Here is a 144,179-nt window from a genome sequence, read left to right as displayed (position 1 = left end):
CAGACTTGTGGAGGTCTTCAAATATTTTTTTGAGGTCTTGGCTGATTTCTTTTGATTTTCCCATGTTGTCAAGCAAAGAGGCACTGAGTTTGAAGGTAGGCCTTGAAATACATCTACAGATACACTTCCAATTGACTCAAATGATGTCAATTAGCCTATCAGAAGCTTCTAAAGCCATGACATAATTTTCTGGAATTTTCCAAGCTGTTTAAAGGCACAGTCAATTTAGTGTATGTAAACTTCTGACCCACTGGAATTGTGATACGGTGAATTATAAGTGACATAATCTGTCTGTAAACAATTGTTGGAAATATTACTTGCATCATGCACAAAGTAGATGTCCTAACCGACTTGCCAAAACTATAGTTTTGTTAACAAGACATTTGTGGAGCGGTTGAAAAACAAGTTTTAATGACTCCAACCTAAGTGTATGTAAACTTCCGACTTCAACTGTACTTACGGTCACACACACACATGTCACCATAGAGTTGGTTCCAGAGAATTTATAGCCTTGCAACAGAGACCACGTTGAGCTGTGTGGGTTTTAGGGTCCGGGCTATTTCTGAGAAGTTGTAGGTTCACAGGAAAAGCATAGAGGTGGTTGGTGGTTTCTCACTATCTAGGTGAAAGGTAGACGCCCATGACAGGTTTCAGTGGAACAGAAGAGGACATACACACACACACACACACCTGAAGACGAGAGTGCAGGTAGTCTGTCCCAGGACATAGTCAGGTACCACCTATCCAAACTCCCAAGGTACACCAGGACATAGTCAGGTACCACCTATCCAAACTCCCAAGGTACACCCCTCACAATCTTCACCATGGGGTTTCTACCCTCTCTCTTCGCAAAGTTATGGACAAGTCTCTGGGCCAAATGTCCCCCTGCCCTTCTGAATATCCAAAGATGCTAACCACCTGAGAAATTGTGATTTGTCCAAAGCTCGTTATCTCTCTCATCCAATTGTATCATGATCTACTGTTTCTTTGTTTAGCTAATTGGAAATGTCTTTCTGAACAGACTTTCAACTCAATTATGATGTTGGTCCTAATTTATGAGCTCTCTGTCTCCTCCGGCCACACAGGAAAATGGCCCAAGACAATGTCTAAGGTTCAGCACGTCCTTCCTCCGCACTGACGGGCTAAAATATATCCCTCTCTACCAGTGGAGGCTGCTGAAGGGAGGATGGCTCATAATAATGTCTGGAACGGAACAAATGGACTGGCACCAAACACATGCAATGAATGTGTTTGATGTATTTGATACCATTCCACTGGTTCCACTCCAGCCATTACCACGAGCCCGTCCTCCCCAATATAGCTGCCCACCAACCTCCTGTGTTCTCTACAGTATCCATAGGACTGACTATTAAACGTGTGATAGAATAATCCTATGGTCTCCATACCTGGTATCCATCTGAAACATATCCTCTGGGTAGAACTCTGAAGCCATTTACGATATATGGATGTATGAACTCTGTGGTAACTTGTGTCTACTTGTGTAACGGATGTGAAACGGCTAGCTAGTCAGCGGTGGTGCGCGCTAAATAGCGTTTCAATCGGTGACGTCACTTGCTCTGAGAACTTGAAGTAGTAGTTCCCCTTGCTCTGCAAGGGCCGCGGCTTTTGTGGAGCGATGGGTAACGATGCTTCGTGGGTGATTGTTGTTGATGTGTGCAGAGGGTCCCTGGTTCGCGCCCGGGTATGGACGAGGGGACGGTCTAAAGTTATACTGTTACATTGATGCTGTTGACCCGGATCACTGGTTGCTGCGGAAAACAAGGAGGTCAAAAGGGGGGTGAGTGTAACAGATGTGAAACGGCTAGCTAGTCAGAGGTGGTGCGCGCTAATGACTCTATGCGAAGGGATTTATATTATGTATTTACATTGGTGTCATCACTCCACAAGCCTTTAGATGCTGTGGCATCCTGTAGAGAAAGACAATATTCAGCTGGTTATGATTGAGGTTACTGTGGTTTCATCCCCCCACAAGCCTTTAGATGCTGTGGCTCCCTGTGGAGAAAGACAATATTCAGTTGGGTATGAGTGAGGTTGCTGTAAACTCGTATCGTGTCACGTCCTGACCATAGAGAGCCCTTATTTTCTATGTTAGAGTAGGTCAGGGCGTGACTGGGGGTTAGTCTAGTTTATATTTTCTATGTGGGGTTCTAGTTTTGTTTTTCTATGTTGGTGATTTTGTATGATTCCCAATTAGAGGCAGCTGGTAATCGTTGTCTCTCATTGGGCATCATATTTAGGTAGCTTGTTTCAACCTGTATTTTGTGGGATATTGTTTATGGGCAGTTGACAACCATTTTGTCATCACGTGCCGTTATTCTTTATTGTTTTGTGTGTTTCACTTCATAAAGATGTGGAACCCAGATCACGCTGCACGCTGGTCCGAGTATGCTTCCAACGATCATGACGTATCGTTTGATTTGGTTTTGGGTTGGGTTGAAAAAGTTGACACTTTCAGATGTTATAAGTGAAATGAATGTCTGCTGTTCTCTTATTCTGTATCCTGTCCATGTAGGAAGGGTATCAATACATTCTGTGTCTCTTACATTAACCTTAGGATCTATAGTATCAGTCAAAGGTTTGAACACAACTACTAATTAAAACTATGAAATAACACATATGGAATCATGTAGTAACCAACAAAGTGTTAAACAAATCAAAATATAAAACACTTTGAATCTCAAATATAAAATATATTTTGATTTGTTTAACACTTTGTTAGTTATTACATGATTCCATATGTGTTATTTCATAGTGTTGATGTCTTCACTATTATTCTACAATGTAGAAAATAGTACAAATAAAGAAAAACCCTGGAATGAGTAGGTGTTCTAAAACGTTTGACTGGTAGTGTATATTTGGGGAAGGGTATAAAACTATTTCTAGAGTGTTGAATGTGTCCAAGAGCACAGTGGTCTCAATCATTGGGAAATTGAAAAAATAAGGAACTACCCAGACTGCCTAGAACTGGCCATCCGACCAAACTGAGCAACCGGGCAAGAAGGACCTTGGTCAGGGACCTGCGTTTCCTGAAATTGTTGATCTGATATAGCTAGTTGTTGTTGTTCTAAACTTTTTATAGTCCCGTACACCTTCAAACATTCAACCTCCAGCTGCGTACCCCTCTAGCACCAGGGTCAGCGCACTCTCAAATGTTGTTTTTTGCCATCGTTGTAAGCCTGCCACACACACACTACGCAATACATTTATTAAACATAAGAATGAGGGTGAGTTTTTGTCACAACCCGTCTCGTAGAAAGTATAGGACCAGGGCACAAATAATAATATAATAATAATCAATAATTTAGCTCTTTATTTAACCATCTTACATTTAAAAACGTATTTGTTCAATTGGAAATTGTGAATCACTCACCACAGGTTAATGAGAAGAGTGTGCTTGAAAGGATGCACATAACTCTGCAATGTTGGGTTGTATTGGAGAGAGTTTCAGTCTTAAATCATTTTCCACACAGGCTATGCCTGTATTTAGTTTTCATGCTAGTGAGAGCCGAGAATCCACTCTCACATAGGTACATGGTTGCAAAGGGCATCAGTGTCTTAACAGCGTGATTTGCCAAGGCAGGATACTCTGAGCGCAGGCCAATCCAGAAATCTGTCAGTGGCTTCTCATTAAATTCAATATTCACAGAACCGCTTGTTGCTATTTCGATGAGGCTCTCTTGTTCAGATATAAGTAGGTGGACTAGAGGCAGGGCATGAAAGGGATAATGAATCCAGTTGTTTGTGCCATCTGTTTCGGGAAACTACCTGCGTAATTGGGCACCCAACTCCCTCAGGTGCTTTGCTATATCACATTTGACATTGTCCGTAAGCTTGAGTTCATTTGCACACAAAAAATCATACAACGATGGAAAGACCTGTGTGTTATTCTTGTTAAAGCAGACAGAAAAGAGCTCCAACTGCTTAATCTTAGCCTCAATTTTGTCCCGCACATTGAATATAGTTGCGGAGAGTCCCTGTAATCCTAGATTCAGATCAGTCAGGCGAAAATGACCCAGATAGACTAGTCTTGAGAAACTCGTCATCATGCAAGCGGTCAGACAAGTGAAAATGATGGTCAGTAAAGAACTTTAAACTCGTCTCACAATTAAAATAAAAAAGTGTCAATAGTTTGCCCCTCGAGAACCAGCGCATGTTGTAAAAGCGTTACATGGTCACTGCCCATATCATTGCATAGTGCAGAAAATACAGGAGAGTTCAGGGGCCTTGCTTTAACCAAGTTAACCATTTTCACTGTAGTGTCCAAAATGTCTTTCAAGCTGTCAGGCATTCCCTTGGCAACAAGAGCCTCTCTGTGGATGCTGCAGTGTACCCAAGAGCCTCTCGGTGGATACTGCAGTGTACCCAAAGAGCCTCTCGGTGGATACTGCAGTGTACCCAAAGAGCCTCTCGGTGGATACTGCAGTGTACCCAAGAGCCTCTCGGTGGATACTGCAGTGTACCCAAGAGCCTCTCGGTGGATACTGCAGTGTACCCAAGAGCCTCTCGGTGGATACTGCAGTGTACCCAAGAGCCTCTCGGTGGATACTGCAGTGTACCTAACTGCTTGCACATGCACTACCACTCCACTATGTCTCCCTGTCATGGCGTGGACGCCATCAGTACAGATATCAACACATCTTGGCCACCAAAGTACATTTGATGTCACTGTCACGACGTGGCCCTTTTGGGTGTATATCGTGGCTCCCCCTTCTCCCACATCAGGTTTTCCCGGTCATAAATTCCGGTCATAAAAACGGTCATAAAAAAATGGTCCGAAATTAATGGTAGAAATTCTCAGTATGGAGGGAGCGAGCCTATGGAGAACAAATCAATTCTCTTTGCCAAAACTCCTAATCACCAAAATGGGAGAATTAAACAATATTTCTATTTTTGAGAATGTTTTTTTTTAAATGTTATTTTTATTTCACCTTTATTTAACCAGGTCGGCAAGTTGAGAACAAGTTCTCATTTACAACTGCGACCTGGCCAAGATAAAGCAAAGCAGTTCGACACATACAACAACACAGAGTTACACATGGAGTAAACGAACATACAGTCAAAAACAGTATAAAAAGTATATATACAGTGTGTGCAAAGGAGGTAGGATAAGGGAGGTAAACGCAATAAATAGGCCATGGTGGTGAAGTAAATACAATATAGCAATTAAACACTGGAATGGTAGATGTGCAGTAGATGAATGTGCAAAGTAGAAATACTGGGGTGCAAAGGAGCAAGATAAATACATAAATACTGTATGGGGATGAGGTAGTTGTTGGGCTATTTACAGATGGGCTATGTACAGGTGCAGTGATCTGCTCTGACAGCTGGTGCTTAAAGTTAGTGAGGGAGATAAGTGTCTCCAGTTTCAGTGATTTTTGTAGTTCATTCCAGTCATTGGCAGCAGAGAACTGGAAGGAGAGGAAAGGAGGAATTGGCTTTGGGGGTGACCAGTGAGATAAACCTGCTGGAACGCATGCTGCGGGTGGGTGCTGCTATGGTGACCAGCGAGCTGAGATAAGGTGGGGCTTTACCTAGCAAAGACTTATAGATGACCTGGAGCCAGTGGGTTTGGTGACGAGTATGCAGCGAGGGCCAGCCAACTAGAGAGTACAGGTCACAGTGGAGGGTAGTATACGGGGCTTTGGTGACAAAACAGATGGCACTGTGATAGACTGCATCCAATTTGCTGAGTAGGCTATTTTGCAAATGACATCGCCAAAGTTGAGGATCGGTAGGATGGTCAGTTTTGCAAGGGTATGTTTGGCGCATGAGTGAAGGATGATTTGTTGCGGAATAGGAAGCCAACTCTAGATTTAAAATTGGATTAGAGATGTTTGATTTGAGTCTGGAAGGAGAGTTTACATGACTCCTTGCTGTCCCCAGTCCACCTGGCTGTGCTGCTGCTCCAGTTTCAACTGTTCTGCCTGTGATTATTATTATTTGACCATGCTGGTCATTTATGAACATTTGAACATCTTGGCCATGTTCTGTTATAATCTCCACTGGCCACCCCACATAGCCTGGTTCCTCTCTAGGTTTCTTCCTAGGTTTTGGCCTTTCTAGGGAGTTTTTCCTAGCCACCGTGCTAGGCTGGGTTTCTGTACAGCACTTTGAGATATCAGCTGATGTACGAAGGGCTATATAAATACATTTGATTTGATTTGATTTTGATTTGATTTGATTTGATTTACAGTCTAACCAGACTCCTAGGTATTTGTAGTTGTCCACATATTCTAAGTCAGAACCATCCAGAGTAGTGATGTTGGACAGGCGGGTAGGTGCAGGTAGTGATCGGTTGAAGAGTATGCATTTAGTTTTACTTGTATTTAAGAGCAGTTGGAGGCCACGGAAGGAGAGTTGTATGGCATTGAAGCTTGCCTGGAGGGTTGTTAACACAGTGTCCAGAGAAGGGCCAAAAGTATACAGAATGGTGTCATCTGCATAGAGGTGGATCAGAGACTCACCAGCAGCAAGAACGACATCATTGATGTATACAGAGAAGAGAGTCGGCCCAAGAATTGAACCCTGTGATACCCCTGTAGAGACTGCCAGAGGCCCGGACAACAGGCCCTCCGATTTGACACACTGAACTCTATCGGAGAAGTAGTTGGTGAACCAGGTGAGGCAATCATTTGAGAAACCAAGGCTGTTGATTCTGCCGATAAGGTTGTGGTGATTGATCGTTTAGGACCTTGAGCATGGCTGAGGTGCACCCATGACCAGCTCTGAAACCAGATTGCATAGCGGAGAAGGTACGGTGGTATTCGAAATGGTCAGTAATCTGTTCGTTAACTTTCTTTCGAAGACCTTAGAAAGGCAGGGTAGGATAGATATAGGTCTGTAGCAGTGTGGGTCAAGAGTGTCACCCTCTTTGAAGAGGAGGATGACCGCAGCTGCTTTCCAATCTTTGAGAATCTCAGACGATACGAAAGAGAGGTTGAACATAATAATAATTTTGGCAGATAATTTTAGAAAGAAACGGTCCAGATTGTCTAGCCCGGCAATTTGTAGGGATCCAGATTTTGCAGCTCTTTCAGAACAATAGCTGACTGGATTTGGGAGAAGGAGAAATGGGGGAGACTTGGGCGAGTTGCTGTGGGGCTGCAGGGCTGTTGACCGGGGTAGGGGTAGCCAGGTGGAAAGCATGGCCAGTCGTAGAGAAATGCTTATTGAAATTCTCAGTTATTGTGTATTTATCAGTAGTTTCCTATCCTCAGTGCAGTGGGCAACTGGGAGGAGGTGCTTTATTCTCCATGGACCTTACAGCGTCCTTTTTTGTACCTTTTTGAGTTTGTGTTGCAGGAAGCAAATTTCTGCTTGAAAAAGCTAACCTTGGCTTTCCTAACTGCCTGTATATATTGATTCCTAACTTCCCTGAAAGTTGCATATCACGGGGGCAATTTGATGCTAATGCAGAACGCCACAGGATGTTTTTGTGCTGGTCAAGGGCAGTCAGGTCTGGAGAGAACCAAGGGCTATATCTGTTCCTGGTTCTACATTTTTGAATGGGGCATGCTTATTTAAGTTGGTGAGGAAGTTATTTTTAAAGAATAACCAGGCGTCCTCTACTGACGGGATGAGGTCAATATCCTTCCAGGATACCCAGGTTGATTATTTGGAATGGTCCGTGGACACTTAAGGGACAGTCATGTCGAGTGTGTTTCATTTGGGGATCTCATGAGGGACAGGAAACACACATTACTGTGTCTTTGGTTGTGTACACTTCTCCATTATGGGGTTTACATCTAAATGTTCTGAAAAGTAGCGGAGTACATATGAAACTATTCGTGAAAAGATGAAATGTGTATGGGTCTACATATAGAGTTGAATTAGTCAGTGGCCACGCCACCGTGAGCACAGACACGTCACGCCCCCTTTTCTACAGAGTATAAAACCCACTTCCGACAAAATTTACATTAGATTAGAAAACATGAAGCGGTAGCTACGTGTGGAAATGATTGGTAACTGTGTCAAAGAGACCCGGACGTCTTGAATGGAAGACTAGATGGCGCTGACGCTACAGTATCCGTTCTAACAACCTACGATGGTGATCTCTGATGGACAAACCAGAGGCTCTCTGTCTGCTGACTATCCAACAGACGGACCGGCGATCACAGAGAGAGCCAAAAAATACACCCGTTAATATGTAAATTGCAATTTCTTTTCAAATGAGCGGTTGTTCATGTTCAAAGTATTAGCAATTTCTATGATTGTAATTATCCTCCATGAGTTTCCCGCTCTTGCGCGGTCCCCACCCCCTTTTCCATTGTCTACCAAGCCGTCATGTCAGTTTCGTCCACTCTGGACTGTTTCTTTGTATCATGTAGTAACCAATGTATAACCTATTTGTGTGTGTGTGTGTTTATGTAATTCTATGATTGGTCAAGTTAGTTAAATAATTGCGACATTCAGTAATGAGACTGATGAGGTAAAATTCATTGATAAGCGATTGTTTTGATGAGATAAGAAAATATCTGAAGAGTTATAATTCAGGAAATTGACATTCTATAAAAAACATGTTCCCGTGGTGCCCCAACTTTTTAGTTAATTAAAGTTACATGATTAGTTCATTAAAGGTTCATGATTAGTTTAAATAACACATAAAGAATTGATTTGATAATATAACAGTCTTCACTTTTTAATGATAGTCAATGACACAACATAAAGCAGCTCTCGGAATCTAAGATAGAATGAGGCATTTATTTTGATTCAGCCTATATACATTTGAAAAGCAGATTGCATAATGCCCCCAGATTATGTTATACAACATGGGAGTTGTAGACAGGAATTACTGGTTGCATTGTGTTGACATTTAAACAATACGAGGTTCCTTCCGTGTTGTTTTTCTGACATAGTCAGGGTCGGGTCAGATCACATTTCTAGTGCTAGGACACGATCCAGCTAATTATAGAAATTTGACAAATAGACACGTTGGGCCAGACGTAGTACTATTTTTGTCACTCGTGTTTCAGAAGCGAGTAGACTCTGTGTATTTCTTTGTTAACCGCGCGGTTCGGTTAAAACATTGCAACAAATAAAAGGTTTGAATGTAAGACGATTACTAGTAAAATCATTTCCTTGTTTAAGGGGATCCTATGTTGTGCTTGAAAGTTTATAAAGTAGTATATAAAGTAGGATTAGCTTGCAAGAGAAGCTACAGCTTACAAAGGGAGAGCAGCCATTTTGTTTTTCCTGTGTCACGTTGAAATTCCTCCGTCTTGGACGACGCAAGTCCCGCCCGTTGTACTTCCGTTTGAGTTCAACGATCTGCCATCAGTGACCCCTTGGGGTGAAGAATCAGCAGTAAATGTTTTTTAGTTTTTTAAAAATAATAATTTACTTGACACCCAACATGTATCACGTTTGACAAGTGGCTACTTATGATATCCTGCCAATCTCAACTGATTGGATATCGATGTCTCATTCAATTTTACTAAGAGGTAAAACAGATTTACTTTTTTCAAATGGACATTTTAAATAATATCCTAATTGATTGGTTTCTACAAATGAGACAGACAATCTAAACTTTTCCACGTTAAGCTTGATACACAGCTACGCTTTCAGGTTAATTAAAGTTTAATTCCCAAATAGCCATTTTGATTTATCATTAACATTGATTAATCAGTCAAATTTGCTTTTGCAAAGCTCATTCAGTACTGTCTAGTACTGACGGAAGCCTTCGCGGGAATCCCATGTGGCATCGGCCTTGTGGATAAGGGACTCTAGTGGTGAATGTACCCTAACATTTGAACTACTGGTTACACTTATGATGATCCAGACAATCTCAATTGATTGAATATCATCATCTCATTCAATTTAATAAGTTAAATTGTCAAACATACATTTACAGGTTCTTCCAATTAAATGAGACATTTTGCAGTTTCCCATATTAACCTAGATGAACCAACTTCTCAGGTTAATTAAAGTTTATTTCCCAGATAGCCTATCCAGGTATGATTAGTCATTATCAATGATTAATCAATTCAATTTGCTTTTCCAAATTAATTCACGTTCAATTCCCACATTACAGATACAGTAGTGTTTGTTCATTAATGTCTATAAATAGATACAAATTATCTTTGCAGCTTCCAACGAATTCCAAACCCATAACTTTGAAAAAATAGGAATATTTTCCCTCTCAATTTTTCAAATAATGTGCAAGCTATCAGAGGGGGTGGTCCCCACTCTCCTGTTAATTAGTGAACCCTCACCCATAAAAGGATTGATCGCTGACCTCAGCAACGATACGAACCCTAACTATGCCATTTGTGGAAAACAAGGAGAAATCGCGACAAACGCTCTCCAAAATCAACTTTTGTGCGCAGGCCTTTTAAAGGTTCTCTCCAGTTTAGCCCTGATGTCTTGCCATCCGAGATTGGCGTCGCAGTGCACAGCTGAAGCACGAGCAGGAAATGGTAGACATAAAGGGACAGGGGGAGAGAACCAGGAAACTAATGAAAAAAGCTGAAAAATGAAAAAATCTGCTAGCCCTGGAACTGCTTTTGAAAACTGAACAATTAAATGTAATTGCAAAAAGCTATGAGGAAGAACAATCACAAAACTGTTCAACAAAATTGTCTTCTACAGGAACAAAATCGCCTTCTAAAGGAACAACTCGATTTAGCCAAAACTAAATATGTCCACGCCAAACTAGATAAATTTGACGAGTTATCTACAAACAGGAGAGCGCAACTTGATAATATGCATGCAGTTCTACTCAAAACGCTGCAGACCAAAGACCATCAGTTAATGAACACAATGACTAAGTTGGATGACAAATCAGCAGAACTCATTGAAGTCGCTGACCAAATGAATGATGAGAGAACTCCGGTGATGAAGACGTAAGTATTGATTTCTAAGCATATACTCGGCCTTCTCTCAGGGTAGTAGGTTAGTGGTTGAAGATATCCCTCTAGTGGTGTGGGGGCTGTGCTTAGGCAAAGTGGGTGGGGTTATATCCTTCCTGTTTTGCCCTGTCCGGGGGGTATCATCGGATGGGGCCACAGTGTCCCCTGAGCCCGCCTGTCTCAGCCTCCAGTATTTATGCTGCAGTAGTTTATGTGTCGGGGAGCTAGGGTCAGTAAGTAAATCTTTTATATCTGGAGTACTTCTCCTGTCTCATCCGGTGTCCTGTGTGAATTTAAGTATGCTCTCTCTCTCTCTTTCTCTCTCCATCTCTCTCTCTCTTCTCTCATAGGATCTGAGCCCTAGGACCATGCCTCAGGATTACCTGGCCTGATGACTCTTTGCTGTCCCCAGTCCACCTGGCTGTGCTGCTGCTCCACTTTCAACTGTTCTGCCTGATGCTATGGAACCCTGATCTGTTCACTGGACGTGCTACATGTCCCAGACCTGCTATTTTGGACCCTCTCTCTACCGCACTTGCTGTCTCTAACTCTGAATGATCGGCTATGAAAAGCCAATTGACATTTACTCCTGAGGTGCTGACCTGTTGCACCCTCTACAACCACTGTAAAAAAATATATATTATCTCACCCTGCTGGTCATTTATGAACATTTGAACATCATGGCCATGTTCTGTTATAATCTCCACCTGACACAGCCAGAAGAGGACTGTCCACCCCTCAGAACCTGGTTCCTCTCTAGGTTTCTTTCTAGTTTCTAGTTTCTGGCCTTTCTAGGGAGTTTTTCATAGCCACCGTGCCTCTACACCTGCATTGCTTGCTGTTTGGGGTTTTAGGATGGGTTTCTGTACAGCACTTTGAGATATCAGCTGATGTAAGAAGGGCTTTACAAATACATATGATTGATTGATGGTGTAAGTGTAAGGCACATTGATGTGAAGTAAAACTACTACAGGTCCCCTTAACACATGTCTTGAGGTCAACATCAATTCTTACTGATGACGTCAGACTCATTCTGAACAAGTTGCTGGATACTTGGTTTCTTCACATTGTTATGTGCGCTAAGCGCTAATGCACATATGCAACAGAATGAGGATTTACACTCAGATCACTTAAGGGTGCGAACAAAATACCAGCCTTTGTAAAGTTGAAAATGTACTCTTAGGCCTTTTTGCTCTACATCTACAGTCAGTGCTCACCAGTTTCTCCACAGAGGTCCATAGGTCATCCCTGTAGACTGCCCGAAAAAGGTGCCTTACAGCTGTAGACTTATCATGTAGTTATCAACTGGATAGTGCCCCAAGCAACACACCGCAAATTAGGAACACCCTAGATATGACATTAGACAATTCCATGACAGAGTAATTTTGCCAGAACCTTGAACGTGTATAGATTATAGTCTAATTAGATGATTTTGGTGTGATAAATATCTTTTGTATATATATATATATATATACAAAAGATATTTAAGAAACTAAATGAAATTAAAGCATAAACAGAAATATATATATATATATATATATATATATAAATATATATATATATTTCTGTTTATGCTTTAATTTCATTTAGTTTCTTTCCTTTGACACCTAGGAAGTTATAGAGCCAAAAAACAAGGTCCTCATATAACCATAATTTGTGACAGAACATCGCTCATTCTGGAAGAAATGTAATTAATTATGTATTTCATGAGAGTGTGTGCGTTGTTAACACCTGCCTAAGTTACTGCCTAGACGGGACCGCAACGGCTATCACCAACCAGACATCCACTGCCCATTCTTGGGGTGGACTGCTCCCCTTTCAGAGAACCTACCAAGTTCAACCACCAGAGGGCAACGATGATCCACAAGCAGAACATCACGTAGTCATTTTTTTATGTTGGTTTGCAACTTGCAGGATAATGCCAGGATTGAACGCACCAGAGGGGGACTGTCACGTATGTTAGGCAGTAGATGGATCTGTAAACACAATTAGACCAGGTATGTTAGGAGATGGATCTGTAAACACAATTAGACCAGGTATGTCTAGGTCCAGGTCAGACATTCCTGGTAGAAACTCTCAGTATGGAGGGAGAGAGCCTATGGAGAACAAAGACATTCTCCTTGCCAAAACTCCTAATCCCCAAAATAGGAAAATTAAACTATATTTATTTGTGCTCTTGGAAGCAGAACAGCTTGTGTCGTCGACAGGTACAGGTGTAGTACTGCTGGTTGTAGCAGTACTACCAGTAGAGCTGGTATGTGTCTCTACGGACACGGGCCTTACTTTTTTAACCATTTATACATTTTCGAGGGGGGCTAGGGTCAACTTGGCTTAGACTTAATCTTTGACTGCTGGGTCCTAACCCTAGATCAGCACTGCTACTATTGTGATGCATTTCCATCCAGGATTTACCTCAGTGTGTTTTTTTCCCAAAAGGCTCAGATTTTTTTGTTTCCATCTATACCCGTGTCTCACTGGGCCATGGCTCCGGTGGACCTGCTTTCACTTGGGGCCAAAGCCAGGCCACTGGTTCCTTTCAGTTGGCATTAACATAACACTGACTCTCTGTGGACTTTTAACACCTTTTCACAAAGCAACTATTTTGCTGATGTAGAGGCTGTTGATTCTGCTCTTCACAGGTCCTCACTGTCAGCCGTAGCTATGGAAACACCATTTCCATAGTATAACATATGGGTGTAAACACTAGGTATAACACTGGTGTTAAGGTCGAAAAGCAGCATTGGATGCTTTGTGAATATATGGGCCCTGGTGTAATGTGTGATCTTAGGCACGTCTCCCCCCCTTACTCTCTGTGTCTCCCCTCCCAGAGGACCTGAGCCCTGGTCATGCCGCCGTTCCGACTGCAGCTGTGGACCCCTTGCCTGATATTACTGTGCGTGCTACCTTGTCCTAGATTCCTGCTGATCAAGGTCAGCCAGGTAGCCACTGTGCTGCTGCCTCTGCATTGCTTGCTTTTTCAGGTTTAGGTTGGGTATCTGTAAAGAGCTTTGTGACTGGTTTAATCAGGGCTGTCCTGATTTACTGTAAGACAATAGTCATGCATTTGTAACAAGAACAGTGTGTTGAGGTTATATATCCTTATGTTGGCTGATCTGGAGTGGACTACACTTTGAATTTAAATGATTCGTTACGATGATTAACATGCAACTAACTTCGTAAAAACATTTAATCAATCAAGAATTCCAAAAACACAGTTAAAAATGGAAAAGACACCATTTGTTGTTTTATCATGTATAGTTGTATTTCTTTGCATCTTGGGATAAAAAAGTTGCTTTCATATCCAGGTAATTATCATTCAATTTATTTTGATTTGTTTTCTGTTATAAAGACTGTCACTGGCTAAAGGGGTCCTTGCCTCTTTAAAAGTAACTGTCCAATGGAAATCGCACTTTTAAAAGTTCATTTTCTGTCAGATTCAAATATTGTTGTTGACTCGTCCTGTACTCGCATTTGTGCCCAAAGCATAAATTGTAAAAATATAGAATAAAATAAAAACACTTAGGGTGCGTTTGTAAATTCATTTTGGCTATCTACTCCGATTTCACATCACTCGTCTTGGTGTGCCAGAGCACAGAATAACTGATGAATTTACGAACGTGCAACACCCGTTGAATATGGTCGGTGTCATTAAAAGTTGGCGAAAAACAGAATTAAGTTGTTGCTAGCAGCACAGTTACAGTCACTAACGCTCCAGATAACATGAAAACAGCTCTGCTAGGGCGAGTAAAATGTTCCGAGTGAGGTGTTCTCTCATTTGTGTCTGGAAGTAGCAAGCTAGCTAGTCAACTTTCGCCAGTTAGCTTGACTACCATTGTGAAGTCAGAACGCTCGGATCAACCCTACTCCTCGGCCAGGGGGTCCAGTGTGCTCTCTAAACGCTCAGAGAGCGGAACGCTCTGAGTTTTACTAACGGACAATCTGACAGCACAATTTACAAACAGGCCAGAGTGCAATCTGACACACTGGAGGTAATTTACAAACAGGCCAGAGTGCAATCTGACACACTGGAGGTAATTTAAAAACAGGCCAGAGTGCAATCTGACACACTGGAGGTAACTTACAAACAGGCCAGAGTGCAATCTGACACACTGGAGGTAATTTACAAACAGGCCAGAATGCAATCTGACACACTGGAGGTAATTTACAAACAGGCCAGAATGCAATCTGACACACTGGAGGTAATTTACAAACAGGCCAGAATACAATCTGACACACTGGAGGTAATTTACAAACAGGCCAGAATACAATCTGACACACTGGAGGTAATTTACAAACAGGCCAGAGTGCAATCTGACACACTGGAGGTAATTTACAAACAGGCCAGAGTGCAATCTGACACACTGGAGGTAATTTACAAACAGGCCAGAGTGCAATCTGACACACTGGAGGTAATTTACAAACAGGCCAGAGTGCAATCTGACACACTGGAGGTAATTTACAAACAGGCCAGAGTGAAATCTGACACACTGGAGGTAATTTACAAACAGGCCAGAATGCAATCTGACACACTGGAGGTAATTTACAAACAGGCCAGAATGCAATCTGACACACTGGAGGTAATTTACAGACAGGCCAGAGTGCAATCTGACACACTGGAGGCAATTTACAAACAGGCCAGGCAATCTGACACAGAGGCAATTTACAAACAGGCCAGAGTGCAATCTGACACGATGGAGGCAATTTACAAACAGGCCAGAGTGCAATCTGACACACTGGAGGCAATTTACAAACAGGCCAGAGTGCAATCTGACACACTGGAGGCAATTTACAAACAGGCCAGAGTGCAATCTGACACACTGGAGGCAATTTACAAACAGGCCAGAGTGCAATCTGACACACTGGAGGCAATTTACAAACAGGCCAGAGTGCAATCTGACACACTGGAGGCAATTTACAAACAGGCCAGAGTGCACACTGACACACTGGAGGCAATTTACAAACAGGCCAGAGTGCAATCTGACACACTGGAGGTAATTTACAAACAGGCCAGAGTGCAATCTGACACACTGGAGGCAATTTACAAACCGGCCAGAGTGCAATCTGACACACTGGAGGTAATTTACAAACAGGCCATAGTGCAATCTGACACACTGGAGGTAATTTACAAACAGGCCAGAGTGCAATCTGACACACTGGAGGCAATTTACAAACAGGCCAGAGTGCAATCTGACACACTGGAGGCAATTTACAAACACACCTTTATTAAAAAAAAAAACATCTCAAACTGTCCACTTAAAAAAAGTGCATGTTATTTCCTCATAGAGAATGAGTTAATATTAGAACTGCCAATACATTGACTACGTAAAAATGAAAATGCTGTCACAGAAAACACAGGATGAGCTCTCTAGTACAATATATCTCTATGGAGCTGATCTACTGCCTAACATACCTGGTCTAATCGTGTTTACAGATCCATCTACTTCCAAACATACCCGGTCTAATTGTGTTTACAGATCCATCTACTGCCTAACATACCTGGTCTAATGGTGTTTACAGATCCATCTACTGCCAAACATACTGTGGCTTGTGAAAGGTTGCTTTACAACCCGGAAATAAAATAGATTTTGGGGGATTTGTGTCATTTGATTTACACAACATGCCTACCACTTTGTAGATGCGAAAGATGTTTTATTGTGAAACAAACACGAAATAACACAAAGAAAATGAAAACTTGAGCGTGCATAACTATTCACCCTACCCAAAAGTCAATACTTTGTAAAGCCCCCTTTTGCAGCAATTACAGCAGCATATCTCTCTATAAGCTTGGCACATCTAGCCACTGGGATTTTTGCCCATTCTTCAAGGCAAAACTGCTCCAGCTCCTTCAAGTTGGATGGGTTCCGCGGGTATACAGCAATCTTGAAGTCATACCACAGATTCTCAATTGGAATGAAGTCTGGGCTTTGACTAGGCCATTCCAAGACATTTAAATGTTTCTACTTAAATCACTTGAGTGTTGCTTTAGCAATATGCTTAGGGTCATTGTCCTGCTGGAAGGTGAACCTCCGTCCCAGTCTCAAATCTCTGGAAGACTGAAACAGGTTTCCCTCAAGAATTTCCCTGTACTTAGCCCCATCCATCATTCCTTCAATTCTGACCAGTTTCCCAGTCCCTGCCGATGAAAAACATCCCCACAGCGTGATGCTCTCGGGGTTGTGAGAGGTGTTGGGTTTGAGCCAGACATGTAGTTTTCGTTGATTGCCAAAAAGCTCAACTTTAGTCTCATCTGACCAGAGTACCTTCTTCCATATGTTTGGGGAGTATCCCACATACCTTTTGGCGAAAACAAAATGGGTTTTCTTATTTTTCTCTTTTAGCAATGGCTTTCTTCTGGCCACTCTTCTGTAAAGCCCAGCTCTGTGGAGTGTATGGCTTAAAGTGGTCCTATGGACAGATACTCCAATCTCTGCTGTGGAGCTTTGCAGCTCCTTCAGGTTTATCTTTGGTCCCGTTGTTGCCCCTCTGATTAATGCCCTCCCTGCCTGGTCTGTGAGTTTTGGTGGGCGGCCCTCTCTTGGCAGGTTTGTTGTGGTGCCATATTTTTCCATTTTTTTTATATAATGGAATTAATGGTGCTCTGTGGGATGTTTAAAGTTTCTGATATTTTTTTATAACCCAACCCTGATCTGTACTTCTCTACAATTTGTCCCTGACCTGTTTGGAGAGCTCCTTGGTCTTCATGGTGCCGCTTGCTTGGTGGTGTTACAGACTCTGGGGCCTTTCAGAACAGGTGTATATATATACTGAGATCATGTGACACTTATATAAAGTCTACCTGTGTGCAATCTAACTAATTGTGACTTAAGAAGATAATTTGTTGCTCCAGATCTTATTTAGGGGCTTCATAGCAAAGGGGATGAATATGTATGCATGTACCACTTTTTTAATTTTTTAAATTTCACTTCACCAATTTGGACTATTTTGTGAATATCCTCCATTTAAATTACAGGTTGTAATGCAACAAAATAGGAAGAAAAAAAACCACCAAGGGGGATGAATACTTTTGCAAGGCACTGTACCTGGTCAAATGTTTTTTACAGATCCATCTACTGCCTAACATACACATTTGGTGCTGTACACCAAAATAACTACTCCGCGGTGGCGGCTCTCTCTGGTGAGGGACGTGGACCCCGCTCCACCTCTGGCTCGGCCCACTTAGGTAACGCCTCTAGACCCTCACCGACGACCCCGGACTGAAGGCCCTCGTAGAGAGCTCCGGACTGGAGGGCGCCACTGGAACGGAGGGCGCCACTTGAACGGAGGGTGCCACTTGAACGGAGGGCGCCACTTGAACGGAGGGCGCCACTGGAACGGAGGGCGCCACTGGAACGGAGGGCGCCACTTGAACGGAGGGCGCCACTTGAACGGAGGGTGCCACTGGAACGGAGGGCGCCACTGGAACGGAGGGCGCCACTGGAACGAAGGGCTGGGCTGCACTGCTTGTCTAGCTTCTATAAACTAAAATTGTATTTGACAACTAAGTTACGTTTACAACGTTTGTGTGATAACTTTGTTTGGTGGTAGCTGGCTAGTTAACTTGTCTCATGTTGCTCTGACAACAACTGTGTATCTAGAGAAGTCAACTATCACCACTGAATTATTAAGCAAGTTAGTTCTCCTTGTTTGTGCTACGTTAAGGCTTAGTCATTCAGTCAATCGAGCATTTCTTGCCATTCTCATATCTCCATTGTGTCAGTTGATGCAAGATATTTAGCAGATGCAGTGAGACATTCAAGGGTATTTGAGATCCAAAAAGACATAAAAAGATGGTCTGCTATGGCCACTTCTTTTCATGCTAGAATCTCAATTATTAAAATTAATGTCATCCATCGTATTGTAGCGACCCGCACAGACAGCTGTGTGTTATGTGTTAGGCTAGTAGGTGGTTGTGTTGTACGTACCAGTACCCAGTGTTCGCGGGGTCCGACATGCCAATCAACCTGCTATCTGACAATCACAGGATTGCCTGGAATGTTCTGATGCCGGGCATCCTGGCGGTTGGTGGAGTGGCGTGGAGGGGGGTTGGGCAGGGGGATGGAGCATTGGAAGTTAAGACCAGGTTTAGCCTTCGTTCTCTCTCTTACGTCTGGGCTTCAAATCTAAAATTTTATCATTTTGGGACAGCAGGTACCCTAGTGGTTAGAGCGTTGGGCTCGTAACCGAAAGGTTGCTAGATCGAATCCCCTGAGCTGACAAGGTAAAAATCTGTTATTCTGCCCCTGAACAAGGCAGTTAACCCACTGTTCCCCTGTAGGATGTCATTGTAAATAACATTAAATAAAAAAATATATATACTGTATATATCCAAATGATTTCCTGAAGATCTGGTTCAAACCCAGAGGCTTCTGTTCCTTGACGTGCTACAGAAGAGTCAATAGTTTCACCAATTAGATGACAAGATTTATTATTTTTTTATATGGACTACTACAAACATGTGCATTATTGTCATGACCTATTATTGCGTACTCAGTAAATGTGCATTATTGTTATGACCTATTATTGCGTACTCAGTAAATGTGTGGAAAGCTACAGAGAAGCAGATGAGATCTAATCTTAAAATGTCATTCATACTCTCCACTATGGTATAATAAAGAATTTGTCTTGTGTAAAGAAACCATTTATATCACATTCTGGGTCTGAGAAGGGTATTCATACTTTCAAAAGACATTCAAATTGAATGGATTCCTCAGAACCTGTCCCAGGTTCATCATTTTCTCTTTACTATCAAGTCTGCCTATGGAGTCCTCTGGGTAACAGAACTAGTCTATCCATGCAGCCTATGGAGACCTCTGGGGGACAGAACTAGTCTATCCATGCAGCCTATGGAGTCCTCTGGGGGACAGAACTAGTCTATCCATGCAGCCTATGGAGTCCTCTGGAGGGGAACAGAACTAGTCTATCCATGCAGCCTATGGAGTCCTCTGGGGGACAGAACTAGTCTATCCATGCAGCCTATGGAGTCCTCTGGGGAACAGAACTAGTCTATCCATGCAGCCTATGGAGTCCTCTGGGGGACAGAACTAGTCTATCCATGCAGCCTATGGAGTCCTCTGGGGAACAGAACTAGTCTATCCATGCAGCCTATGGAGTCCTCTGGGGGACAGAACTAGTCTATCCATTCCAGCCTATGGAGTCCTCTGGGGGACAGAACTAGTCTATCCATGCAGCCTATGGAGTCCTCTGGGGGACAGAACTAGTCTATCCATGCAGCCTATGGAGTCCTCTGAGGAACAGAACTAGTCTATCCATGCAGCCTATGGAGTCCTCTGAGGAACAGAACTAGTCTATCCATTCCAGCCTATGGAGTCCTCTGGGGAACAGAACTAGTCTATCCATTCCAGCCTATGGAGTCCTCTGGGGAACAGAACTAGTCTATCCATTCCAGCCTATGGAGTCCTCTGGGGAACAGAACTAGTCTATCCATTGCAGCCTATAGAGTCCTCTGGGGAACAGAACTAGTCTATCCATGCAGCCTATGGAGTCCTCTGGGGGAACAGAACTAGTCTATCCATGCAGCCTATGGAGTCCTCTGGGGAACAGAACTAGTCTATCCATGCAGCCTATGGAGTCCTCTGGGGAACAGAACTAGTCTATCCCTGCAGCCTATGGAGTCCTCTGGGGGACAGAACTAGTCTATCCATGCAGCCTATGGAGTCCTCTGGGGGACAGAACTAGTCTATCCATTCCAGCCTATGGAGTCCTCTGGGGGACAGAACTAGTCTATCCATTCCAGCCTATGGAGTCCTCTGGGGGACAGAACTAGTCTATCCATGCAGCCTATGGAGTCCTCTGGGGGACAGAACTAGTCTATCCATGCAGCCTATGGAGTCCTCTGGGGGACAGAACTAGTCTATCCATGCAGCCTATGGAGTCCTCTGGGGGACAGAACTAGTCTATCCATGCAGCCTATGGAGTCCTCTGGGGGACAGAACTAGTCTATCCATGCAGCCTATGGAGTCCTCTGAGGAACAGAACTAGTCTATCCATGCAGCCTATGGAGTCCTCTGGGGAACAGAACTAATCTATCCATGCAGCCTATGGAGTCCTCTGGGGAACAGAACTAGTCTATCCATGCAGCCTATGGAGTCCTCTGGGGAACAGAACTAGTCTATCCATGCAGCCTATGGAGTCCTCTGGGGAACAGAACTAGTCTATCCATGCAGCCTATGGAGTCCTCTGGGGGACAGAACTAGTCTATCCATTCCAGCCTATGGAGTCCTCTGGGGAACAGAACTAGTCTATCCATGCAGCCTATGGAGTCCTCTCCAGCCTATGGAGTCCTCTGGGGGGACAGAACTAGTCTATCCATTCCAGCCTATGGAGTCCTCTGGGGACAGAACTAGTCTATCCATGCAGCCTATGGAGTCCTCTGGGGGACAGAACTAGTCTATCCATGCAGCCTATGGAGTCCTCTGGGGGACAGAACTAGTCTATCCATTCCAGCCTATGGAGTCCTCTGGGGGACAGAACTAGTCTATCCATGCAGCCTATGGAGTCCTCTGGGGGACAGAACTAGTCTATCCATGCAGCCTATGGAGTCCTCTGGGGACAGAACTAGTCTATCCATTCCAGCCTATGGAGTCCTCTGGGGGACAGAACTAGTCTATCCATGCAGCCTATGGAGTCCTCTGGGGGACAGAACTAGTCTATCCATTCCAGGGGACAGAACTAGTCTATCCATGCAGCCTATGGAGTCCTCTGGGGGACAGAACTAGTCTATCCATTCCAGCCTATGGAGTCCTCTGGGGGACAGAACTAGCAGTACACACTTTGGTCAAACTTCTAACGGACAGATGCCCCTCAAAAGGAGTTGTTTCTGATATCTATAGTGAATGAACTATAGCAGCACAAAAAAAAACATGAACTCTATCCACTGTAAAAAGGGGAAAAGGATTTTACACTTGCTGACAGACAAATCAATTGGGAGACGGTATGAAGAAAATATATTAGGATCATCTGTAAACCCCAATCACAAATAAATGAATTAAAACATCTTGAACCTATCTTAAACCTAAAAAAAAAGGGGGGACTTCAGTACTTTTCAGCCTGTGCAGTGGAAATGTTCTCCTGGGGTGGGGGGTTGAATTCTGGAGAAAAGTCAATGATGTCATCTGTGTACTTATAGATAAAATAGTGCTGTTAGATCCAGTAGTGATGGTGCTTTGTGATGACTGATTTTCACTTGTCAGAACGCCAACAGAGAGTGTGGTTGGCAGGAACCACAGCTGCTGAGAAAATGATTGTACAAAGGTGGTTTCCACCTCATCAGTTACCATTGCAGCAATGGCCGATCACATTTTTTAAAATGTATTTTTTATTTTTTATTTAACCTTTATTTAACCAGGTAGCGAGTTCAAACAGGTGCAGTTAATACAGGTAATGAGTGGAGAACAGGAGGGCTTCTTAAAGAAAAACTAACAGGTCTGTGAGAGCCGGAATTCTTACTGGTTGCTAGGTGATCAAATACTTATGTCATGCAATAAAATGCAAATGAATTACTTAAAAATCATACCTCATATCATCATATCAAAAATCATATCAACCTCTAGCGGCTCAATTGGGACACGACACCTTTATCAAGTGTAGTAAAGTTGAAATGTATGTAAGGCATTTACAGTTTACTCACCATTTATTTAGGATTACTCCTACATTTGTAAAAAAAAGTTATTAAGTTAGGTAATCTCACATTTATTCATAATTTACGTATTCATTATTCACAAGTTAATTCATAAGATGTTTAATAAAGCTCCTTATCTCTCCCGAGCCCGTACGGGAGTTGTAGCGATGAGATAAGATAGTAGCTACTAAACAATTGGATACCACGAAATTGGGGAGAAAACGGGGTAAAATTGAAAAAAAATAAAAAATAATAATAAATAAAATAAAGGTTCTTATAAACCATTTACTAATCATTAGTTTAGTAAAGTCATTTTGCAGTCCCTAATCTAAAGTGAGGACTATTCATACTGTCTAAATACGTGATGTTTTGAATGACCAGTGTAATATGTCATATAAAGATGGAAGTGCCATTGGCAGACATATCACCTGATGCTCCTTAAAAATGTCTCAAAATAGTCTTGATCATTAAATTGTTAAAGAATAAACACACAACACAGGATGTTAAAGGAAATACACAGTATATTGAACATTATATTCACAACTCAGCATGTTAAAGGATATATGTTGAACATTTCATTCCAAAATAGTCACGCTGTTGTAGTAGTGTGTTGAATGAAGTAACGTTAACTGTCTGAAAATTGGCCTTATGCTTATGACTTCTTCAAATGGGGGACTATCTACAGAAGGTGTATTCAGTTCTAAACAGTGAAAACAGGTATAAAAATACCCCCAAATAAAAGTGTATATTCTATACTGTCAGATTATGTGAAACATTTGATTTAAATTCCAAAATGCTGGAGTGAAGAGACACATTTTAAAAAAATACATATAAAAGTGTACAAAAAATAAGAACACCTTCCTAATATTGAGTTGGACTCTACAAGGTGTTGAAAGCATTCCACAGGAATGCTGGCCCACCTTAACGCCAATGCTTCCCACAGTTGTGTCAAGTTGGCTGGATGTTCTTTGGGTGGTGGACCATTCTTCATACGGGAAACAGATAAACCCAGCAGCGTAGCAGTTCTTGACAAAAACTGGTGCGCCTGGCACCTACTACCATACCCCATTCAAAGGCACTTACATATATCCTCTTGCCCATTCAACCTCTGTCAGTGTGGGTAGAGTCTAGTCAGTGTGTGGGCAGAGTCTAGTCAGTGTGTGGGCAGAGTCTAGTCAGTGTGTGGGCAGAGTCTAGTCAGTGTGTGGGCAGAGTCTAGTCAGTGTGTGGGCAGAGTCTAGTCAGTGTGTGGGCAGAGTCTAGTCAGTGTGTGGGCAGAGTCTAGTCAGTGTGTGGGTAGAGTCTAGTCAGTGTGTGGGTAGAGTCTAGTCAGTCAGTGTGGGTAGAGTCTAGTCAGTCAGTGTGGGTAGAGTCCAGTCAGTGTGTGGGTAGAGTCTAGTCAGTCAGTGTGGGTAGAGTCCAGTCAGTGTGTGGGTAGAGTCAGTCAGTGTGGGTAGAGTCCAGTGTGTGGGTAGAGTCTAGTCAGTGTGGGTAGGGTAGAGTCAGTCAGTGTGGGTAGAGTCAGTGAGTGTGGGTAGAGTCAGTCAGTGTCTGTAGAGTCAGTCAGTGTGTGGGTAGAGTCTAGTCAGTGTGGGTAGAGTCTAGTCAGTCAGTGTGGGTAGAGTCTAGTCAGTGTGTGGGTAGAGTCTAGTCAGTCAGTGTGGGCAGAGTCTAGTCAGTGTGTGGGTAGAGTCTAGTCAGTGTGTGGGCAGAGTCTAGTCAGTGTGTGGGCAGAGTCTAGTCAGTCAGTGTGGGTAGAGTCTAGCCAGTGTGTGGGTAGAGTCTAGTCAGTCAGTGTGGGTAGAGTCTAGTCAGTCAGTGTGGGTAGAGTCCAGTCAGTGTGTGGGTAGAGTCTAGTCAGTCAGTGTGGGTAGAGTCCAGTCAGTGTGTGGGTAGAGTCTAGTCAGTCAGTGTGGGTAGAGTCTAGCCAGTGTGTGGGTAGAGTCTAGTCAGTCAGTGTGGGTAGAGTCTAGTCAGTCAGTGTGGGTAGAGTCTAGTCAGTGTGTGGGTAGAGTCTAGTCAGTCAGTGTGGGTAGAGTCCAGTCAGTGTGTGGGTAGAGTCTAGTCAGTCAGTGTGGGTAGAGTCTAGTCAGTCAGTGTGGGTAGAGTCCAGTCAGTGTGTGGTTAGAGTCCAGTCTGTGGGTAGAGTCCAGTCAGTGTGGGTAGAGTCCAGTCAGTGTGTGGGTAGAGTCCAGTCAGTGTGTGTAGAGTCCAGTCAGTGTGGGTAGAGTCCAGTCAGTGTGTGGGTAGAGTAGTCAGTGTCTAGTCAGTCAGTGTGGGTAGAGTCCAGTCAGTGTGGGTAGAGTCCAGTCAGTGTGGGTAGAGTCCAGTCAGTGTGGGTAGAGTCCAGTCAGTGTGGGTAGAGTCCAGTCAGTGTGTGGGTAGAGTCCAGTCAGTGTGTGGGTAGAGTCCAGTCAGTGTGGGTAGAGTCCAGTCAGTGTGGGTAGTGTCCAGTCAGTGTGGGTAGAGTCCAGTCAGTGTGGGTAGAGTCCAGTCAGTGTGGGTAGAGTCCAGTCAGTGTGGGTAGAGTCCAGTCAGTGTGTGGGTAGAGTCCAGTCAGTGTGTGGGTAGAGTCCAGTCAGTGTGTGGGTAGAGTCCAGTCAGTGTGTGGGTAGAGTCCAGTCAGTGTGTGGGTAGAGTCCAGTCAGTGTGTGGGTAGAGTCCAGTCAGTGTGTGGGTAGAGTCCAGTCAGTGTGTGGGTAGAGTCCAGTCAGTGTGTGGGTAGAGTCCAGTCAGTGTGTGGGTAGAGTCCAGTCAGTGTGTGGGTAGAGTCCAGTCAGTGTCTGGGTAGAGTCCAGTCAGTGTGTGGGTAGAGTCCAGTCAGTGTGTGGGTAGAGTCCAGTCAGTGTGTGGGTAGAGTCAGTGTGTGGGTAGAGTCCAGTCAGTGTGGGTAGAGTCCAGTCAGTGTGTGGGTAGAGTCCAGTCAGTGTGTGGGTAGAGTCAGTGTGTGGGTAGAGTACAGTCAGTGTGGGGCTAGAAGCTGTTCTGGAGCCTTTTGGTCCTAGACTTGGTGCTCCGGTACCTCTTGCCTTGCGGTAGCAGAGAGAACGGTCTATGACTCGGGTGACTGGAGTCTTTGACAATTTTTCGGGCCTTTCCTCTGACACCGCCTGGTATAGAGGTCCTGATGTGGTTCCATCTTGAAGCTCTCGATTCGCTCTACTGCAGCCCCGTCGATGTGATTGGGCGCGTGCTCCTGTAGTTTCCTGTCGTCCACCATCAGCTTCTTTGTCTTGCTGACGTTGAGGGAGAGGTTGTTTTTCTGGCACCACACGGCCAGGTCTCTGACCTCCTCCCTACAGGCTGTCTCGTCGTTGAGGGAGAGGTTGTTTTTCTGGCACCACACGGCCAGGTCTCTGACCTCCTCCCTACATGCTGTCTCGTCGTAGTCTGTGATCAGGCCTACCACCGTCGTGTCGTCTGCAAACTTAATGATGGTGTTGTAGTCATGCGCGGTCACGCAGTCTTGGGTGAACAGGGAGTACAGGAGGGGACTGAGCATTTTAGTTGCCCCCTTGTTGAGGGTCAGTGTAGCAGAAGTGATGTTGCTTAACCTCACCACCTGGGGGTCTGCCCGTCAGGAAGTCTAGGAGCATACCTCTGCTCTCTGTTGCTGGGGGTCTGATGACTGAGCCACTGACGCCCCGAGACCAGATAAGACCCGTGTGTGTGTGTGTGTATCTGTAATCAGTATGAGCTGTGTCTTAGTTATGCAGGAGGGAGTATTCTAGGATGTTCCTAGGCCTGTGTGTCCGTGGCGATGGGAGCCTGGAATGTGACCTCACATCGCTAAGCAACAACTGTAAACGAGTGTGCCCATATATTTCTCTCTCTCTCCCTCTCTCTCTCTTTCTCTCTCTCTCTCTCTCTCTCTCTCTCTCTCTCTCTGTAAGTGCAATCTTTGTGAAAAATGTGTGTGTAATCAAGTAACACTCCCAATTTTTACCCTGGTAGGCAGCAGCCCCCTCAGTCCTCTATCTCGCTGAAGGATATAAAACACAAGAGGACCAGACAGAACACGGCTTTAACACGGCTCCATGTAGCTTCACTGTAGACCTACAACTCCTCCCACGGGCCACAATACTCGCTACCTTCATCTTTCATTTGGGAACATTCTGGAACGAGTGTATGGTAGCAGGACAATGAGGATGTGTTGGTAAGTGTGTGTGTGCGTGTGCATGTGCGTGTGTGTGTGTGTGACCCATATCTTTACTGCCATGTATATCTTTACAGTCAATATACTGCCATGTATATATTTACTGTCAATATACTGCCATGTAATATTTACTGCCATGTAATATTTACTGCCATGTAATATTTACTGCCAATATACTGCCATGTATATCTTTACTGCCATGTATATCTTTACTGTCAATATACTGCCATGTATATATTTACTGGAATATACTGCCATGTATATCTTTACTATCAATATACTGCCATGTATATATTTACTGCCAATATACTGCCATGTATATATTTACTGGAATATACTGCCATGTATATCTTTACTGCCAATATACTGCCATGTATATATTTACTGCCAATATACTGCCATGTATATATTTACTGCCAATATACTGCCATGTATATATTTACTGGAATATACTGCCATGTATATCTTTACTGCCATGTATATCTTTACTGTCAATATACTGCCATGTAATATTTACTGCCAATATACTGCCATGTATATCTTTACTGCCATGTATATCTTTACTGTCAATATACTTCCATGTATATATTTACTGTCAATATACTGCCATGTATATCTTTACTGCCATGTATATCTTCACTGCCATGTATATCTTTACTGTCAATATACTGCCATGTATATATTTACTGTCAATATACTGCCATGTATATCTTTACTGTCAATATACTGCCATGTATATCTTTACTGTCAATATACTGCCATGTATATATTCACTGCCATGTATATATTTACTGTCAATATACTGCCATGTATATATTTACTGCCATGTATATCTTTACTGCCATGTATATATTTACTGCCATGTATATATTTACTGCCATGTAATATTTACTGCCAATATACTGCCATGTATATCTTCACTGCCTTACAGTGCCTTGCGAAAGTATTCGGCCCCCTTGAACTTTGCGACCTTTTGCCACATTTCAGGCTTCAAACATAAAGATATAAAACTGTATTTTTTTGTGAAGAATCAACAACAAGTGGGACACAATCATGAAGTGGAACGACATTTATTGGATATTTCAAACTTTTTAACAAATCAAAAACTGAAAAATTGGGCATGCAAAATTATTCAGCCCCTTTACTTTCAGTGCAGCAAACTCTTTCCAGAAGTTCAGTGAGGATCTCTGAATGATCCAATGTTGACCTAAATGACTAATGATGATAAATACAATCCACCTGTGTGTAATCAAGTCTCCGTATAAATGCACCTGCACTGTGATAGTCTCAGAGGTCCGTTAAAAGCGCAGAGAGCATCATGAAGAACAAGGAACACACCATGCAGGTCCGAGATACTGTTGTGAAGAAGTTTAAAGCCGAATTTGGATACAAAAAGATTTCCCAAGCTTTAAACATCCCAAGGAGCACTGTGCAAGTGATAATATTGAAATGGAAGGAGTATCAGACCACTGCAAATCTACCAAGACCTGGCCGTCCCTCTAAACTTTCAGCTCATACAAGGAGAAGACTGATCAGAGATGCAGCCAAGAGGCCCATGATCACTCTGGATGAACTGCAGAGATCTACAGCTGAGGTGGGAGACTCTGTCCATAGGACAACAATCAGTCGTATATTGCACAAATCTGGCCTTTATGGAAGAGTGGCAAGAAGAAAGCCATTTCTTAAAGATATCCATAAAAAGTGTCGTTTAAAGTTTGCCACAAGCCACCTGGGAGACACACCAAACATGTGGAAGAATGCAATGCAAAACATTATGTTTGGCGTAAAAGCAACACAGCTCATCACACCATCCCCACTGTCAAACATGGTGGTGGCAGCATCATGGTTTGGGCCTGCTTTTCTTCATCAGGGACAGGGAAGATGGTTAAAATTGATGGGAAGATGGATGGAGCCAAATACAGGACCATTCTGGAAGAAAACCTGATGGAGTCTGCAAAAGACCTGAGACTGTGACGGAGATTTGTCTTCCAACAAGACAATGATCCAAAACATAAAGCAAAATCTACAATGGAATGGTTCAAAAATAAACATATCCAGGTGTTAGAATGGCCAAGTCAAAGTCCAGACCTGAATCCAATCGAGAATCTGTGGAAAGAACTGAAAACTGCTGTTCACAAATGCTCTCCATCCAACCTCACTGAGCTCGAGCTGTTTTGCAAGGAGGAATGGGAAAAATTTCAGTCTCTCGATGTGCAAAACTGATAGAGACATACCCCAAGCAACTTACAGCTGTAATCGCAGCAAAAGGTGGCGCTACAAAGTATTAACTTAAGGGGGCTGAATAATTTTGCACGCCCAATTTTTCAGTTTTTGATTTGTTAAAAAAGTTTGAAATATCCAATAAATGTCGTTCCACTTCATGATTGTGTCCCACTTGTTGTTGATTCTTCACAAAAAAATACAGTTTTATATCTTTATGTTTGAAGCCTGAAATGTGGCAAAAGGTCGCAAAGTTCAAGGGGGCCGAATACTTTCGCAAGGCACTGTATATATTTACTGCCATGTATATATTTACTGGAATATACTGCCATGTATATATTTACTGCCATGTATATATTTTCTGCCATGTATATATTTACTGGAATATACTGCCATGTATATATTTACTGGAATATACTGCCATGTATATCTTTACTATCAATATACTGCCATGTATATATTTACTGCCAATATACTGCCATGTATATATTTACTGCCAATATACTGCCATGTATATATTTACTGCCAATATACTGCCATGTATATATTTACTGGAATATACTGCCATGTATATCTTTACCGCCATGTATAACTTTACTGCCATGTATATATTTACTGCCAATATACTGCCATGTATATCTTTACTGCCATAGCTCTGCTGTTAAACCTCTTAGTGCTGCTTCTAACTTTCTGTTGAAGAGCTGATGGCTGGGTTGGGACTGTGTTGTTGTTGTTGTTGTTGTTCTCAGTGAGATGTCACCTCTTCACCTGATATCCACCTAGGCCTTCACTGTGTGTTGTTGTTGTTCTCAGTGAGATGTCACCTCTTCACCTGATATCCACCTGGGCCTTCACTGTGTGTGTCATTTGGACAACAGCTATAGGTGACCAGACTCCAGTTTTCGTCACTCCAAACACACTGACAGCCAGTGAGACGAACACACCCACAACCATCCAACCTAGCACAGACAGCAGTCCAACAGACATTAGCAGTCCAGACGGACATATCTCCAACAGCATTCCAACAGACATTAGCAGTCCAGACGGACATATCTCCAACAGCATTCCAACAGACAGGTGAGTAGCTCTAACATCCACTGCTTTAGTCTAGGTCTGATAGATATGAATGGCTGAATCCAGTTTACAACTGGAGCAATGTTTTAAAAAAATTACAAATATTGACCCTTTATTTAACTCGGCAAGTCAGTTGGGAACAAATTCTTATTTACAATTACGGGCCTACCACCCGGGCCAAACCTGGCCGATGCTGGGTCAATTGTGCGCCGCCCCATGGGACTCCAGATCACGGCCGGTTTGTGATACAGCCCGGGGATAAAACCAGGGTCTGTAGTGACGCCTCTAGCACTACGATGCAGTGCTTTAGACCGCTGTGCCACTCGGGAGGCCTACATGTGATAGCCCAGAGAGCTGTAGTCATAGGTCTGACGGATATGAATGGAGTTCAGGCTGAATCTAGTTTAGAACTGGAGTGATAGCCCAGAGAGCTGTAGTCATAGGTCTGACGGATATGAATGGAGTTCAGGCTGAATCTAGTTTAGAACTGGAGTGATAGCCCAGAGAGCTGTAGTCATAGGTCTGACGGATATGAATGGAGTTCAGGCTGAATCTAGTTTAGAACTGGAGTGATAGCCCAGAGAGCTTGTGCATTTTTCTTACCATTATCTTCAATACAGAGTTAATATATATTATGTTTACTGTGCTTACAGATATGAGAGGTTGGGGACATCCACACAGAGAGTTCTAGAAACAGTGACCGTGACGACCATTGCAGGGACCATCAAGACCAGTGCTGCCATGACAACAGTAGTAACCAGTGCAACAGTCCCCCTTAAAGACTCAAGCACCCAGCCGCACATCCCTCACACAGTCATATCACCGGTGGCGACAAACCCCATGGCAACAACTCCAGCACCATCTCGCGCCCCCAAAAAACCACCCTGCTGTCCTCACCCCACTCGCATGCCCACCCTTCCCCCTCATCAGTTCATAGGTGACGAGGGCGACTATGACGATGAGTCTGAAGAAGAGGAGGAAGTAACGGAGGCGGAGGAAGGAGGCAAACTCATCAAGGAGAATCTGTGTGACTTTAACCCCTGCTTGCACCTGCAGAGACCCTGTCCAGAGGTCAGGGAGGCCAAGGGTCAGAGTTGTCGCTGTCCGGGCCTGACTCCAACCTCTGTGACCCCTGACCCTGTGGTGGCCCTGGAGGTGTGGGGGGTATGGCCTGAGGCTGTGAGGGTGCGTTGGTGCGCCCCCTACTCGGCTGTGAGTAAGTTTGGTGTGTGGGCGCTGAGAGAGAACGGCAGTGTGTTCAGTAACGGCAGCGTGAGCGCCTGGTCACGCCAGGCCAGTGTGTTCGGGCTAAAACCGGGACGGAGATATGGAGTGTGTGTAAGCGCACTGAATGGAGCTGGAACGTCACACACCCGCTGTGTGCCTGTGTCCACCCCAGTAGGTGTAGAGACGGTTGTGTTGTACGTGCTGACGGGACTGTGTGTAGCCCTGGGGATGACGGTTGTTGTGATGAGTGTGTTTCTTCACAGGATCTGGAAGATGCAAAACACACACTCTCTGATTGAGCCGCGGGCACAAACACTCTACAACCCACGTCTCACCAGCCTGGTTTCAATCACTAACCCGGCCTACACGCACACCGACGAACACACTGTGCCTCCCTCTGCACGATACACGCAGACAGACCAGCTGAAGTTATCCACTAACGTACGCAACGAATAATAACACCTGTAACCATCTGTACCACCCGTAGCCACATACAAACCACCCTTACCCACCTACCTACCACCCTTACCCATGTACCTGCCACCCTTACCCACATACCAACCACCCTTACCCACATACCTGCCACCCTTACCCACCTACCTACCACCCTTACCCACCTACCTACCACCCTTACCCACCTACCTACCACCCTTACCCACCTACCTACCACCCACCCATGTACCCACATACCTACCACCACTTACCCATGTACCCACCTACCACCACCCTTACCCACCTACCACGTACCCACCTACCACACTTACCCACCTACCTACCCACACTTACCCATATACCTACCACACCCTTACCCACATACCTACCACACTTACCCATGTACCTACCACCCTTACCCACGTACCTACCACCCTTACCCACCTACCTACCACCCTTACCCACCCACCTACCTACCACCCTTACCCACATACCTACCACCCTTACCCATGTACCTGCCACCCTTACCCACATACCTACCACCCTTACCCACATACCTACCACCCTTACCCACATACCTACCACCCTTACCCACATACCTACCACCCTTACCCACGTACCTACAACCCTTACCCACATACCTACCACACTTACCCATGTACCTACCACCCTTACCCACATACCTACCACCCTTACCCACGTACCTACAACCCTTACCCACATACCTACCACACTTACCCATGTACCTACCACCCTTACCCACATACCTACAACCCTTACCCACGTCCCTACCACCCTTACCCACGTACCTACCACCCTTACCCACGTACCCACCACCCTTACCCACATACCTACCAGCCTTACCCGCATACCTACCACCCTTACCCACGTACCTACCACCCTTACCCACATACCTACCACCCTTGCCCACGTACCTACCACCCTTACCCGCGTACCTACGAGCCTTACCCGCGTACCTACCACCCTTACCCACATACCTACCACCCTTACCCGCGTACCTACCACCCTTACCCGCGTACCTACCACCCTTACCCGCGTACCTACCACCCTTACCCACGTACCCACCACCCTTACCCGCGTACCTACCACCCTTACCCACGTACCTACCACCCTTACCCACGTACCTACCACCCTTACCCACATACCTACCACCCTACAGCAGGTTATACATCTCACCACACAGTACTCAACTCAAAAAAAGTCGATTTTAAGAAATAAAGTCAAATCATTTTTGTTTTGAACATCTCATTTTCCATGAAGTTGTAATAAAATTATATTTTCCTACTTGTATTGTTTTGATGTTGTTGAACACTGCAGAGAAAAGACAGGGAGGCTATATTTGCATATCACATTTATTTCCATAACAGTATGTATGGTGGCCAGATGAGGGCAGTATAACTACAAGTATAACAATGTGGGAACTAGACTGGGATTGGGTGTGAGAATGGTGAAAGGTGAGAAGGAGACAGGGAATGTGTGTAAAGCCAACACTCAATTTCCATCGGTCTACCTGAACAAGCACACACACAGTCATACTGGCTACTCAGGGCTTTGGTGAATTTGAGCTTCATTCAGAAGTTTTGAGGGAGGGGGTGAGATTGCCTTGGCTAAAGGCCTCAGTATCTCCGCAGGGTTTGGCAATGTGCGCCTTCTCCCATCTCCGGGACACGGTAGTCTGATCTGTCTGGAGAGGAGAGACACGGTAGTTTGATATGTCTCAGTCTGAAGAGGAGAGACACTGTAGTTTGATATGTCTCAGTCTGAAGATGAGAGACACAGTAGTCTGATATATCTCAAATTGAAGAGGAGAGACACAGTAGTTTGATATGTCTCATTCTGAAGAGGAGAGACACAGTAGTCTGATATATCTCAAATTGAAGAGGAGAGACACAGTAGTCTGATATATCTCAAATTGAAGAGGAGAGACACAGTAGTTTGATATGTCTCAGTCTGAAGAGGAGAGACACAGTAGTCTGATATATCTCAGATTGATGAGGAGAGATACGGTAGTCTGATAGATCTCAGTCTGAAGAGGAGAGACACAGTAGTCTGATAGATCTGAGTCTGAAGAGGAGAGACACGGTAGTCTGATCTCAGATTGAAGAGGAGAGACACAGTAGTCTGATAGATCTGAGTCTGAAGAGGAGAGACAGTAGTCTGATAGATCTCAGATTGAAGAGGAGAGACACGGTAGTCTGATAGATCTCAGATTGAAGAGGAGAGACACGGTAGTCTGATAGATCTGAGTCTGAAGAGGAGAGACAGTAGTCTGATAGATCTCAGATTGAAGAGGAGGATGAAGAAGAAGAAAGCGAAAACAGATGATTGTGGTGTATGTAGTTCATCAGGGCTCTAGTGATGTGGTTAATGTAGTTCATCAGGGCTCTAGTGATGTGGTTAATGTAGTTCATCTGGGCTCTAGTGATGTGGTTAATGTAGTTCATCAGGGCTCTAGTGATGTGGTTAATGTAGTTCATCAGGGCTCTGGTGATGTGGTTAATGTAGTTCATCAGGGCTCTAGTGATGTGGTTAATGTAGTTCATCTGGGCTCTGGTGATGTGGTTAATGTAGTTCATCAGGGCTCTAGTGATGTGGTTAATGTAGTTCATCAGGGCTCTGGTGATGTGGTTAATGTAGTTCATCAGGGCTCTAGTGATGTGGTTAATGTAGTTCATCAGGGCTCTAGTGATGTGGTTAATGTAGTTCATCAGGGCTCTGGTGATGTGGTTAATGTAGTTCATCAGGGCTCTAGTGATGTGGTTAATGTAGTTCATCAGGGCTCTAGTGATGTGGTTAATGTAGTTCATCAGGGCTCTAGTGATGTGGTTAATGTAGTTCATCAGGGCTCTAGTGATGTGGTTAATGTAGTTCATCAGGGCTCTAGTGATGTGGTTAATGTAGTTCATCAGGGCTCTAGTGATGTGGTTAATGTAGTTCATCAGGGCTCTAGTGATGTGGTTAATGTAGTTCATCAGGGCTCTAGTGATGTGGTTAATGTAGTTCATCAGGGCTCTAGTGATGTGGTTAATGTAGTTCATCAGGGCTCTAGTGATGTGGTTAATGTAGTTCATCAGGGCTCTAGTGATGTGGTTAATGTAGTTCATCAGGGCTCTAGTGATGTGGTTAATGTAGTTCATCAGGGCTCTAGTGATGTGGTTAATGTAGTTCATCAGGGCTCTAGTGATGTGGTTAATGTAGTTCATCAGGGCTCTAGTGATGTGGTTAATGTAGTTCATCAGGGCTCTAGTGATGTGGTTAATGTAGTTCATCAGGGCTCTAGTGATGTGGTTAATGTAGTTCATCAGGGCTCTAGTGATGTGGTTAATGTAGTTCATCAGGGCTCTAGTGATGTGGTTAATGTAGTTCATCAGGGCTCTAGTGATGTGGTTAATGTAGTTCATCAGGGCTCTAGTGATGTGGTTAATGTAGTTCATCAGGGCTCTAGTGATGTGGTTAATGTAGTTCATCAGGGCTCTAGTGATGTGGTTAATGTAGTTCATCAGGGCTCTAGTGATGTGGTTAATGTAGTTCATCAGGGCTCTAGTGATGTGGTTAATGTAGTTCATCAGGGCTCTAGTGATGTGGTTAATGTAGTTCATCAGGGCTCTAGTGATGTGGTTAATGTAGTTCATCAGGGCTCTAGTGATGTGGTTAATGCAGTTCATCAGGGCTCTAGTGATGTGGTTAATGTAGTTCATCAGGGCTCTAGTGATGTGGTTAATGTAGTTCATCAGGGCTCTAGTGATGTGGTTAATGTAGTTCATCAGGGCTCTAGTGATGTGGTTAATGTAGTTCATCAGGGCTCTAGTGATGTGGTTAATGCAGTTCATCAGGGCTCTAGTGATGTGGTTAATGTAGTTCATCAGGGCTCTAGTGATGTGGTTAATGTAGTTCATCAGGGCTCTAGTGATGTGGTTAATGTAGTTCATCAGGGCTCTAGTGATGTGGTGTATTTTTTTAAATAGAGATATCTTTTTTTCTTTATGGCCTGTGTCTCAATTTACAGGGCCGTTTGTCAGACCAGGAGACATCCCAAAAATCAGTCTTCTAACGAAAATGTCAATAGCATCCAAACGGTATAGCCAGCATAATAAATAATATGACCACTCTATGGAAAGAGGTGGAGTATACTGTAGATACATACCAGTCAAAAGTTTGGAGACACCTTCTCATTCAAGGGTGTTTATTTTTACTATGTTCTACATTGTAGAATAATAGTGAAGACATCAAAACTATGAAATAACACATATGGAATCATGTAGTAACCAAAAAAAGTGTTAAACAAATCAAAATATATTTTATATTTGAGATTCTTCAAAGTGGCCACCCTTTGTCTTGATGACAGCTTTGCACACTCTTGCCATGTTCTCAACCAGCTTCATGAGGTAGTCACCTGGAATGCATTTCAATTAACAGGTGTGTCTTGTTAAAAGCTAATATATTTTCTTCTTAATGCATTTGAGCCAATCAGTTGTTTTGTGAACAAGGTAGTGGTGGTATACAGAAGATAGCCCTATTTGGTAAAAGACCAAGTCCATATTATGGAACATTTCAAGAACTTTGACAGTTTCTTCAAGTGCAGTCGTAAAAACCATCAAGCACTATGAGGAAACTGGCTCTCATGAGGGCCGCCAAAGGAAAGGAAGACCCAGAGTTACCTCTGCTGCAGAGGATAAATTCATTGGAGTTAACTGCATCTCAGATTGCAGTCCAAACAAATGCTTCACAGAGTTGAACAAACAGACACATCTGAAACATCAACTGTTCAGAGGAGACTGTGTGAATCAGGCCTTCGTGGTCAAATTGCTGCAAAGAAATCACTACTAAATGACACCAATAAGAAGAAGAAGAGATGAGGAGGTGAGCAAATACAAACGCTGTGACGTGTCCCTTTACGCTTCCTGGAATACGCCTTTATTCTACAAGCTTAAAGTGAACGCAGCCACATGTTGCTTCCCTGGATAAAAAAAAATTCATACATGATATGCCTGACGGAGAAACGCCTGACGGAGAAACGCCTGACGGAGAAACGCCTGACGGAGAAACGCCTGACGGAGAAACGCCTGACGGAGAAACGCCTGACGGAGAATCGCCTGACGGAGAAACGCCTGACGGAGAAACGCCTGACGGAGAAACGCCTGACGGAGAAACGCCTGACGGAGAAACGCCTGACGGAGAAACGCCTGACGGAGAAACGCCTGACGGAGAAACGCCTGACGGAGAAACGCCTGACGGAGAAACGCCTGACAGAAACTCAACACCAGGTGAAGTTCCTAACTGCAAACATTCAATCAATACATTCAAGAAATATGTGCCTTTCAAATAGGTTTGTTGAAATATATAAATCTCAGTGGAGGCTGCTGAGGGGAGGACGGCTCATAATAATGTCTGGAACGGAGCCAATGGAATGGCATCATAGAAACCATGTGTTTTATATCATTCCACATCTATTCCACTCCAGCCATTACCACGAGCTCTAATTAAGATGCCACCAACCTCCTGTGATGAATGTCAAATCAAATCAAATCAAATGTTATTTGTCACATACACATGGTTAGCAGATGTTAATGCGAGTGTAGCGAAATGCTTGTGCTTCTAGTTCCGACAATGCAGTAATAACGAGCAAGTAATCTAACTAACAATTCCAAAAAAAACTACTGTCATACACAGTGTAAGGGGATAAAGAATATGTACATAAGGATATATGAATGAGTGATGGTACAGAGCAGCATAGGCAAGATACAGTAGATGATATCGAGTACAGTATATACATATGAGATAAGTATGTAAACCAAGTGGCATAGTTAAAGTGGCTAGTGATACATGTATTACATAAGGATGCAGTCGATGATATAGAGTACAGTATCAACGTATGCATATGAGATGAACAATGTAGGGTAAGTAACATTATATAAGGTAGCATTGTTTAAAGTGGCTAGTGATATATTTACATCATTTCCCATCGATTCCCATGATTAAAGTGGCTGGAGTAGAGTCAGTGTCATTGACAGTGTGTTGGCAGTAGCCACTCAATGTTAGTGGTGGCTGTTTAACAGTCTGATGGCCTTGAGATAGAAGCTGTTTTTCAGTCTCTCGGTCCCAGCTTTGATGCACCTGTACTGACCTCGCCTTCTGGATGGCAGCGGGGTGAACAGGCAGTGGCTCGGGTGGTTGATGTCCTTGATGATCTTTATGGCCTTCCTGTAGCATCGGGTGGTGTAGGTGTCCTGGAGGGCAGGTAGTTTGCCCCCGGTGATGCGTTGTGCAGACCTCACTACCCTCTGGAGAGCCTTACGGTTGAGGGCGGTGCAGTTGCCATACCAGGCGGTGATACAGCCCGACAGGATGCTCTCGATTGTGCATCTGTAGAAGTTTGTGAGTGCTTTTGGTGACAAGCCGAATTTCTTCAGCCTCCTGAGGTTGAAGAGGCGCTGCTGCGCCTTCCTCACGATGCTGTCTGTGTGAGTGGACCAATTCAGTTTGTCTGTGATGTGTATGCCGAGGAACTTAAAACTTGCTACCCTCTCCACTACTGTTCCATCGATGTGGATGGGGGTGTTCCCTCTGCTGTTTCCTGAAGTCCACAATCACCTCCTTAGTTTTGTTGACGTTGAGTGTGAGGTTATTTTCCTGACACCACACTCCGAGGGGCCCTCACCTCCTCCCTGTAGGCCGTCTCGTCGTTGTTGGTAATCAAGCCTACCACTGTTGTGTCGTCCGCAAACTTGATGATTGAGTTGGAGGCGTGCATGGCCACGCAGTCGTGGGTGAACAGGGAGTACAGGAGAGGGCTCAGAACGCACCCTTGTGGGGCCCCAGTGTTGAGGATCAGCGGGGAGGAGATGTTGTTGCCTACCCTCACCACCTGGGGGCGGCCCGTCAGGAAGTCCAGTACCCAGTTGCACAGGGCGGGGTCGAGACCCAGGGTCTCGAGCTTGATGACGAGCTTGGAGGGTACTATGGTGTTGAATGCCGAGCTGTAGTCGTGAACAGCATTCTCACATAGGTATTCCTCTTGTCCAGATGGGTTAGGGCAGTGTGCAGTGTGGTTGAGATTGCATCGTCTGTGGACCTATTTGGGCGGTAAGCAAATTGGAGTGGGTCAAGGGTGTCAGGTAGGGTGGAGGTGATATGGTCCTTGACTAGTCTCTCAAAGCACTTCATGATGACGGATGTGAGTGCTACGGGGCGGTAGTCGTTTAGCTCAGTTACCTTAGCTTTCTTGGGATTGTTTGATTGCAATGACTATTCTGAATGACTATTAATATACAGTTGAAGTCGGAAGTTTAGCCAAATACATTTCAACTCAATATGTCACAATTCCTGACATTTAATCCTAGTAAAAAATTCCCTGTCTTAGGTCAGTTAGGATCACCACTTTATTTTAAGAATGTGAAATGTCAGAATAATAGTAGAGAGAATAATTTATTTCAGCTTTTATTTATTTCATCACATTTCCAGTGGGTCAGAAGTTTACATACACTCAATTGGTATTTGGTAGCATTGCCTTTAAATTGTTTAACTTGGGTCAAACATTTTGGGTAGCCTTCCACAAGCTGCCCACAATAAGTTTGGTGAATTTTGGCCCATTCCTCCTGACAGAGCTGGTGTAACTAAATCAGGTTTGTAGGCCTCCTTGCTCACACACACTTTTTCAGTTCTGCCCACAAATGTTCTATAAGAGTGAGGTCAGGGCTTTGTGATGACCACTCCAATACCTTGACTTTGTTGTCCTTAGGCCATTTTGCCACAACTTTGGATGTATGCTTGGGTTCATTGTCCATTTGGAAGACCCATTTGTGACCAAGCTTTTAACTCACTGACTGATGTCTTGAGATGTTGCTTCAATATATCCACATAATCTTCCTGCTTCATGATGTCATCTATTTTGTGAAGTGCACCAGTCCCTCCTGCAGCAAAGCACCCCCACAACATGATGCTGCCACCACCATGCTTCATGGTTGGGATGGTGTTCTTCGGCTTGCAAGCCTCCCCCTTTTTCTTCTAAACATAAAAATGGTCATTATGGCCAAGCAGTTATATTTTTGTTTCATCAGACCAGAGGACATTTTCCAAAATGTACGATCTTTGTCCCCATGTGCAGTTGCAAACCGTAGTCTGGCGGTTTTGGAACAGTGGCTTCTTCCTTGCTGAGCGGCCTTTCAGGTTATGTCGATATAGGACTCGTTTTACTGTGGATATAAATACTTTTGTACCTGGTTCCTCCAGCATCTTCACAAGGTTCTTTGCTGTTGTTCTGGGATTCATTTGCACTTTTCGCACCAAAGTACGTTCATCTCTAGGAGACAGAACGTGTCTCCTTACTGAGCGTTATGACGACTGCGTGGTCCAATGTTGTTTAAACTTGCGTACTATTGTTTGTACAGATGAACGTGGTACCTTCAGGCGTTTGGAAATTGCTCCCAAGGATGAACCAGACTTGTGGAGGTCTACAATACTATTTCTGAGGTCTTGGCTGATTTCTTTTGATATTCCCATGATGTCAAGCAAAGAGGATCTGAGTTTGAAGGAAGGCCTTGAAATACATCCACAGGTACACCTCCAATTGACTCAAATTATGTCCATTAGCCTATCAGAAGCTTCTAAAGCCATGACATCATTTTCTGGAATTTTCCAAGCTGTTTATTAATTAAGGCACAGTCAACTTAGTTTATGTAAACTTCTGACCCACTGGAATTGTGACACAGTAAATTATAAGTGAAATAATCTGTCTGTAAACATTTTGGGGGGAAAAACCAAAACTAGAGTTTGTTAACAAGAAATTTGTGGAGTGGTTGAAAAACAAGTTTTAATGACTTCTATTGACCCTAAGTGGATGTAAACTTCCTACTTTAACTGTAAAACTATTGTAGCTAATTTTCAGCATTTAAGCATTAAAGTGATAATAGAATAGTGGTAGCCTATCGAAAGCTTGGAACTAAGGTTCTTGGAACTATAAGGTCCTATCAGATTTCATGTCAACATCTAGTTATTGACTTGTTGTGTTCAATGTTCTCTATCTATATATAGTACTCCAAACACCCCCAATTCATGTGGTTAAGTTCAAAAGAACACGATGTAAAACATTGCTGACACCATTCAAACTAATCAGGGTTCGGGAACTTGTTGTCATCGTGGTACATTGGTCAGCACTTTGCAGTCCTGTCAAGATTGAGGTATAGTTGTATTCTTTTTTGCAGTCCTCTCCACACAAATCCCATTCTTTCCTTCCCTTGATCCCTGTCTGTCATCCTCCCTCCTCTCTACTGCTCCACATCTTATTTTTCCTCTTGTTCCTCTACCCGTCCTGGTCTTTAGTCCTGGTCTTTAGTCCTGCTTCCCCTCCTGGTCTTTAATCCTGCTTCCCCTCCTGGTCTTTAGTCCTGCTTCCCCTCCTGGTGTTAAGCCCTGCTTCCCCTCCTGGTGTTTAGTCCTGCTTCCCCTCCTGGTGTTAAGCCCTGCTTCCCCTCCTGGTGTTTAGTCCTGCTTCCCCTCCTGGTCTTTAGACCTCTACATGTCTTCCTGTCCTCTCCCTTATTGTCCTCCAAATGTCTTCCTATCCTCTCCCTTATTGTCCTCTACATGTCTTCCTGTCCTCATCTACCTTGTTGTCCTCTACATGTCTTCCTGTCCTCTACATGTCTTCCTGTCCTCTCCCTTATTGTCCTCTACATGTCTTCCTGTCCTCATCTCTCTTATTGTCCTCTACATGTCTTTCTGTCCTCATCTACCTTATTGTCCTCTACATGTCTTCCTGTCCTCATCTCTCTTATTGTCCTCTACATGTCTTCCTGTCCTCTCTCTTATTGTCCTCTACATGTCTTCCGGTCCTCATCTACCTTATTGTCCTCTACATGTCTTCCTGTCCTCATCTACCTTATTGTCCTCTACATGTCTTCCTGTCCTCATCTCTCTTATTGTCCTCTACATGTCTTCCTGCCCTCATCTACCTTATTGTCCTCTACATGTCTTCCTGTCCTCATCTCTCATTGTCCTCTACATGTCTTCCTGTCCTCAATGTGTCTTCCTGTCCTCTCCCTTATTGTCCTCTATGTGTCTTCCTGTCCTCATCTCTCTTATTGTCCTCTACATGTCTTCCTGTCCTCTCTTATTGTCCTCTACATGCCTTCCTGTCCTCTCTTATTGTCCTCAACATGTCTTTCTCTTATTGTCCTCTACATGTCTTCCTGTCCTCATCTACCTTATTGTCCTCTACATGTCTTCCTGTCCTCATCTACCTTATTGTCCTCTACATATCTTCCTGTCCTCTACATGTCTTCCTGTCCTCATCTACCTTATTGTCCTCTACATGTCTTCCTGTCCTCTACATGTCTTCCTGTCATCATCTCCCTTATTGTCCTCTACATGTATTCCTGTCCTCATCTCCCTTATTGTCCTCTACATGTATTCCTGTCCTCATCTCCCTTATTGTCCTCTACATGTCTTCCTGTCCTCATCTCTCTTATTGTGCTCAACATGTCTTCCTGTCCTCATCTCCCTTATTGTCCTCTACATGTCTTCCTGTCCTCATCTCCCTTATTGTCCTCTACATGTCTTCCTGTCCTCATCTCCCTTATTGTCCTCTACATGTCTTCCTGTCCTTATCTCCCTTATTGTCCTCTACATGTCTTCCTGTCCTCATCTCCCTTATTGTCCTCTACATGTCTTCCTGTCCTCATCTCCCTTATTGTCCTCTACATGTCTTCCTGTCCTCATCTCCCTTATTGTCCTCTACATGTATTCCTGTCCTCATCTCCCTTATTGTCCTCTACATGTCTTCCTGTCCTCATCTCCCTTATTGTCCTCTACATGTCTTCCTGTCCTCATCTCCCTTATTGTCCTCTACATGTCTTCCTGTCCTCATCTCTCTTATTGTCCTCTACATGTATTTCTGTCCTCTACATGTCTTCCTGTCCTCTCTCTTATTGTCCTCTACATGTATTTCTGTCCTCTACATGTCTTCCTGTCCTCTCTCTTATTGTCCTCTACATGTATTCCTGTCCTCATCTCCCTTATTGTCCTCTACATGTATTCCTGTCCTCATCTCCCTTATTGTCCTCTACATGTCTTCCTGTCTTCTCTCTTATTGTCCTCTACGTGTCTTCCTGTCCTCATCTACCTTATTGTCCTCTACATGTCTTCCTGTCTTCTCTCTTATTGTGCTCAACATGTCTTCCTGTCCTCTCTCTTATTGTCTTCTACATGTCTTCCTGTCCTCCTCTCTCTTATTGTGCTCAACATGTCTTCCTGTCCTCATCTCCCTTATTGTCCTCTACATGTCTTCCTGTCCTCATCTCCCTTATTGTCCTCTACATGTCTTCCTGTCCTCATCTCCCTTATTGTCCTCTACATGTCTTCCTGTCCTTATCTCCCTTATTGTCCTCTACATGTCTTCCTGTCCTCATCTCCCTTATTGTCCTCTACATGTCTTCCTGTCCTCATCTCCCTTATTGTCCTCTACATGTCTTCCTGTCCTCATCTCCCTTATTGTCCTCTACATGTATTCCTGTCCTCATCTCCCTTATTGTCCTCTACATGTCTTCCTGTCCTCATCTCCCTTATTGTCCTCTACATGTCTTCCTGTCCTCATCTCCCTTATTGTCCTCTACATGTCTTCCTGTCCTCATCTCTCTTATTGTCCTCTACATGTATTTCTGTCCTCTACATGTCTTCCTGTCCTCTCTCTTATTGTCCTCTACATGTATTTCTGTCCTCTACATGTCTTCCTGTCCTCTCTCTTATTGTCCTCTACATGTATTCCTGTCCTCATCTCCTTATTGTCCTCTACATGTATTCCTGTCCTCATCTCCTTATTGTCCTCTACATGTCTTCCTGTCTTCTCTCTTATTGTCCTCTACGTGTCTTCCTGTCCTCATCTACCTTATTGTCCTCTACATGTCTTCCTGTCTTCTCTCTTATTGTGCTCAACATGTCTTCCTGTCCTCTCTCTTATTGTCTTCTACATGTCTTCCTGTCCTCCTCTCTCTTATTGCCCTCTACATGTCTTCCTGTCCTCTCTCTTATTGTCTTCTACATGTCTTCCTGTCCTCTCTCTTATTGTCTTCTACATGTCTTCCTGTCCTCCTCTCTCTTATTGTCCTCTACAAGTCTTCCTGTCCTCTCTCTTATTGTTATCTACATGTCTTCCTGTCCTCTTCTCTCAGTCTCTTTTGTTTCTCCTTCCTCTCCTCCTTTTTCCTCTCCATATCCTTCATCCTTTCCCTCACCCTCATCCTCTCTTTTAGTCTCTTTCGCGTGCTTTTCTCCCTCATTCTCTCTTTTAGTCCCCTTTGCCTGGTCCTCTCCCTCCGCCTCTCCTCGCTCCCCCTCAACTTCCATCCCCACCCCATCCCTTCTCTCCACCTCCCCTCCCTCTCCCTCCTCAGGCGAGTTGTCCTCCCAGCCCTCTGTCTCTAGCTCCAATTGCTCCACCCTGGCCAGGATCTTGCAGTTGCTGGACTCCAGCTCTGCCATTAAACGGGCCAGCTTGGTCTGCAGGGTGTTCAGGTTACCCTCCAGTCTCTCCACCTTGACCTCCACCTTCTCCTCGTCCTGCTCCTCCTCGCCTTCCGCGGCCTCCACCAACATGCCCATCTTAGTGAGGATCTGACGACCCTTCTCCTCCAGGTGTCGCTTGGCAGCTGGGAACTCAGACAGCACATCTGTCAGGTCCTCCTTGGAAAGGCTGAACAGGTCTGAGTGGCCGATGCTGCGGATGTTGGCCGTCCGACGGTTGCCTGATTTGTTTCCTGCCAGAGGATGAGGAATGTTGTGTTTGTGTGAGGCATTTTGACATTTCATTTGCTTGACTTGTACTCTAAAGTCTGTACTGTGGGTCCATTGAGACATTGTGTTGGGTTATTAGGGACATGATTGTCCATTGAGACATTGTGTTGGAATGTTAGAATACAAGAATGTTGGAATGTTAGATTGTTGGAATGTTAGGGACATGATTGTCCACTGAAACATTATGTTGGATTGTTGGAATGCTGGAATGTTGGAATGTTGGAATGTTGGATTGTTGGAATGTTGGAATGTTGGAATGCTGGATTGTTGGAATGTTGTATTGTTGGAATGTTGGATTGTTGGAATGCTGGATTGTTGGAATGTTAGGGACATGATTGTCCACTGAAACATTATGTTGGATTGTTGGAATGCTGGAATGTTGGAATGTTGGAATGTTGTATTGTTGGAATGTTGGAATGCTGGATTGTTGGAATGTTGGATTGTTGGAATGTTGGATTGTTGGAATGCTGGATTGTTGGAATGTTGGATTGTTGGATTGTTGGAATGTTGGAATGCTAGAATGTTGTATTGTTGGAATGTTAGAATGTTAGGGACATGCTATAAATGTGCTGAATTACTCTCTCACCTTTGATGTTCAGGATGCTAATTTCCCCGAAGAAATTGCCGTCACTCAACACAGCGAACTGTGTGATGCCATCGTCTGCCACCACAGCCAGTTTCCCATCCTTAATGATGTACATCTCATGTCCCACATCCCCCTTTCTGCACACGTACTCCCCGGGACTATACACCTACAGGCAAGAGGACATGTCTGGGAAGTCATGGCTACAGTCGCACAAAAAAACAACAAAGTAATGTTTAACTGAAATATTGTTCTCTAGCACGAGTCAAGTTAGCAGTCATATACATGTCAACCGCCATTGACTACGCAGACATAACAAGAATTACACCCTAAAGGGACAATCTGCAGTTAGAAAAAGAACAAAGCTGATACCCCACCGCTAAGTTTGTGAACAGCTAACGGACCGGGCTGGAGAAATGACTGGCCAGCCATGATATCAAAGTGATACTTTCTACCAGGATTAACAGTGGGTAGGCTAGTGGTTAAGAGAGTCAGGCCAGTAACTGAAAAGCAGCTGGTTTGAGTCTCTGAGCTGACTAGGTGAAATCTGTAGACGTGCCCTTGAGCAAGTCACTTAACCCTAATCACTCTGGATAAGAATCTTCAGCTAAATATGTTTGTTTTTATTTACTTTGTTTACAAACAAAGGAGTTAAAGAAGCTTACATTTTGGGTTCTGACGGAGTAAGTTGTATCCTTCAAGAATCAATGGTTGTATATATTTTAAATTTATAAGTCCAAAAATGGATGTAGCAACTGCAGATTGTCCATTTCACCCTTGACCTCTGACCTGCGGGATGAGTTTGAGCACCAGCTCCTCCAGCAGACTGGTCTCACAGTTCTGGAAGATGGTGACCTTGGAGAGCGTTGGCAGATGTACGCTCACAGCGATCTCCGTCTGCAGCTGGACGGGAAGCTGCTGCAGGATCTCGTTCTCCCTCGTGATCTTACGGTTGATGTACAGGTGCTGGTACCAGTCGTTGACACGGTTACGCAACTCCTTGCTGATGTACCTGTTGCGCAGGTAACCTTTGACCTGGAGTGAAATAAAGTAGAATTAGCCAGGCCTGTCACAAATCCTGGGATCCTTCAGAAAGTATATTGCCACGGGGAGAGAATGCAAGGCAAACTCTTTTAGGTGAAAGGGTAACAGAGCTATCAATCAAATTTATTTGATAAATCCCTTTTTTACATCAGTAGTTGTTGCAAAGTGCTGTACAGATACCCAGCCAAAACCCCAAATAGCAAGCAATGTAGAGGCAGAAGCACAGGGACTAGGAAAAACTAAGGCTGCCTGAACCCAACCTCCCTCGACCTTGACCCCCATCCCCCCCAACCACAACTATAAAATAGAGGAGAAAACAATATTCTGGCCCTGGCCCCTCACCAGCTCGTGGTTGGGGAAGAAGACGTTGTCTCGGTCCCTGAGGTTGGTGATGACGTTCCCCACGTTCCCCACGACGGAGGCAAACACCAGCACGGCGATCAGTAGATCAGCGATCATAAACAGGTACTCCTCCTCGCGGTCGGGCAGTGGCGTGTCGCCCACCGTAGTGAAGATCTGCGCAGAGAACCAGAAGCAGTAGATGTACTGGTGCCTCACTGGGGAGGACATAGGGTCGGTGATGTTTGGGTAAACCCAACGGTCCGCCCCGAAGCCGATGTAACTGGACAGGGCGAAGTAGATGCAGGCGTTCCAATGGATGAGCACAAAGATGTAGAGCATAAGCTTGGAGATGCGGAAGGTGTTGGGGTAAGAGGTACGGGTCTCCATGCGGTCCATGGCTTCGTTGAGCCGGGAGATACGAAGGAAGCGGTTCACCCTCACCAGTGGCTGGTTGATGCCGAAGTACAGATAGAGGAGGTCAGTGGGCAGTAGGGAGGCCAGGTCCAACAGGAAATGTGAGGAGAAGAGGTAATGATTCTTCAGACGGTCCCTGTCCTGCACCAGGATACCCTGTTCTAGGAAACCTGCAGGTGGCAACACAGCACAGATACAGTCTGGGTCAGAGTTAAGTTCATATCATCAGAGATATACAAAATATGTATTTCATAACTTAACTAAGCCTTCACGAAAGAAAAGGAAGTCATTAACTCTCTCTCCGTCCTCTTACAGAATTCAGGCATGGGCTCTCCACATGGGCTCTCCACATGGGCTCTCCACATGGGCTCTCCACATGGGCTCTCCACATGGGCTTTTCACATGGGCTTTTCACATGGGCTCTCCACATGGGCTCTCCACATGGGCTTTTCACATGGGCTCTCCACATGGGCTCTCCACATGGGCTCTCCACATGGGCTCTCCACATGGGCTTTTCACATGGGCTTTTCACATGGGCTTTTCACATGGGCTCTCCACATGGGCTCTCCACATGGGCTCTCCACATGGGCTTTTCACATGGGCTTTCCACATGGGCTTTTCACATGCTTTTAAGAGCATTAAAGAGCAACTGCCTTTAAAAAATAACAAATAAATCCTTTGAAAACGGCCTATGTGGCGTCGATAAGAGTCAGAAACTATTATTCTAGATGTATGAAAGCATAGTTATACAGCAATGGAAATATCTGAATAGGAAATGTTATACAATCGTAAGACAAGTCACACAGGATCTCAATACAAATCTGTGACAGTGCAAAGTCATATTCAGATGAACCAAGGAGCAAATGTCTGTCTGTTCCCCAGAAAAATTAGGGCTCCCGAGTGGTGCAGCGATCTAAGGAACTGCATCTCGGTGCAAGAGGCGTCACTACAGACCCTGGTTGGAATCCAAGCTGCATCACATCCAGCAGTGATTGGGAGTTCCATAGGGCAGAATTGGCCCTGGGTAGGCCGTCATTGTAAACAAGAAATTGTTCTTAACTGATTTGTCTAGTTAATTAAATACAATTCTGTGCTGTGACCCACCAATACCTTTTGGGATTCTACTTTGACACAATGAATAAACAAAACTTGGTCTTTTGACCAAAACCCGAGAAGACAACAAAATCAGCCGGTGTAAATAGGATAATTTCGGTCATAAAGTCTGGTCTAAAACAGAGTGTGGAACATCCGTGTGTCACAACAGGTAAATGAAGGTTGGGTTTTGATTTGACGATGTTCATTTGCCCACTGCCATGGTGTGAACAGCTGCGGTGATTGCTCCTTATCCAATAGCATTAGCAGACAGACCTGTCCAGCAGACCGACTTAGTTTACATAAGACAACACGCACCAAACACCTTAGATGTAAAATTGCGCAACTAAAACATCCACGGTGAAAAACAGATTACTTGTGTTATCTTAGATTCATTCTGGGGATTTTGAGCAAGTGATATTGGCTTCCGTGTCTACAGTGTCTCATGAGGGACAATCATCATTAACCAAACCAGGAATCGAAAAATAAACACACGTGCCAATTGGCGTGTTCAGTGACTTTTTAAAATACCACTGTGGATCGTGTTGTTCAGTGACTCTTTAAAATACCACTGTGGATCGTGTTGTTCAGTGACTCTTTAAAATACCACTGTGGATCGTGTTGTTCAGTGACTCTTTAAAATACCACTATGGATCGTGTTGTTCAGTGACTCTTTAAAATACCACTGTGGATCGTGTTGTTCAGTGACTTTTTAAAATACCACTGTGGATCGTGTTGTTCAGTGACTTTTTAAAATACCACTGTGGATCGTGTTGTTCAGTGACTCTTTAAAATACCACTGTGGATCGTGTTGTTCAGTGACTCTTTAAAATACCACTGTGGATCGTGTTGTTCAGTGACTCTTTAAAATACCACTGTGGATCGTGTTGTTCAGTTACTCTTTAAAATACCACTGTGGATCGTGATCTAGTAAGTACAATAAAATATGTTCTCTAACCCACCACTGGCAGACCACACACAGTTCTTAAATGTAAAAACATGTTTTATCTTTACCCGTGCGAAATTTGATGATGGTATCAGCCACGTACAGGAGATCGGAGCAGTAGTCCAGCGTGAGCCACAGTGTCAGGAATTCATCCTCTATTTCCTTAAAGCATGTCCTAGAAAATTAGGTCAAATTCCATGTTCAAATATCTACAAAATTACATTTAAAAAAATATTTTTTACAAATTTTACCCAAATTCATGGTATCCAATTGTTAGTAGTTACTATCTTGTCTAATCTCTACAACTCCCGTACGGGTTCGGGAAAGACGAAGGTCAAAAGTCATGCATCCTCCGAATCACAACCCAACCAAGCCACACTGCTTCTTTAAGACAGCACGCATCCAACCCGGAAGCCAGCCGCACCAATGTGTCGGAGAAAACACCGTGCACCTGGCGACCTGGTTAGCGTGCACTGCATCCTGCCCGCCACAGGAGCCGCTGGTGTGCGATGAGACAAGGATATCCCTACCGGCCAAACTTTTGAGACACATTTGAGACACTCACCTACAGATGATGATGATCCAGTTGTAGAAGATGGGGAAGATCATGACCTGGAGCCATCCATAATAAAACTCCTCTGATGGGTCAACCACCCACTGCGTCCAGCTGATCAGGAGATGGACAGAGAGAAACATCCTGGATGATTCACATTCAGATCAACTTTATTAGCATGAATGGCACAAAGCCACAGTTTCTAAAGCGAAGTGAGATAATGACATCAACAATAACCATCAAGGTAAATAAATAAATAATAATAATTAGTGAAGGTGATTAGATTAAAGGAGTAACATTCAACAACATAAATCTAGAGCTGGGAAAAGCACCTATACTGTTATAACTTATTTTAAATGATCAATTGTATCTATGCTATCATGTATCCGTCATGTTTTGCCCAAGTCTCTTACTTCACTTTGGGCTTTGCCGGAAGCTTCTTCTCATCTTTCCCCTCCTCTTTCTTCTCCTCTACTTCATCGTCCTCTTTCTGCATCCGATGCCACCTGAACACCCTCACCCATCGGTTCATTCTGCCCTTATCTAATCTGTCAAAAGGTTTTGCCTCAGTCATAGGCCCTCCCTGCGCCTTCGCCCTGATGGTCCAGCAGAGGTACCTGGTTGTAATAAGAGAGTAGAAGTGTAAGCTGCCCGCACAACTCTGTTGTCTGGTGTTATAGTGGCATTGCTGTGTTAACATGACAACAAGCCAAGCCTACCTGAGCAGCGGCACACCTGTTGATCACGCTGAACTGTCTCCGCGGGAGGGGAGCAGGTGACTCTCTATCCAGGCGGCAGGTAGATCCCTTCAGGGACCTCATTTGTTCATGAACCAACTAGCACTGTCCTGCAGCAACAAATCCCAAAGGGTTTAGATGGTGTCGACTTCTCAGTTCATTTGATAAGGATAGGCTATAAAACAAACAATGATGTAATCTTAGCCTATGGTTTTATTAAATTGAGCTGACATATCTTCTACAGTCCTCCTCTGTTTAAACCCTCACATTTGATGTATTTTGTGGGAGTCCAAGATTCCTTGGAGGATGTACATCTTAGCACCTACTCTTGTAATTAAATCAGAGGACCACCACAGATTATCTTTCAGGCTACCATGGATTTTGCCTGAAATCCAATATGGCTTCCGAAATCCAATATGGTGTCCGAAATCCAATATGGCTTCCGAAATCCAATATGGCTTCCGAAATCCAATATGGTGTCCGAAATCCAATATGGTGTCCGAAATCCAATATGGCTTCCGAAATCCAATATGGCTTCCGAAATCCAATATGGTGTCCGAAATCCAATATGGTGTCCGAAATCCAATATGGTGTCCGAAATCCAATATGGTGTCCGAAATCCAATATGGTGTCCGAAATCCAATATGGTGTCTGAAATCCAATATGGCTCCCATAATATTTGATGACATGTAAATATACATTTTGCATGAAGTGGCACTGCCATGCCTCTGTTGTGTTTGAAGCCAAATAGATTTACACTTTCACAGCATATCAACAATGGGCCATTCTGTGAAATGTAACAAGGCTTTTTACGACACAGGCACACAGTTACGTATCCAAGTTACAGGAGAGCGACCTGTGATACGACAATCAGCCTCTCTAGTAGCGTTTGCAAACACAGTGCCTTCGGAAAGTATTCACACCCCTTGACCTTTTCCCCTTGACCTTTTGTTGTGTTACAGCCTGAATTTACTGGCCTTCATACTACCCCATAATGTGAAAATGGAATCTTGTTTTTCAAATTTTTTAAAACAAATTCATTAAAAATGAAAAGGCTTGAGTCAATAAGTATTCAATCCCTTTGTTTTTTAAAAACTAGGCAAGTCAGTTAAGAACAAATTCAAAATTACAATTGCAGCCTACTGGGGAACAGTGGGTTAAACGGCCTTGTTCAGGGGCAGAACAACAGATTTTTACCTTGTCAGCTCAGGGACTTCATCTAGCAGCCTTTCCGGTTATTGGCCCAACTCTCTAACCACGATGCTACCTGCCGCCCCTAAATTATGACAAGCCTAAATAAGTTCAGGAGTAAAAATGTACTTAACAAGTCACATAAAATTGCATGTACTCAATAATAGTGTTGAACATGATTTTATGACTACATCATCTCTGTACCACACACACACACACACACACACACACACACACACACACACACACACACACACACACACACACACACACACACACACACACACACACACACACACACACACACACACACACACACACACACACACACAGACAGACACACACACACACACAAGTATCTGTAACTTATAGAGTTGAATGGCTGTGATAGGAGAAATCTGAGGATGGATCAACAACATTGTAGTTACTCCACAATACTAATCTAATTGACAGAATGAAAAGAAGGAATCCTGTACAGAATAAAAACATTTGAAAACATGCATCTTGTTTGCAACAAGGCACTAAAAGTAAAGCTGCAAAAAATGTGGCAAAGAAATGACGTTTCAGTCCTGAATACAAAGTGTTGTTTGAGGCAAATCCAATACAACACATTACTGAGCACCACTCTCCATATTTTCAAGCATAGCAGTGGCTGCATCATGTTATGGGTATGCTCTGTAATCGTTAAGCACAGGCAAAGTCCTAGAGGAACACCTGGTTCAGTCTGCTTTCCACCAGACACTGGGAGACAAACTCACCTTTCAGCAGGACAATAACCTTAAAACACAAGCCCAAATCTACACTGGAGTTCCTTACCAAGAAGACAGTGAATGCTCCTGAGTAGCCGAGTTACAGTTTTGACTATGGAAAGACCTGAAAACAGTTGTCTAACAATGATCAACAACCAATTTGACAGAGCTTGAAGATACTTCTACAATGTAAGGGTGTGATTACTTAAAGTATGTAAATGAGATATTTCTGTATTCCCTTTTCAAAAAATGTGTTAACATTTCTAAAAAAAAACATGTTTTCACTTTGTCATTATGTATAGTGTATAGATGGGTGAGAGAGAGAGAGAGAGAGAGAGAGAGAGAGAGAGAGAGAGAGACAGAGAGAGAGACAGAGAGAGAGAGAGAGAGAGAGAGACAGAGAGAGAGAGACAGAGAGAGAGAGAGAGAGAGAGAGACAGAGAGAGAGAGGGAGAAAGAGAGACAGAGAGAGAGAGACAGGGAGAGAGAGAGAGAGAGAGAGACAGAGAGAGAGAGGGAGAAAGAGAGAGAGAGAGGTAGGGAGAGACAGAGAGAGAGAGGGAGAAAGAGAGAGAGAGGTAGGGAGAGACAGAGAGAGAGACAGAGAGAGAGAGAGAGAGAGAGGGGGAGAGAGAGAGAGAGAGAGAGAGAGAGAGAGACAGAGAGAGAGAGAGAGAGAGAGAGAGAGAGACAGAGAGACAGAGAGAGAGAGACAGAGAGAGAGAGAGAGAGAGAGAGACAGAGAGAGAGAGGGAGAAAGAGAGAGAGAGGTAGGGAGAGAGAGAGAGAGAGGGGGGAGAGAGAGAGAGATAGATAGATAGATAGATAGAGAGAGACAGAGAGAGAGAGAGAGACAGAGAAGGAGACAGAGAGAGAGAGGGAGAGAGAGAGAGAGAGAGAGAGAGAGAGACAGAGAGAGAGAGAGAGAGAGAGAGAGAGAGAGAGTGAGACAGAGAAGGAGACAGAGAGAGAGAGGGAGAGAGAGAGAGAGAGACAGAGAGAGAGAGAGAGAGAGAGAGACAGAGAGACAGAGATAGAGAGAGAGAGAGAGTGAGACAGAGAGAGAGAGAGACAGAGAGAGAGAGAGAGAGAGAGAGAGAGAGAGACAGAGAGAGAGAGACAGAGAGAGAGACAGAGAGAGAGAGAGAGAGAAAAAACAATGTATTTAATCCATTTTGCGATGTGACAACATGTGGAATAAGTCAAAGGGTATGAAAGCTTTCTCGAGGCGCTGCTCTGTACACTGAAACTTAAGTGTGTTGATTCTAACAGCGTGTGGAGACAAGGTAACCAGTAGTGGTTGTAGTTCTGGGACCTGACCAGCTTGAACAGCTAACTGGTCATTCTGGGCAAGTTTGACCCACCCTGAGGAGCCTCTTGTTTGACAGTTTCTGTCAATTTAACCGCTTTAGCAGTAAAATATGTTTACACGACCATCCATTTCATAAATGTGAGACGTAAGAGATGGTTGTGTTTTGTTCTACCTCAGGTAGGGGTGTCTAAAAAGAAAATGAGGCCCTTTTATGAAGATTGGCCACCAGCTTAAATGGGAAATGTGTTTTTAAACTCATGGGTGAATGTCCCTGCTCAATTTAAGTTGACTTTTAAAAAGGTTAGGGTCAAGGTTAGGTAAGGGTTATGGTTATGGTTTTGATTAAGGTTAAGGTTGGGTTTAAGGTTAGGGTTTAGGGTAAGGACATCCCAAGGATACTCAATAGTACTGACTTTCAGATAGGAGGCTGCCTTCAAGGGTGGTGGAGGGATTGTGCACCTGTGTGAAGCTAGCCACAATAAGGAATAGCCACAATAGTGGAATTTGAGTTCTGCCTTCAAAATAAAAGTCCCCCATTAAAAGTGATGCAAACGGAATCAAGACAAATTTGGGGTAGATAATGCTAAACAAGGTTGTAATGTTATTACATAATTTACAGTTAAATACAGTAATTAATTATTTTGGTAATAATCTGAAAAAACTGTTTAAATCCTGCTGTGGATGTATTAGACTACATAGTTGAATTGGGGGCATACTTATATGCACTTATAGGCCTAACCTATGTGTTGTACACCCATGACATGGGGATATCAGGCTACTCAGTGACATTTACAGGACACAACTATGTATATATTATGGTCTTAGCTCTTATTGCTGGACTTTGAAAACAGTGTGAAATGAGAAACATTCATATTGCTATGTACACTGTACAGCCTTACCTGTGGATCTTTGGGTCCATGAAATGGGATATCAGCCTACTCAGTGACATCAAATCAAATCAAATCAAATCAAATCAAATTTTATTTGTCACATACACATGGTTAGCAGATGTTAATGCGAGTGTAGCGAAATGCTTGTGCTTCTAGTTCCGACAATGCAGTAATAACGAGCAAGTAATCTAACTAACAATTCCAAAAAAACTACTGTCATACACAGTGTAAGGGGATAAAGAATATGTACATAAGGATATATGAATGAGTGATGGTACAGAGCAGCATAGGCAAGATACAGTAGATGATATCGAGTACAGTATATACATATGAGATAAGTATGTAAACCAAGTGGCATAGTTAGTGGCTAGTGATACATGTATTACATAAGGATGCAGTCGATGATATAGAGTACAGTATCAACGTATGCATATGAGATGAACAATGTAGGGTAAGTAACATTATATAAGGTAGCATTGTTTAAAGTGGCTAGTGATATATTTACATCATTTCCCATCGATTCCCATGATTAAAGTGGCTGGAGTAGAGTCAGTGTCATTGACAGTGTGTTGGCAGTAGCCACTCAATGTTAGTGGTGGCTGTTTAACAGTCTGATGGCCTTGAGATAGAAGCTGTTTTTCAGTCTCTCGGTCCCAGCTTTGATGCACCTGTACTGACCTCGCCTTCTGGATGGCAGCGGGGTGAACAGGCAGTGGCTCGGGTGGTTGATGTCCTTGATGATCTTTATGGCCTTCCTGTAGCATCGGGTGGTGTAGGTGTCCTGGAGGGCAGGTAGTTTGCCCCCGGTGATGCGTTGTGCAGACCTCACTACCCTCTGGAGAGCCTTACGGTTGAGGGCGGTGCAGTTGCCATACCAGGCGGTGATACAGCCCGCCAGGATGCTCTCGATTGTGCATCTGTAGAAGTTTGTGAGTGCTTTTGGTGACAAGCCGAATTTCTTCAGCCTCCTGAGGTTGAAGAGGCGCTGCTGCGCCTTCCTCACGATGCTGTCTGTGTGAGTGGACCAATTCAGATTGTCTGTGATGTGTATGCCGAGGAACTTAAAACTTGCTACCCTCTCCACTACTGTTCCATCGATGTGGATGGGGGTGTTCCCTCTGCTGTTTCCTGAAGTCCACAATCATCTCCTTAGTTTTGTTGACGTTGAGTGTGAGGTTATTTTCCTGACACCACACTCCGAGGGCCCTCACCTCCTCCCTGTAGGCCGTCTCGTCGTTGTTGGTAATCAAGCCTACCACTGTTGTGTCGTCCGCAAACTTGATGATTGAGTTGGAGGCGTGCATGGCCACGCAGTCGTGGGTGAACAGGGAGTACAGGAGAGGGCTCAGAACGCACCCTTGTGGGGCCCCAGTGTTGAGGATCAGCGGGGAGGAGATGTTGTTGCCTACCCTCACCACCTGGGGGCGGCCCGTCAGGAAGTCCAGTACCCAGTTGCACAGGGCGGGGTCGAGACCCAGGGTCTCGAGCTTGATGACGAGCTTGGAGGGTACTATGGTGTTGAATGCCGAGCTGTAGTCGATGAACAGCATTCTCACATAGGTATTCCTCTTGTCCAGATGGGTTAGGGCAGTGTGCAGTGTGGTTGAGATTGCATCGTCTGTGGACCTATTTGGGCGGTAAGCAAATTGGAGTGGGTCAAGGGTGTCAGGTAGGGTGGAGGTGATATGGTCCTTGACTAGTCTCTCAAAGCACTTCATGATGACGGATGTGAGTGCTACGGGCGGTAGTCGTTTAGCTCAGTTACCTTAGCTTTCTTGGGAACAGGAACAATGGTGGCCCTCTTGAAGCATGTGGGAACAGCAGACTGGTATAGGGATTGATTGAATATGTCCGTAAACACACCGGCCAGCTGGTCTGCGCATGCTCTGAGGGCGCGGCTGGGGATGCCGTCTGGGCCTGCAGCCTTGCGAGGGTTAACACGTTTAAATGTCTTACTCACTTCGGCTGCAGTGAAGGAGAGACCGCATGTATCCGTTGCAGGCCGTGTCAGTGGCACTGTATTGTCCTCAAAGCGGGCAAAAAAGTTATTTAGTCTGCCTGGGAGCAAGACATCCTGGTCCGTGACTGGGCTGGGTTTCTTCCTGTAGTCCGTGATTGACTGTAGACCCTGCCACATACCTCTTGTGTCTGAGCCGTTGAATTGAGATTCTACTTTGTCTCTGTACTGGCGCTTAGCTTGTTTGATAGCCTTGCGGAGGGAATAGCTGCACTGTTTGTATTCAGCCATGTTACCAGACACCTTGCCCTGATTAAAAGCAGTGGTTCGTGCCTTCAGTTTCACACGAATGCTGCCATCAATCCACGGTTTCTGGTTAGGGAATGTTTTAATCGTTGCTATGGGAACGACATCTTCAACGCACGTTCTAATGAACTCGCACACCGTATCAGCGTATTCGTCAATGTTGTTGTCTGACGCAATACGAAACATCTCCCAGTCCACGTGATGGAAGCAGTCTTGGAGTGTGGAGTCAGCTTGGTCGGACCAGCGTTGGACAGACCTCAGCGTGGGAGCTTCTTGTTTTAGTTTCTGTCTGTAGGCAGGGATCAACAAAATGGAGTCGTGGTCAGCTTTTCCGAAAGGGGGCGGGGCAGGGCCTTATATGCGTCGCGGAAGTTAGAGTAACAATGATCCAGGGTCTTTCCACCCCTGGTTGCGCAATCGATATGCTGATAAAATTTAGGGAGTCTTGTTTTCAGATTAGCCTTGTTAAAATCCCCAGCTACAATGAATGCAGCCTCCGGATAAATCGTTTCCAGTTTGCAGAGAGTTAAATAAAGTTCGTTCAGAGCCATCGATGTGTCTGCTTGGGGGGGATATATACGGCTGTGATTATAATCGAAGAGAATTCTCTTGGTAGATAATGCGGTCTACATTTGATTGTGAGGAATTCTAAATCAGGTGAACAGAAGGATTTGAGTTCCTGTATGTTTCTTTCATCACACCATGTCACGTTGGCCATAAGACATACGCCCCCGCCCCTCTTCTTACCAGAAAGATGTTTGTTTCTGTCGGCGCGATGCGTGGAGAAACCCGCTGGCTGCACCGCTTCGGATTGCGTCTCTCCGGTGAGCCATGTTTCCGTGAAGCAGAGAACGTTACAGTCTCTGATGTCCCTCTGGAATGCTACCCTTGCTCGGATTTCATCAACCTTGTTGTCAAGAGACTGGACATTGGCAAGAAGAATGCTAGGGAGTGGTGCACGATGTGCCCGTCTCCGGAGTCTGACCAGAAGACCGCTTCGTTTCCCTCTTTTTCTGAGTCGTTTTTTTTTTGGTCGCTGCATGTGATCCACTCGGTTACACTGGTTGTAAGGCAGAACACAGGATCCGCATCGCGAAAAACATATTCTTGGTCGTACTGATGGTGAGTTGACGCTGATCTTATATTCAGTAGTTCTTGTCGGCTGTATGTAAAGAAACCTAAGATGACCTGGGGTACTAGTGTAAGAAATAACACGTAAAAAAACAAAAAACTGCATAGTTTCCTAGGAACGCGAAGCGAGGCGGCCATCTCTGTCGGCGCCACAGATTACAATTCTGAAGAGTTTACCCAATATTTGTGAACTTTAACTGTGTGAAATCATACATGTGACATTATTGAAGATACCCAACGACAACAAATTGCAAATATAAATGTTTTTAATCCGTGTTTATTTAAATAAATCATTTTTCAGAGGGAATCGAAAAACAGTAACCCATTTGAGCCAATATGTGAGAAACTGAAAATGTTCCCTGATCTCTTTTTAACAAGATAAGTGAGCAAGCTCCTGGCAACTACACAAAGCATCAACATACACCCATCAACTATTTACAAGATCATGTAGAATAAAGGGCTGTTCTTTACCTATCAGGACTGTTCTCTACCTATCAGGACTGTTCTTTACCTATCAGGGCTGTTCTTTACCTATCAGGGCTGTTCTTTACCTATCAGGACTGTTCTTTACCTATCAGGGCTGTTCTTTACCTATCAGGTCTGTTCTCTACCTATCAGGGCTGTTCTTTTATCTATCAGGGCTGTTCTTTACCTATCAGGACTGTTCTTTACCTATCAGGGCTGTTCTTTAACTATCAGGGCTGTTCTTTACCTGTCAGGACTGTTCTTTACCTATCAGGACTGTTCTTTACCTATCAGGGCTGTTCTTTACCTATCAGGGCTGTTCTTTACCTATCAGGACTGTTCTTTACCTATCAGGACTGTTCTCTACCTATCAGGACTGTTCTTTACCTATCAGGGCTGTTCTTTTATCTATCAGGGCTGTTCTTTACCTATCAGGACTGTTCTTTACCTATCAGGGCTGTTCTTTACCTATCAGGACTGTTCTCTACCTATCAGGACTGTTCTTTACCTATCAGGGCTGTTCTTTACCTATCAGGACTGTTCTCTACCTATCAGGACTGTTCTTTACCTATCAAGGCTGTTCTCTACCTATCAGGAATGTTCTTTACCTATCAGGTCTGTTCTTTACCTGTCAGGGCTGTTCTTTACCTGTCAGGGCTGTTCTTTACCTATCAGGGCTGTTCTTTACATATCAGGGCTGTTCTTTACCTATCAGGACTGTTCTTTACCTATCAGGGCTGTTCTTTACCTATCAGGGCTGTTCTTTACCTATCAGGGCTGTTCTCTACCTTACCTATCAGGGCTGTTCTTTACCTATCAGGGCTGTTCTTTACCTTCAGGGCTGTTCTTTATCTATCAGGGCTGTTCTTTACCTATCAGGGCTGTTCTTTACCTATCAGGGCTGTTCTCTTTACCTATCAGGGCTGTTCTTTTTATCTATCAGGGCTGTTCTTTACCTATCAGGGCTATTCTTTACCTATCAGGGCTGTTCTTTATCTATCAGGGCTGTTCTTTACCTATCAGGGCTGTTCTTTACCTATCAGGGCTGTTCTTTACCTATCAGGGCTGTTCTGTTCTTTACCTATCAGGGCTGTTCTTTTTATCTATCAGGGCTGTTCTTTACCTATCAGGGCTGTTCTTTACCTATCAGTTCTTTATCTATCAGGGCTGTTCTTTTATCTATCAGGGCTGTTCTTTACCTATCAGGGCTGTTCTTTACCTATCAGGGCTGTTCTTTTACCTATCAGGGCTGTTCTACCTTCAGGGCTGTTCCTATCAGGGCTGTTCTGTTCTTTACCTATCAGGGCTGTTCTTTATCTATCAGGGCTGTTCTTTACCTATCAGGACTGTTCTTTACCTATCAGGACTGTTCTTTACCTATCAGGGCTGTTCTTTATCTATCAGGGACTGTTCTCTTTACCTATCAGGGCTGTTCTTTATCTATCAGGGCTGTTCTTTACCTATCAGGGCTGTTCTTTACCTATCAGGGCTGTTCTTTATCTATCAGGGCTGTTCTTTACCTATCAGGGCTGTTCTTTTTAGGGCTGTTCTATTAGGGCTGTTCTTTACCTATCAGGGCTGTTCTTTACCTATCAGGGCTGTTCTTTATCTATCAGGGCTGTTCTTTACCTATCAGGGCTGTTCTTTACCTACCCAGGGCTGTTCTTTATCTATCAGGGCTGTTCTTTACCTATCAGGGCTGTTCTTTATCTATCAGGGCTGTTCTTTACCTATCAGGGCTGTTCTTTACCTATCAGGGCTGTTCTTTTATCTATCAGGGCTGTTCTTTTACTGTTCTTTATCAGGGCTGTTCTTTACCTATCAGGGCTGTTCTTTACCTATCAGGACTGTTCTTTACCTATCAGGGCTGTTCTTTACCTATCAGGGCTGTTCTTTAGGGCTGTTCTATCAGGGCTGTTCTTTACCTATCAGGGCTGTTCTTTACCTATCAGGGCTGTTCTTTATCTATCAGGGCTGTTCTTTACCTATCAGGACTGTTCTTTACCTATCAGGGCTGTTCTTTACCTATCAGGGCTGTTCTTTACCTATCAGGACTGTTCTTTACCTATCAGGGCTGTTCTTTACACATCAGGGCTGTTCTTTACCTATCAGGGCTGTTCTTTACCTATCAGGGCTGTTCTTTATCTATCAGGGCTGTTCTTTACCTATCAGGACTGTTCTTTACCTATCAGGGCTGTTCTTTACCTATCAGGGCTGTTCTTTACCTATCACTGTTCTTTTTACCTATCAGGGCTGTTCTTTACCTATCAGGGCTGTTCTTTACCTATCAGGGTTCTTTATCTATCACTGTTCTTTACCTATCAGGGCTGTTCTTTACCTATCAGGGCTGTTCTTTTTATCAGGGCTGTTCTTTATCTAGGGCTGTTCTTTACCTATCAGGGCTGTTTTTTTCAGGGCTGTTCTTTATCAGGGCTGTTTTTAGGGCTCTATCAGGGCTGTTCTTTACCTATCAGGGCTGTTCTCCACCTATCAGGGCTGTTCTTTCTGTTCTTTATCTTACTGTTCTTTACCTATCAGGGCTGTTCTTTACCTATCAGGGCTGTTCTTTACCTATCAGGGCTGTTCTTTACCTATCAGGGCTGTTCTTTACCTATCAGGGCTGTTCTCTGTTCTACCTATCAGGGCTGTTCTCTACCTATCAGGGCTGTTCTTTTACCTATCAGGGCTGTTCTTTATCTAGTTCAGGGCTGTTCTTTACCTATCAGGGCTGTGCTTTATCTATTAGGGCTGTTCTTTACCTATCAGGGCTGTTCTTTACCTATCAGGGCTGTTCTTTATCTATCAGGGCTGTTCTTTACCTATCAGGGCTGTTCTTTACCTACCAGGGCTGTTCTTTATCTATCAGGGCTGTTCTTTACCTATCAGGGCTGTTCTTTATCTATTAGGGCTGTTCTTTACCTATCAGGGCTGTTCTCTACCTATCAGGGCTGTTATTTTATCTATCAGGGCTGTTCTTTACCTATCAGGACTGTTCTTTACCTATCAGGACTGTTCTTTATCTATCAGGACTGTTCTCTACCTATCAGGACTGTTCTTTACCTATCAGGGCTGTTCTTTACCTATCAGGGCTGTTCTTTACCTATCAGGGCTGTTCTTTATCTATCAGGGCTGTTCTCTACCTATCAGGGCTGTTCTTTACCTATCAGGGCTGTTCTTTACCTATCAGGGCTGTTCTTTACCTATCAGGGCTGTTCTCTACCTATCAGGGCTGTTCTTTTATCTATCAGGGCTGTTCTTTACCTATCAGGACTGTTCTTCACCTATCAGGGCTGTTCTTTACCTATCAGGGCTGTTCTTTATCTATCAGGGCTGTTCTTTACCTATCAGGGCTGTTCTTTACCTATCAGGGCTGTTCTTTATCTATCAGGGCTGTTCTTTACCTATCAGGGCTGTTCTTTACCTACCAGGGCTGTTCTTTATCTATCAGGGCTGTTCTTTACCTATCAGGGCTGTTCTTTATCTATTAGGGCTGTTCTTTACCTATCAGGGCTGTTCTTTACCTATCAGGGCTGTTCTTTATCTATCAGGGCTGTTCTTTACCTATCAGGGCTGTTCTTTATCTATCGGGGCTGTTCTTTACCTATCAGGGCTGTTCTTTACCTATCAGGGCTGTTCTTTATCTATCAGGGCTGTTCTTTACCTATCAGGGCTGTTCTTTACCTACCAGGGCTGTTCTTTATCTATCAGGGCTGTTCTTTACCTATCAGGGCTGTTCTTTATCTATTAGGGCTGTTCTTTACCTATCAGGGCTGTTCTTTACCTATCAGGGCTGTTCTTTTATCTATCAGGGCTGTTCTTTACCTATCAGGGCTGTTCTTTTCCTATCAGGGCTGTTCTTTACCTATCGGGGCTGTTCTTTACCTATCGGGGCTGTTCTTTACCTATCAGGACTGTTCTTTACCTATCAGGGCTGTTCTTTACCTACCAGGGCTGTTCTTTATCTATCAGGGCTGTTCTTTACCTATCAGGGCTGTTCTTTATCTATTAGGGCTGTTCTTTACCTATCAGGGCTGTTCTATACCTATCAGGGCTGTTCTTTTATCTATCAGGGCTGTTCTTTACCTATCAGGACTGTTCTCTACCTATCAGGGCTGTTCTTTACCTATCAGGGCTGTTCTTTACCTATCAGGGCTGTTCTTTACCTATCAGGGCTTGTCTTTACCTATCAGGGCTGTTCTTTACCTATCAGGGCTGGTCTTTACCTATCAGGACTGTTCTTTTATCTATCAGGGCTGTTCTTTACCTATCAGGGCTGTTCTTTACCTATCAGGACTGTTCTTTATCTATTAGGGCTGTTCTTTACCTATCAGGACTGTTCTCTACCTATCAGGGCTGTTCTTTACCTACCAGGGCTGTTCTTTACCTATCAGGGCTGTTCTTTTATCTATCAGGGCTGTTCCTTACCTATCAGGGCTGTTCTTTACCTATCAGGGCTGTTCTTTTATCTATCAAGGCTGTTCTTTATCTATCAAGACTGCTCTTTTATCTATCAGGGCTGTTCTTTACCTATCAGGGCTGTTCTTTACCTATCAGGGCTGTTCTTTACCTATCAGGGCTGTTCTTTACCTATCAGGACTGTTCTTTTATCTATCAGGGCTGTTCTTTACCTATCAGGGCTGTTCTTTACCTATCAGGGCTGTTGTTTACCTATCAGGGCTGTTCTTTATCTATCAGGGCTGTTCTTTATCTATCAGGGCTGTTCTTTATCTATCAGGGCTGTTCTTTATCTATCAGGGCTGTTCTTTACCTATCAGGGCTGTTCTTTACCTATCAGGGCTGTTCTTTACCTATCAGGGCTGTTCTTTATCAATCAGGGCTGTTCTTTATCTATTAGGGCTGTTCTTTACCTATCAGGGCTGTTCTTTGTCAGGGCTGTTCTTTACCTATCAGGGCTTTTCTTTACCTATCAGGACTGTTCTTTACCTATCAGGGCTGTTCTTTACCTATCAGGGCTGTTCTTTACCTATCAGGGCTGTTCTCTACCTATCAGGGCTGTTCTTTTATCTATCAGGGCTGTTCTTTACCTATCAGGGCTGTTCTTTACCTATCAGGGCTGTTCTCTACCTATCAGGGCTGTTCTTTTATCTATCGGGGCTGTTCTTTACCTATCAGGGCTGTTCTTTACCTATCAGGGCTGTTCTTTATCTATCAGGGCTGTTCTTTACCTATCAGGGCTGTTCTTTATCTATTAGGGCTGTTCTTTACCTATCAGGGCTGTTCTTTACCTATCAGGGCTGTTCTTTTATCTATCAGGGCTGTTCTTTACCTATCAGGACTGTTCTTTACCTATCAGGGCTGTTCTTTACCTATCAGGGCTGTTCTTTACCTATCAGGGCTGTTCTTTACCTATCAGGGCTGTTCTTTATCTATCAGGGCTGTTCTTTACCTATCAGGGCTGTTCTTTACCTATCAGGGCTGTTCTCTACCTATCAGGGCTGTTCTTTTATCTATCAGGGCTGTTCTTTACCTATCAGGGCTGTTCTTTACCTATCAGGGCTGTTCTTTATCTATCAGGGCTGTTCTTTACCTATCAGGGCTGTTCTTTATCAATCAGGGCTGTTCTTTATCTATTAGGGCATTTCTTTACCTATCAGGGCTGTTCTTTGTCAGGGCTGTTCTTTACCTATCAGGGCTGTTCTTTACCTATCAGGGCTGTTCTTTACCTATCAGGGCTGCTCATATGTATATACTGTGCTCTATACCATCTACTGCATCTTGCCTTTCGGGCATCACTCATTCATATATTTGTATGTACATATTCAAAAACATTTGATTTGATCTGTTTCACCTGTCCTTGTGATTGTCTCCACCCCCCTCCAGGTGTCGCCCATCTTCCCCATTATCCCCAGTGTATTTATACCTGTGTTCTCTGTTTGTCTGTTGCCAGTTCATCTTGTTTGTCATGACAACCAGCGTTTTTTTGTCTCAGCGCCTGCGTTTCCCCAGTTTCTCTTTTCTTGTCCTCCTGGTTTTTGACCCTTGCCTGTCCTGACCCCTCTGCCTGACCCTGTGTCCACTCGCCTGACCCCTCTGCCCGACCCTGTGTCCACCCACCTGACCACTCTGCCTGACCCTGACCTTTCCTGTCCTGACCCTGTGTCCACCCACCTGACCTCTCTGCCTGACCCTGTGTCCACCCGTCTGACCCCTCTGTCTGACCCTGTGTCCACCCGCCTGACCCCTCTGCCTGACCCTGTGTCCACCCGCCTGACCACTCTGCCTGACCCTGTGTCCACCCGCCTGACCCCTCTGCCTGACCCTGAGCTTGCCTGTCCTGACCATGTGAGGAACTGAAATTCCCTGGAATTATCACTAAACCTAGCTCAGAACACCAGCAAGTGAACTCTGCTATGGGGACCTTAGGCAGAATGTCTATGTTTTCCCAATAGAGGTTCTGAAAATATTTGGCTAAGAAAAGCAGGAGGCATTAATACAGATTTCACAGACTTATTTTGAAAGCAAGATTTCACCAGATAATTCCACCTCTAAGCCTACTACTGTTGTGTTGTCTGCAAACTTGATGACCATGTTGGAGGCGTGCATGGCCACGCAGTCATGGGTGAACAGGGAGTACAGAAGGGGGCTGAACACGCACCCTTGTGGGGCCCCAGTGTTGAGGAGCAGCGAAGTTGAGATGTTGTTTCCTACCTCCACCACCTGGGGGTGACCCTTCATGAAGTCCAGGACCCAATTGCCCAGGGTGGGGTTGAGACCCAGGGCCTCCAGCATTATGATGAGCTTGGAGGGTACTATGGTGTTGAATGCTGAGCTGTAGTCAATGAACAGCATTCTTACATAGGCATTCCTCTTGTCCAGGTGGGATAGGGCAGTGTGCAGTGGGATGGTGATTGCATCATCTGTGGACCTATCGTGGTGGTATGCAAATTGCAGTGTGTCTAGGGTGACAGGTCAGGTGGAGGTGATATGATCCTTGAATAGTCTCGCAAAGCACTTCATGATGACAGAAGTGAGTGATACGGGGCGAAAGTCAGTCAGTTCAGTTACCTTTGCATTCTTGGGCACAGGAACAATGGTGGCAATCTTGAAGCATGTGGGGACAGCAGACTGGGATAGGGAGTGATTGAATATGTCTGTAAACACACAAGTCAGCTGGTCTACACATGCTCTGAGAACGCGGCTAGGGATGCAGTCTGGGCCGGCAGCCTTGCGTGTTCGGAGAAGGAGAACCCACAGTTCTCGGTGGGTTCTCCAGTGGGTGTCCGCGACGTGGCTGATGTTTCTTTTTGTGGTCCGTGATTGTCTGTAGAGGCCTGCCACATACGTCTCGCGTCTGAGCCGTTGAATTGCGACTCCACTTTGTACCTATACCAACATTTTGCTTGTTTGATTGCCTTGCGGAGGGAATATCTCCACTGTTTGTATTTAACCATATTGCCTGTCATCTTTCCATGGTTAAATGCGGTGGTTTGTGCTTTCAGTTTTCTGCGAATGTCGCCATCTATCTATGGTTTCTGGTTAGAGTAGGTTTTAATACTCACAGAAGGTACAACATCTCCTATGCACTTCCTTATAATCTCACTCACCGAATCAGTGTATGAATCTATATTATTCTCTGAGGCTACCCGGGAACATGCCCCAGTCTGCGTGATCAAAACCATCTTGAAGCAGGGACTCTACAAGGTGGACTCTGTCAGTGCAGATATGAGACGTCTCACGTGGAAATGCAGTATCTTTATGCTTTTTTGTTGTACTATATGCTACCACAACAAATGTAGCCTGGTAAAAAAAATGTTTACCTCTTCAAACATACAGACTCTACATTTCGGGGGATGGTATGCACAATCTGACGGAGGTGACTATAGACAAAAATCTGACGCTTGACTTTAGACAAAAAAAAATAGGACAGAGTTTATGTTTTACGGAGTAGTATACACAGTAGCAATTTTTTTATCCCTCAGTTGCTTTATGACTCTAAAACCTAATTAAATGTATCATAATCTATCAGGCAGAAGGAGTTTACAGTTTATGGTTGTGACCATGGTGATTCCAATATAGTTTGTTTAAATCTATTAAAAGTAGAGAACCTTCCAGACCATGAGTGGTCTTGTTTCACTACATGTAATGAGGACATGAATAAGGGGTCCTTATGGTATAGCTGTCCCTGCTCATTCCTGATTCAATTTAGACATATCTGACGGAGTTGACCAAATCTCCGGACACATCTTTAAGTTTTGAGAGAAATATTCTTTAAAGTCACAGAGGGTTATTGCAAGATATGACATCAGTTAATACCTATTATTGTAATTAAAAAAAAAAAAGTTTAACTTTATTTAACTAGGCAAATCAGTTAAGAAGAAATATCCACTATTGAAATGACATCAGTTAACATCCATTATTGAGATGACATCAGTTAATATTCGTGATTGAAATGACATCAGTTAATATCCATTATTGAAATAACATCAGTTAATGTCCATTATTGAAATGGCATCAGTTAATATCCATTATTGAAATAACATCAGTTAATATCCATTATTGAAATGACATCAGTTAATATTCGTGATTGAAATGACATCAGTTAATATCCATTATTGAAATGACATCAGTTAATATACATTATTGAAATGACATCAGTTAATATACATTATTGAGATGACATCAGTTAATATTCGTGATTGAAATTACATCAGTTAATATACATTATTGAGATGACATCAGTTAATATACATTATTGAGATGACATCAGTTAATATCCATTATTGAAATGACATCAGTTAATATCCATTATTGAGATGACATCAGTTAATATACATTATTGAAATGACAACGTCCTGCAATGAGAGCTAAAGTGAATGTCTCTGAGTAGGTTGATACCCCATTTAATGGGTGCATAATAGGTTAGGTTGTAAAGTGTATAAGTATGCCCCCAATGCAATTCTAAAGTCTGTTACAGCCACAGTGCAATTCCAACAGATTTCAACTTTCAATTTAACTAATTATCATCTTTTGTTATAAATTTGTTTAACAAACATTCAGACTTTGTTTCGCATGATCTAGTCCAAATATGGCATGATTCCATTATTTGTATCTGTTTAAATCACTTTCAGATGTGGACTTTTCTTTTTTTGAAGGCAAAGCACAAATTCCACAATTGCGGCTGACTAAATTCCCTATTGTGTCTAGCGTCACACAGGTGGAAGAGGACACGGAGACGCGCTTTCTATCACACAACGTCATCGCGTCCCTTTGCGTGTGTGTGCATGTGAGAGAGAGAGGAATTCGAGAAGGTGGCGAAGAGAGAGAGAGAAAGAGAGAGACAGAGAGAGAGAGAGAGAGAGAGACAGAGAGAGAGAGAGAGAGAGAGAGAGAGACAGAGACAGAGAGAGAGAGAGAGGAGAAAGAGAGAGAGAGAGAGAGAGAGACAGAGACAGAGAGAGAGAGAGAGGAGAAAGAGAGAGAGAGAGAGAGAGAGAGAGAGAGAGAGAGAGAGAGAGAGAGAGAGAGAGAGAGAGAGAGAGAGAGAGAGAGAGAGAGATTGTGAAATCATGAAAATGGTTTGTTGTTGTCTGAAGGAATAACCTATGCGACAAAAAAAAAAAAAAAAATGTATACAATTCAACGGCGATCTTTCTTTTTGCGTCGGTGAGTAAAGCTACTTACGTTTTCACAGTGCTGTGTAATTATTATTTTACTGTACACTGGTCGACTGACAGTGGAATATCCTGGCTAGTAAAACTGTTAAATGAGCTAGCTAGGCTAGCGAAGTTATCCTGTGGAAATCACTGCTCCTCCGCAGCAGTTTAGCGGTTTTGTCGTTAAATACTGCAAACCCAAACGGTGAGTAATTTTGCTGGTTTTAATATGACTTTTGTCATTTTGCTTGCTAACGTTTTTTTTTGTTATAACCACATTTAGCTAGTTGAGTGTGAACACATCAGTTTTTTTTGTTGTTGTTGTTGTTGTTGCTAACGTTTAAATCACCGAAGAAGGACACATAACGTTTTATGAGCTAGATAGACAGATATACCGTTTGTATTTTAGCTAAATTAGCTCCTTATTGAAACACATTGTTGTGTTATTAGCTAAACACTGCATCAAACATCAGCAACTGTGAATACAGTCCGTGACAGAGAGATGTTATGCCCAACGACCAGCAGGCAGGCACACTATAGTCCCTAAAATATTCCCTTAATGTTACTTTATATTCACTTTGGGAGTTTTGAAATGTGTAGCTAGCACCATTTCCCAGTGATTGGAATTGCTAACGTCAGCAATGCTAATAAACGAAGCTAACTAGCTATATAGCTTAGCCAATCAATTGCTAGTTAGCTAGCTTGTTGCTGGTTATTTTAGGATTGGGATAAATATTTTCTAAAAAAAAATTGTATTCTAAGCTCATATGTATCAAATGTCTAACCTTTTTTTTTTTTTATTAATAATTGACCTGCATCATGTCAAGGTTGGCTGAGGATGTTGTAGCTAGTGTTTCTCAAAACTTGTTGAGACACGATCTTCACCTTTTTGAGTGTATGATCTACTAGTCTTTCTAGTTAACCTTCATTGTTTTCAGAGTGTAACAGCTTGCATTTTTACATTCCTCTCGGTCTACTTCAACACTGGCACAGACCCTGAAATTATTCTGCGAATGATTTATAATTCTTCAGCACATTTTTAAGTTGGTATTGAGAACATTTGAGACATGGCCGAACTGTCCAGGTCAAGAGGTTCTTTGTTGAGATGGACTTGACACGACAGGCTGAGGAGCAATGGTGGCTGACTTTGCCACTCAATCATTTATCACTGAGATGCATCTTCCTGTGGCCAGAGAGAGAGAGAGCACCCTATTACCTACGTTATGTAGTGCACTACTTTTGACTGTCAAAAGTAGTGCACTATACAGGGGATAGGGTGCCATTTCAGATGCAGACACAAGAGTTCAACAAACATGACTGGTCAGTTGGCCTCTCATGAGAATCTCTTCCCTACCCTCATATTTTATCTCTGCCCATTTGTGAGTGTTACATGGCTTTCACTGAGTCTTTAGGATGTGTGTGTCTGTGTGTGGGAGGTCTGATAACATCATATATAGACTCCCTCTCTGGGAACTGACTCTGCCTCTCTGCCTCAGGCCTGCTGGATCTCAGCAGAATCATATCTAGCCTATTCACCCAGTTTCTCATCTCTTCCTTTCATACACACACCTCATTCTCTCTCTTTCTCATTCTCTCTCTCGACAGAAATATAGACACTCTTGGAGATCCCATAAAGAGCAACAGTAGAACCCAACCTATCTAGAGATCCCATAAAGGCCTCTCACTGTGCTGAGGCAGGCTAACGTCTAATTTCTGCTCTGACTGTCCGTGTCGATCAGAATGGTTTCAAGGTTTGGTTAAGTTTATTTTGCCATTTTACTAGGATCCCCATTAGTTGTTGAGAAAGCAGCAGGTACTCTTCCTGGGGTTCCACAAAAAAACCCATTAAACATGATACAGAACATTAATAGACATGAACAGCTCAAGGACAGAACTACACACATTTTTAGTTCTGTTCACCTCATAACTGACCTTTTGTCCTTCCTTTCTACGTCTTATTGTGTACGTGCCTTAATCTCCCAGTGTTAGAATATGAGCAGGTGGACTTTGAGCTCAACTTACTGACTTTTATAGCACCTGAAGAATGTGACCTGGAAATAAAATCCCCACCGTTTTTGTACATTAACCGGATACGTAGTTCTGCCGTGGCTTATTTTCTTTCCCCACATTTAGCTCCGGGATTGAAAGGCTGACTTCTTTGTTTTGTCAGAAATATTGAGCCTTAAGCTTAGCTGCTGTTCAGTTTATAGACCACGAACACAAGTTCTGCCATGGGATAGGCCTGTATGGCTATAAGGTGCTTTGTGGGAGCTCTGCTTATGAGTTGATTATATGATGTTGTACAACAGGCAAGAAAACAGAGGAAACGTGACTGAAATGCGCCTGGATTCAACATACCGTAGATTGTTAGCCGTTCGTTAAGGTCTTTGTTAAAGTTTGAGTTCGGACTGGCCTTCATTTCCTTCATTCTTGAGGACCCCTTCTACTCTCCCTGACTTATATGACTAAGATTGTGCCTTTGGCTTCTGGACAACGAAAGAAAGTTGATATGAAAACCAATAGAACAGGAGAGAAATTCTGGTTAATGGAATGAGGAAGACTTATAAAAATGTAAAAAAAGACCTCTTAAGTTTTTATGGATGGATTTTTTTTGCACGGCTACTTTGAAGCAAGGTAAAACATGCCTTGTTATTTTAAGTGAAGTAAAACGTTCAGGTTTCAAACAATTGTGCTACCTCGAGCTCAGATTGCGCAATGCTGCTTGACAGGTGATATTCCTCTAACTAGGCTCTGCGGCGTGTGATAAGTTAGATACATGACGACAAACAAATACCAAATTTAATTACACTATGCATATTAACCTATAGACCAATAAGCATGACTGGGCAATGTTTTTTTGCCGGTTAAGCAATTTATTATTATTATTATTTTTCTCCCTTTTATTTAACTAGACAGGTCTGTTAAGAACACATTCTCATTTTCAATGACTGCCTACGGGGGAACAGTGGGTTAACTGCCTTGTTGAAGGGCAGAAGGACAGATTTGGACCTTATCAGCTCGGGGATTTGATCTGGTGACGAGTCCAATGCTCTAACCACTAGGCTACCTGCCGCCTCTACACTCTAACCACTAGGCTACATTGCCACCTCTACACTCTAACCACTAGGCTACCTGCCGCCTCTACACTCTAACCACTAGGCTACGTTGCCACCTCTACACTCTAACCACTAGGCGACCTGCCGCCTCTACACTCTAACCACTAGGCTACCTGCCTCCTCTACACTCTAACCACTAGGCTACCTACCTCCTCTACACTCTAACCACTAGGCTACCTGCCGCCTCTACACTCTAACCACTAGACTACCTGCCGCCTCTACACTCTAACCACTAGACTACCTGCCTCCCCTACACTCTAACCACTAGACTACCTGCCGCCTCTACACTCTAACCACTAGGCTACATTGCCACCTCTACACTCTAACCACTAGGCTACCTGCCGCCTCTACACTCTAACCACTAGGCTACGTTGCCACCTCTACACTCTAACCACTAGGCGACCTGCCGCCTCTACGCTCTAACCACTAGGCTACCTGCCTCCTCTACACTCTAACCACTAGGCTACCTACCTCCTCTACACTCTAACCACTAGGCTACCCTACCACCTCTACACTCTAACCACTAGGCTACCTGCCTCCTCTACACTCTAACCACTAGGCTACCCTGCCGCTTCTACACTCTAACCACTAGGCTACCTGCCGCCCTACACTCTAACCACTAGGCTACCCTGCCGCCTCTACACTCTAACCACTATGCTACCTGCCGCCTCTACACTCTAACCACTAGGCTACCTGCCTCCCCTACACTCTAACCACTAGACTAGCCGCCTCTACACTCTAACCACTAGACTACCTGCCGCCTCTACACTCTAACCACTAGGCTACCTGCCGCCTCTACACTCTAACCACTAGGCTACCTGCCGCCTCTACACTCTAACCACTAGGCTACCTGCCGCCTCTACACTCTAACCACTAGGCTACCTGCCGCCTCTACACTCTAACCACTAGGCTACCTGCCGCCTCTACACTCTAACCACTAGGCTACCCTGCCGCCTCTACACTCTAACCACTAGGCTACCCTGCCGCCTCTACACTCTAACCACTAGGCTACCTGCCGCCTCTACACTCTAACCACTAGGCTACCTGCCGCCTCTACACTCTAACCACTAGGCTACCCTACCTCCTCTACACTCTAACCACTAGGCTACCTGCCGCCTCTACACTCTAACCACTAGGCTACCCTACCTCCTCTACACTCTAACCACTAGGCTACCTGCCACCTCTACACTCTAACCACTAGGCTACCTGCCGCCTCTACACTCTAACCACTAGGCTACCCTACCTCCTCTACACTCTAACCACTAGGCTACCCTACCTCCTCTACACTCTAACCACTAGGCTACCCTACCTCCTCTACACTCTAACCACTAGGCTACCTGCCACCTCTACACTCTAACCACTAGGCTACCTGCCGCCTCTACATACACTCTAACCACTAGGCTACCTGCCGCCTCTACATACACTCTAACCACTAGGCTACCTGCCGCCTCTACATACACTCTAACCACTAGGCTACCTGCCGCCTCTACATACACTCTAACCACTAGGCTACCTGCCGCCTCTACATACACTCTAACCACTAGGCTACCTGCCGCCTCTACACTCTAACCACTAGGCTACCTGCCGCCAAAGGTTAACTATGTTAATTAGCGGTTAACTATTAACATCCCTACTTGTTATCCTCTTTTACATTCCCTGTTTTATTTATGGTACTTTTCACTCCCTTTTTCTCTCCAATTTCATGATATCCAATTGGTAGTTACAGTCTTGTCCCATCACTGCAGCTCCCGTACGGACTCGGGAGAGGCGAAGTTCGAGAGCCATTCGTACTCCGAAACATGACGCTTCCAAGCCACACTGCTTCTTAACACACTGCTTGTTGAACCTGGGAAGCCAGCCGCACCAATGTCTTGTTGGAAACACCCTTCCCCTAACCCGGACAACACTGGGACATTTGTGCACTGCCTCACTTGTTCTTATGTCCCTGTGTTGTTGATGAGAGATGATACAGTACCCTCTGCCATCCTGAAGAAGCACTCCCACATTGTCTCTGACTTGACCTGAGCTGTGGTTTTAGCAGTTTCTCCTGCGCTCCATAAACAACAGTTAACAAAACAGAACACGAGGAGGATTCCAGTCCCCAGTCCACCTGGCTGTGCTGCTGCTCCAGTTTCAACTGTTCTGCCTGCGGCTATGGAATCCTGACCTGTTCACCGGACGTGCTACCTGTCCCAGACCTGCTGTTTTCAACTCTCTAGAGACAGCAGGAGTGGTAAAGATACTCTTAGTGATCGACTATGAAAAGCAAACTGACATTTACTCCTGAGGTGCTGACTTGATGCACCCTCAACAACTACTGTGACAACTACTGTGATTATTATTATTTGACCATGCTGGTCATTTATGAACATTTGAACATCTTGGCCATGTTCTGTTATAATCTCCACCTGACACAGCCAGAAGTGGACTGGCCACCCTTCATAGCCTGGTTCCTCTCTAGGTTTCTTCCTAGGTTTTGGCCTTTTTAGGGAGTTTTTCCTAGTCACCGTGCTTCTACACCTGCATTGCTTGCTGTTTTGGGGTTTTAGGCTGGGTTTCTGTACAGGACTTTGAGACATCAGCTGATGTACGGGCTATATAAATACATTTGATTTGATTCTGTTCTACTCCAGCCTACAGTCGTTAAACTGGAAGACTTCTGACCTCTTGTGTTTTGAAACAGCCGGGGCCTATAGTGGTTGTTTAGACTGGTGAGTAATGGCTGGGGCTCCCGGAGGACGGCGCACCAGTGGGATGAAACCGAACACTGCCTGTCGTAGCCCAGCATTAGGAGACAGTGCTGTAACAGTACACCTTCACTGTCACTACTGTCTGTCTGTCTTCACCAGACTAGACCTGTAGTTTAGTATAGTACAATGGTTTACCTTCAGCCTATAACCAAACTCTGTCTCTCCGTCTGTCTCTCTGTGTTTCAATATTCAGTCCCGGGGTAGCAGTTGGGGCTAAGGAAGGCTAAGCTGACTGGTGACTTCCCTTAGAAGCTGGTGTTGGACTGGAGCAGCCAGCTCGGGCCATGAGCCAGAAGTCCCTCTTCCCTCTGTGGACCAGAGCCAACATGGAGGTTTAGACCAGACAGACGCCGAGCAAGTGTTCAGGTAAGGTTTTTTTTTTTTTTTTTTTTTTTACAGGACCTCTCTCTGTACACGTGATGTAAGCAAACGAAACCGCAATGAATCGTAGTGACTCCCGGAGGTGCTACAAAACCTACTTCATGTCCCAGCAGCCTCTGTTCTCGTCTTGAGCCATGTATAGCAGTGCGTTGTCGTGATTGAGTTGTTTTGAGGGAATGTTCAAGACACTGCTTCTGTGAAGAATGATGGTAGCTGGTAAAGAATGTAGACTGATGATGGTGGAGCAGATCATGCTGCCGGGGGTAGCCCATCCCTAATATGTTCACTTCCAGTCTCTTTTTTAAAAACTTTTTGCTGATCATTTTGACGCTACCGTACAACCTGGCCAGCATTCGGTGAAATTGCAGAGCGCGAAATTCAAATGACAAAAATCGTGATATTAAACATTCATGAAAATACAAGTGTTCCACATCTGTTAAAAGCTTAACTTCTTGTTAATCCAGCCGCGTTGTCCGATTTCAAAAAGGCTTTACAGCGAAAGCACAGTATGTGATTATCTGAGGACAGCGCCCCTCACACAAAAGCATTACATACATTTCCAACCAAGCAGAGGCGACACGGAAGTCAGAAATAGCGATAAAATAAATCACTTACCTTTGAAGATCTTCATCTGGTTGCAATCACAAGGGTCCCAGCTACATAACAAATGGTCCTTTTATTTGATAAGTCCTTCTTTATATCCCAGAAAAGTCTGTTTCATTGGCGCGCTTGACTCAGTAATCCACCGGTTTCCCTCGTTCAAAATGCACACAAATGAATCCCGTAAGTTACCAATAAACTTCTTCCGAACACATCAAACAACGTTCCTAATCAATCCTCAGGTACCCTAATATGTAAATAAACAATCAAATTTAAGACTGAGAATACCGGAGACCATTCCTGGAGATAAATAATGATGTGCTCGCCCTCACCAGAACGCGCCACAAACACTACAGCCAAAATGGGAGCCACTTAGAAAAACGACAAATTGTAGCTCATTTTTCAAAAAACAAGCCTGGAACTCTTTCCAAAGACTGTTGACATCTAGTGGAAGCTGTAGAAACTGCAATATGGGAGGTTTTCCTTTTTATAGTCCCATTCCCAGCCATTGTAATCAGTGGTGAGCTGGGAAGAAAAAAAACATCTGGATGGATTGTCCTCGGGTTTTTGCCTGACATATCAGTTCTGTTATACTCGGACATTATTTTATCAGTTTTGGAAACTTTAGAGTGTTTTCTATCCAATACTACCCATTTTTATATGCATATCCTAGCTTCTGGGCTTGAGTTACAGGCAGTTTAATTTGGGCACCTCATTCATCCAAACTTCCGACGACTGCCCCCTAGCCCGAATAATAAGTAAGATAATAAGAATAAGTTAATTGCTGGTAAATGTGGCCTGTCTTAGTCACAGAACAAGGTATTTATCTTTCCTGATATCTAAATAGTCAAAGTAAAAAAAAAAAGATTTTATTAATTGAAATATATATATATTTTTAAATGTATGTACTTCACCGCTTTTCTCTCAAATTTCTTGTCCCATCGCTGCAACTCCCCTACGGACTCTGGGGAGACATGCATGACCGAACCCGGGTCTGTAGTGAGGCAATGCCTTAGACTGCTGCGCTACTCGGGAGGCCTGTTGATCTGTGCCGTGTCTTGTGGACCCTCCTCCGTTGGTGTGAGCCTGTAGGGTTATTGCTAGCATATTATTGTCAGGGCTGACTGGAGGGCGGAATGTTACATGCTATAATAGTAAAATGCCTTTTCATATAGCCCATAGCTCATAGCCCATAGCCCATAGCTCATAGCCCATAGCCCATAGCTCATAGCCCATAGCCCATAGCCCATAGCTCATAGCTCATAGCTCATAGCTCATAGCCCATAGCCCATAGCTCATAGCCCATAGCCCATAGCTCATAGCTCATAGCCCATAGCTCATAGCATAGCTCATAGCCCATAGCTCATAGCCCATAGCCCATAGCTCATAGCCCATAGCCCATAGCCCATAGCTCATAGCTCATAGCTCATAGCTCATAGCCCATAGCCCATAGCTCATAGCCCATGAGCTTGAAAATAAAACAATTCCTTTGTTCATCCGTAGGCTACATTTGACATTGCTCAACTGCAAACGATGCGCCGTACATAAATATTTCATTCTAAAGTTTGTTACACACAAGGATATAAAATAACCACGAATACTCTAACAAATGTTTAAATACAGACGTCTGTTCGGATATCCAGATTTTCAAATAACCGTGCCCATCCCTATTGAATCAAATCAAATGTATTTATATAGCCCTTCTTACATCAGCTGGTATCTCAAAGTGCTGTACAGAAACTCAGCCTAAAACCCCAAACAGCAAGCAATGCAGGTGTAGAAGCACGGTGGCTAGGAAAAACTCCCTAGAAAAGCCAACACCTAGGAAGAAACCTAGAGAGGAACCAGGCTATGTGGGGTGGAAGTCCTCTTCTGGCTGTGTCAGGTGGAGATTATAACAGAACATGGCCAAGATGTTCAAATGTTCTCTCCTGCTGAAAGGAATGTCCTTCTTTACTCTCCCTCTGTCTGAGCCGAAGGCCCGTGCTGCTGTTCTGTGTTAGGATGGAGGTTATTAGGGTCGGAGGCTGCTCACCTCACCTCTGACTCACTGCACCACACCACGTACAGCCCATTAGAAACAGGGGGAGGGGTGGGGCCAGGGGCCCTCTTCCAGGTTTGGGGTCAATTCAAATTGAAGGCAGTCAATTCAGGAAGTAAACTTAAAATCAAATTTAATAATTTAAAACATTGCATCGATTTTCAATGACTTCTCAATAAACTGAAAAGGAGAAGCTATGTGAAAAGTTTAGTTGACTTGGACTCGAATTGACCCCAACCCTGCCCTCTACGCACGAGGGCCTCACGCGACACGGTGCTGGCTCAAAGGTCACTGCAAACAGACTGTTTTACGGCTCGCTGCTTCCGTGTTTGTGTGTTGTAGAAGGGTATGGAAGCGTAGTGCCAGGTAGGTAGGTAATGCCTTTTTGGATTTCTATGTGTGTCTTAGATGGGCAAATAAATATTGGCCTTTTCACAGTGGGTCGGAGCATCTCAAATGCCTCTGAACTGTAGCCTAATAGGTTTTAGGAGAGCAGTATTAGGGAATCTAAACTTTTCTTGGACAGTGTACTCGCAAATTTTTCCCCAACATCGGACACCCACCAACTTTGGACACTCTAGCGGTTAGTGGAATAAATCACCTCGTACACATCATTTTAAATGGACTAGAAAATATCGGTACGTTTTGCGACTAAAGACACCCTTCCAGCTGACCACCGATTTACATGGCTATTTATGTAAGTTAGGTTTTGAAAGTAATTTTTATTTATTTATATATATATATTGTGTATATTGTGTATATTGTAAAATTAGACTGCGCGACAGACCACACGTCATTTAATATACAACTTTTTCCCTCAGAAATATAGATAACGGATTTCAGGCAAGTAATTTGTTGTTTTTTTAACTCAAAGGCTAGCCAACTATCTAGTAAACACTTCGGATATAAGTTTGTATTTACTATATATATATATATATATATATATATATATATATATTTTTTAATTGATCAAAATAGTAAGATGGCCAATAACTGTCGATTAATATGTGACTTTGTTGTTGTTGGGTAAACTGCTTATCAAAAAGCTGATAGTATTTCCACTGAAATGTCAAACATGCTAATTGCTAACATTTTTATAACACCAATAATCACGAAATCCATTGATGGCTTGATCACAAGATAACACTTGTTGAAGGTAATATATATATATATATTTCTAAACGCTGTTGATAACGCTATGCCGATAATACGGGGTGCTACGCTAAGGTTTGTTATCCTGCTTATCTCATTCTGAGGTGAGTGGTACCACCACTACATTTTCAGTTCGTCTGGGCCTGGGAACAGAGCTGGAAAGGCAGCAGGAGGATACTGCTGCTTCTCTCTCTTTCTCAAGCTGTTCTCTCCCTCCTACTTTGTCTTCCTCCTCTTAGCAGAGACACAAACTGACATTTTAACAGCTTTATGTAGTTAGACAAACTGTGTGTGTGTGTGTGTGTGTGTGTGTGTGTGTGTGTGTGTGTGTGTGTGTGGGGGGGGGATTGTTGGGTTCAGTCAGAGCTCCTTTGAAGGGACCCACCCAGCGACAGATGATGTCATTGGAACTTCGGACCAGGCCGGGCCCCATCTCAGGCTGGCTCTTGGAAGGAAACGATCACAGGATGGTCCAGGGAAGTTTTGGGGGGGAAAGGCAGGACCGGGTGGGGCAGGGAGGATTTACCAGCTCTGTTTTTTGTTGTTTTGAGTCTGTCTGCTGTTAGCTCTTTGACTGACCATTTCAGAAGTTACGTAAGAGATGCCTTGTGTCCTACTAATACTTTTGCTTTGTGGTTTGTCTTTTCTTTTGACATGATAAACAAAGTTAGAGAAGAAATCCTGTTTTTAAATTGTGGATGCGGAAGGTTAATGTTATTCTATGTTACATGCTATTCCATGTTCTGATTCCAGGTTGTCTGAAATCAGTATTTTCCATCTCGGTAGCGTTGTAACCTTGTTTTTGTGCCTAAAGGACAGAGCTGGCTGACGTAATGTGCAGTGACATCCATGAAAGGGATTGATATGCAGCTGAACATGCTGTGATAAATCACAAGGCCTGTGGAAAGGTTGTTGCCTCGGAATGTGGGTGGGGGGGGGCGTTGCTGTCGTCTAGGTTTGGGGCGGGGTCAAACGTCCTATCGTGATATACCGTGCTATTGCTAATTTCCTTTCTGTAATATGAAGTGTTGGCGAAGTGAATGACGAGTGGTAAAACTCACATTTTGTATTGCTGGTGAGTGCCTGAGGCGATAGTCATTTGGTTCAGTTAGGAAAACCATCCTGTAATCTAGTCATGGCTCATCCTATAATGACTACCTAATGTACACACCTTTTCTATTCATATACTGTCTATACACACACAGTGAGTCACGTGACTGTACCTCCTTACTTCATTTGCACACGCTGTATATAGATTTTTCTATTGTGTTATTGACTGTACGTTTGTTTATTCCATGAGTTTGTTTTTGACGCTTTGCTTTATCTTGGCCAGGTTGCAGTTGTAAATGAGAACTTGTTCTTAACTGGCCTACCTGCTTAAATAAAGGGGAAATTAAAATATTAAACAGGCAGTCAGGCATCGAGGCATTCAGTTACTGTTTGATTGAACGTTAGAATGGGCAGAACGAGTGACCTAAGGAACTTTGAGCGTGGTGTGATCATCGGGGCTAGAATTTTCAATTCCAATAATGATTATTATTATTATTATTTATTTTACCTTTATTTAACCAGGTAGGCCAGTTGAGAACAAGTTCTCATTTACAACTGCGACCTGGCCAAGATGAAGCAAAGCACTTCGACACAAACAACAACACAGAGTTACACATGGAGTAAATAAACATAGTCAATGATACAGTAGGAAAAAAAGTCTATATATGTAAGAAGTAAATACAATATACCAATTAAACACTGGAGTGATTGATGTGCAGAAGATGAATGTGCAAGTAGAGATACTGGGGTGCAAAGGAGCAAGATAGATAGATAGATAGATACAGTATGGGGATGAGGTAGTTGGATGGGCTATTTACAGATGGGGTATGTACAGGTGCAGTGATCTGTGAGCTGGTGCTTAAAGCTAGTGAAGGAGATGTGAGTCTTCAGCTTCAGTGATTTTTGCAGTTCGTTCCAGTCATTGGCAGCAGAGAACTGGAAGGAAAGGCGGCTAAAGGAGGAATTGGCTTTGGGGGTGACCAGTGAGATATACCTGCTGGAGCGCGTGCTACGGGTGGGTACTGCTATGGTGACCAGTAAGCTGAGATAAGGTGGGGCTTTACCTAGCAGAGACTGGTTAAATAAAGGTTAAATAAAAAAATTAAGACACACAAATGACTCGTGGAGCAAGAGATCCTCCTCCCGCTGCTGCTGGTCTTCACATCCTACTGTTACTCACCAAATAGACCACACCAACTTCTCCATTTAGAGTGCCAATTTATTTAACTATTTGTACCGATCTGCGTGCTAGTTATGCTTTTATAAGCACATTTTGTTTAATTTATAATAATGTCTTCGTATCTAAATCATTACAGTGCCTTGCAAAAGTATTCAACCTCCTTGGTGTTTTTCCTATTTTGTGCATTACAACCTGTAACTTAAATGGATTTCAATTTGGATTTCATGTCATGGACACTAATAGTCCAAAGTGGTGAAGTGAAATGAAAAAAATAAATTGTTTAATTATTTAAAAAAAAAACATTTTAAATGGAAAAGTGGTGCATGCATATGTATTCACCCCCTTTGCTATGAAGCCCCTAAATAAGATCTGGTGCAACCAATTACCTTCAGAAGTCACATAATTAGTTTATTTACGGTCCACCTGTGGGCAATTTAAGTGTCACATGATCTGTCACATGATCTCAGTACATATACACCTGTTCTGAAAGGCCCCAGAGTCTGTAACACCATTAAGCAAGGGGCACCACCAAGCAAGTGGCACCATGAAGACCAAGGAGCTCTCCAAACAGGTCAGGGACACAGTTGTGGAGAAGTACAGATCAGGGTTGGGTTATAAAAAACATATACAAAACTTTGAACATCCAACGGAGCACCATTAAATCTATTATTAAAAAATGGAAAGAATATGGCACCACAACAAACCTGCCAAGAGATGACCTCCCACCAAAACTCACAGACCAGGCAAGGAGGACTATAATCAGAGAGGCAACAAAGAAACCATAGATAACCCTGAAGGAGCAGCAAAGCTCCACAGCAGAGATTGGAGTATCTGTCCATAGGACCACTTTAAGCTGTACACTCCACAGAGCTGGGCTTTATGGAAGAGTGGCCAGAAAAGAGCCATTGCTTAAATAAAAAAATAAGCAAAGACGTTTGGTGTTCGCCAAAAAGCATGTGGGAGACTCCCCAAACATATTGAAGAAGGTCCTCTGGTCAGATGAGACTAAAATTGAGCTTTTTGGCTATCAAGAAAAATGCTATGTCTGTCGCAAACCCAACACCTCTCATCACACTGAGAACACCATCCCCACAGTGAAGCATGGTGGTGGCAGCATGCTGTGGGGATCTTTTTCATCTGCAGTGACTCTAGTAATGGCTCTAGTAATTATTGACTTTGGGGGGGTGAATAGTTATGCATGTTCAAGTTTTCTGTTTTTGTCTTTATTTCCTGTTTGTTCCGCAATATAAATAAACAAATATTTTGCATCTTCAAAGTGGTAGGCATGTTGGTTAAATCAAATTAAACAAACCCCTCAAAAATCCGATTTAATTCCAGTTTGAAAGGCAGCAAAATAGGAAAAATGCCAAGGGGGATGAATACTTTCGCAAGCCACTGTATCATGTGGTTAATCAAAATTCTCGGTTTGCCATCCCCGCATCCTCCACAATGGTTTAGTCCACTGAGACAGCCATGAATCAGACCAGTGTCTCATGTGCCAACAAAAATAGGTGTATATTTTAGACTGCTCAATTAAAAAAAAATCTTGGTCGATCAAGCAATCAACTAAATGGGGTCAGTCCTACTATAGTGTATGTACTATTTAGGCACCTGTACTGAGCCATAAGGGAGACTTGGCATCCACCACCCCACTATCAGATTAGAGCCATAAGGGAGGCTAGACATCTACCACCCCACTATCAAATTAGGGGGGGTAATGTAGCCTATATTTTAAAACATGTATTTTTCCATGTATAGGCACACCCCATCTGTTTTAATAAAAACAACTATATGTACTGAGTTTGTCTGATGCTTCTAAGCACACTGTTTGATCAAATAATTAAGACACACAAATGACTTGAGGAAGCCAGAGATCAAGCCGGAGAGTTGAGCATTGCAGTAGTCTAATCTAGAAGTGACAAAAGCATAGATTATTTTCTGCATCATTTCTGGACAAAGTTTCAGATATTTGCGATGTTACGAAGACGGGGGGGAAAAAAAGCTGTCCTTTGAAATATTCTTGATGTGTTCGTCAAAAGAGAGATCAGGGTCCAGGGTAACGTCGAGGTCCTTCACAGTTTTATTGGAGACGACTGTACAATCATCAAGATTTAATTGTCAGATCCTGTCAATCATTGTCATCAGACGATGCTATTGTAAAATCGTCATCGTGAGCTGCCTGTTGGTACTCTGTCACAAAAAACAACATTGGAACGTAACTGTTATTTTAAAAGCTTTTGAACCGGTTGATAATGTTCCTTTTAAATTCTGGGCATTTTTTTTCTCAGTCCCACAAAAGAAAAATGCAACAAAGCGCCAATGCAAAGCCCTCACTGCCCTCACTGGCACTCAAACTTATTCCAGTGTCTGCCTGCCAGCTGAAAATCTTTGTGTTTGTGTAGGCTACCTGTCCCTCCCCCCCTAAGCAAAGAGTCTACTGTAGCCCCTCCCCCCCAATGCGTGCAGTCTACTGTAGCCCCTCCCCCCTCCCCCAGGTGTGCAGAGTCTACTGTAGCCCCTACTGTAGCCCCCCCCAGGCGTGCAGTCTGCAGAGTCTACTGTAGCCCCTCCCCCAGGCGTGCAGAGCCCCTCCCCCAGGTGTGCAGAGTCTACTGTAGCCCCTCCCCCAGGCGTGCAGCCCCTCCCCCAGGCGTGCAGTCGTGCAGAGTCTACTGTAGCCCCTCCCCCCAGGCGTGCAGAGCCCCTAGCCCCCCCCAGGCGTGCAGTCTACTGTAGCCCCTCCCCCAGGCGTGCAGAGTCTACTGTAGCCCCTCCCCCAGGCGTGCAGAGTCTACTGTAGCCCCTCCCCCAGGCGTGCAGAGTCTACTGTAGCCCCTCCCCCAGGCGTGCAGAGTCTACTGTAGCCCCTACTGTAGCCCCCCCCAGGCGTGCAGAGTCTACTGTAGCCCCCTCCCCCAGGCGTGCAGAGTCTACTGTAGCCCCTCCCCCCCTCCCCCAGGCGTGCAGAGTCTCCCCCAGGCGTGCAGAGTAGCCCCTCCCCCAGGCGTGCAGAGTCTACTGCCCCTCCCCCAGGCCCCTCCCCCATGCGTGCAGAGTCTACTGTAGCCCCTCCCCCATGCGTAGCCCCTCCCCCAGGCAGAGTCTACTGTAGCCCCTAGCCCCTCCCCCCCCCCAGGCGTGCAGAGTCTACTGCCCCTCCCCCAGCCCCTCCCCCAGGCGTGCAGAGTCTGCACTGCCCCTCCCCCAGGCCCCTAGCCCCTCCCCCCCCCCAGGCGTGCAGAGTCTACTGTCCCCCAGCCCCTCCCCCAGGCATGCAGTCTACTGTAGCCCCTCCCCCAGGCATGCAGTCTACTGTAGCCCCTCCCCCAGGCGTGCAGAGTCTACAGCCCCTCCCCCAGCCCCTAGCCCCCCCCCCCCATGCGTGCAGAGTCTACTGTAGCCCCTCCCCCAGGCGTGCAGAGTCTACTGTAGCCCCTCCCCCCTCCCCCATGCGTGCAGAGTCTACTGTAGCCCCTCCCCCCAGGCGTGCAGTCTACTGTAGCTACTACCTTTACAGGACTGATTCAGAAATGAGGGAGTGGTTTAATTAGAGAAGAGTTCTGAACGTTTTCAATGTTAAGGATACTACAGTTATCACGTTTCACATTGGATTGTTTACTTTATTTCTGCTGCCACTCTGCACACACACAAGCTTTCCTGTTAGCTAGCTAGCCCGCTAGCTAGCTCAGGTCTAGCTCTCTCAAACTCGATGCGACATCATGTGTAATGCAATGGAACTGAGTCATGGCCAAGGGCTAGTTCTGGTCCAACGTTAGTTAAGACAACTCTCTGAAGTTAAAAGACATTCAAAGTTCCTCTCTAGAAGCTACTCCTCCGTAGGTATAATTTTGCAAATTCAAGTCATGCATGTCATAACAACAAGATGCCCAGCGCTTTATTACCCAGAGTTCTCCTCACCTGCAAAGTTTCAGTCACATATCGTACCCTACACTACACTTGTTAAAAACATTTTTTTTAAATTTTTTTTTTTAAATGTTTCTGTTCAGAACAAAGCTATTGGGAAATAATTTTGTTTCCAACCCGAGGTTAATTTAGATATTATGCTCCTAAGTGGTGACTCATCCTCCCACGCTCTTTCTCTCCTCTCCTCTTTCACGTTCATTCTCTCCTTCTCTTGTTTTCCCACTCTCCTGCTGTCTTTACTGTACTGACTTTATGTCTTACTGGGTGGATAGGAACACGAGCCTGCTGGTCTTATTGGGTGGATAGGAACATTAGCCTGCTGTCTTTACTGTACTGACTTTATGTCTTACTGGGTGGATAGGAACATTAGCCTGCTGTCTTTACTGTACTGACTTTATGTCTTACTGGGTGGATAGGAACATTAGCCTGCTGGTCTTATTGGGTGGATAGGAACATTAGCCTGCTGGTCTTATTGGGTGGATAGGAACATTAGCCTGCTGGTCTTACTGTACTGACTTTATGTCTTATTGGGTGGATAGGAACATTAGCCTGCTGGTCTTATTGGGTGGATAGGAACATTAGCCTGCTGGTCTTACTGTACTGACTTTATGTCTTACTGGGTGGATAGGAACATGAGCCTGCTGGTCTTACTGTACTGACTTTATGTCTTACTGGGTGGATAGGAACATGAGCCTGCTGTTTTTACTGTACTGACTTTATGTCTTACTGGGTGGATAGGAACATGAGCCTGCTGGTCTTATTGGGTGGATAGGAACATTAGCCTGCTGGTCTTACTGTACTGACTTTCTGTCTTATTGGGTGGATAGGAACATGAGCCTGCTGGCCTTATTGGGTGGATAGGAACATGAGCCTGCTGGTCTTATTGGGTGGATAGGAACATGAGCCTGCTGGTCTTATTGGGTGGATAGGAACATGAGCCTGCTGGTCTTATTGGGTGGATAGGAACATTAGCCTGCTGTCTTTACTGTACTGACTTTCTGTCTTATTGGGTGGATAGGAACATTAGCCTGCTGGTCTTATTGGGTGGATAGGAACATTAGCCTGCTGGTCTTATTGGGTGGATAGGAACATTAGCCTGCTGGTCTTATTGGGTGGATAGGAACATTAGCCTGCTGGTCTTACTGGGTGGATAGGAACATGAGCCTGCTGGTCTTACTGGGTGGATAGGAACATTAGCCTGCTGTCTTTTCTGTACTGACTTTCTGTCTTATTGGGTGGATAGGAACATTAGCCTGCTGGTCTTATTGGGTGGATAGGAACATTAGCCTGCTGGTCTTATTGGGTGGATAGGAACATTAGCCTGCTGGTCTTACTGGGTGGATAGGAACATGAGCCTGCTGGTCTTACTGGGTGGATAGGAACATTAGCCTGCTGTCTTTACTGTACTGACTTTCTGTCTTATTGGGTGGATAGGAACATTAGCCTGCTGGTCTTACTGGGTGGATAGGAACATTAGCCTGCTGGTCTTATTGGGTGGATAGGAACATTAGCCTGCTGGTCTTATTGGGTGGATAGGAACATTAGCCTGCTGGTCTTACTGGGTGGATAGGAACATTAGCCTGCTGTCTTTACTGTACTGACTTTCTGTCTTATTGGGTGGATAGGAACATTAGCCTGCTGGCCTTATTGGGTGGATAGGAACATGAGCCTGCTGGTCTTATTGGGTGGATAGGAACATGAGCCTGCTGTCTTTACTGTACTGACTTTATTGTCCCCATGGGGACAGTTTGTTGGTGTCATGTACACGTTTTAAAGTGGCGTTTTTAAAAATAACCAAACAAGTTGACAATACAACTTTCATAACTGTTACATACCAATAAAAAGAGACAAGAGTCATGTTCTTATTGGGTGGATAGGAACATTAGCCTGCTGGTCTTATTGGGTGGATAGGAACATTAGCCTGCTGGTCTTACTGGGTGGATAGGAACATTAGCCTGCTGGTCTTACTGGGTGGATAGGAACATTAGCCTGCTGGTCTTACTGGGTGGATAGGAACATTAGCCTGCTGGTCTTATTGGGTGGATAGGAACATTAACCTGCTGGTCTTATTGGGTGGATAGGAACATGAGCCTGCTGGCCTTACTGGGTGGATAGGAACACGAGCCTGCTGGTCTTACTGGGTGGATAGGAACATGAGCCTGTTGGCCTTACTGTGTGGATAGGAACATTAGCCTGCTGGTCTTATTGGGTGGATAGGAACATTAGCCTGCTGGTCTTACTGGGTGGATAGGAACATTAGCCTGCTGGTCTTACTGGGTGGATAGGAACATTAGCCTGCTGGTCTTATTGGGTGGATAGGAACATGAACCTGTTGGCCTTACTGGGTGGATAGGAACTTTAGCCTGCTGGTCTTACTGGGTGGATAGGAACAGTAGCCTGCTGGCCTTACTGAGTGGATAGGAACATTAGCCTGAGTTATTTAGGAGTGATATCACACCTGGCACAAATGATTGTCTAGTTCTGTTTTTCCTGCTGAGGGTTGCCTTATACCTGCGCCCAGAGGGGAGTAGTTCAAAGTCCAGGTACAGGGGGTGGCTTGGGTCTAAAATGATTTTGTGAGCCTTTACAGAGGGCCCTGACCTTAAAGATCTCATCCAGGCCTGTCTGTTTGACTCCAAGTACCTTGGGGAGGGTCCTGACCTTAAAGATCTCATCCAGGCCTGTCTGTTTGACTCCTAGTACATTGGGGAGGGCCCTGACTTTAAAAATCTCATCCAGGCCTGTCTGTTTGACTCTCAGTACCTTGCTTGCTGTGGTGATAATCCTTCTCAGCATATTTCTCAGGCTGACAGTGGCATTGCCAAACCAACAAACAATAAAAAAAGTGAAACTATTGTCAATGAAAGATTTTGTAAAACCGAGTCAGTATTGTACAATTAACATTAAAAGATCACAGCTTTTTGAGAAGGTACAGTCTCTGTTGGCTCTTTTTTTGTAGATCAGGTCTGTACATTTACTCCACTGAAGCTTATTGTCCAAGAGGACACCAAGATATCTCTATTCCTCTACAATCTCTATATTCTGACCTCTGGTAGATGTTGCAGAGGAAGGTGTTGTACGCTTCCTGAAGTCTATGCACATATCTTTGGTCTTGTTGGTATTGAGGACCAAGTGTGATTCCTCACACCACTCTACAAAGTCATCTAGGACCGGGCCATGATGTTCCTCGTCATCATGCAACAGGCTGATCAAGGCAGTGTCATCAGTGTCAATGGCATCATCAACATCATCTCTCTCGGCCTCTCGCTCTCTCTCGCTCTCTCTCGCTCTCCTCTCTCCTCTCACTCTCCTCTCTCTCTCGCTCTCCTCTCCTCTCGCTCTCCTCTCTCTCTCGCTCTCCTCTCTCGCTCTCCTCTCTCTCTCGCTCTCCTCTCTCCTCTCGCTCTCCTCTCCTCTCTCTCTCGCTCTCCTCTCCTCTCGCTCTCCTCTCTCTCTCGCTCTCCTCTCTCACTCCTCTCTCTCGCTCTCCTCTCTCACTCTCTCCTCTCTCTCTCGCTCTCCTCTCTCACTCTCCTCTCTCTCTCTCGGCCTCTCACTCTCCTCTCTCTCTCTCGGCCTCTCGCTCTCCTCGCTCTCGCTCGGCCTCTCGCTCTCCTCGCTCTCTCTCTCGACCTCTCGCTCTCCTCGCTCTCTCTCTCGGCCTCTCGCTCTCTCTCTCGGCCTCTCGCTCTCTCTCTCGGCCTCTCGCTCTCTCTCTCGGCCTCTCGCTCTCTCTCTCGGCCTCTCGCTCTCTCTCTCGGCCTCTCGCTCTCTCTCTCGGCCTCTCGCTCTCTCTCTCGGCCTCTCGCTCTCTCTCTCGGCCTCTCGCTCTCTGCCTCTCGGCCTCTCGCTCTCGGCCTCTCTCTCTCGCTCTCGGCCTCTCTCTCTCGGCCTCTCTCTCTCGGCCTCTCTCTCTCGGCCTCTCTCTCTCGGCCTCTCTCTCTCGGCCTCTCGCTCTCGGCCTCTCGCTCTCGGCCTCTCTCTCTCGGCCTCTCGCTCTCCTCTCCTCTCTCTCTCTCGGCCTCCTCTCGCTCTCCTCTCACTCTCCTCTCTCTCTCTCGCTCTCCTCTCTCTCTCTCCTCTCTCTCTCTCGCTCTCCTCTCTCGCTCTCCTCTCTCTCTCGCTCTCCTCTCTCGCTCTCCTCTCTCTCTCTCGGCCTCTCGCTCTCCTCGCTCTCTCTCTCGACCTCTCGCTCTCCTCGCTCTCTCTCTTGGCCTCTCGCTCTCTCTCTCGGCCTCTCGCTCTCTCTCTCGGCCTCTCGCTCTCTCTCTCGGCCTCTCGCTCTCTCTCTCGGCCTCTCGCTCTCTCTCTCGGCCTCTCGCTCTCTCTCTCGGCCTCTCGCTCTCTGCCTCTCGGCCTCTCGCTCTCTCTCTCGGCCTCTCGCTCTCTCTCTCGGCCTCTCGCTCTCGGCCTCTCGCTCTCTCTCTCGGCCTCTCGCTCTCGGCCTCTCGCTCTCTCTCGGCCTCTCGCTCTCGGCCTCTCTCGGCCTCTCGCTCTCTCTCTCGGCCTCTCGCTCTCTCTCTCGGCCTCTCGCTCTCGCTCTCGGCCTCTCGCTCTCTCTCTCTCGGCCTCTCGCTCTCTCTCTCGGCCTCTCGCTCTCGGCCTCTCGCTCTCTCTCGGCCTCTCGCTCTCGGCCTCTCTCGGCCTCTCGCTCTCTCTCTCGGCCTCTCGCTCTCTCTCTCGGCCTCTCGCTCTCGCTCTCGGCCTCTCGCTCTCTCTCTCTCGGCCTCTCGCTCTCTCTCTCTCGGCCTCTCGCTCTCTCTCTCTCGGCCTCTCGCTCTCTCTCTCTCGGCCTCTCGCTCTCCTCTCGGCCTCTCGGCCTCTCGCTCTCCTCTCGGCCTCTCGGCCTCTCGCTCTCCTCTCGGCCTCTCGCTCTCCTCTCGGCCTCTCGCTCTCCTCTCGGCCTCTCGCTCTCTCTCTCTCTCTCGGCCTCTCGCTCTCCTCTCTCTCGGCCTCTCGCTCTCCTCTCTCTCTCTCGGCCTCTCGCTCTCCTCTCTCTCTCTCGGCCTCTCGCTTTCCTCTCTCGGCCTCTCGGCCTCTCGCTCTCCTCTCTCGGCCTCTCGGTCTGTCTCTCGGTCTGTCTCTATTAGGCGCTGTAGGTGGCCGGAGTGTAGACTGTACAGTATTTGCTGTGGGTAGAAACAAACCAAACAGTCTCCTAATGAGGACAGAAAGTAATTGGAGGAACTCGCAAGGCAGAACATCCCATCTGACCTGCCTGCTGGAGAAGAACAACCCTACTCCGACCTGAAACAGGACTAGCCTACACTCTAAAATGTGCTCTGTTGTAAAATGTGCTCTCAGACTCCTTCCATTCTGTACATAGAGTAGCGATAACCTAGTTTCTATGAGAGATCAAAGGGCCGGAGAAACGAACTCCCACACTAGCTAAAAGAAAGATGGCCTCAAGATTATTGTTTAGAGTTCTGTCAGGGACCTAGGAGTGTAATAGCACAAATGTAACAGATACAGTGGAGTAACGTATTTAATATGTGGACATACTTGAAGAAGGAAGTTTAAGAAACCTGGCACTTCCCACCTCCAGGCTCTATGCCTGTGGGCTGCTTTTCTGCTGAGATTGGCAAGAATAAAGGATCAATACCCCGGTCAGTCTACCCCTCGGTCAGTCTACCCCTCGGTCAGTCTACCCCTGCAGATGTACACTTCATTCCATGCCTCCTCCTGTAGTCTCTTGGTACGCTCCTCCTCATTTCATTCTATTCCTCCTCCTCCTGTAGTCTCTTGGTATGCTCCTCCTCACTTCATTCTATTCCTCCTCCTCCTGTAGCCACTTGGTACGCTCCTCCTCACTTCATTCTATTCCTCCTCCTCCTGTAGCCGCTTGGTACGCTCCTCCTCACTTCATTCTATTCCTCCTCCTGTAGCCGCTTGGTACGCTCCTCCTCATTTCATTCTATTCCTCCTCCTGTAGCCGCTTGGTACGCTCCTCCTCATTTCATTCTATTCCTCCTCCTGTAGCCGCTTGGTACGCTCCTCCTCATTTCATTCTATTCCTCCTCCTGTAGCCGCTTGGTACGCTCCTCCTCATTTCATTCTATTCCTCCTCCTGTAGCCGCTTGGTACGCTCCTCCTCACTTCATTCTATTCCTCCTCCTGTAGCCGCTTGGTATGCTCCTCCTCACTTCATTCTATTCCTCCTCTTGTAGCCGCTTGGTACGCTCCTCCTCACTTCATTCTATTCCTCCTCCTGTAGCCGCTTGGTACGCTCCTCCTCACTTCATTCTATTCCTCCTCCTGTAGCCGCTTGGTACGCTCCTCCTCACTTCATTCTATTCCTCCTCCTCCTGTAGCCGCTTGGTACGCTCCTCCTCACTTCATTCTATTTCTCCTCCTGTAGCCACTTGGTACGCTCCTCCTCACTTCATTCTATTTCTCCTCCTGTAGCCGCTTGGTACGCTCCTCCTCACTTCATTCTATTCCTCCTCCTCCTGTAGCCGCTTGGTACGCTCCTCCTCACTTCATTCTATTCCTCCTCCTCCTGTAGCCGCTTGGTACGCTCCTCCTCACTTCATTCTATTTCTCCTCCTGTAGCCGCTTGGTACGCTCCTCCTCACTTCATTCTATTTCTCCTCCTGTAGCCGCTTGGTACGCTCCTCCTCACTTCATTCTATTTCTCCTCCTGTAGCCGCTTGGTACGCTCCTCCTCACTTCATTCTATTCCTCCTCCTCCTGTAGCCGCTTGGTACGCTCCTCCTCACTTCATTCTATTTCTCCTCCTGTAGCCGCTTGGTACGCTCCTCCTCACTTCATTCTATTTCTCCTCCTGTAGCCGCTTGGTACGCTCCTCCTCACTTCATTCTATTTCTCCTCCTGTAGCCGCTTGGTAGGCTCCTCCTCACTTCATTCTATTTCTCCTCCTGTAGCCGCTTGGTACGCTCCTCCTCACTTCATTCTATTTCTCCTCCTGTAGCCGCTTGGTACGCTCCTCCTCACTTCATTCTATTTCTCCTCCTGTAGCCGCTTGGTAGGCTCCTCCTCACTTCATTCTATTTCTCCTCCTGTAGCCGCTTGGTACGCTCCTCCTCACTTCATTCTATTTCTCCTCCTGTAGCCGCTTGGTACGCTCCTCCTCACTTCATTCTATTCCTCCTCCTGTAGCCACTTGGTACGCACCTCCTCACTTCATTCTATTCCTCCTCATGCCAATCCCTTGTGTTGTGCTATGGTTGTTGTTTGTGGGTAGTAGTTATCAGGCCTCAAGTAGTCCCAAGGCCCATCTCTACCCCATCCCCTAGAAAGCACCTCTCATCCCAAGGCCCATCTCTACCCCACCCCCTAGAAAGCACCTCTCATCCCAAGGCCCATCTCTACCCCATCCCCTAGAAAGCACCTCTCATCCCAAGGCCCATCTCTACCCCATCCCCTAGAAAGCACCTCTCATCCCAAGGCCCATCTATCCCACCCCCTCGTGAAAGTCGTAGGCTTAAGGGCCTAATAGTTCATGTTTAGCAACAATGACCTTTGACCTTGGCTTGGTTCCAAACCTCCGGGAGGAGAGGAAGAGAGGGAGTGCAGTGGCGTTGAGTACCAAACTCTTGAGTCACATGTTTCCTAGTCGCACTCTGAAACAGAAGAGTGACCCTCAGCACAGACAACATTCCCTCTATCATTTCATAAGAGGTTTTTTAATTACAGACGAAACAAAAAAAACGAGGCCACTCCCCGTTTTACCTTGTGTGTATGTTGGTGCTTTAATCTAGTCTACCATTTTACTGTGTATGTTGGTGCTTTAATCTAGTCTACCATTTTACTGTGTATGTTGGTGCTTTAATCTACCATTTTACTGTGTATGTTGGTGCTTTAATCTACCATTTTACTGTGTATGTTGGTGCTTTAATCTACCATTTTACTGTGTATGTTGGTGCTTTAATCTACCATTTTACTGTGTGTGTTTATTACCAATCTCCGTTGGATATTCATTATTTTCTTTACCCTCATTTATATGAATTATTTTTAAATTCATACGATGTGCTAAAACTACTCCTTACAGCTTTTACTATTGTTTTGGTCTCTTTTAACCCTTTCTGTGACATGGGTGTGTTTTTAATTTGAGGAATGTTATTTGAGATTGAACCATTTACATAAAAGCTTAATAAGGTCCACCTTTTTTTCTGCGTGTTTTAGACTGGAGCATAACATCCCACCGTCACTACTTCTTCTTTTTTTTAAAACACGTCTTTTCTCTGGAAATGTCGGTAACTTCCTGTTGACAACCTTTTTTTTTAATGCCAACTTTTAAACTTCTTCTGCTTGCTCACGCTCACACTTCTCTGCCCTTGCCCACCGGTCAGGGGATTGGAAGACAGGAAGAGACATCACCACTCTGTCCTCGACCCCACCTTTTGTTTTTACTAAATCTACCTCTTTGTGTAGATGGTTAAATGTATACTGTAGGTTCGATGAACTGAATAGATAATGGTAAAATATTAAATAAAGGTAAAATAAATTAAAAATAGAGATAGATATGTACAGTGGGGCAAAAAAGTATTTAGTCAGCCACCAATTGTGCAAGTTCTCCCACTTTAAAAGATGAGAGAGGCCTGTAATTTTCATCATAGGTACACTTCAACTATGACAGACAAAATGTGGAGAAAAAAATCCAGAAAATCACATTGTAGGATTTTTAATGAATTTATTTGCAAATTATGGTGATAGATAGATATATTGATATGTATATATTAGTCACCACATCTACATAAATACTTATTTTCCACCATAATTTTCAAATAAATTAATTAAAAATCCTACAATTTTTATTTTACCTTTTATTTAGCTAGGCAAGTCAGTTAAGAACAAATTCTTATTTTCAATGACTGCCTAGGAACAGTGAACTGCCTGTTCAGGGGCAGAACGACAGCTCGGGGGTTTGAACTTGCAACCTTCCGGTTACTAGTCCAACACTCTAACCACTAGGCTACCCTGCCGCCCCAATGTGATTTTCAGGAATTTTGTTTTCTCATTTTGTCTGTCATAGTTGAAGTGTACCTACGATGAAAATTACAGGCCTCTCTCATCTTTTTAAGTGGGAGAACTTGCACAATTGGTGGCTGACTAAATACTTTTTTGCCCCACTTTACAAGTGTTATACATTGGTTTAAAGATTAACTTCTTGTTAATCCAACCACGGTGTCAGATTTCAAAAATACTTTACGGCGAAAGCATACCATGCGTTTATCTGAGAACAGCGCCCAGCAGACAAATCATTGCAAACAGTAACCAGCCAAGAAGAGGAGTAACAAAAGTCAGAAATAGCGATAAAATGTATCACTTACCTTTGATGATCTTCAGATGGTTACACTCACAAAACTCCCAGTTACCCAATAAATGTTTGTTTTGTTCGATCAAGTCCCTCTTTATATCCAAAAACCTCAATTTTGTTAGCGCGTCTTGTTCAGTAATCCACTGTTTCAAACAACATCCGGTGAAATTGCAGAGTGTGAAACTCAACAAACAGAAATTATCATAATAAACATACATAAAAGATACTAATGTTATACACCAGCTTAAAGATACACTTCTTGTTAATCCAACCGCTGTGTCAGATTTCAAAAATACTTTACAGCGAAAGCATACCATGCGATTATCTGAGAACAGCGCCCAGCAGACAAATCATTACAAATAGTAACCAGCCAAGTAGAGGAGTAACAAAAGTCAGAAATAGTAATAAAATGTATCACTTACCTTTGATGATCTTCATATGATTGCACTCCCAAGACTCCATGTTACACAATAAATGTTCGTTTTGTTCGATAATGTCCCTCTTTATATAAAAAAAAACTCAGTTTTGTTCAGTAATCCATTGGAACAAAGCCCGGTCACAACAGGCAGATGAAAAATCAAAAAAAGTATCATACATACATATATCCTCATTTTTCAGAGTAAAAGCCTGAAACAATGTCTGAAGACATGTAGGCCATGGGGATCGTGAACTGCATCATAAGTCTTTGTATGGTGGATAGGCTTTCAATGGAAAAACAGGCATTTTGAAATAATAGTAGTTCCTGGATGGATTTTCCTCAGGTTTTCGCCTGCCATATCAGTTCTGTTATACTCACAGACATTATTTTAACAGTTTTTGAAAATGTAGAGACTTTTCTTTCGAAATCTACCAATTATATGCATATCCTATGCATATCATAGCTTCTGGACCTGAGTAGCAATCAGTTTACTTTGGGCACGCTTTTCATCCAAAATTCCGAATGCTGCCCCCTACCCTAGTGAGGTTAACAAACTATTGTTTTGGCAAGTATGTTAGGACATCTACTTTGTTTATGACACAAGTAATTTTTCCAACAATTGTTTACAGACAGATTATTTCACTTATAATTCATCTTATCACAATTCCAGTGGGTCAGAAGTTTACATACACTAAGTTGACTGTGCCTTTAAATAGCTTGGACAATTCCAGAAAATGATGTTGTGGCTTGAGAAGCTTCTGATAGACTAATTTTCATCATTTGAGTCCATTGGAGGGAACCTGCAGATGTATTTCAAGGCCTACCTTCAAACTCAGTGCCTCTTTGCTTGAAATCATGGGAAAATCAAAAGAAATCATCCAAGACCTCAGAAATAAAATTGTAGGCCTCCACAAGTCTGGTTCATCCTTGGGAGCAATTTTCAAATGCCCGAAGGTACCACGTTCATCTGTACAAACAATAGTATGCAAGTATAAACACCATGGAACCACGCAGCCGTCATATCGCTCAGGAAGGAAACGCGTTCTGTCTCCTAGAGATGAACATACTCTGCTGCAAAAAGTGCAAATCAATCCCAGAACAACGGCAAATAACCTTGTGAAGATGCTGGAGGAAACGGGTACAAAAGTATCTATTTCCACAGTAAAACAAGTCCTTTATCGATATAACCTGAAAGGACGCTCAGCAAGGAAGAAGCCACTGCTCCAATACCGGCATAAAAAAGCCAGACTACGGTTTGCAACTGCACATGGGGACAAAGATCGTACTTTTTGGAGAAATGTCCTCTGGTTTGATGAAACAAAAATAGAACTGTTTGGCCATAATGACCATCGTTATGTTTGGAGGAAAAAGGGGAGGCTTGCAAGCCGAAGAACACCATCCCAACCGTGAACCACGGGGGTGGCAGCATCATGTTGTGGGGCTGCTTTGCTGCAGGAGGGACTGGTGCACTTCACAAAATAGATGGCATCATGAGGCAGGAAATGATGTGGATATATTGAAGCAACATCTCAAGACTTCAGTCAGGAATTTAAAGCTTGGTCATAAATGGGTCTTCCAAATGGACAATGACCCTAAGCATACTTCCAAAGTTGTGGCAAAATGGCCTAAGGACAACAAAGTCAAGGTATTGCTGTGGCCATCCCAAAGCCCTGACCTCAATCCTATAGAACATTTGTGGGCAGAACTGAAAACACGTGTGTGAGCAAGGAGGCCTACAAACCTGACTCAGTTACACCAGCTCTGCCAGGAGGAATGGGCCAAAATTCACCAAACTTATTGTGGGAAGCTTGTGGAAGGTTACCTGAAACGTTTGACCCAAGTTAAACAATTTAAAGGCAATGCTACCAAATACTAATTGAGTGTATGTAAACTTCTGACCCACTGGAAATGTGATGAAATAAAATAAAAGCTGAAATAAATCATTCTCTCTACTATTATTCTAACATCTCACCTTTAAAATAAAGTGGTGATCCTAACTGACCAAAAACAGGGAATTTTTACTGGGATTAAATATCAGGAATTGTGAAAAACTGAGTTGAAATGTATTTGGCTAAGGTGTATGTAAACTTCCGACGTCAACTGTATAATGTCCTTTTGTGGTGGGAAATGATGTATTCAAGTGAGCGGCCAGCTGGGGTGGTTGATTTGTGAGTTGCATGCTACCATAGCCTATAATTCTTTATTTTTTGGCAGATGAGTTGGGGACAATAAATGGCCTTTCTCAAATATATTACAACCCTAACCTCTGTATAAAAACATGATATATTTTAAGCAATAAGGGCAGAGGAGATGTGGTGTTTAAGGCCAATATATATATATATATGTTTAAGGGCTGTTAAGCACGACGCAACGCGGAGTGCCTGGATTCAGCCCTTAGCCGTGGTATATTGGCCATATATCACCAACGCCCGAGGTGCTTTATTGCTAATATAAACTGGTTACCAATGTAATTAGAGCAGTAAAAATACATATTTTATCATACCTATACAGTCTGATGAGGACAGCTTGTCTGTCTAAATGTTGGATATTAGGTTATTCAATGATTGCATCTGAGCTCCTAGAGTTTGCAGCTCTCCTTTTTAATTTTTCAAGTGTTATACTCCTGCTAGCCAGCACCTCTAGATTATACGGTCTGATATACCACAGCTGTCAGCCAATCAGCATTCAGGGCTGGAACCACCCAGTTTATAATACAACCCTAACTCTAACCTCTGTGTTGTGTTTGTTTTCCTCCAGTGCTGTGGGTCCTCTGCCTGGGAATGGAGTGGTGTCAGCTGCAGACTGGATGACAGGGTCTTCAGGGATAGCCCACCACTAATCCGTTACGTTACGGTAACACTGACGGAGAGAGACATCCTCACCCCGGCGACCACAACAGAATCTACCTCTTTTTCCTCATCCGACACTATCTGGACTCTCTTCTGGTCCCTTCTACTGCCCCCTCCTTCCCTTCCCTCTCCTCCTCTTTCCCTCACCTTCCCTCCTCCCCCCCTCCTCTTCCCTACTCTCAATCTCTTCCTTCTCTCCTACCTTGTTGTCCATGTGCCAGCACCTCTCTCCTGCTCCTGTCTGAAACCTGAACATTGACCTCTGACCCTTGATCCCTCTGGAGGTCAGGATGAGCTGGCTGAGCCGGCTGACCCCCCGGGGTCCGGGGGGCAGGTCCAGTAGGAACGTAGCCTCTTCCAGTCCCTGTACTGCTGACCCAGAGACCTGCCTCATGGTGTTCGAGAACCACTGGAGACAGGTGAGACACACACACACTCACACTCTCACTCACTCACTCTCACGGTTGATCTCGGAACAATGGAGTACTCTGTTTGTTGTTTTTGGTAATATTGGAAAGTCTGAAAATGTTACCAGCTAGCTACCTTTTTGCATTTGGATCGCGTGACACAGTTGGCATGTGTTGCTGGGACCGCTGCTATCTGTCCAGGAATCCTGCCGACCAAGGGTCTGATGAGCTGCTTAGCGTAGCTATTAGCTGCCTATCAAGCTAGCAGGGTTTCCTTGAGGGCTTGAACACAGCCCGCGACACGGTTAGACCTTGTGGCTGGGACGGCGGGTTGTCCCGTGCTTGTAACTCTCTAGATCACTGCTGTTTGTTGCATTTTCTAGCTTCCCTGCGACATGCCCTGTCTGAAACTGTGAGGAGTAACCGCGTAGCCTACGTTGCCAACATGACAAAGACCAAAGCCGGTGGGAGTACCGTCGAGGACAGTGGTGTGTCTCTTTCAAAGGAGTTTGTTACAACAAGAAAATCACTTCAAGTGTTGTGTTCAATTACTGGTGGAGTCAACTAATTAAAGAATGGACGACCTGACCAGAGAGGTCCAGGACCTGATGAACAGTTTGCAGTTCTCCCAGGATCAGCTCAATGAGTTTAATACTTATGTCATGCAATAAAATGCAAATGAATTACTTAAAAATCATACAATGTGATTTTCTGGATTTTTGTTTTAGATTCCGTCTCTCACAGTTGAAGTGTACCTTTGATAAAAATTACAGACCTCTACATGCTTTGTAAGTAGGAAAACCTGCAAAATCGGCAGTGTATCAAATACTTGTTCTCCCCACTGTATATACTAGGCGGTGTCAGAGGAAGGCCCAGAAAATTGTCAGACTGAAGATACCCAAGTCATAGACTGTTCTCTCTGCCTGATCAACTCTATGCAAAGGAGATATGTTGCTCTGCATGAGGCAAATGGTGTTCACACCAGATACTGACTGGTTTTTCTGATCCATGCTCCTACTTTTTAAATTTAAAAACATTTTTTATGGTATTGTATCTGTGACCAACAGATTCACATCTGTATTCCCAGTTATGTGAAATCCATAGATTAGGGCCTAATTCATTTATTTCTGATTTCCTTCTGAACTGTAACTCAGTACTGTCTTAGAAATGGTTGTTGTGATTATGATGTAAATTTAAATCTACCAAAAAGGACCTGTTTCAAATGATCACTTTTACACTCAACATAACCACTTCATATGCGCACCAGAATGTACTTTTCTTTCTATTTTATTAGGCTAAGTTCAATTAGGAGAGCCTAGTGGTTAGAGTGTAGAGGCGGCAGGTAGCCTAGTGGTTAGAGTGTAGAGGCGGCAGGTAGCCTAGTGGTTAGAGTGTAGAGGTGGCAGGGTAGCCTAGTGGTTAGAGTGTAGAGGCGGCAGGTAGCCTAGTGGTTAGAGTGTAGAGGTGGCAGGGTAGCCTAGTGGTTAGAGTGTAGAGGCAGGTAGCCTAGTGGTTAGAGTGTAGAGGCGGCAGGTAGCCTAGTGGTTAGAGTGTAGAGGTGGCAGGGTAGCCTAGTGGTTAGAGTGTAGAGGCGGCAGGTAGCCTAGTGGTTAGAGTGTAGAGGTGGCAGGTAGTCTAGTGGTTAGAGTGTAGAGGCAGGTAGCCTAGTGGTTAGAGTGTAGAGGCGGCAGGTAGCCTAGTGGTTAGAGTGTAGAGGTGGCAGGGTAGCCTAGTGGTTAGAGTGTAGAGGTGGCAGGTAGTCTAGTGGTTAGAGTGTAGAGGCAGGTAGCCTAGTGGTTAGAGTGTAGAGGTGGCAGGGTAGCCTAGTGGTTAGAGTGTAGAGGTGGCAGGGTAGCCTAGTGGTTAGAGTGCAGAGGTGGCAGGGTAGCCTAGTGGTTAGAGTGTAGAGACGGCAGGGTAGCCTAGTGGTTAGAGTGTAGAGGTGGCAGGGTAGCCTAGTGTTTAGAGTGTAGAGGTGGCAGGGTAGCCTAGTGGTTAGAGTGTAGGGACGGCAGGTAGCCTAGTGGTTAGAGTGTAGAGGTGGCAGGGTAGCCTAGTGGTTAGAGTGTAGAGGTGGCAGGGTAGCCTAGTGGTTAGAGTGTAGAGGTGGCAGGGTAGCCTAGTGGTTAGAGTGTAGAGGTGGCAGGGTAGCCTAGTGGTTAGAGTGTAGAGGTGGCAGCGTAGCCTAGTGGTTAGAGTGTAGAGGTGGCAGCGTAGCCTAGTGGTTAGAGTGTAGAGCTGGCAGGTAGCCTAGTGGTTAGAGTGTAGAGCTGGCAGGTAGCCTAGTGGTTAGAGTGTAGAGGTGGCAGGGTAGCCTAGTGGTTAGAGTGTAGAGCTGGCAGGTAGCCTAGTGGTTAGAGTGTAGAGGTGGCAGGGTAGCCTAGTGGTTAGAGTGTAGAGGTGGCAGGGTAGCCTAGTGGTTAGAGTGTAGAGGTGGCAGGTAGCCTAGTGGTTAGAGTGTAGAGGTGGCAGGTAGCCTAGTGGTTAGAGTGTAGAGGAGGCAGGTAGCCTAGTGGTTAGAGTGTAGAGGTGGCAGGGTAGCCTAGTGGTTAGAGTGTAGAGGTGGCAGGGTAGCCTAGTGGTTAGAGTGTAGAGGTGGCAGGGTAGCCTAGTGGTTAGAGTGTAGAGGTGGCAGGGTAGTCTAGTGGTTAGAGTGTAGAGGTGGCAGGGTAGCCTAGTGGTTAGAGTGTAGAGGTGGCAGGTAGCCTAGTGGTTAGAGTGTAGAGGTGGCAGGGTAGCCTAGTGGTTAGAGTGTAGAGGTGGCAGGGTAGCCTAGTGGTTAGAGTGTAGAGGTGGCAGGGTAGTCTAGTGGTTAGAGTGTAGAGGTGGCAGGTAGCCTAGTGGTTAGAGTGTAGAGGTGGCAGGTAGCCTAGTGGTTAGAGTGTAGAGGTGGCAGGGTAGCCTAGTGGTTAGAGTGTAGAGGTGGTAGGGTAGCCTAGTGGTTAGAGTGTAGAGGTGGCAGGGTAGCCTAGTGGTTAGAGTGTAGAGGTGGCAGGGTAGCCTAGTGGTTAGAGTGTAGAGGTGGCAGGTAGCCTAGTGGTTAGAGTGTAGAGGTGGCAGGTAGCCTAGTGGTTAGAGTGTAGAGGTGGCAGGTAGCCTAGTGGTTAGAGTGTAGAGGTGGCAGGGTAGCCTAGTGGTTAGAGTGTAGAGGTGGCAGGGTAGCCTAGTGGTTAGAGTGTAGAGGTGGCAGGGTAGCCTAGTGGTTAGAGTGTAGAGGAGGCAGGTAGCCTAGTGGTTAGAGTGTAGAGGTGGCAGGTAGCCTAGTGGTTAGAGTGTAGAGGTGGCAGGGTAGCCTAGTGGTTAGAGTGTAGAGGTGGCAGGGTAGCCTAGTGGTTAGAGTGTAGAGGTGGCAGGGTAGCCTAGTGGTTAGAGTGTAGAGGTGGCAGGGTAGCCTAGTGGTTAGAGTGTAGAGGTGGTAGGGTAGCCTAGTGGTTAGAGTGTAGAGGTGGCAGGGTAGCCTAGTGGTTAGAGTGTAGAGGTGGCAGGTAGCCTAGTGGTTAGAGTGTAGAGGTGGCAGGTAGCCTAGTGGTTAGAGTGTAGAGGTGGCAGGGTAGCCTAGTGGTTAGAGTGTAGAGGAGGCAGGTAGCCTAGTGGTTAGAGTGTAGAGGTGGCAGGGTAGCCTAGTGGTTAGAGTGTAGAGGTGGCAGGGTAGCCTAGTGGTTAGAGTGTATAGGTGGCAGGGTAGCCTAGTGGTTAGAGTGTAGAGGTGGCAGGTAGCCTAGTGGTTAGAGTGTAGAGGTGGCAGGTAGCCTAGTGGTTAGAGTGTAGAGGTGGCAGGTAGCCTAGTGGTTAGAGTGTAGGGGTGGCAGGTAGCCTAGTGGTTAGAGTGTAGAGGTGGCAGGGTAGCCTAGTGGTTAGAGTGTAGAGGTGGCAGGTAGCCTAGTGGTTAGAGTGTAGAGGAGGCAGGTAGCCTAGTGGTTAGAGTGTAGGGGTGGCAGGTAGCCTAGTGGTTAGAGTGGAGGGGTGGCAGGGTAGCCTAGTGGTTAGAGTGTAGAGGTGGCAGGGTAGCCTAGTGGTTAGAGTGTAGAGGCGGCAGGTAGCCTAGTGGTTAGAGTGTAGAGGAGGCAGGGTAGCCTAGTGGTTAGAGTGTAGAGGCGGCAGGTAGCCTAGTGGTTAGAGTGTAGAGGTGGCAGGGTAGCCTAGTGGTTAGAGTGTAGAGGTGGCAGGGTAGCCTAGTGGTTAGAGTGTAGAGGTGGCAGGGTAGCCTAGTGGTTAGAGTGTAGAGGTGGCAGGGTAGCCTAGTGGTTAGAGTGTAGAGGTGGCAGGGTAGCCTAGTGGTTAGAGTGTAGAGGTGGCAGGTAGCCTAGTGGTTAGAGTGTAGAGGTGGCAGGGTAGCCTAGTGGTTAGAGTGTAGAGGTGGCAGGGTAGCCTAGTGGTTAGAGTGTAGAGGTGGCAGGTAGCCTAGTGGTTAGAGTGTAGAGGTGGCAGGGTAGCCTAGTGGTTAGAGTGTAGAGGCTGCAGGTAGCCTAGTGGTTAGAGTGTAGAGGTGGCAGGGTAGCCTAGTGGTTAGAGTGTAGAGGTGGCAGGGTAGCCTAGTGGTTAGAGTGTAGAGGTGGCAGGGTAGCCTAGTGGTTAGAGTGTAGAGGTGGCAGGTAGTCTAGTGGTTAGAGTGTAGAGGTGGCAGGTAGTCTAGTGGTTAGAGTGTAGAGGTGGCAGGTAGTCTAGTGGTTAGAGTGTAGAGGTGGCAGGGTAGCCTAGTGGTTAGAGTGTAGAGGTGGCAGGTAGTCTAGTGGTTAGAGTGTAGAGGTGGCAGGTAGTCTAGTGGTTAGAGTGTAGAGGTGGCAGGGTAGCCTAGTGGTTAGAGTGTAGAGGTGGCAGGTAGTCTAGTGGTTAGAGTGTAGAGGTGGCAGGTAGTCTAGTGGTTAGAGTGTAGAGGTGGCAGGGTAGCCTAGTGGTTAGAGTGTAGAGGTGGCAGGGTAGCCTAGTGGTTAGAGTGTAGAGGTGGCAGGTAGTCTAGTGGTTAGAGTGTAGAGTCGGCAGGGTAGCCTAGTGGTTAGAGTGTAGAGGTGGCAGGTAGCCTAGTGGTTAGAGTGTAGAGGTGGCAGGGTAGCCTAGTGGTTAGAGTGTAGAGGTGGCAGGGTAGCCTAGTGGTTAGAGTGTAGAGGTGGCAGGGTAGCCTAGTGGTTAGAGTGTAGAGGTGGCAGGGTAGCCTAGTGGTTAGAGTGTAGAGGTGGCAGGGTAGCCTAGTGGTTAGAGTGTAGAGGTGGCAGGGTAGCCTAGTGGTTAGAGTGTAGAGGTGGCAGGTAGTCTAGTGGTTAGAGTGTAGAGGTGGCAGGTAGCCTAGTGGTTAGAGTGTAGAGGAGGCAGGGTAGCCTAGTGGTTAGAGTGTAGAGGCGGCAGCGTAGCCTAGTGGTTAGAGTGTAGAGGAGGCAGGGTAGCCTAGTGGTTAGAGTGTAGAGGTGGCAGGTAGCCTAGTGGTTAGAGTGTAGAGGTGGCAGGTAGCCTAGTGGTTAGAGTGTAGGGGTGGCAGGTAGCCTAGTGGTTAGAGTGTAGAGGTGGCAGGGTAGCCTAGTGGTTAGAGTGTAGAGGTGGCAGGTAGCCTAGTGGTTAGAGTGTAGAGGTGGCAGGTAGCCTAGTGGTTAGAGTGTAGAGGTGGCAGGTAGCCTAGTGGTTAGAGTGTAGAGGTGGCAGGTAGCCTAGTGGTTAGAGTGTAGAGGCGGCAGGGTAGCCTAGTGGTTAGAGTGTAGAGGTGGCAGGGTAGCCTAGTGGTTAGAGTGTAGAGGTGGCAGGGTAGCCTAGTGGTTAGAGTGTAGAGGTGGCAGGGTAGCCTAGTGGTTAGAGTGTAGAGGTGGCAGGGTAGCCTAGTGGTTAGAGTGTAGAGGTGGCAGGGTAGTCTAGTGGTTAGAGTGTAGAGGTGGCAGGTAGTCTAGTGGTTAGAGTGTAGAGGTGGCAGGTAGTCTAGTGGTTAGAGTGTAGAGGTAGTCTAGTGGTTAGAGTGTAGAGGTGGCAGGTAGCCTAGTGGTTAGAGTGTAGAGGTGGCAGGGTAGCCTAGTGGCTAGAGTGTAGAGGTGGCAGCGTAGCCTAGTGGTTAGAGTGTAGAGGTGGCAGGGTAGCCAAAATCATTTTACTCTTAAGGTAGCCTAGTGGTTAGAGCATTGGACTAGTAACCGGAAGGTTGCGAGTTCAAACCCCCGAGCTGACAAGGTACAAATCTGTCGTTCTGCCCCTGAACAGGCAGTTAATCCACTGTTCCTAGGCCGTTTTTAAAAAAAATAAGAATTTGTTCTTAACTGACTTGCCTGGTTAAATAAAGGTAAAATAAATTAATAATAATAATAAATAATTATATAATAATAATCTATAAAATCATAGCATGGTACTTATAAAGCCAAATGAACAAGCCTACGGAATGGTGGACAGACAGATGTTCTGTTCTCCTGAAATACATTTTCTTCATATCATCATGTTTTATTCAACCTGCCTAAAATAAATAATGGATTTATATTGCATTGATTTATTAGACTTCTTAAAAAATATATATATATTTTTTTTAAATAAATGCTAACGTTCCAAAACCACGCATTTGGCATCTTGTCGGCTATGCATGAAGGCCTTGAGATGCTAAATGTGTTTGTTAATTAACGGTCAATTACCATGAGGCCGGCAGACTTTTGCATGACAAAAACAGCTGACACAATTTTATGACCACCACAACCCTAATCGTGAGAATCACAATACTTATTGTAGCGTGAGGTCCCTGGCAATTCCCAGCCCCAATACATACACTGTTAAACTCTGCAGGCAGTATTAAAAAGCTCTTTCCATCACACTGCTGCTGCAGCCTGTACATGACTCAATGCTGCTGCAGCTGACTCTCGTTCTCTCTCTCTCTCTCTCCCCCTCTAGCTCCTTCTCTCTCTCTCTCTCTCTCCCCCTCTAGCTCGTTCTCTCTCTCTCTCTCTCTCTCTCTCTCTCTCTCTCTCTCTCCTCTAGCTCATTCTTCTCTCTAGCTCGTCTCTCTCTCTCTCTCTCTCCTCTCTCCCCTCTAGCTCTCTCTCTCTCTCTCTCTCTCCCCCTCTAGCTCTTCTCTCTCTCTCTCTCTCTCCTCTCCCCCCTCTAGCTCTCTCTCTCTCTCTCTCTCTCTCTCTCTCTAGCTCGTCTCTCTCTCTCTCTCTCTCTCTCTCTCTCTCTCTCTAGCTCGTTCTCTCTCTCTCTCTCTCTCTCTAGCTCGTTCTCTCTCTAGCTCTCTCTCTCTCTCTCTCTCTCTCTAGCTCGTTCTCTCTCTCTCTCTCTCTCTCTCTCTCTCTAGCTCGTTCTCTCTCTCTCTCTCTCTCTCTAGCTCGTTCTCTCTCTCTCTCTCTCTCTAGCTCGTCTCTCTCTCTCTCTCTCTCTCTCTAGCTCGTTCTCTCTCTCTCTCTCTCTAGCTCGTTCTCTCTCTCTCTCTCTCTCGTTCTCTCTCTAGCTCTCTCTCTCTCTCTCGTTCTCTCTCTCTCTCTCTCTAGCTCTCTCTCTCTCTCTCTCTCTCTCTCTCTCTCTCTCAAATGACTGCGTATCAGGGTATTTCTATAAACTAGAGGATCAGTGAGCATTTCTTGTTGTGGACAACTATTTGTAGCTGTTTATAAGGTCATTGATAATAATTCACATCCCCCCCATTTTTTTCCCCCATGTGAATACATGAAGATATAAAAGGACAACATACATTCAGTATATCGAATCAAAACCTATAAACCCTCTCATGCTTCATTGTAACCTCGTAACGGTTCGTATCTCCATATGTTGTGCGGTATCCATACGGTGTGAAACCAGTTCATTGACACGCATCCCAAAATAATGTATGCGATTGCAAAACCAAATGCTTCTAACAGAAATAGTAACTTTTAACAAGATTTAATCAAACGAAAATGATGTCTAGCTGTTTTGTGTCACTGGGACTTTATCACACAACATCAACTGGTTCAGGAAATGGTTTTCTGAAAGACAGTCAAGTGATAAAGGGCTGGTGTGATACTGCACACGATTTAACAACAGCCAAGGTGAGGGAATTAATGTTAATCTGGAAGGACAGAACATTTGGGGTAGGTTGCACCAACATGGATTAGCTCTTTAAACTGGATTAAATCATTGTTTTATCTTTTCATCTTGTTGCACCAAATTTTAAACCTAGTTTTAAATTAATACTAGTTAAATTCCTTTCTCTAAATCTAAATTTAGTTTTCCTTTTAAACCTAGATACATTTTAATATAAACCTAGATTAGAGGTTAATTCTAAACTGGTTCTTGAGGTGGTTGAACTGATTTTAAAAGGGCAGCTTATCTACCGTGGTGAGACCAAAACGACAAGAGTTCCTCAGTAGAATAATTACAGCCAGGTTGAATCCCGTTGAGTTATATGATAATGATGAGTTTTCAAGAAGATACTGCTTCTCCAAGGACTCTTGTAATGCAACTGGAAAAAAAGGTTGCGCCAACCATTAAGCATGGGAGTGATATGAACGAGGCTGGACACCCACTACTTCAGCATCTAAGGTTCTACGCAACCGGATTTTTCCAGATGGCGAATGTGGATCTTTTTGGACTCCACTATTGCAGTGGAGGTACTGTAGAACTTTGGCAGGGGACAAGGAGATGACTTACCCGAGGAGACTGTGGAGGACTTACCCGAGGAGACTGTGGAGGGCCTGCCCGAGGGGACTGTGGAAGAGGGCCTGCCCGAGGGGACTGTGGAAGAGGGCCTGCCCGAGGGGACTGTGGAAGAGGGCCTGCCCGAGGGGACTGTGGAAGAGGGCCTGCCCGAGGGAGAGGGACTGTGGAAGAGGGCCTGCCCGAGGGGACTGTGGAAGAGGGCCTGCCCGAGGGGACTGTGGAAGAGGGCCTGCCCGAGGGGACTGTGGAAGAGGGCCTGCCCGAGGGGACTGTGGAAGAGGGCCCGCCAATTGCTTTGGAAAGGATTGTTTTAATAAATAATTGTTTTAATGATTAAAAAGACCAGTGTTCTTTACACAGTGGGCATTTGTTTCTCTGAAGGAGTTTCTGTTTGTGAATTCACAGTAGCTCTTTTTGAAAATTCAAGACCTCCAATCTGCAGTAGATTTTTCTCTCTCTCCAGCTCCAAAACATCAATATGAGTTTAGTTCATGTCAGTTCTGGGGCGTTTGCTTGGCCTAAATGGTGTGTTTTGTTGTTGGCGCAAGATCCAGGCACTGCTGTTTCTCCACAGCACAGGGTGTCCGCTCAACTAAAGGAAAGAAAATGAAGAAAAGTACCTCCGTTTTAGTAGGCTATTTTACGTGCCCATTGTGTACCACAGTTGAATTGTGGTCTATGATACGAGCAGCCTTGGTACGAATGATGCTGTTACGTAACGTGACGGACCTGATAACGGTAACATTGTCGTGAAGCAGTATTAACGTTATTAACGAAGTATTAACATCATTCATTCAATGACGCCAAAACAGCCTAGTGGTTAGAGTGTTGGACTAGTAACCGGAAGGTTGCAAGTTCAAACCCCCGAGCTGACAAGGTACAAATCTGTCGTTCTGCCCCTGAACAAGCAGTTAACCCACTGTTCCTAGGCCGTCATTGAAAATAAGAATTTGTTCTTTAACTGACTTGCCTAGTTAAATAAAGGTAAAATAAATTAATAATTTAAAAAAAGACTAAAGATATGCTACAGTCAGTCAATTTCCACATCTAACTAGATGGAATGAAGCCAGTGTGTTAATAGTAGATATGTAAATGTCTCATTTTTTTACTGTTTTAATGAATGTACCCCAGCTACCCATCTGTGTGTGTGTGTGTGGGTGGCAATGGAATTAAACATCCAACCTGTTGTTGGTCCAGCAAACACTCAGAGGGTTGTGGGGTCCTGTCCAGAAACGACACCTAGCCCCTTATTATTCCTAGTTAGAGGTTGTTTCTGGACAGGACATGGGTACTATGGTAGCTCAGTCAGTCTGGACAGGACATTGGTATTATGGGTACTATGGTAGCTCAGTCAGTCTGGACAGGACATGGGTATTATGGTAGCTCAGTCAGTCTGGACTGGACATGGGTATTATGGTAGCTCAGTCAGTCTGGACAGGACAAGGGTACTATGGTAGCTCAGTCAGTCTGGACAGGACAAGGGTACTATGGTAGCTCAGTCAGTCTGGACAGGACAAGGGTACAATGGTAGCTCAGTCAGTCTGGACAGGACAAGGGTACAATGGTAGCTCAGTCAGTCTGGACAGGACAAGGGTACTATGGTAGCTCAGTCAGTCTGGACAGGACAAGGGTACTATGGTAGCTCAGTCAGTCTGGACAGGACAAGGGTATTATGGGTACTATGGTAGCTCAGTCAGTCTTGCACTGTCTGAAATGTTCAAGGGGCGGCGCATGTTCTAGTAATATTTAAAAAATATATATATATTTCAAAACACTAATTTGTGTTATTATAAATAACGCTTTATAATAACACAAATTGTAAAAATGATGATTCCCTTTTTGTGTAAGTGCTGTTTGGGGAATTTCATCCTGTTCAGGTGGGATGGAATTTATGACACACGTGACCTCACAATGTAATCTGATTTATAATAGACCAATTACTGTTCATCTGAGTAAGGGGGTGGGCTCAAGACCATTCTATCAGCCAATCTGGGCTGTGTATGTAAATATCTTAATGTGTTTCCAAACGCCCACACTATCCGACTAAGCATTTTAAGGGCCAATGGAGGCTCAGGGATATAAACGAGGTATTTAAAAAAAAATATATTTTTAAATACAGTGATTTAACATGACAATGACTGCATGAGGGCTTCAATAGCTTTCAAATACTTGCTTCCTCTGTCCTTTGGAGAATCACTGCAGACAGCAGGGTGTTTTACTGCCAGGGCTCTGGAATCACTGCAGCCCATTGCCACACACTGGCTGCATCTGAAATGGCTCCCTATTCACTATATAGTGCACTACTTTAGACCAGGACCTATAGGGTAGTACACTACTTTAGACCAGAACTACTTTAGACCAGGGTCTATAGGTTTAGTGCATTACTTTAGACCAGGGCCTATAGGGTTTGTGCACTACTTTAGACCAGGACCTATAGGGTAGTACACTACTTTAGACCAGGACCTATGGGGTTACTGCACTACTTTAGACCAGGGCCTATGGGGTTAGTACACAACTTTAGACCAGGGTCTATAGGGTTAGTGCACTACTTTAGACCAGGGTCTATAGGGTTAGTGCACTACTTTAGACCAGGGTCTATAGGGTTAGTGCACTACTTTAGACCAGGACCTATAGGGTTAGTGGCCTCTGGAGAGCAGAGCACACACACATAGACAACACACCATTTATTTATTTATTTTATTCCACCTTTATTTAACCAGGTCGGCAAGTTGAGAACAAGTTCTCATTTACAATTGCGACCTGGACAAGATAAAGCAAAGCAGTTCGACAGATACAACAACACAGAGTTACACATGGAGTAAACAAACATAGTCAATGATACAGTAGAAACAAGTCTATATACAGCAATAAATAGGCCATGGTGGTGAAGTTAATACAATATAGCAATTAAACACTGGAATGGTAGATGTGCAGAAGATGAATGTGCAAGTAGAGATACTGGGGTGCAAAGGAGCAAGATAAATAAATATAGTATGGGGATGAGGTAGTTGGATGGGCTATTTACGGATGAGCTATTTACAGAGGGGCTATGTGCAGTGATCTGTGAGCTGCTCTGACAGCTGGTGCTTAAAGCTAGTGAGGGAGATATGAGTCTCCAGCTTCAGAGATTTTTGCAGTTCGACACTTCATGACACGACACACCACGACCCGACTCCACGACCCGACACGACCCGGCTCCACGACCCGACCCGACACACCTCGACCCGACACACCACGACCCGACACTCCACGACCCGACCCGCCACGACCCGCCACACCACGTTACGACCCGACACGCCACGACCCGACACTCCACGACCCGCCACGCTACGACACGTCATGACCCGTTACACCACGCTACGACACGTCATGACCCGTCACACGACCCGACACTCCACGACCCGCCACGCTACGACACGTCATGACCCGTCACACCACACGACCCGACACGCCATGACACGACACAAGCAGACCTCTCAGTCTAGAAACATTCTTCCTGCTTGTTCGATGGTCATGTTGCAGTCTTTCTCTGGCTGTTAGGAGTCAACACACACACACATACACACACACACACATACACACACACATACACACACACATACACACACACACACATACACACACACACATACACACACACACACACACACACACATACACACACACATACACACACACACACACACACACACACACACACACACACACACACATACACACACACACACACACACACACACACACACACACACACATACACACACACACACACACACACACACACACATACACACACACACACACACACACACACACACACACATACACACACACATACACACACACATACACACACACATACACACACACACACACACACACACACACACACACACACACACACATACACACACACATACACACACACACACACACATACACACACACATACACACACACACACACACACACACACACACACACACACACACACACACACACATACACACACACACACACACACACACACACACACACACACACACACACACACACACACACACATACACACACACACACACACATACACACACACATACACACACACACACACACACACACACACACACACACACACACACACACACACACACACACACACACACACACACACACACACACACACACACACACACACACACACACACACACACACACACACACACACACACACACACACACACACACACACACACACACACACACACACACACACACACATACACACACACACTCACACTCACACACTCACACACACACACACACATACACACACACACACACATACACACACACACACACATACACACACATACACACACACACACACACTTCGTGTGTTTTGTCGATGTTTCCTATCTTCTTTTCTATGTGAACAACCTTAAGAATTTTAATGATTGACGGAACAACGCAGTTAGTATTTAATGATTTTAAATCTAGGCAACACTCAGGATGAAAAAAACCGTGTTCAAGACCCCACATTCATCTGTAAAACACACTCACACACACCTCTCTCTCTCCTTCTGCTGTAGTTGTCCTGGGTACTGGAACAGCAGGAGCCGTCAGGATGTAGCGATGACCTCACCGCGGTGCGGAACCACACCGATCAGATGCTGTGCCTCCTGGCTGAAGAGCGACCGGGAGAAGTGGGCGAGGGCCCCCCCGGTGGGACCCATCCTGGGTCTGGTGGTGACCGAGAACGTCCTGGAGCGAGTGGTGCAGTGGCACCTGCGTCGCGGATTGGACCCAGACAGCCAGGGGGCGTTGCTCAAGCTGTTCGAGATGCTGATAGGCCAGTCTCAGCAGCCCTTGCTCCAACACAAGGCGGTGCTGCAGCCTCTACTGGGTCTGCTGGGGGCCTGTGCTGAGCCCCAGCTGGGCTGCCCTCCCTCTCTGGAGAACAGTCTGGTGCTGCTGCTCAACCAGGTGGGAGGAACAGGACGTCCTCTCTAGTAGGGATCTCCTCTGTACAAGCACCATTTCATACCTATCTAGTTACATGGGCTCTGATACGATACAGGAACAATACGTGTAGTTTAGAAACAATTCGGTATCTGTAAAGCACTTTGTGACAACTGCTGGAGGGAAAAAGGGATTTCTAAAATACGATTGATTGATTGATTGATTGATTGATTGATTGATTGATTGATTGATTGATTGATTGAAAGAGGTGTGGATCATGGAGGGACGGAAGGCATTTAGCGAAGATTTATTTTTAAGTAGCATGAACTATCGTTTTGTGCTGTTTAACCTTTTCTTATCCATATAATGTACTCTTAACTGTTAGTAGGATTGTTCTAAAGGTTTCTTCTGGTTTGAAGAGGGGCTTAAGTGGCGGACATTGTTGTTTTAATTTGTTTTCATGTTTCCTGAACTGAATAAGATATTCTGCTCTCATCAACAGATCTGTGTGTCGATGGCGCGTGCCCCTGCGGTGTTGGAGCTGTTGTTTAGGTCTGCCCCGGCCCAACACGGTCCTACCAACCTGCTCATCTTCTCCCTGTTGGTCCCCTTCATCCACCGTGACGGAGCCATCGGACAGCAGGCCCGGGACGCCCTGCTCCTCGTCATGGCAACCTCCGCCAGCAACCAGGGCGTGGCACGCTACATCGCAGAGAACTCCTACTTCTGCCCAGTGAGTGATCGATCAATTCATCAAATGTTGTTTTATAAAAGCCCCTTTTCCATCATCAGTTGTCACAAAGTGCTTTACAGATACCCAGGCTAAAAACCCCAGAGAGGAAGTAATGCAGAGGGTTTGGAAAATCTACCTAGAATGCAGGAACCTAGGAAGAAACCTAGAGAAGGGCCATGCTCTGAGGGGTGGCCAGTCCTCTACTGGCTGTACCGGGTAGACAGGAACCAGGGTCTGAGGGGTGGCCAGTCCTCTACTGGCTGTATCGGGTAGACAGGAACCAGGGTCTGAGGGGTGGCCAGTCCTCTACTGGCTGTATCGGGTAGACAGGAACCAGGGTCTGAGGGGTGGCCAGTCCTCTACTGGCTGTACCTGGGTAGACAGGAACCAGGGTCTGAGGGTCTGGGGTGGCCAGTCCTCTACTGGCTGTACCGGGTAGACAGGAACCAGGGTCTGAGGGGTGGCCAGTCCTCTACTGGCTGTATCGGGTAGACAGGAACCAGGGTCTGAGGGGTGGCCAGTCCTCTACTGGCTGTACCGGGTAGACAGGAACCAGGGTCTGAGGGGTGGCCAGTCCTGTACTGGCTGTACCGGGTAGACAGGAACCAGGGTCTGAGGGCTAGCCAGTCCTGTACTGGCTGTACCGGGTAGACAGGAACCAGGGTCTGAGGGGTGGCCAGTCCTCTACTGGCTGTACCGGGTAGACAGGAACCAGGGTCTGAGGGCTGGCCAGTCCTCTTCTGGCTGTACCGGGTAGACAGGAACCAGGGTCTGAGGGCTACCGGGTAGAGATTCAAGAGTCCCATGTTTTTCAAGACGTGAACCAAGGGGTTGTGGGTGTTATGGACCGTTATGATACCTCTTTCACTGACCATTCATTCTGTTCTTGCTCTTGTGGTTTGAAGAAAACCTTAGAAAATCCAGTTGGCTAGAGGAGAACATTACGAATCGGCTACCTCGGGGGGGCGATTAGATTAGCTGGTGTAGAGTTGTGGATTATCTGGATTCTAAAGAAAACCCCTGATCTAGAACAAACACCCTGACAAAACTCTACATGTTTTTAAACCCAGAATTATTTCAATATTGCCTCACTAACTTTGTCTGTGTGTTTGTGGGCTGATTTTTGTAATCTCACTGAGGATCTGGAACGACTGTCTGTTTCCTGCTGACTGACAGACACATGCTGATCTCACGGTGATGATGATGACTGTGTGTGTGAGATAAGAGGAAAGAGAAGTCTGTGGTTAATCTTCCTCCTCCTCGTCTTCCTTGTCAACCAGCCCTCTAACTGATAGATAACGTCTTATCAACGTTTCCTGTCACTCTGATGTGTACCGTTGAACCTGAAGTTACTGGACCAGTTGCAGCTTGCCCTTTGAACCCGAGTCAGTCCAGGTGGCCATTTTGATTAATTGTTTAGCAGTCTTATGGTTTGAGGGTAGAAGATGGTAAGGAGCCTTTTGGTCCTAGACTTGGTGCTCCGGTACTGCTTGCCGTGCGGTAGCAGTCTCTCTCTCTGTATCTCTCTCTCTCTCTTTCTGTGTCTCTGTCTGTCTCTCTCGCTCTCTTGCTCTCTCGCTCTGTCTCGCCCTCTCAGTCTGTCTCTCTCTGTCTCTCTTCCATCTCCCCCAGCACCACCACCACAAAATAATGGCTAGCTAGCTACAGGCCAGTCTCCTGCTGCAGTGTTAACTAGCTACAGTCCAGTCTCCTGCTGCAGTGTCAACTAGCTACAGTCTACAGTCCAGTCTCCTGCTGCAGTGTTAACTAGCTACAGTCTACAGTCCAGTCTCCTGCTGCAGTGTTAACTAGCTACAGTCTACAGGCCAGTCTCCTGCTGCAGTGTCAACTAGCTACAGTCTACAGACCAGTCTCCTGCTGCAGTGTTAACTAGCTACAGTCTACAGGCCAGTCTCCTGCTGCAGTGTCAACTAGCTACAGTCCAGTCTCCTGCTGCAGTGTTAACTAGCTACAGTCCAGTCTCCTGCTGCAGTGTTAACTAGCTACAGTCTACAGGCCAGTCTCCTGCTGCAGTGTCAACTAGCTACAGTCTACAGGCCAGTCTCCTGCTGCAGTGTTAACTAGCTACAGTCCAGTCTCCTGCTGCAGTGTTAACTAGCTACAGTCTACAGGCCAGTCTCCTGCTGCAGTGTTAAGTCTCCTGCTGCAGTAGCTACAGTCTACAGGCCAGTCTCCTGCTGCAGTGTCAACTAGCTACAGTCTACAGGCCAGTCTCCTGCTGCAGTGTTAACTAGCTACAGTCTACAGGCCAGTCTCCTGCTGCAGTGTCAACTAGCTACAGTCTACAGGCCAGTCTCCTGCTGCAGTGTCAACTAGCTACAGTCTACAGTCCAGTCTCCTGCTGCAGTGTTAACTAGCTACAGTCTACAGGCCAGTCTCCTGCTGCAGTGTTAACTAGCTACAGTCTACAGGCCAGTCTCCTGCTGCAGTGTCAACTAGCTACAGGCCAGTCTCCTGCTGCAGTGTCAACTAGCTACAGTCTACAGGCCAGTCTCGTGCTGCAGTGTCAACTAGCTACAGTCTACAGGCCAGTCTCCTGCTGCAGTGTCAACTAGCTACAGTCTACAGGCCAGTCTCCTGCTGCAGTGTCAACTAGCTACAGTCTACAGGCCAGTCTCAACTAGCTACAGTCTACAGGCCAGTCTCCTGCTGCAGTGTCAACTAGCTACAGTCTACAGGCCAGTCTCCTGCTGCAGTGTTAACTAGCTACAGTCTACAGGCCAGTCTCAACTAGCTACAGTCTACAGGCCAGTCTCAACTAGCTACAGTCTACAGGCCAGTCTCCTGCTGCAGTGTTAACTAGCTACAGTCCAGTCTCCTGCTGCAGTGTTAACTAGCTACAGTCTACAGGCCAGTCTCCTGCTGCAGTGTTAACTAGCTACAGTCTACAGTCCAGTCTCCTGCTGCAGTGTTAACTAGCTACAGTCTACAGGCCAGTCTCCTGCTGCAGTGTCAACTAGCTACAGTCCAGTCTCCTGCTGCAGTGTTAACTAGCTACAGTCCAGTCTCCTGCTGCAGTGTTAACTAGCTACAGTCTACAGGCCAGTCTCCTGCTGCAGTGTCAACTAGCTACAGTCTACAGGCCAGTCTCCTGCTGCAGTGTTAACTAGCTACAGTCTACAGGCCAGTCTCCTGCTGCAGTGTTAACTAGCTACAGTCTACAGGCCAGTCTCCTGCTGCAGTGTCAACTAGCTACAGTCTACAGGCCAGTCTCCTGCTGCAGTGTCAACTAGCTACAGTCTACAGTCCAGTCTCCTGCTGCAGTGTCAACTAGCTACAGTCTACAGGCCAGTCTCCTGCTGCAGTGTTAACTAGCTACAGGCCAGTCTCCTGCTGCAGTGTTAACTAGCTACAGTCTACAGGCCAGTCTCCTGCTGCAGTGTTAACTAGCTACAGTCTACAGGCCAGTCTCCTGCTGCAGTGTCAACTAGCTACAGTCTACAGGCCAGTCTCCTGCTGCAGTGTTAACTAGCTACAGTCTACAGGCCAGTCTCCTGCTGCAGTGTTAACTAGCTACAGTCTACAGGCCAGTCTCCTGCTGCAGTGTCAACTAGCTACAGTCTACAGGCCAGTCTCCTGCTGCAGTGTCAACTAGCTACAGTCTACAGTCCAGTCTCCTGCTGCAGTGTTAACTAGCTACAGTCTACAGGCCAGTCTCCTGCTGCAGTGTCAACTAGCTACAGTCTACAGGCCAGTCTCCTGCTGCAGTGTCAACTAGCTACAGTCTACAGGCCAGTCTCAACTAGCTACAGTCTACAGGCCAGTCTCAACTAGCTACAGTCTACAGGCCAGTCTCCTGCTGCAGTGTTAACTAGCTACAGTCCAGTCTCCTGCTGCAGTGTTAACTAGCTACAGTCTACAGGCCAGTCTCCTGCTGCAGTGTTAACTAGCTACAGTCTACAGGCCAGTCTCCTGCTGCAGTGTTAACTAGCTACAGTCTACAGGCCAGTCTCCTGCTGCAGTGTTAACTAGCTACAGTCTACAGGCCAGTCTCCTGCTGCAGTGTTAACTAGCTACAGTCTACAGGCCAGTCTCCTGCTGCAGTGTCAACTAGCTACAGTCTACAGGCCAGTCTCCTGCTGCAGTGTCAACTAGCTACAGTCTACAGACCAGTCTGCATGGTAGCGATTTTGGTAGGTCATTTTTATCTTACATCACCATCACCCACTGAGCTACATCTAGTCCTATGGATCTCTGTGAGTTGTCTGTGAGTTGTCAGGCTATAGATGGGGGTATATTGGTAATCTCAGGCTGTAGATGGGGGTATATTGGTAATCTCAGGCTGTAGATGGGGGTTTATTGGTAATCTCAGGCTGTAGATGGGGGTTTATTGGTAATCTCAGGCTGTAGATGGGGGTTTATTGGTAATGTCAGGCTGTAGATGGGGGTTTATTGATAATGTCAGGCTGTAGATGGGGGTTTATTGGTAATGTCAGGCTGTAGATGGGGGTTTATTGGTAATGTCAGGCTGTAGATGGGGGTTTATTGGTAATGTCAGGCTGTAGATGGGGGTTTATAGGTAATGTCACGCTGTAGATGGGGGTTTATTGGTAATGTCAGGCTGTAGATGGGGGTTTATTGGTAATGTCAGGCTGTAGATGGGGGTTTATAGGTAATGTCACGCTGTAGATGGGGGTTTATCTCAGAGTTTAGCTCACGCTACACATTGTTCTCCCCATAGAATGTAATAGGGCCGCTGCTCCACCTTGTGGACTGGCTTTGCCAATATGTACAAAATATATCAATATGACTTCATCGTTTAAGGCCTTCTTTTTTTACATGTTTTATATCAGCTACAGGTGTTCATAAATCTCAACCTGTTTCTTTCTCTCCAGAATTCTCATACTGTGCTGCCAACACGTCTTACATCCTTCTCATCTTGGACAAATATCCAATCCAAATATTGTCTTTAATTCAGTCCTAACCCCCCCTTTACCTCTCCTCTTCCTCTGCTAACCCTCTCCAGGTGCTGGCCACGGGCCTCAGTGCTCTCTACTCCTCCCTGCCGAGGAAGATAGAGGTACGGGGGGATGACTGGCACGCTCTGCGCAGGGAGGACTGGATGGGCGTGTCTTCTCTGGTGCTCTTCATGAACTCTCTGGAGTTCTGTAACGCTGTCATTCAGGTGGCTCACCCCCTGGTCCGCAGCCAGCTGGTCGACTACGTTCACAACGGCTTCCTGGTCCCTGTCATGGGACCCGCCCTACACAAGGTAGGGGGGGGACGTCATCTAGCCTGAGCATTGCTTTCACTGATCGATTGATTGATTGATTGATTGCAATTATGTGATCATTAAAAGTAGTAGCTAGGCTGCTCCTCAGTATTAGAGATGTTTAAAACATTTATTCTACTCTTGTTGTTAAAACATGTCATTCTGCCAACAACCTTCATCAGAATTATATCTTAATATGTAGAAAATGTATGCACTCACTACTTTAAGTCGCTTTGGAGAAGAGCGTCTGATAAAACACTAAAATGTTAATGTATTGACCATCCTGTGTTTCTCCCTCCCTCTCTCTCTTTGTCTCTCTCTCTCTCTCTCTCCCTCCCACTCTCTTTGTCTCTCTCTCCCTCCCACTCTGTCTCTCTCTCTCTCTCCCTCCCACTCTCTCTTTGTCTCTCTCTCTCTCCCTCCCACTCTCTCTGTCTCTCTCTCTCCCCCCTCTCTCTCTCTCCCTCCCTCCCACTCTCTTTGTCTCTCTCTCTCCCTCCTTCCCACTCTCTCTCTGTCTCTCTCTCTCCCTCCTTCCCACTCTCTCTGTCTCTCTCTCCCTCACTCCCACTCTCTCTGTCTCTCTCTCCCTCCCTCCCACTCTCTCTGTCTCTCTCTCCCTCCCTCACACTCTCTCTTTGTCTCTCTCTCTCCCTCCCTCCCACTCTCTTTGTCTCTCTCTCTCCCTCCCTCCCACTCTCTCTCTGTCTCTCTCTCCATCCCTCCCACTCTCTCTTTGTCTCTCTCTCTCCATCCCTCCCACTCTCTCTTTGTCTCTCTCTCTCCATCCCTCCCACTCTCTCTTTGTCTCTCTCTCTCCCTCCCTCCCTCCCACTCTCTCTTTGTCTCTCTCTCTGCCTCCCTCCCACTCTCTCTTTGTCTCTCTCTCTGCCTCCCTCCCACTCTCTCTTTGTCTCTCTCTCGGCCTCCCTCCCACTCTCTCTTTGTCTCTCTCTCGGCCTCCTCCCCTCTCTCTTTGTCTCTCTCGCTCTCTCTCCCTCCCCTTTCTCTCTCCCCCCTCCCTCCCCTCTTTCTTCCTCCCCTCTCTTCCCTCCCTCCCTCCCTCCCTCCCTCCCTCCCTCCCTCCCTCCCTCCCTCCCTCCCTCCCTCCCTCCCTCCCTCCCTCCCTCCCTCCCTCCCTCCCTCCCTCGCTTCGCTCCCTCGCTCCCTCCCTCCCTGCTCTCTCCCCCCCTCCCCTCTTTCTTCCTCTCCCTCCCTCCCTCCTGCTTTCTCCCCCCCCTTCCTCCTCTCTCTCTCTCCCCCTCCCTCCCTGCCTCCCTCCCTCTCTTTCTTCCTCCCCCTCTCCCCCTTTCTTCCTCCCTCCCTCCCTCTCTCCCTCCTCCCTCCCTCCCTCCCTCCTCCCTCCCTCCCTCTCCTCCCTCCCTCCCCCCTCCCTCCCTCCCTCCCTCCCCCCTCCCTCCCTCCAGTCATCTGTAGATGAGATGATAGCCAGTACAGCCTACCTGGATCTGTTCCTGCGCAGTGTGACGGAAACAGCTCTCCTCAAAACCTTCCTACGCTTCATCCTCATGCATCGCCATGACAACGACACCATCCTGGACACCTTGCTAACTCGCGTCAGCAGCAACTCCAGGGTCAGTAGTACAGTAACGGTGCATTAATAGCAGAGATGTACGTATCGGTCCCCGGTTCATATGTTTAACGTACTCGGTCCGCGGGAGCCCAAACCGATTTAAGCATGCGTTGGTCAGAAAACCGATACAAATCAAATTGGTCACATACACATGCTTAGCAGACGTTATTGTGAGTGTAGTGAAATACTTCTAGATCCAACAGTGCAGCAGTATCTAACAGGTCATATCTAACAAATTCCACAACAAAACCTAATATCTAACAAATTCCACAACAAAACCTAATGCACACAATCTAGTAAAGGAATGGGATGAGAATATATTAATTATAAAATATATGGATGAGCAGTGAGAGCGGCCAAGATGCAACAGATAGTAAAGAATATATATTGACGGATACAGTAAACATTATATACAGATGAGATGAGTAAAGCGAGATATGTAAACATTATTAAAGTGACTAGTGATCCATTTTTTAAAGTGGCCAGTGATTTCACGTCTGTATGTTGGCAGTAGCCACTCAATGTTAGTGGTGGCTGTTTAACAGTCTGATGGCCTTGAGATAGAAGCTGTTTTTCAGTCTCTCGGTCCCAGCTTTGATGCACCTGTACTGACCTCGCCTTCTGGATGACAGCGGGGTGAACAGGCAGTGGCTCGGGTGGTTGTTGTCCTTGATGATCTTTATGGCCTTCCTGTGACATCGGGTGGTGTAGGTGTCCTGGAGGGCAGGTAGGTTGCCCCTGGTGATGTGTTGTGCAGACCTCACCACCCTCTGGAGAGCCCTGCGGTTGTGGGCAGTGCAGTTGCCGTACCAGGTGGTGATACAGCCCGACAGGATGCTCTCAATTGTATATCTGTAAAAGTTATTCAGGGTTTTAGGTGACAAGCCACATTTTTTCAGAGGTTGAGGGGGCGCTGTTGCGCCTTCTTTATCACTCTGTCTGTGTGCGTGGACCTTTTCAGTTTGTCGGTGTGTACACAGAGGAACTTAACTTTCCACCTTCTCCACTGCTGTCCCTTCGATGTGGATGGGGGGGTGCTCCCTCTGCTGTTTCCTGAAGTCCACAATCATCTTTTTTTGTTTCGCTGACATTGAGTGAGTGGTTATTTTCCTGGCACCATACTCCGAGGGTCTCGTCGTTGTTGGTAATCAAGCCTACCTGCAGACTTAATAATTGAGTTGGAGGCGTGCAGTCATGGGTGAACAGGGAGTATAGGAGGGGGCTGAGAACGCACCCTTGTGGGGCCCCATTGTTGAGGATCAGCAGAGTGGAGATGTTGTTTCCTACCTTCACCACCTGGGGGCGGCCTGTCAAGAAGTCCAGGACCCAGTTTGATGATGAGTTTGGAGGGTACTATGGTTTTGAATGCTGAGCTGTAGTCAATGAACAGCATTGTTATATAGGTATTCCTCTTGTCCAGATGGGATAAGGCAGTGTGTTGGCGATCGCATCGACTGTGGACCTGTTGGGGCGGTAAGAAAATTGAAGTGGGTCTAAGGTGACAGGTAGAGGTCGACCGATTAATCGGCATGGCCGGTTAATTAGGGCTGATTTTAAAGTTTTCATAACAATCGGTAATCGGCATTTTGGAGACTGCGTGGCAGGCTGACCACCTGTTATGCGAGTGCAGCCAGGAGCCAAGGTAAGTTGCTAGCTAGCATTAAACTTATAAAAAACAATCAATCTTCACAATCACTAGTTAACTACACATGGTTTATGATATTACTAGTTTAACTAGCTTGTCCCGCGTTGCATATAATCAATGCGTTGTCTGTTAACTTGTCATCGAATCACAACCTACTTTGCGTGTGATGATTTAACAACCGCGCATTCGCGTCAGGGTATATGCAGCAGTTTGGGCCGCCTGGCTCGTTGCGAACTGTGTGAAGACCATTTCTTCCTTACAAAGACTAATTCATTTGCCAGAATTTTACATAATTATGACATAACGTTGAAGGTTGTGCAATGTAACAGCAATATTTAGACTAATGGATGCCACCCGTTAGATAAAATACAGAACGGTTCCGTATTTCACTGAAATAATAAACGTTTTGTTTTCGAAATGGTAGTTTCCGGATTTTACCGGATTTTACCGATTTTATGAGCTAGGGCTTGTATTTCTGTGAGCTTATTATTAGATAGAGCAGTCTGACTGAGCGGTGGTAGGCAGCAGCAGGCTCGTAAGCATTCATTCAAACAGCACTTTCCTGCGCTTAGCCAGCAGCACTTCACAATGCTTGAAGCACAACGCTGTTTATGACTTCAAGCAAGACGTCGATGTCCGCGATGGGGCTGTTTCTCTTTTTGTAATCCGCGATTGTCTGTAGACCCTGCCACAAACGTCTCGTGTCTGAGCCGTTGATCTGCGACTCCACTTCGTCTCTATACTGACGCTTTGCTTGTTTGATTGCCTTGCGGAGGGAATAACTACAGTTTGTATTCGGCCATGTTTCCAGTCACCTTCCCACGATTAAATGTGGTGGTACGTGCTTTCAAATGTTAGCGAATTCACCGGTTCACTCATATTTTAATTCCAAAAATACCTCTTATCTGTTGTGACTGAATTGATGCATCCTCTCCTTCGGTTCAGTAGCCTATCCCAACTGTTATGCATGTGACTGCGAATGACTGTCAGATAAGTGAGCACAGTGTCGGGGAGACAGCTGATCGCGACAACCAGATTGTATGCCAACCCCTGTTCTTTTTCGTAGGCTGTGCTTAAATCTGGCACCTTCAACATTCAAATGCTTTGTAAAATTGGCTTTGGTTTAAACAGTTGGTGTACTTGGTCATTTTTTAAAACATGAACAGGGTATAATTTCATAAAAGGACAGTAATCATTTCGGCATTCCGAATTCCAAGCGGTCCAAACCATTCGCTTTCGAGAGACGGGGGGATACAAATTAAAACGCTGCGTTTTATTCATTGGCTAAATGCCATGCTAGTCTCAACATAAATACGGACATAGTACTAGCTCAAAACCTTAAAAAATGACAAGTTAATCAGGGAATGGTGATATCGGATGTGGGGTGGGGCCAAAAGCATCAGATTGGGGGTAGAGGCTTTGTCTGCCCAATGGCTCAGCTCAGGTGCCTACTCACATTGACATTAACACTCACTCATTCACTCACTGACTCACAAACTCTCTCCTCTCACTCACTGACTCACATACTCTCTCCTCTCACTCACTGACTCACACACTCTCTCCTCTCACTCACTGACTCACACACTCTCTCCTCTCACTCACTGACTCACATACTCTCTCCTCTCACTCACTGACTCACATACTCTCTCCTCTCACTCACTGACTCACATACTCTCTCCTCTCACTCACTGACTCACATACTCTCTCCTCTCACTCACTGACTTTCTCTCTCACTCACTGACTCTCCTCTCACTCACTGACTCACATACTCTCTCCTCTCACTCACTGACTCACATACTCTCTCCTCTCACTCACTGACTCACACACTCTCTCCTCTCACTCACTGACTCACACACTCTCTCCTCTCACTCACTGACTCACATACTCTCTCCTCTCACTCACTGACTCACATACTCTCTCCTCTCACTCACTGACTCACATACTCTCTCCTCTCACTCACTGACTCACATACTCTCTCCTCTCACTCACTGACTCACATACTCTCTCCTCTCACTCACTGACTCACATACTCTCTCCTCTCACTCACTGACTCACACACTCTCTCCTCTCACTCACTGACTCACACACTCTCTCCTCTCACTCACTGACTCACACACTCTCTCCTCTCACTCACTGACTCACACACTCTCTCCTCTCACTCACTGACTCACACACTCTCTCCTCTCACTCACTGACTCACACACTCTCTCCTCTCACTCACTGACTCACACACTCTCTCCTCTCACTCACTGACTCACACACTCTCTCCTCTCACTCACTGACTCACACACTCTCTCCTCTCACTCACTGACTCACACACTCTCTCCTCTCACTCACTGACTCACACACTCTCTCCTCTCACTCACTGACTCACACACTCTCTCCTCTCACTCACTGACTCACACACTCTCTCCTCTCACTCACTGACTCACACACTCTCTCCTCTCACTCACTGACTCACATACTCTCTCCTCTCACTCACTGACTCACACACTCTCTCCTCTCACTCACTGACTCACACACTCTCTCCTCTCACTCACTGACTCACACACTCTCTCCTCTCACTCACTGACTCACACACTCTCTCCTCTCACTCACTGACTCACACACTCTCTCCTCTCACTCACTGACTCACACACTCTCTCCTCTCACTCACTGACTCACATACTCTCTCCTCTCACTCACTGACTCACATACTCTCTCCTCTCACTCACTGACTCACATACTCTCTCCTCTCACTCACAAACATGCTATTGTTCTGCTGTTTCTATCTATCTCTACCTGTGTCTAATGTTCTGCTGTTTCTCTCCTACAGCTGTGTATGGTGTCTTTGAGCCTGTTCAGGACTCTGCTCTCTCTCAACTGTGAAGACCTCATGTTGCAGCTCGTTCTCAGGTAGAAACTGTCTGGTCTTGTCTCTTGTCTCTTGTCTTGTCTTGTCTCTTGTCTTGTCTCTTGTCTTGTCTCTTGTCTTGTCTCTTGTCTTGTCTTGTCTCTTGTCTTGTCTTGTCTTGTCGTGTCTCTTGTCTTGTCTCTTGTGTCTTGTCTCTTGTCTTGTCTTGTCTCTTGTCTTGTCTCTTGTCTTGTCTCTTGTCTCTTCTCTTGTCTTGTCTCTTGTCTCTTGTCTTGTCTCTTGTCTCTTGTCTTGTCTCTCTTGTCTCTTGTCTTGTCTCTTGTCTCTTGTCTTGTCTCTTGTCTTGTCTCTTGTGTCTTGTCTCTTGTCTCTTGTCTTGTCTTGTCTCTTGTCTTGTCTTGTCTTGTCTTGTCTTGTCTTGTCTTGTCTTGTCTTGTCTTGTCTTGTCTCTTGTCTTGTCTTGTCTTGTCTTGTCTTGTCTTGTCTCTTGTCTTGTCTTGTCTCTTGTCTTGTCTCTTGTCTTGTCTTGTCTCTTGTCTTGTCTCTTGTCTTGTCTCTTGTCTCTTGTGTCTTGTCTCTTGTCTCTTGTCTTGTCTCTTGTCTTGTCTCTCTTGTCTTGTCTCTCTTGTCTTGTCTTGTCTCTTGTCTTGTCTCTCTTGTCTTGTCTCTTGTCTGGTATTAATATGTGTGTTGTCTATGTGGAATGCCTGTGTAGTCATTGTATTGTTGTCGTGCAGGTATCTTCTACCCTGTACCCATGTGATGTTGAGTCAGAGGCGTGCCGTCAGGGACACCGATCTATATGGTAAATCAGCTGACAAGTTCCTGTCCCTCATCCCAGAGTGCTGCCGCCTCAGCGTACTGCCCTCTGCTGAGCGGGAGGAAGAACCAGCCTTCTGGGGGAAAGGTAACCAACTGGACACTCTGTTATTGACACTTTATTCAGATAGTAAGGAAATGAGACAGGAGGATGAGATGGGGAGACAGGAGGATGAGATGGGGAGACAGGAGGATGAGATGGGGAGACAGGAGGATGAGATGGGGAGACAGGAGGATGAGATGGGGAGACAGGAGGATGAGATGGGGAGACAGGAGGATGAGATGGGGAGACAGGAGGATGAGATGGGGAGACAGGAGGATGAGATGGGGAGACAGGAGGATGAGATGGGGAGACAGGAGGATGAGATGGGGAGACAGGAGGATGAGATGGGGAGACAGGAGGATGAGATGGGGAGACAGGAGGTGGGAAGGTTGGACGCATGGGTTGATCCCTGGTCTCCTGTGTTGGGGGTTGATCCCTGGTCTCCTGTTGGGGGGTTGAGATACATAGCTATTATCCCGTGAGTCCTACAATGTACCCTATTAATAAGAAATAAACAATAAGAGTAGGTAAACCACGGTGCAGTGCTTCCTCTGGAAAATGTGTTAGATGTGGGTGGGAAGTTAGCGGGTTGGGGGGGTTGTGTAAGTACTGAACAGCTTGGTTCTGGTGACTTTTTGAAAGAAAAAACATAAAAATAAACCATCTAAAATATAATTTCCACCCCCGGAAATGAGCTCAATAAAGAATTGGGATTAAATGATTATAGTTCAACAGGATGCAATTTAATGTGCTGCAGCTATCTGAAGAAACTCAACAGAGACCGGCATCACAAAGGAAGGCCGTAGAAAATCTCTTTCCTGGTTCTGACAAAAACCTCTGACATGGGTTTACAGCCTTGGTCAGAGCACTTTATTCCCCTGGTCCTCTCCTGTAATTTAGCTCCTTGATTGGGGGCGTTGATGGAGAGCCGCATGCCGACGGATAGATACCCTCCCTGCAGTCTGTTCCTCAAGTCTGTTTCGACCTGCAATAACAGAGATGATAATAAGATCTAAGTCCCACCACAGAAAGGAGAAGGGAGGTCCCAAAGAAGGCCTGAGGTCCCACCACACTAGGCCTGAGGTCCCACCACAGGCCTGAAGGCCTGAGGTCCCACCACACTGAAGGCCTGAGGTCCCACCACACTGAAGGCCTGAGGTCCCACCACACTGAAGGCCTGAGGTCCCACCACACTGAAGGCCTGAGGTCCCACCACACTGAAGGCCTGAGGTCCCACCACACTGAAGGCCTGAGGTCCCACCACACTGAAGGCCTGAGGTCCCACCACACTGAAGGCCTGAGGTCCCACCACACTGAAGGCCTGAGGTCCCACCACACTGAAGGCCTGAGGTCCCACCACACTGAAGGCCTCCAGAATCTGCAGGTGTTGGATCCTCTTGTCCAGGCTGTCCTGGAGGCCATCCATGACCTAATAACAGCACAAAGCAGAAAATAAATTATTATTATATATATATATATATATATATATATAAATAAGTGGTTAATAGCTGTTTGTTTCAGTTTATCCAACACACATGATGGAACATTGGTTTCATCACAGCATTTGATGTGCAGCCCCATCAGTACCCAGTCTGTACCATCTCTCTGTTGGTATCTTTTTGATGTGAGGCCCCATCAGTACCCAGTCTGTACCATCTCTCTGTTGGTATCTTTTTGATGTGAGGCCCCATCAGTACCCAGTCCGTACCATCTCTCTGTTGGTATCTTTTTGATGTGAGGCCCCATCAGTACCCAGTCTGTACCATCTCTCTGTTGGTATCTTTTTGATGTGATGCCCCATCAGTACCCAGTCTGTACCATCTCTCTGTTGGTATCTTTTTGATGTGAGGCCCCATCAGTACCCAGGCCGTACCATCTCTCTGTTGGTATCTTTTTGATGTGAGGCCCCATCAGTACCCAGTCCGTGCCATCTCTCTGTTGGTATCTTTTTGATGTGAGGCCCCATCAGTACTCAGTATAGAATAGACACTTTGATAAATGGAATAATCCAATAGAACAATCTTTACCTTTACCTCCGCTGTCCCTCCACCTGATCCCTCCGCTGTCCCCCACCTGATCCCTCCGCTGTCCCCCACCTGATCCCTCCGCTGTCCCCCACCTGATCCCTCCGCTGTCCCCCACCTGATCCCTCCGCTGTCCCCCACCTGATCCCTCCGCTGTCCCCCTCCTGATCCCTCCGCTGTCCCCCTCCTGATCCCTCTGCTGTCCCCCACCTGATCCCTCCGCTGTCCCCCCGCTGTCCCCACCTGATCCCTCCGCTGTCCCCCACCTGATCCCTCCGCTGTCCCCTACCCCCCACCTGATCCCTCCGCTGTCCCCCCAGTCCCTGATCCCCCCATGATCCCTCCGCTGTCCCCCCACCTGATCCCCCCATCCCTCCGCTGTCCCCCCCACCTGATCCCTCCGCTGTCCCCCACCTGATCCCTGCCGCGCTGTGTTTTTGACTTGCCACAGCTCACAGAGATAAATAACCTGCAGAACTGTGTTGAACCCAGACAGATTATCTATTTGCCAAAAAAAGCGAATGTGCTTTTACAGAACTTTATTTAAACTATGTTTGGTGGAAATGGGATGTTTTTTAGTGTGGTCGGCAATGGTTCTGTCGTGGAGCAGCGCCACGCTAAAATGAATGCAGAGGGACCCCTGCCATGGTGTTGTGTTAAAAGTTGGACGAAGTTGAAGTGTTAAAGGATAACCATGACTGACGTTCCTCCCTGTTATGTGCTCTTTGTCTCCGTCCGTCTCTGTCTCCGTCCCCCTGTCTGTCTTCCCCATCTGTCTGTCTGTCTACCCCTGTCTGTCTGCCTGACTGTCTTCCCATCTGTCTGTCTGTTTACCCCTGTCTGTCTGCCTGACTGTCTTCCCATCTGTCTGACTGTCTTTCCGTCTGTCTGACTGTCTTCCCATCTGTCTGTCTGACTGTCTTCCCATCTGTCTGTCTGACTGTCTTCCCATCTGTCTGTCTGACTGTCTTCCCATCTGTCTGTCTGACTGTCTTCCCATCTGTCTGTCTGACTGTCTTCCCGTCTGTCTGTCTGTCTTTCCATCTGTCTCTGTCTTCCCATCTGTCTTTCCATCGGTCTGTCTTCCCATCTGTCTTTCCATCTGTCTGTCTGTCTGTCTTCCCATCTGTCTTTCCATCTGTCTGTCTGTCTGTCTTCCCATCTGTCTTTCCATCTGTCTGTCTGTCTTCCCATCTGTCTTTCCATCTGTCTGTCTGTCTTCCCATCTGTCTGTCTGTCTTCCCATCTGTCTGTCTTCCCCGTCTGTCTCTGTCGGTCTTCCCCATCTGTGTCTGTCTGTCGGTCTTTCCCATCTGTCTTCCCCTGTCTGTCTGTCTGTCTTCCCCTGTCTGTCTGTCTGTCTGTCTTCCCCATCTGTCTGTCTGCCTGTCTGTCTGTCTTCCCCGTCTGTCTGTCTGTCTTCCCCGTCTGTCTGTCTTCCCCGTCTGTCTGTCTGTCTTCCCCATCTGTCTGTCTCTGTCTTCCCCGTCTGTCTGTCTGTCTTCCCCGTCTGTCTGTCTGTCTGTCTTCCCCGTCTGTCTGTCTGTCTTCCCCTCTGTCTGTCTTCCCCATTTGTCTGTCTTGTCTTGTCTGTCTGTCTGTCTGTCTTCCCCATCTGTCTCCGTCTGTCTGTCTGTCTGTCTCTGTCTGTCTTGTCTGTCTGTCTTCCCCATCTGTCTGTCTGTCTTGTCTGTCTGTCTTGTCTGTCTGTCTGTCTGTCTTCCCCGTCTGTCTGTCTTCCCCGTCTGTCTGTCTTCCCTGTCTGTCTGTCTGTCTGTCTGTCTTCCCTGTCTGTCTGTCTGTCTGTCTGTCTTCCCCGTCTGTCTGTCTGTCTTCCCCGTCTGTCTGTCTGTCTTCCCCCCTGTCTGTCTGTCTGTCTTCCCCGTCTGTCTTGTCTGTCTTGTCTGTCTGTCTGTCTGTCTTCCCCATCTGTCTCCGTCTGTCTGTCTGTCTTCCCCATCTGTCTCCGTCTGTCTGTCTTCCCCGTCTGTCTCCGTCTGTCTGTTTTCCCCATCTGTCTGTTTGCCTGTCTTCCCCATCTGTCTGTTTGTCTGTCCTGTCTGTGTCTGTCTGTCTATCTGTCTGTCTGTCCTGTCTGTCTGTCTGTCTGTCTTCCCCGTCTGTCTGTCTGTCTGTCTGTCTTCCCTCTGTCTGTCTGTCTGTCTTCCCGTCTGTCTGTCTTCCCCATCTGTCTGTCTGTCTTCCCCGTCTGTCTGTCTGTCTTCCTGTCTGTCTGTCTGTCTGTCTTCCCCGTCTGTCTGTCTGTCTTCCCCGTCTGTCTGTCTGTCTGTCTTCTGTCTGTCTGTCTGTCTTCCCCGTCTGTCTGTCTTCCCCATTTGTCTGTCTTGTCTTGTCTGTCTGTCTGTCTTCCCCATCTGTCTCCGTCTGTCTGTCTGTCTGTCTCTGTCTGTCTTCCCCGTCTGTCTGTCTTCCCCATCTGTCTGTCTGTCTGTCTGTCTGTCTTCCCATCTGTCTGTCTGTCTTGTCTGTCTGTCTGTCTTCCCTGTCTGTCTGTCTGTCTTGTCTGTCTGTCTGTCTTCCCCATCTGTCTGTCTGTCTGTCTCTGTCTGTCTTCTGTCTGTCTGTCTTCCCATCTGTCTGTCTGTCTTGTCTGTCTGTCTTCCCCATCTGTCTGTCTGTCTTGTCTGTCTGTCTGTCTGTCTTCCCTGTCTGTCTGTCTGTCTGTCTGTCTTGTCTGTCTGTCTGTCTTCCCCATCTGTCTCTGTCTGTCTGTCTTCCCGTCTGTCTGTCTTCCCCATCTGTCTGTCTGTCTGTCTGTCTGTCTGTCTTCCCCATCTGTCTGTCTGTCTTGTCTGTCTGTCTGTCTTCCCCATCTGTCTGTCTGTCTTGTCTGTCTGTCTTCCCCATCTGTCTGTCTGTCTGTCTTCCCCGTCTGTCTGTCTTCCCCATCTGTCTGTCTTCCCCGTCTGTCTGTCTGTCTTTCCGTCTGTCTCTGTCTGTCTTCCCCATCTGTGTCTGTCTGTCGGTCTTTCCCATCTGTCTTCCCCGTCTGTCTGTCTGTCTTCCCCATCTGTCTGTCTGCCTGTCTGTCTCTGTCTGTCTTCCCCGTCTGTCTGTCTGTCTTCCCCGTCTGTCTGTCTTCCCCATCTGTCTGTCTTACCCGTCTGTCTGTCTGTCTCTGTCTTCCGTCTGTCTGTCTTGTCTGTCTGTCTGTCTTCCCCGTCTGTCTGTCTGTCTTCCCCGTCTGTCTGTCTGTCTTCCCTGTCTGTCTGTCTGTCTTCCCCGTCTGTCTGTCTGTCTTCCCCGTCTGTCTGTCTGTCTTCCCTGTCTGTCTGTCTGTCTTCCCCGTCTGTCTGTCTGTCTTCCCCGTCTGTCTGTCTGTCTTCCCCGTCTGTCTGTCTGTCTTCCCCGTCTGTCTGTCTGTCTGTCTTCCCCGTCTGTCTGTCTGTCTGTCTTCCCCGTCTGTCTGTCTGTCTGTCTTCCCCGTCTGTCTGTCTGTCTGTCTTCCCCGTCTGTCTGTCTTCCCCGTCTGTCTGTCTTCCTGTCTGTCTGTCCTGTCTGTCTGTCTGTCTGTCTTCCCCGTCTGTCTGTCTGTCTTCCCCGTCTGTCTGTCTGTCTTCCCCGTCTGTCTGTCTGTCTTCCCCGTCTGTCTTGTCTGTCTTGTCTGTCTGTCTTCCCCATCTGTCTGTCTGTCTGTCTTCCCCGTCTGTCTGTCTGTCTGTCTTCCCTGTCTGTCTGTCTGTCTGTCTTCCCTGTCTGTCTGTCTGTCTTCCCCGTCTGTCTGTCTGTCTGTCTGTCTGTCTGTCTTCCCGTCTGACTCTGTCTGTTTGTCTGTCTTCCCCATCTGTCTCCGTCTGTCTGTCTTCCCCGTCTGTCTCCGTCTGTCTGTCTTCCCCATCTGTCTGTTTGCCTGTCTTCCCCATCTGTCTGTTTGTCTGTCTTGTCTGTCTGTCTGTCTGTCTGTCTTCCCCGTCTGTCTGTCTATCTGTCTATCTGTCTGTCTTCCCCTGTCTGTCTGTCTGTCTGTCTGTCTTGTGTGTCTTGTGTGTCTTGTCTGTCTGTCTGTCTTCCCCATCTGTCTCCGTCTGTCTGTCTTCCCCTGTCTGTCTGTCTGTCTGTCTTCCCCTGTCTGTCTGTCTGTCTGTCTTCCCCGTCTGTCTCCGTCTCTGTCTGTCTGTCTGTCTTCCCCGTCTGACTCCGTCTGTCTGTCTTCCCCATCTGTCTGTTTGTCTGTCTTCCCCGTCTGTCTGTCTTGTCTGTCTGTCTTGTCTGTCTGTCTTGTCTGTCTGTCTGTCTGTCTCCGTCTGTCTGTCTTCCCCATCTGTCTGTTTGTCTGTCTTCCCCTGTCTGTCTCTCTCCCTATCTGTCTCTCCCTCTGTCTGTCTGTCCTCTCTCTGTCTCTCCCTATCCGTCCATCCGTCTCTCCCTGTGTCTGTCTGCAGTACTGAACAGCCCCAGCTCAGAGTCTCCTGTGCACCCCAAACCGAGCACTCCGTCCCGCCTGGCCCTCTTCATGCGCCAGCAGAGCACTGCACTGCCCTTCACCCCCTCCCCCACTGAGACGGTCCCCTCGTCCCCCCGCGGGGGCCCTAGCACCCCCCTGTCCCCCGACAGCCCCATGCACCCCGTCCCAGAGGGGCTGGACTGGGAGTCGGGGTACCTGGAGTACCTCAGGGACGCCCGTAGGGGGGTAGAGCTGTGCTCCTGGGCCTGCCGGAACTGGTCAGCCCCCTACGACGGAGAGGACCCCTCACCCAACACGGCCCCTCTACCACCCCCGCCCCCCACCTCCAACCCCTCCCTGGCCATGTTCCCAGAGCACTTCTCCTTCCAGCAAGGAGGAGGAGGTGGTAGTACCTCCCACGGCCAGCAGAGGGCAGCGGTGGTGGCAGCTGCGCGGTCAGAGTGGAGCAGTACAGAGAGGGACAGTGGAGAGTGGGATGTCACCATCTGTAAGAACAACTGTACCATCAGTCTCACGCCCCGCACCAAGAAACGCAGCCTGCAGAGAGAGGAGGTCCCCCTCCCCAAACCTCTCCACCTCCCTCCTGACTCTACCTCTGCCTCCGTCCCTGACCCCTCTGCTGCCGCCCACCTCCCCTCCGGCCCCTCCATAGGCCCTCACCAGGCCATCTTCAATGGAACGTCGTCGGGGGGTCAGGAGGACGGGTGTCCAGACAGCCAGGATGGAGGGATGGAGGTTAAGAAGGTGAAGAGAGATTTGGACGAGCAGCAGCAGCATGGAGACTCTAGTCAGAACGTTGCAGTAGGTGCCAGCCCAACCCCGGTCCCTACCCCGGCCCAGTCCTGTGGGCCCCTACAGGGGTTGCACAGGGAAGGGAATGGAAGTGTGACTGGGGAAAACTCCAGGCGTCTAACATCACACGTACAGAGTCACACCCAGGATCAGCCTGCTCCGTGGACTCCAGCATCCTGTGCCAACTCCTCCAACGTCAGCCTGACCCCTCAGGTCCCTGGATCGGGACCTCCAGAGGCAATGCTCTCTACCCAGTCAGAAGCAGTGGAGAGACTGATCTCTGAGCTCCTGGATGGGGCTGGACCGGGGGAGGGGGGGCAGCAGGGGCCCGGAGACTCCAACGGCCAGGGCATCAGCATCGAGGCCTTCACCCAGGAACTCCGGGAGCTGGAGGAGAGGGTGAGGGAAAGGAGCAGGGGGGTTGGGCTTCTCAGACAGCTGGAGGAGACCACCAGAGACCCCGACTCAGAGGAACCACTGCCCCCCTCACCCCTGGACGCTGACCTGATTGGGACTGGGGCAGGGTCTGGAGTGGAGCCCAAGGTAGTGGGGTCAGCTGTGGGGCTGTTCAGCCCTGCCAGGCCTCTAGGACAGCCATCCGCTCAGCCCTACACAGGTGAGAAAGACCACCACACTACAGTTTAATGTGTATCAATCTGTTTTGATGTTTGTTTTTGGGGATGATGTCAGTTGCTAAATATTGATTTGGTGTTTGATGTTGGATGATGCTCAATTGTTTGACTTTTAATGTTGGTTTTATATATTTAAAAAAAATGTTTGGTGTGACTCAGTAAATTAACACAGACTGTTTGGTGTGACACAGTAAATTAATACAGACTGTTGGGTGTGACACAGTAAATTAATACAGACGGTTGGGTGTGACACAATATATAGAAATATGACATTTCCATAACTATTCAGACCCTTTACTCGGTACTTTAAGCACCTTCGCTAGTGATTACAGCCTCAAGTCTTCTTGGGTATGTCAATTTGCAAAAAAATATTAAAACCTGTTTTCGCTTTTGTCATTATGTGGTATTGTGTGTAGATTGATGAGGACATTTAAAAACAATAATTTAGAATAAGGCTTATTCGCACCACAAATTCAGTAAATATATTCTCTCTCTGTCTCTGTGTCTCTAATAAGATTGATGAGGACATTTAAAACTAAACATTTAGAATAAGGCTGTAACGTAATAAAATATGGATAAAGGGGAAATGGTCTGAATTCTTTTCCGAATGTATATTTGATGTTTGGTGTGACACAGTAAATGAATTCTGACTGTTGCTTCCTTTTGATATTTAGTGTTGTCTTGTTTTTTTTTCATGTTGGATCTAGCCATCCGTTAGTGTGCTGGCCCCTCTCCCTCCGTTCTCACGTTCTCTCCCTCCCCCCGTCAGGTCCGTTTATGGTGGTTCTGTTTGCCAAGCTGGAGAACATGCTCCAGAACACTCTGTATGTGAACATCCTGTTGACGGGGATTCTGGGCCAGCTAGCCTGCTACCCTCAGCCCCTGCTCCGATCCTTCCTCCTCAACACCAACATGGTGTTCCAGCCCAGCGTCAAGTCTCTCATTCAGGTAGGAAGACATCACTGTGTTCCTGGTCTGGTAGAAAGACATCGCTGTGTTCCTGGTCTGGTTGAAAGACATCGCTGTGTTCCTGGTCTGGTTGAAAGACATCGCTGTGTTCCTGGTCTGGTAGAAAGTCTCTCATACAGGTAGGAAGACATTGCTGTGTACCTGGTCTGGTTGAAAGACATCGCTGTGTTCCTGGTCTGGTAGAAAGTCTCTCATTCAGGTAGGAAGACATCGCTGTGTACCTGGTCTGGTAGAAAGTCTCTCATACAGGTAGGAAGACATCGCTGTGTTCCTGGTCTGGTTGAAAGACATCACTGTGTTCCTGGTCTGGTAGAAAGACACCACTGTGTTCCTGGTCTGGTAGAAAGACATCACTGTGTTCCTGGTCTGGTAGAAAGACATCACTGTGTTCCTGGTCTGGTAGAAAGACACCACTGTGTTCCTGGTCTGGTAGAAAGACATCACTGTGTTCCTGGTCTGGTAGAAAGACATCACTGTGTTCCTGGTCTGGTAGAAAGACACCACTGTGTTCCTGGTCTCATTCACTGTGTTCCTGGTAGAAAGACACCAGTAGAAAGACATCACTGTGTTCCTGGTCTGGTAGAAAGACATCACTGTGTTCCTGGTCTGGTAGAAAGACACCACTGTGTTCCTGGTCTGGTAGAAAGTGTATATTTCCACGCAAACATCGGGGGTCTTGTGATGTTTACTAAGTAGCTGTAATTTTGTAAATGACCATATTCTGCCTCAAGGGTCAGTTGCCCATCTCTTCTAATCGCTTGCCCTAACATCACCTGGCTGTCCTCTGCTGTCCTCCATCACTCATCCTCGCTCTGTTCCCTTCAACTGCTGACCACTTTCTCCTCTGACCTCTGCCCTCTGCTGCTCTCTCAATGGACTGTTTATACAGAACATTCAGAAAGAATTCAGACCCCTTGACATTTTCCACATGTTACATTACAGCCTTACTCTAAAATGGATTAAATAGTTTTTTCCCCCCTCAATCTAAACACAATACCCCATAATGTCAAAGCAAAAACTGGTTTTTAGACATGTTTGCAAATGTATATAGAAAATAAACATCTGAAATATCAAATTTACATACATTTTCAGACCCTTTACTCAGTACTTTGTTGAAGCACCTTTGGCAGTGACTACAACCTTGTGTCTTCTTGGGTATAACGCTACAAGCTTGGCACACCTGAATTTGGGGAATTTCTCCCAATCCTCTCAAGCTCTGTCAGGTTGGACGACGCTATTTTCAGGTCTCTCCAGAGATGTTCGATCAGGTTCCTATCTTGGTTTCATCAGACCAGAGAATCTTGTTTCTCATGCTCTGAGTCCTTTAGTTGCCTTTTGGCAAACTCAAAACTGTCATGTACCTTTTACTGAGGAGTGGCTTCCGTCTGGCCACTTTAGCATAAAGGCCTGATTGGTGGATTTCTGTAGAGATGGTTGTCCTTCTGGAAGTTTCTCCCATCTCCACAGAGGAACTCTAGAGCTCTGTCAGAGTGACCATTGGGTTCTAGGTCACCTCCCTGACCAAGGCCCTTCTCCCCTGATTGCTCAGTTTGGCCGGGTGGCCAGCTCTAGGAAGAGTTTTGGTGGTTCCAAACTTCTTCCATTTAAGAAGGATGGAGGCCACTGTGTTCTTGGGGACATTCAATGCGGCAGACATGTTTTTGGTACCCTTCCTCAGATCTGTGCCTCGACACAATCCTGGCTTTGTTTTTGCTCTGACATGCACTGTCAACTGTAGGACCTTATGTAGACAGGTGTGTGCCTTTCCAAATCATGTCCAATCAATTGAATTTACCACAAGTGGACTCCAAGCAAGTTGTTGAAAAAATCTCAAGAAGAATCAATGGAAACAGGAATGCACCTGAGCTCAATTTCGAGTCTCATAGCAAAGGGTCTGAATACTGATGTAAATAAGGTATTTCTGTTTCTTTATTTCTTATAAATTTGCAAACCCTTTTTTTCTCACTTTTTCACTGTCATTATGGGGTATTGTGTGTAGATTGATGAGGACAACATTGTATTTAATCCATTTTTAAATAAGGCTGTAACTTCAGAAAATGTGGAAAAGGGTCTGAATACTTTCTGAATGCACCGTATGTCAGAATAGCTGGAAGCCATATGGCTGTATGTTTTTTGTAATGATCAGATTACTTACTCTCCCTGTCTCCTCATTCCCCTATCTCCTCCCTCCCATCTCCCTCCTCTGCCTGCTCTGCCTTCTCTCTCTGCCCTTCCTCCTCTCTTCCCTCTCCCCCTTCCTCCTCTCTCTTCCCTCTCCCCCTTCCTCCTCTCTCTTCCCTCTCCCCCTTCCCCCTCTCTCTTCCCTCTCCCCCTTCCTCCTCTCTTCCCTCTCCCCCTCCTCCTCTCTTCCCTCTCCCCCTTCCTCCTCTCTTCTCTCTTCCCCCTTCCTCCTCTCTCTTCTCTCTTCCCCCTTCCTCCTCTCTCTTCCCTCTCCCCCTTCCTCCTCTCTCTTCCCTCTCCCCCTTCCTCCTCTCTCTTCCCTCTCCCCCTTCCTCCTCTCTCTTCCCTCTCCCCCTTCCTCCTCTCTCTTCCCTCTCCCCCTTCCTCCTCTCTCTTCTCTCTCTCCCCTTCCTCCTCTCTCTTCCCTCTCTCCCCTTCCTCCTCTCTCTTCCCTCTCTCCCCTTCCTCCTCTCTCTCCCCCTTTCCTCCTCTCTCTCCCCCCTTCCTCTTCTCTCTCCCCCTTCCTCCTCTCTCTCTCCCCCTTCCTCCTCTCTCTCCCCCCCTTCCTCCTCTCTCTCTCCCCCTTCCTCCTCTCTCTCTCCCCTTCCTCCTCTCTCTCTCCCCTTCCTCCTCTCTCTCTCCCCTTCCTCCTCTCTCTCTCCCCTTCCTCCCTCTCTCTCTCTCTCTCTCCTCTCTCTCCCCCTTCCTCCCTCTCTCTCTCTCTCTCTCCCCCCTTCCTCCTCTCTTCCCCCTTCCTCCTCTCTCCTCTCTCCCCCTTCCTCCTCTCTCCTCTCTCTCTCTCCCCCTTCCTCCTCTCTCTCCTCTCTCCCCCCTTCCTCCTCTCTCCCCCTTCCTCCTCTCTCCTCTCTCCCCCTTCCTCCTCTCTCTCCCCTTCCTCCTCTCTCTCTCCCCTTCCTCCTCTCTCTCTCTCCTCTCTCTCCTCTCTCTCCCCCTTCCTCCTCTCTCTCCCCCCTCCCCCTCTCTCTCCCTCTCTCCCCCTTCCTCCTCTCTCCCCCCTTCCTCCTCTCTCCCCCCTTCCTCCTCTCTCCTCTCTCCCCCTTCCTCCTCTCTCCTCTCTCTCTCTCCCCCTTCCTCCTCTCTCTCCTCTCTCTCCCCCTCTCTCCTCTCTCTCCCCTGCCTCAGGTTCTGGGCTCAGTAAAGAGCCGCATTGAGGTGTTTGCAGCATCCCATGAGAACTTCCCTGCCATGCTGAGGAAAGCCCAGCGCTACCTGGTTGCCAGGGGCAAGGTGGACTGGGCTGACTCTTCCCCCATGGGGGTACCCACCCTGCGACGCTCTGATTCCCTGGGTGAGAGAGAGACACACACACAGCCTATAGTAGCACATTGGAAAGCTAGAGAGAATGAATAATGCAGAGGCTGTGTTGTAGTTGATTTGGGGGATTTGTGCCATCTGTTCACAGGGTTACTGGGTTGAATGGAATTGGGTAGGCAGCAGCAGGGAGGGTGTCTGGATGGGTCTGGTTCGGCTGCTACTGTCTGGATGGGTCTGGTTTGGCTGCTACTGTCTGGATGGTTCTGGTTTGGCTGCTACTGCCTGGATGGTTCTGGTCTGGATGGTTCGGCTGCTACTGTCTGGATGGTTCTGGTTTGGCTGCTACTGTCTGGATGGTTCTGGTTTGGCTGCTACTGTCTGGATGGGTCTGGTTTGGCTGCTACTGTCTGGATGGGTCTGGTTTGGCTGCTACTGTCTGGATGGTTCTGGTCTGGGTGGTTTGGCTGTTACTGTCTGGATGGTTCTGGTTTGGCTGCTACTGTCTGGATGGTTCTGGTTTGGCTGCTACTGTCTGGATGGGTCTGGTTTGGCTGCTACTGTCTGGATGGTTCTGGTTTGGCTGCTACTGTCTGGATGGGTCTGGTTTGGCTGCTACTGTCTGGATGGGTCTGGTTTGGCTGCTACTGTCTGGATGGGTCTGGTTTGGCTGCTACTGTCTGGATGGGTCTGGTTTGGCTGCTACTGTCTGGATGGGTCTGGTGTGGCTGCTACTGTCTGGATGGGTCTGGTGTGGCTGCTACTGTCTGGATGGGTCTGGTTTGGCTGCTACTGTCTGGATGGGTCTGGTTTGGCTGCTACTGTCTGGATGGGTCTGGTTTGGCTGCTACTTTCTGGATGGTTCTGGTTTGGCTGCTACTGTCTGGATGGTTCTGGTTTGGCTGCTACTGTCTGGATGGGTCTGGTGTGGCTACTACTGTCTGGATGGGTCTGGTTTGGCTGCTACTGTCTGGATGGTTCTGGTTTGGCTGCTACTGTCTGGATGGTTCTGGTTTGGCTGCTACTGCCTGGATGGTTCTGGTCTGGATGGTTTGGCTGCTACTGTCTGGATGGTTCTGGTTTGGCTGCTACTGTCTGGATGGGTCTGGTTTGGCTGCTACTGTCTGGATGGGTCTGGTTTGTCTGCTACTGTCTGGATGGGTCTGGTTTGGCTGCTACTGTCTGGATGGGTCTGGTTTGGCTGCTACTGTCTGGATGGGTCTGGTGTGGCTGCTACTGTCTGGATGGGTCTGGTGTGGCTGCTACTGTCTGGATGGGTCTGGTTTGGCTGCTACTGTCTGGATGGTTCTGGTTTGGCTGCTACTGTCTGGATGGTTCTGGTTTGGCTGCTACTGCCTGGATGGTTCTGGTCTGGATGGTTCGGCTGCTACTGTCTGGATGGTTCTGGTTTGGCTGCTACTGTCTGGATGGTTCTGGTTTGGCTGCTACTGTCTGGATGGGTCTGGTTTGGCTGCTACTGTCTGGATGGGTCTGGTTTGGCTGCTACTGTCTGGATGGGTCTGGTTTGGCTGCTACTGTCTGGATGGTTCTGGTTTGGCTGCTACTGTCTGGATGGTTCTGGTCTGGATGGTTCGGCTGCTACTGTCTGGATGGTTCTGGTTTGGCTGCTACTGTCTGGATGGGTCTGGTTTGGCTGCTACTGTCTGGATGGTTCTGGTCTGGATGGTTCGGCTGCTACTGTCTGGATGGTTCTGGTTTGGCTGCTACTGTCTGGATGGGTCTGGTTTGGCTGCTACTGTCTGGATGGGTCTGGTTTGGCTGCTACTGTCTGGATGGGTCTGGTTTGGCTGCTACTGTCTGGATGGGTCTGGTGTGGCTGCTACTGTCTGGATGGGTCTGGTGTGGCTGCTACTGTCTGGATGGGTCTGGTTTGGCTGCTACTGTCTGGATGGGTCTGGTTTGGCTGCTACTGTCTGGATGGGTCTGGTGTGGCTGCTACTGTCTGGATGGGTCTGGTTTGGCTGCTACTGTCTGGATGGGTCTGGTTTGGCTGCTACTGTCTGGATGGGTCTGGTTTGGCTGCTACTGTCTGGATGGGTCTGGTTTGGCTGCTACTGTCTGGATGGGTCTGGTTTGGCTGCTACTGTCTGGATGGGTCTGGTTTGGCTGCTACTGTCTGGATGGGTCTGGTTTGGCTGCTACTGTCTGGATGGTTCTGGTTTGGCTGCTACTGTCTGGATGTGTCTGGTTTGGCTGCTACTGTCTGGATGGGTCTGGTTTGGCTGCTACTGTCTGGATGGGTCTGGTTTGGCTGCTACTGTCTGGATGGGTCTGGTTTGGCTGCTACTGTCTGGATGGGTCTGGTGTGGCTGCTACTGTCTGGATGGGTCTGGTTTGGCTGCTACTGTCTGGATGGGTCTGGTTTGGCTGCTACTGTCTGGATGGGTCTGGTTTGGCTGCTACTGTCTGGATGGTTCTGGTTTGGCTGCTACTGTCTGGATGGGTCTGGTTTGGCTGCTACTGTCTGGATGGTTCTGGTTTGGCTGCTACTGTCTGGATGGTTCTGGTTTGGCTGCTACTGTCTGGATGGGTCTGGTTTGGCTGCTACTGTCTGGATGGTTCTGGTTTGGCTGCTACTGTCTGGATGGGTCTGGTTTGGCTGCTACTGTCTGGATGGGTCTGGTTTGGCTGCTACTGTCTGGATGGGTCTGGTTTGGCTGCTACTGTCTGGATGGGTCTGGTTTGGCTGCTACTGTCTGGATGGTTCTGGTTTGGCTGCTACTGTCTGGATGGTTCTGGTTTGGCTGCTACTGTCTGGATGGGTCTGGTTTGGCTGCTACTGTCTGGATGGGTCTGGTTTGGCTGCTACTGTCTGGATGGGTCTGGTTTGGCTGCTACTGTCTGGATGGGTCTGGTTTGGCTGCTACTGTCTGGATGGGTCTGGTTTGGCTGCTACTGTCTGGATGGGTCTGGTTTGGCTGCTACTGTCTGGATGGGTCTGGTGTGGCTGCTACTGTCTGGATGGGTCTGGTGTGGCTGCTACTGTCTGGATGGGTCTGGTGTGGCTGCAGCAGTCAGCCAGGCTGGTCTCTAGTGAACCAGTCTGGAACTGTGTTCTGGCCACATGAACAATCACACTCAGACATGGGCACCTAATATGTACCCATGTCTATATATGCACGTTTTAGAGTTTTAAACTGACATAACGGACCTGTTTTAAACTGACATAACGGACCTGTTTTAAACTGACATAACGGACCTGTTTTAAACTGACATAACGGACCTGTTTTAAACTGACATAACGGACCTGTTTTAAACTGACATAACGGACCTGTTTTAAATGGGCCACCTGTCCTGTCTGTCTGTTGTGTCAGTCTGTATTATCTTAACCACTTGCTATGCTGTGTTGCTGTCTCCTTTTCAGTGAAGAGCCGGAAACCTTCGCTAGGCGACCTGATCATGCGACACACCAACAGCCCCACGCGGGCACGCCATGCCGCACAGCTTGCCCTGGCCCACGTACGAGACGGTGGCCAATCGCTGCACAGTGCCCTGTTCCGGGGAGGGACTGGGGGAGGGGCGTCGGGGCTGGAGAAACAGGTGGAGGCTCTGAGGGTGAAGAACGCCGTCTACTGCGCCGTCATCTTCTCTGAGTTCCTCAAGGAGCTGGCCGCTCTGGCCCAGGAGCACGCAGTCTCCATGCCCTTCCTCCAGAGCCACGACACTGAGGAGTGATGCTGTCAGTCTCCGTGCCCTTCCTGAGGAGTGATGCTCCCAATTCTGCGTCCCAATTCTACACCATCCTCCCAATGTGTGGTCTTGCAGACTCCCCATCATTGGCTGAAGGCATTTCTTTCCCTACCATTTTAAATCTATGATGGAATGTGATCTGGGGAATGTCTGGACCCCCATGTCCACAAAACATCTGAGTATTATGCGTTTTAAACTTTTAGATCACATGGACAGGTCCTAGACGGGCACCCCTCCTCGGAGACACTTTGTGGATGTGGGTTCTTTCCTCTGTCCAGCTACCGTTTACCCCCTCCCTCCTGCAGGGGGCAGAGGGGAGCACTGACAGGGCTGAGCGCTGCAGGGAAGAGACGAGGGAGAGAGGGGGGGGGGGGGTAATTCGGACAATGAGAAATCGAAGAAGGGAATTGCAGTTGCTACATGTGAAAGAGTATTAGGGGAGAGACTACAAAACTCTTTTGTTATGAGACTGTGCATATCATGTAAGTATTATTTATGTGGATATATACTATGAACACTAACTCTCAGTACATGTAGATTTTAGAGGGTGGTCTGTAGTGTACATGGGTACGTGGTGCTGAGTCAGCTCTTTCCACTCTCCTCTATTTAGTAAATTATGCTCATTAAGACATGTACCAGCTTAAAAAGGAGAACAAGGTTAAAGCTTCCGTCTTTTAGGAAATTAGGCAACAACAAAAAAAATGCCCCCCCGACTTTCATGTCGCTGTTCGGGTACAGAGCATCTCAACGAGACACATCTTTTGTTTTGTGTTTTGAAACCCATCGCCTCAGCGTTGGAGATTTAACAAGAAGGGAGGAATGGGAGAGGAGGGGTCTGGGAAAGGGAACCAGAGGACAGAGATCCTCTGTAACTGTCCTGGACAACGTCTTCATGTTTTAGCATTCATATTTTGAATTGAATTATTTATTTTCTAAATGAAACCTTTTTAAGACATATCAATGCCATGTGGGAGTGGCAAAATCTCAACGTGTGTGTGTGTGTGTGTGTGTGTGTGTGTGTGTGTGTGTGTGTGTGTGTGTGTGTGTGTGTTGCATGTATTAGAATGTCTCCTTCTCAGAGGAACAATATCCAGTCAGTTGTCAGGCCTGCACCTGGGGTTGCCATTGCAAAGGTGTGTTTCTGTTCTGGTGTTGCCATGGGAAAAGTGAGTTTCTGTTCTGGTGTTGCCATGGGAAAGGTGTGTTTCTGTTCTGGTGTTGCCATGGGAAAAGTGTGTTTCTGTTCTGGTGTTGCCATGGGAAAAGTGTGTTTCTGTTCTGGTGTTGCCATGGGAAAGGTGTGTTTCTGTTCTGGTGTTGCCATGGGAAAAGTGTGTTTCTGTTCTGGTGTTGCCATGGGAAAGGTGTGTTTCTGTTCTGGTGTTGCCATGGGAAAAGTGTGTTTCTGTTCTGGTGTTGCCATGGGAAAAGTGTGTTTCTGTTCTGGTGTTGCCATGGGAAAGGTGTGTTTCTGTTCTGGTGTTGCCATGGGAAAGGTGTGTTTCTGTTCTGGTGTTGCCATGGGAAAACTGTGTTTCTGTTCTGGTGTTGCCATGGGAAAAGTGTGTTTCTGTTCTGGTGTTGCCATGGGAAAGGTGTCTCTGCTCAGAAGGTTTAAAGTTGTGTTGTGGGACTGAGGTAGGAAAGGCTCGTCAGAGCACTATAATACGCAGAAGGATCAATGAGTTAGCCAGCTAACTTCAATAAACAACCAGAAATAACTAGAGATTTTCTTCCTCATTGAAGACGTGCTCTGGAATTTAGGTGACCAAATATTTCTTAACTCCTACTCTGGGCTGGATGTGTCATTGTGTACTGCTGACATGCAGAATTACTATTTTACCTCAATTAGTCACAGAAAGCGACTGTTTTTATGGAATTATTTTATTTCGCCTTTATTTAACTAGGCAAATCAGTTAAGAACAAATTCTTATTTACAATGACGGCCTACCAAAAGGCGAAAGGCCTCCAACGTGGATGGGCGATTAAAAATATAGGACAAAACACACATCACGACAAGAGAGACAACTCAACACTCGATAAAGAGAGACCTAAGACAACAACAGAGCAAGGCAGCAACACAGCATGGTAACACCAACACATGACAACACAGCATGGTAACACCAACACATGACAACACAGCATGGCAGCAACACAGCAACACAGCATGGCAGCAACACATGACAACACAGCATGGTAGCAACACATGACAACACAGCATGGTAGCAACACATGACAACACAGGATGGCAGCAACACGACATGGCAGCAACACATGACAACACAGCATGACAACAACACGACATGGTAGGAGCACAACATGGACAAACATTATTGGGCACAGACAACGACACAAAGGCAAGAAGGTAGAGACAAAAATATATCACGTGAAGCAGCCACAACTATCAGTAAGAGTGTCCATGATTGAGTCTTTGAATGAAGAGATTGTGATAAAACTGTCCAGTTTGGGTGTTTGTTGCAGCTCGTTCCAGTCGCTAGCTGCAGCGAACTGAAAAGAGGAGCGACCCAGGGATATAAATATTTATAAATAAGCATCAACCAGTGGGTCTTGTGACGGCTATACAGAGATGACCAGTTTACAGAGGAGTATAGTGTGCAGTGATGTGTCCTATAAGGAGCATTGGTGGCAAATCTGATGGCCGAATGGTAAAGAACATCTAGCCTCTCGAGAGCACCCTTACCTGCCGATCTATACATTTTGTCTCTGTAATCTAGCATGGCTAGGATTGTAATCTGAATCAGGATTAGTTTGGCAGCTGGGGTGAGAGGAGCGATTACGATAGAGGAAACCAAGTCTAGATTTAACTTTAGCCTGCGGCTTTGATATGTGCTGAGAGAAGGACAGTGTACCATCTAGCCATACTCCCAACTACTTGTATGAGGTGACTACCTTAAACTCTAAACCCTCAGAGGTAGAAGCTGTTCTGTGCCGTTTTCCCCCATGTGGGCCAGCCCCCTAGCAATTAGAGTTAGGAGTTTGTTGAATCCTTGTCAAGCTTTTCTTTCTAAAAAAAAAACAAACAATAAAATTATGAAAGTTATTTCAGAAAAGTTAAGCAAATTTAGCTGGCTTACTCAATGATCCTGCTTGATCGTATGCCCTCAGAGTAGTCTTGAGAAACTGGGAGAAAACAGTGCTTGTTACATTCAACCTCCTTTCCGAACTCTGTTGGGTTAGATGGTTTGCCTCAGGACAGGAGATATTGGTTTAATGTGTTTATCACAGTCACTTCTTGTTTGCGTGAACTAATCGGATATTCCCGTCCATCAAAATCTGTTGTTGTGTGCGTGAGACACGCTCAAGTCTAAAATAATCAACCAGTTTTGTCTCTTAAAACCCCTGAGAGAAATAGTCCCCATCCCTTGGAATATAGAACACTAGACCCAACAAGCACTGATAACCTTGGATCTAGCCTGTATTAAACCCTGATACTAAACTTTGCATATTAGTTCGTATACAGAGATAATATACAGAAATGATATATAGAGATAACTCATTACTTTTTGTGTCTGAGTAAAGAAGGGAAACCTAGTGTGTAGGAACTTTGACCTTTGACCTCGTCTGTTGCAGTGGATCACATATTTCAGGGTTCCCCAACTGACAGCCCGGTTCCCCCCAAAGTTTTCAGAGCAAAATGTTTTTCTAAAAACAAAACGATTATTTCCGCTCAAGAAATAATCGTCCCGCGACTGAATCTGGTTGATGGTCCCTGACATATTTATTATAAACGTTGACCGCGTCAGTGTTGCAGTAGATCACATATTCATTAGTATGTGTCATGTTGAGCGTTGAGAAGCTAGCTAGCTGTTTTGCCAAGACACTTTAATCACTTTAATTTCAGTTTTTATTAAAAAATAACTGTTGCAGTTGTTTTAAGCGTGTGTGTGTGTGTACGTACGTGAAAGTCCATCTCTAACCCAGCCTCTATTGTCATTGGCTTTACACATACTTTCCATACTCATCCCTGGTCGATGAGTGAAACAACAATGTTTTTTGCCGTTGTGTTAGGAAATCTATATCGGAACTGAAATGGATATGCCAAATGAATAACATATATATTCTTCAAGTCACCCCTCACAGCTTCAACCACGTCCAGTGTCTCTAGGAAGACCTACACGGGTCAGATATTTGCCCCTGAGATGTCTGGGATATCCCAGGATCCCCTTTAATTTGACCTTTTTTTAAATGTTCTTTCTTTCTGTCTTCACTTCTGACTGTTAATTTAAAAAAATAAAAAATGTTTTATACATGTTCTTGATTAGTCACAAAAGGCAGTTGTAAAGCAGGTCCCATTTTACAGCCGTACAACATGTTCTGTATTAACACCCAATTAACGATGTAATGATTCATTTAATCAGTCCATTCATCTTTGTCTGATTGATTGTTTTTAATGCAGAAAATTAATACATTTTTACATGAAGACTCACTTGTATGAATCACTTTCTGTGGAGGGGAAGGGAGGGAAAAAAAGCTGGTATTTAAAAAAAAAAAGTTGAAACAGTTGGACTGTTGTGTTGAAACAACCAATCCAATCCACAAGCCATGCAAATCTACCATAAGCAATCATACGTTATGAAATGCAAAGTAGGTATACTGATACATATACAAACACTAAACTATCTTCAGTTGATTTGATTGACTGACTGACTGGTGGATGGACTGACTGACTGGTGGATTGACTGACTGACTGATTGGTGGATAGACTGACTGACTGGTGGATTGACTGACTGACTGATTGGTGGATGGACTGACTTGACTGACTGATTGGTGGATTGACTGACTGACT

At 46.0% G+C, this 144,179-nt stretch overlaps 3 protein-coding genes across 3 annotated transcripts; 2 read left to right on the top strand and 1 right to left on the bottom strand.

The window, feature by feature from the left end:
• The first annotated feature begins 26,453 nt into the window (after positions 1-26,453).
• On the top strand, positions 26,454-31,774 carry LOC112246124 (leucine-rich repeat neuronal protein 4). Its single transcript, XM_024414397.2, has 3 exons — positions 26,454-26,662; positions 29,696-29,959; positions 30,610-31,774. Exons 1-3 carry the CDS (start codon positions 26,649-26,651, stop codon positions 31,637-31,639), a joined length of 1,308 nt encoding a protein of 435 aa, XP_024270165.1. The 5' UTR covers positions 26,454-26,648; the 3' UTR covers positions 31,640-31,774.
• An 8,925-nt stretch (positions 31,775-40,699) lies between these two features.
• On the bottom strand, positions 40,700-49,467 carry cnga4 (cyclic nucleotide gated channel subunit alpha 4). The gene is made up of 7 exons (XM_042320110.1): positions 49,409-49,467; positions 48,912-49,018; positions 46,392-46,975; positions 45,795-46,040; positions 45,009-45,174; positions 43,864-44,385; positions 40,700-40,725 (listed from the first exon to the last, which is right to left on the bottom strand). Exons 1-7 carry the CDS (start codon positions 49,450-49,452, stop codon positions 40,700-40,702), a joined length of 1,695 nt encoding a protein of 564 aa, XP_042176044.1. The 5' UTR covers positions 49,453-49,467.
• An 18,116-nt stretch (positions 49,468-67,583) lies between these two features.
• Positions 67,584-141,093, top strand: fhip1b (FHF complex subunit HOOK interacting protein 1B). The gene is given in 14 exon segments (XM_042320016.1): positions 67,584-67,953; positions 73,808-73,980; positions 96,398-96,908; positions 110,075-110,209; positions 110,211-110,468; positions 110,947-111,177; positions 116,165-116,410; positions 117,838-118,005; positions 122,465-122,544; positions 123,241-123,410; positions 129,793-131,223; positions 132,009-132,187; positions 135,533-135,698; positions 139,047-141,093. Coding segments are annotated over 12 exon segments (3,504 nt in total). The 5' UTR covers positions 67,584-67,953; positions 73,808-73,980; positions 96,398-96,779; the 3' UTR covers positions 139,358-141,093.
• The last annotated feature ends 3,086 nt before the right edge of the window (positions 141,094-144,179 follow it).

Source organism: Oncorhynchus tshawytscha, linkage group LG03 (assembly GCF_018296145.1).
Source record: "Oncorhynchus tshawytscha isolate Ot180627B linkage group LG03, Otsh_v2.0, whole genome shotgun sequence".
NCBI classification, from domain to species: Eukaryota; Metazoa; Chordata; class Actinopteri; order Salmoniformes; family Salmonidae; genus Oncorhynchus; species Oncorhynchus tshawytscha.
This window is presented reverse-complemented; position numbering and strand designations above follow the sequence as displayed.

Excerpts from the sequence above, each read along its gene's own strand:
- LOC112246124 (XM_024414397.2), top strand. Across the intron at positions 29,960-30,609 it reads AACAGCATTCCAACAGACAG|ATATGAGAGGTTGGGGACAT; the intron begins GTGAGTAGCTCT and ends CTGTGCTTACAG.
- cnga4 (XM_042320110.1), bottom strand. The coding sequence starts at position 49,452 with ATGATCTTCCCCATCTTCTACAACTGGATCATCATCATCTGTAG. Across the intron at positions 46,041-46,391 it reads TCTTCCCCAACCACGAGCTG|GTCAAAGGTTACCTGCGCAA; the intron begins GTGAGGGGCCAG and ends ATTTCACTCCAG. Across the intron at positions 40,726-43,863 it reads GACTAAAAGAGAGGATGAGG|CAATGTTTTACATCGTGTTC; the intron begins GTGAGGGAAAGG and ends GAATGGTGTCAG.